The 131,115-nt window shown below is 38.7% G+C and overlaps 3 protein-coding genes across 4 annotated transcripts; 1 reads left to right on the plus strand and 2 right to left on the minus strand.

Annotated features, from left to right (window-relative positions):
- Positions 1 to 16,210: 16,210 nt before the first annotated feature.
- Positions 16,211 to 20,761, minus strand: LOC121320412 (superoxide dismutase [Cu-Zn]-like). The gene is made up of 5 exons (XM_041258715.1): positions 20,565 to 20,761; positions 19,485 to 19,578; positions 18,984 to 19,053; positions 18,705 to 18,822; positions 16,211 to 16,671 (listed from the first exon to the last, which is right to left on the minus strand). The coding sequence occupies exons 1-5, from the start codon at positions 20,634 to 20,636 to the stop codon at positions 16,561 to 16,563; spliced, it is 465 nt and encodes a 154-aa protein (XP_041114649.1). The 5' UTR covers positions 20,637 to 20,761; the 3' UTR covers positions 16,211 to 16,560.
- A 21,421-nt stretch (positions 20,762 to 42,182) lies between these two features.
- LOC121320413 (SR-related and CTD-associated factor 4-like) lies at positions 42,183 to 77,789 on the minus strand. 2 transcript variants are annotated; one of them, XM_041258718.1, is made up of 20 exons: positions 77,627 to 77,789; positions 60,396 to 60,479; positions 59,404 to 59,448; positions 59,147 to 59,308; positions 58,850 to 58,991; positions 58,263 to 58,402; positions 57,429 to 57,578; positions 57,234 to 57,328; positions 56,516 to 56,633; positions 53,513 to 53,698; positions 53,022 to 53,110; positions 52,303 to 52,493; positions 52,024 to 52,124; positions 51,502 to 51,615; positions 50,320 to 50,476; positions 49,089 to 49,195; positions 47,756 to 47,912; positions 46,725 to 46,805; positions 44,602 to 44,808; positions 42,183 to 43,335 (listed from the first exon to the last, which is right to left on the minus strand). In XM_041258718.1, exons 1-20 carry the CDS (start codon positions 77,654 to 77,656, stop codon positions 42,446 to 42,448), a joined length of 3,246 nt encoding a protein of 1,081 aa, XP_041114652.1. In that variant the 5' UTR covers positions 77,657 to 77,789; the 3' UTR covers positions 42,183 to 42,445. The 2 variants fall into 2 exon arrangements, with proteins under 2 accessions (XP_041114652.1, XP_041114651.1); XM_041258717.1 differs by having other exon boundaries at positions 58,263 to 58,405.
- A 24,126-nt stretch (positions 77,790 to 101,915) lies between these two features.
- LOC121321032 (hormonally up-regulated neu tumor-associated kinase homolog A-like) lies at positions 101,916 to 117,674 on the plus strand. The gene is made up of 9 exons (XM_041259942.1): positions 101,916 to 102,619; positions 104,312 to 104,604; positions 105,996 to 106,049; positions 106,860 to 107,024; positions 108,480 to 108,607; positions 112,007 to 112,142; positions 112,816 to 112,984; positions 114,175 to 114,346; positions 115,301 to 117,674. The coding sequence occupies exons 1-9, from the start codon at positions 102,386 to 102,388 to the stop codon at positions 115,936 to 115,938; spliced, it is 1,989 nt and encodes a 662-aa protein (XP_041115876.1). The 5' UTR covers positions 101,916 to 102,385; the 3' UTR covers positions 115,939 to 117,674.
- Positions 117,675 to 131,115: the final 13,441 nt, after the last annotated feature.

Genomic DNA, 131,115 nt, shown 5'->3' on the forward strand with positions numbered 1-131,115 from the left:
AGTAGACAAATCTAAATGTAAAACTAAATTGCCAAAATGGTTTAATAGATCAATTTAAAAAAATATTCAGCGAAAAAAGGCACTTTACAGAGCATTAAAAAAGGACCAAAAAGAAAGTACGCAGAAAGAGTACACAGAACTGCAAACGCAAGTCAAAAAGGAAGTTAGAAACGCCAAGAGAGAAATAGAAATGAACATTGCTAAGGGAGCTAAAACCAATTCCAAAATGTTTTTCCAATATTACAACAGCAAGAGAACATTCAAAGAGGAGATTAAATGTTTAAGAGATACAAATGGCAAAATCGTAGATGAAGAAAAAAAAATAGCAAATATATTAAATGATTACTTTTCACAAGTTTTTACAAAGGAAGATACTGACAACATGCCCCACATGTCATCCAGTTCCTATCCAGTTTTAAATAACTTTAGCATAACTGAGGCAGAAGTGTTAAAGGGACTAGGAGCTCTTAAAATAAACAAATCCCCTGGGCCGGATGAGATCCTCCCAGTAGTACTCAAAGAAATGAAAGAAGTAATTTACAAACCGCTAACCAAGATCATGCAGCAGTCTCTTGACACAGGGGTGGTACCGACAGACTGGAAAATTGCAAACGTAATACCGATCCACAAAAAGGGAAACAAAACTGAACCAGGTAACTACAGACCAGTAAGCCTGACTTCTATTATATGCAAACTTATGGAAACTATAATAAGATCCAAAATGGAAAATTACCTATATGGTAACAGGGTCCTGGGAGACAGTCAACATGGTTTTAGGAAAGGGAGATCGTGTCTAACTAACTTGCTTGATTTTTTTGAGGATGCAACATCGATAATGGATAATTACAAAGCATATGACATGGTTTATTTAGATTTCCAGAAAGCTTTTGACAAAGTCCCGCACAAAAGATTAATTCTCAAACTGAACGCAGTTGGGATTCAAGGAAACACATGTACATGGATTAGGGAGTGGTTAACATGTAGAAAACAGAAAGTACTGATTAGAGGAAAAACCTCAGAATGGAGTGTGGTAACCAGCGGTGTACCACAGGGATCAGTATTAGGTCCTCTGCTATTCCTAATCTACATTAATGATTTAGATTCTGGTATAGTAAGCAAACTTGTTAAATTTGCAGACAACACAAAAATAGGAGGAGTGGCAAACACTGTTGCAGCAGCAAAGGTCATTCAAAATGATCTAGACAAGATTCAGAACTGGGCAGACACATGGCAAATGACATTTAATAGAGAAAAGTGTAAGGTACTGCACGCAGGAAATAAAAATGTACATTATAAATATCATATGGGAGATACTGAAATTGGAGAAGGAATCTATGAAAAAGACCTAGGAGTTTTTGTTGACTCAGAAATGTCTTCATCTAGACAATGTGGGGAAGCTATAAAAAAGGCTAACAAGATGCTCGGATACATTGTGAAAAGTGTTGAATTTAAATCAAGGGAAGTAATGTTAAAACTGTACAATGCACTAGTAAGAACTCATCTTGAATATTGTGTGCAGTTCTGGTCACCTCGCTATAAAAAAGATATTGCTGCTCTAGAAAGAGTGCAAAGAAGAGCGACCAGAATTATTCCGGGCTTAAAAGGCATGTTATATACAGACAGGCTAAAAGAATTGAATCTGTTCAGTCTTGAACAAAGAAGACTACGTGGCGACCTAATTCAAGCATTCAAAATTCTAAAAGGTATTGACAGTGTCGACCCAAGGGACTTTTTCAGCCTGAAAAAAGAAACAAGGACCAGGGGTCACAAATGGAGTTTAGAAAAAGGGGCATTCAGAACAGAAAATAGGAGACACTTTTTTACACAGAGAATTTTGAGGGTCTGGAATCAACTCCCCAGTAATGTTATTGAAGCTGACACCCTGGGATCCTTCAAGAAGCTGCTTGATGAGATTTTGGGATCAATAAGCTACTAACAACCAAACGAGCAAGAAGGGCCGAATGGCCTCCTCTCGTTTGTAAACTTTCTTATGTTCTTATGTTCTTATGTAGAATGCTCTTTGGTCTTCATTTTCCTTTAGAATCACAGCCTTACCAATGATCCTACAACAGTGGGGTTTTTATCCATAAAATGTGATAGCAACTTTAAAGGTTCACAGGTGGAGGCTAACGGTAAGGTAATTGTGTCCTCGTTAGGGCAACTGCTTTCATCGGTGCAAACTGGGAGCTTCCACAGCACAGGGGTTGAATACTTATGCAAGCAAGATATTTCAGTTTATTTTTCTTAAAAATATTTCCCAACATAAAACCAATGTCACCTTACAATAATTGATTCTGAGTTTCAGTGTTTAAAAATAAAATATCAAACAGAACGAAATTTCAATGTACCATTTGTAATTCGGTAATATAAGAGAATTGGTCAGGTGTCTGAATACTTTTGCAAGGCACTGATATATATATATATATATATATATATATATATATATATATATATATATATATATATATATATAAGAACATAAGAAATTTTACAAATGAGAGGAGGCCATTTGGCCCATCTTGCTCATTTGGTTGTTAGTAGCTTATTGATCCCAGAATCTCATCAAGAAGATTCTTGAAGGATCCCAGGGTGTCAGCTTCAACAACATTACTGGGGAGTTGATTCCAGACCCTCAAGATTCTCTGTGTAAAAAAGTGCCTCCTACTTTCTGTTCTGAATGCCCCTTTGTCTAATCTCCATTTGTGACCCCTGGTCCTTGTTTCTTTTTTCAGGTCGAGAAAGTCCCTTGGGTCGACATTGTCAATACCTTCTAGAATTTTGAATGCTTGCATTAGGTCGCTGCGTAGTCTTCTTTGTTCAAGACTGAATAGATTCAATTCTTTTAGCCTGTCTGCATATGACATGCCTTTTAAACCTGGAATAATTCTAGTCGCTCTTCTTTGCACTCTTTCTAGAGCAGCAATATCCTTTTTGTAGCGAGGTGACCAGAACTAAACACAATATTCAAGATGAGGTCTTATTAATAAATTGTACAGTTTTAACATTACTTCCCTTGATTTAAATTCAACACTTTTCACGATGTATCCGAGCATCTTGTTGGCCTTTTTTATAGCTTCCCCACATTGTCTAGATGAATACATTTCTGAGTGTTTAGGAGTGTCACAGCAAAGGGGGTGAATACTTATCTAAAGAAAATATATATATATATATATATATATATATATATATATATATTATATATGATATAATATATATAATATATATATAGATATATAGTAAGCTCAAAGAGAAATCTGGATATGATTATTCCTGAACTGCCAGGTTGCCTACTATACATTTATATTTGGATGTCCTAAAAACTGGGTGATAATGGTTGGCCTGAAAAGCACTGTCATGGTAAAGTCTCTATCCAACTAAATGGTAAAGCCTCTGCCCTTTGATTCTTCAGTAGGGTATGAACCCTCTAATCTCATTTCAAGGCCATCTAGTGGTTACTTTAAGAATTTATTTCTACCATTTTTGCAACATTGCTGGTGTTGGACCAGGGTTCCCAAACTGGGGTTCAGGGCCCCCTGAGGTCACCAAAAGGTTTTACAGTGGTTTTGACAGATCCAAAAGGTGTTCTAGTTAGAAAATGTTTGAGGAACAGCGCTACAGCTGGCCAATGTTGAAACTTCACAAAGCAATAAAATAAGGTTAGATGTTTATTAAACTGTTCTACTCTGCTGTTGGTAAGGATTCAACTGTATTGATACATGAATAGATAATTATATTTACTGTATACGTATCTGGAATAGAAAAACTAGAAAAACTAACTTTATATCCAGGTGGCATCACTGCAACTGTCTCTACTTAATCTACGAAAGGGTAGATTTGATCAAATTATATTCCGTCAGCAATCCCCCTGGATTTCATCATCCAACTACCCTCTGTTATACTGGTATTATCCCTGGTTTTCATCACCCACCTACCCACTGTTAAACTGGGATTACCCCTGGATTTCATCACCCATTTACCCACTGTTAAACTTGGATTACCCCTGGATTTCATCACCCACTAGCCCTCTGTTAATCTGGGATTACCCCTGGATTTCATCACCCACCTACCCTCTGTTAAACTGGGATTACCCCTGGATTTCATCACCCACTAGCCCTCTGTTAAACTGGGATTACCCCTAGATTTCATCACCCACCTGCCCTCTGTTAAACTGGGATTACCCCTGGATTTCATCACCCACCAGCCCTCTGTTAAACTGGGATTACCCCTGAAAGTGGTACAGTACCACGAAAAAGTATTCTCCCGTCTGATTTTCTGCATTTTTGCATATTTTTGAAACTGAATGTTATCAGATCTTCAACCCCCCCAAAAAACATCTTTAGCAGCAATAACTGCAACCAAATGCTTCCTGTAATTACTGATCAGTCTCTCACAGCGCTGTGGAGGAATTTTGGCCCACTCCTTCATGCAGAACTGCTTCAACTCAGTGACATTTGTGGATTTTTGAGCATAAACTGCATTAAATTTCATTTAGGGTTTAGGTCTGGACTTTGACTAGGCCATTCCAAAACTTTTAATTTCTTGTTCTTCAACTATTCTATTGTAGACTTGCTTGTTTATTTCAGATCATTGTCTTGCTGCATGATCCAGCTGCGCTTCAGCTTCAGCTCACAGACGGATGGCCTGACATTCTCCTGTAAAATTCTCTGATACAGAGCAGAATTCATGGTTCCTTCAATGATCGCAAGTCGTTTTCCAGGTCCTGTTGCAGCAAAGTATCCCAAAATCATGACACTACCACCACCATGCTCGACCGTTGGTATGAGGTTCTTACTGTGGAATGTAGTGTTTGATTTTCGCCCGACATGACTGGGCCCATGTTGGCCACAAAGTTCCACTTTTGACTCATCCTGAGGATCATCCAGGTGCTTTTTGGCAAACTTGATATGAGCATTCATGTTCTTCTTAGTGAGCAGTGGTTTCTGCCTTGCTACTCTGCCATGAATCCCATTTTTGCCCAGTGTCTTTCTGATGGTGGAGTCATGAACACTGACCTTAGCCGAGGCGAGAGAGGCCTGCAGATCCCTGAATGTTGTTCTAGCATTCTTTGTGACTTCCTGGACGATTTTACGCCTTGCTCTTGGAGAGGTTTTGGCAGGACGGCCACTCCTGGGAAGATTAACTACTGTCCTGAACTTTCTCCATTTGGACAATATGGCTCTGTGACAAGGTCTTTCTCGTGTCACGCGTGTGGGTAGCCGCTGTTCAAGCATACAGAGAGACAGAGGTGGTGGTGAAACTCCTGCACAGGCGCGCAGGTTTTATTCACACACAAACAGAAAACGAAAGTAAAATAAAGGTGGTCATGTGACATTACAAGCGATGATAATGCACAGAGGACAATTACATCAAGCTGTACAAAGAGTGCAAAATAAAACACAGTACAGCAAACTATAAATCAAAATGTGCCGTGAAAACAGCAGGCCTTGCAGCAGCCCCGAGCTATCTCCTGCGGATGTTTTTAAACTGACGGACACTCGGTCAAGACCCGCCCACCTGCTGATTGAAGACTAACACAGCCAATCACTTGCTGCCCTTCCCCTCAACCAAGCATAGCAGGCAGCAAGTCTCAATCGAGCGCCCGTCTGTAAACAATAATAGAATCAAACTAAACTCCAAAACGATACACAATAAACCCATTCCCACATAAATCACACCAACACTAATTTACCACTGTGCACGGCAATCGCCCTGCCACAGGGTCTGACTGTGGTTTGGTGGAGCCTCAGAGTCTTAGAAATGGCTTTGTAACCTTAGAAATCTTAGAAGTCTTAGAAATGGCTTTGATAGGCATCAACAACTTTTTTCCAGAGGTCTATATATATTGGCAGGGATGGGGTTAAATTCCCCTACCTGCCTGGGTTTATTGTGTTCAGGTGGCTGGGGTTGATTGGAGTAATTAACGATCAATCAGCACCCAGCCACTTGACATAAAAGGAGGCCTTAGCTTCCCATTAGCGAGAGAAGGAAGCTGAGGAAGCAAGCAGATGGTTGTGCTTGCTGTTGCCATTTTTGGTTTTGTGGTTTTGTGAATTTTCTAATCCAGTGAAGGCATTGCCCAGCCTGGAAACCTTTATTTTTGTTTTGCTTTTGTGTTTTGTTACTTGTGTTTAAATATCTTTGTTTTCACCCTTGTGCTCTTTTATTTTGTGTTTATTTATAATAAAAGTATTATTTTTTTGAACTGCAGTCTGTCACTGGGCCTCTATCCACTCGCCAGCCTGTCACACTTGATGTAAGCAGTGGGATATAGTGCCTCCAGGAGGCTCAGAGCAGGGTTGCAGGGTTTTTTTTTTGTTTAGAATTTTTGGGACAATTTTTTTTAAGATAAATTAAAAAAAAAAAGAAATGGGAAAGAAGAGCAGAAAGTGGCAACAGAAACCGCAACAGCAGGAGGAGGTCAGGGATGACAGCTGGGAACTTTTTTTGAAGAGCCTCGCGTCGGAGTTGTGCCCCGGCTGTGGGGCGTATGGACACACAGTGGCTATCTGCCCCATGCAGTATGAGGGGGAGGAGTCACCGTCCCCAGAGCCAGAGAGGGAGGAGCTGCCGTCCCCAGAGCCAGAGAGGGAGGAGCTGCCATCCCCAGAGCCAGAGAGGGAGGAGCTGCCGTCCCGAGAGCCAGAGAGGGAGGAGCCGCCGTTCCGAGAGCCAGAGAGGGAGGAGCCGCCATCCCGAGAGCCAGAGAGGGAGGAGCCGCCGTCCCGAGAGCCAGAGAGGGAGGAGCCGCCGATGTCCCGAGAGCCCGAGAGCCAGAGAGGGAGCCAGAGGAGCTGCCGCCTCCCGAGAGCCAGAGAGGGAGGAGCTGCCGTCCCCAGAGCCAGAGAGGGAGGAGCCGCCGCTCCCAGAGCCCAGAGGGAAGGAGCTGCCGCTCCCAGAGGTCAGAGGGGAGGAGCCATGGACCAAGGAGCCAGAAGGGGAGAAGGCTGATGCTCTTCAGTAGCCTCTACATGTGCTGCTGAGAGGAGCCCAGCGGAGGCGCACCCGATTGTTATGGCAGGTACCAGCCCTGCCTCAGAGGCCACTAGAATGGCCACAGCCCCCACCGCCGGTGGTGGGGGGGCTGCAGCCATTGCTGTCGGAGGAGCTGGAACTGCCGCTACTGGATTGGCCACAGTCCTCGTCTGCTGTTCCCGAGGGTCCGCCGTTGCCGCCTCCGCCACCAGAGGGAGACAGGCCGCCGTCCCCACCTTTGTCACCAGAGGGAGCCAGGCCGCCGTCCCCGCCTCTGTCACCAGAGGGAGCCAGGCCGCCGTCCCCACCTTTGTCACCAGAGGGAGCCGGGCCGCCGTCCCCGCCTCTGTCACCAGAGGGAGCCGGGCTGCCGTCCCTGCCTCTGTCCCCACCTCTGCCACCAGAGGGAGCTGGGCCTCCGTCCCCGGAGGGTCCAGCACCACTAAAGGGTCGGACGCCACCGGAGGGTCTGACACTGCTAGGGGGACTCACACTGCCCAGGGGTGCTGCCTGTCCGCCAATGCTGCATCTGCTGGAGGGTCCAGGTCCCATGACAGCATTGTTTTACTTCCTTGGAGATCTGGGGTCCCCTCAACCAAAGAAGGCTTGGGGGCTCCGACATCAACCCCGCCTACCCAAGGGACATAATGGGACTCTTGTGGGGGGCAGGGGGCGGAGTTGGCCGATTGCAGCCTGCGTACTTTATATGTTAGGGAGGTGTGTGGCAGAGCAGAGCTCTGCCCTTTATAAATTGGCAGGGATGGGGTTAAATTCCCCTACCTGCCTGGGTTTATTGTGTTCAGGTGGCTGGGGTTGATTGGAGTAATTAACGATCAATCAGCACCCAGCCACCTGACATAAAAGGAGGTCTCAGCTTCCCATTAGCGAGAGAAGGAAGCAAGCAGGTAGTTGTGCTTGCTGTTTTTGTGGGGTTTTTTAATTTTCTAATCCAGTGAAGGCATCGCCCACCCTGCAAACCTTTATTTTTGTAGTTTTACTTTTGCGTTTTGTTATTTGTGGTTAAATATCTTTGTTTTCACCCTTGTGCTCTTTTATTTTGTGTTTATTTATAATAAATGTATTATTTTTTTGAACTGCAGTCTGTCACTGGGCTTCTATCCACTCGTCAGCCTGTCACAGGTCTTCAGGAATTTCTTTTGCTCATGGCATGATGTGCCTCTAGAACCTCTGTGCTGAGAACTTCACTCTGATGGTAAAGGCCAAAGTTAGTCAGATTTATATTGGGCAGGGCTGGCCCAAATCAGGCCTGATTGTTAACTAAAATATTCAAACAGCTGACCCTAATTATTCCTTTAATTGGGTTGAGTTAATTAGGCGGGCAATAACTTTTTCACATCTGAAGATTGCATGTTTGATTACCTTGCCCACCAAACAAATGAAAGAAGCACCAAACGTTGGTGTCATTTTTTCTCTGACTCCCTCTATATACTACTACAAACCACAAAAACATCTGACCAAATTCAATGTGAAAAATGTGCAAAAATGCAGATAATCAGACAGGGCAAATACTTTTTCACAATACTGTAGTTTATGCAATCTAAGAGGATTCACAAGCACAGAAAAAAAAATGCACAAAACTTTTGAAGTAGATTTCACATTTTCCCAAGGCCTTTTGAAGAAAACGGCAACATTAGCAAATGATGACAATATGTAATTATTATGAAAAATGCTACTTTCTAAGCACTGTCCCGTTAGTTGGCACATGTGCAGTAAATAAAGTTACTGCTAATCGCACATGTCATTGATGATAATATCTATTGACAGCTTTCAGAAGCAGGTGATGGGAAATTTAAAAGCTATATCATATCAGATATATTTCAATACTATTTTTGTGTATGCTAATTATTTGTGAAATCATTTTATAACAAATTAAGGATGAACATTACTTTTTTTTTTGCCTACTTTGTCCAAGGAGCTAGTGGTAGTTTGTTTATTGTACTATATTGCCTTGTCTTGATAAATTTTTATGTTGTAATGTTATGTATTTCTAAAGTAATCAGTGTTACCGAACTGATAATTTAATCAATACGCTTCTTAAGAGCAATGTTTCTGTGCATGCACCAATGAACGGGACAGGGATCAGAAAATAGCATTTTTTTAATAACATCATCAATTTGCTAATGTTACCATTTTCACATTGGCCTTGGGCAAATGTGAAAGATACTTCAAAAGTTTTATGCATTTTTTCCACATGGCAAAAACCAGCAACATTTCTTATGCCTCTGTTGACTCACCATAGAATTTTTTTTGCCTAACTCTGTATATACCACAATGATTTGCATACAGTGAGACAGAAGTCTGTATTGAAAATCAGCGGAGTCTGCCCAGTCCTGGGTGACAGAGGGTGCCTTGCGCAGCAAGATCCCTCAGGGCTGGCCTTGCAGCAGCTAGTAGAGGTTTAAAAATCAGAATCTCCTCAGCCATCTAGGGGCCACCAGGAGAACTGTCACCTTGTCTCTTCTGACCTTCTGCATTGGTATCGGCGGGAAAGTTTACAAAATGCATTGGGCCACTCGTGGGCTGCTCTCAGCTCCCACATTTATGTGCAGGGATGTCCAGCGATCTGACCAGGGACCACAAACTCCTCTGCCTGCCCAGACCACCCCCCAACCAGAGTTGGGTGCATCTATCATCACAAATTTACAGTTGTGTATCACTCCCATCCTTATGCCTTTGCTCAGGTGAGAGGCTTGCCTCCACCAGCGTAAAGCTTCCCAGCCAGACAGCCTGGCGAGTACGGCAGAGGCCAGCGTCTTGTTCTCTACCTACAAAGACACCTTGCGATTTTGGTGAGAGCGCTGCAGCAATTCCTCAACCGATGGTCCAAAAGAGTGATCAGGGGAGGTTGAGTCACTCAAGAGCAGGGATACAGCAAGGTCTAGCTCCGTGGAGGAACTGTGTACTCAAGAAACAGACAACCAGCTACTTGCGGGTGACTGCACAGGCAGTCCCTTAGCTCACAGAGCAGACAGATAATAAAGAGTGGCCTACCACACAAGTGAGGAGACCTCTGAATGACAGAAAGGCGAAAGGCTTTGTCTTTTCAAAGTCATTGATTCCAGGAAAGCAGCGACCAAGCTTTCAGCACGAATGCAAGGGAAAAACAATCTACTTGATTCGACTCAAGAAGCTCTTTTCTAATACGCTCAGCTAGACATAGAGGTCTTACCTTACCATCTTGAGAAGGAAAAAGAGAAATGGCTTCCTCGGTGGGCGGTACTAAGTGCATGATCACAGGAAGGGGCTTATCGGCAGCTCTGGTATAGAAAGCTCAGCGATACCAAACCAATGGGCTGGCATATCCCATACATAATATCATTGGTGATCATCTTTGAATTGAAAGGGAACTGTCATGACTTGTGCACATAAACGGCGCCTGGGTCATTCTACAAATGCGGTGGTTTTGGATCTGAAAATTTTTGGAAATGAAACTCACCATTTATTAAGAAAAAGTTATGTAATGCATTTGTGAACATCTTATCTTTCTTATACAACTAATTTTAGAGCTAAATGAATTTCAGTTATTTTAATATTTTTAATCAAATAGTGGTAGAGCTGCACTTTTGTCAGTGGTGTTACTCATACCTAAAATGCAAACATTGGTTAACCACAATCTTAGTTGTTAATTTTTTTTGTTCAACATGTTTAGGAAAGGAATGTCTTCTAACAATTCTAAAAGAAGATTTTTGTAATTATTTCTTTTTTTTTTTTTTTTTTTTTTTTTTTTTATAAAAGTGTGAAATTGCATTGTATGCTATTTATCGATTTGAGCTGGCCCATTTTGCCTCTAATTTAAACAATAATTGAATGTTTCATCAAACTTGCATAAGTATGTCCTTAACATGTTGTCTTTCAAATAATGTTACAATTAGGCATGTTGAAATGATGAATATTTAGGCTGTGGCATTCTTGTTACCAGAACATCAATCCTCTGTGCAGTAACACCAGTGACACATTGTTGTATCAACAAACTTCATTAATTTATGAACTGTCAAGAAATATCAAATTCTGAAAGCTGACATTAGTTTAAAATACATTGAAAATGATCAATTAAGATGTTTTATTCTAACAATTCAATCGTTTAAAATATTTTGAATTCATTTTCTAAAGGAAAAACTGTGCCTGTATCTTTTTTGTTTCTCTGCTGCACTTAATTTTGCCATACCTGACAAGTCATGTGATAAAATATGGTTATGATATTGCAATACAGTAATGATAACATATAATATATAATAGGACCATCTGACCAACTCCTCCCATGTTGGACTTTCCTCTATCCGCATTCTTCTCTATCTTTCCTCTGCTTTTGACACTGTCGACCACCCTATCCTCCTCTCTACTCTCTCTAGCCTGGGCATCTCTGGCACACCCCTTGCCCGGCTACAGTTATATCTTTCTTCATGCACCTCTGCCATTGCCTTCAATAACCTCACTTCCCCGCACCCCTCCCCCCTGACTGTTGGTGTCCCCCAAGGCTCAGTCCTCTGATCTTTACTATTCTCCCTGTACACCTCACCTCTAGAAGCTATCATTTCCTCATTTAACTTCCCCCACCATTTCTTTGCTGATGACATCCAGATATTTGTTTTCATTCCCCTCTTTTACCCAACCTGGCCGCCTGTATAGCAGCCTATCTGGTCACTATCCAATCCTGTATGGCATGCCATTACCTCCTCATGAACCCATCAAAAACTGAAATCCTTTTCTACCCCCCCTCTTGTCCCTCATTCCAACCTTCTCTGCTCGTAACCTTGGGATCATATTCGATTCCACCCTCTCCCTTTCTGACCATATCTCAGCCATAACACGCATTTGCCGTTTTCACCTATTCAGTATCCGCAAAATACACCCCTTCTTCTCCGCTACCAAACTCCTGGTCCATTCTTTCATTTTCACCCAGCTTGGTTATGCCTTTACACTACTTCAACAAATTCAAAATGCTGCTGCCTGCATTATATTTAACCTCCCCCACTCCTTCCACACTTCTCTCTTCCTCCAGCTACACTGGCTCCATTTACCACTGTTGCCTGTTTAATTTCCTTACATTAGTATATAAATCTCTCCCTGTCCATGCCCCACCATATCTGGCTGAACTAATTTCCTATTATATACCTCCTCGTCCCTTACGCTCCTAATCACTACTGTCCCTCTCTGTCCCACCCCCACCCTGTGCCCAATCCTGTTTCTGTTCCTTCTCTCTTCTTGCTCCCCTTCATTGGAATAAACTCCCACTCATCATAAAAGTCACCCACTTTACGCAGTTTTCGCTCCTTCCTTAAAACTCATACTTTTTTCTCTAACCCTAACCCTACCCTTACTCCTGGCCCCCGACTTCCTGTTATGACCTTGCCTGCCCAATCCTGACCTAGCCTCTGGCCCTTGCTTTTGTATAGCTATTAATCTCCTCACCTTACCCCAATAATCTTACCCTCTTTCTTTACCCATTTTTTCAGATTGTACAAATTCTAAAAACTTGTAAAGCGCCTTTAACCAAGGCGCTTTACAATAAATAAATAAATACTTTTTATGTTGAACATTTGTTTAGGAGCTGGATAATGTCTAAAGACACAAATAGTCAATGACGTTCCCCATTGTCAGTGGTGTTACCAGCAAGACCGGTAACACCACTGACAAATTTGAGGAATAAGAGATTTTCCAAGATGGAGACCATAGCCTCCCAGAAAAAAAGTTCATCAACCCTTTATGTACCAGTTAAGTATTAAGTGTATTTGATATTTTTGCTGAAATTACATTTTCCCAGCAATAAAAGGAGGCAACACCTCTGATGCTTTTAAAGTGTGACACACAAAATAACCATATAGTTCATCAAATTAATGGAAAAGTGCAAGGGTGTGCTCACTCACCATGAGCTCATCACGCAAGTCCCGCCTCCAATGACCTTTTGCAACAGTAAGGACTTCTTGAGGCTTTTTTATTTCATTGTAATGGAGAATTTTCATTGTGGTAACACCACTGATGTTAAATTGAGTAATAATTTTAATAATTATTTAAGGCTACTACTTCGCCACATATCTAAACAAATATTTAAATACACTTGTTTACAACCAAGCTTTAAAAACTATCAAAATATATATTTTTTACACTAGAAAAATGTCATAACACCTCTGCTCATAATACGAGTGACGGCCAATTTTCATGCTCTCACTGATTTTGAAATGCAAAACAAATTAAACTTCTGCAGCTAAAGGAGTATAAAATAATGTGACCATTCATAAAGACTTTAATTAAACCTTTTGGTATTATGCAATTATTTGCCATTTTTATCTGAATTTAATTACTATAAAAGGTGAGTGACAGCATTTGCCACCACCTTCTTGATTCTTTAATGTGATTGTGTGCCGTGCTCCACCTTTGAATTTTAAAACATGCCTAACTGTAAATGTAATCTACCTACCAAATGTAAAAAATACTCCCTCTGCAATTGTGCCTCCAATTTCACCTCCTCGGCATCAGTAGCGGCTGGTGGCCCCAAAAATTGGGAAGGCGTAAAATACTAGCAGCTGGTCCGACTTTTTTGCCGTTTTAACATTTCAAATGATGCTATCCAATACAAATGCTGCAGTTTGTTTGTTTACTATACGACACACCGACAAAGCAAAGCGCTAGTAACTGAACATGCAATTGTGGAACCAGACAATAATACCAACACCAAATAAGAAGCAGCAGCAGCAGCCATTACTATGCCTATTATCAAAAATCCCAAACAGGATGGAGTAGAGAAAAAAAAAAAAACTGAAGAATCAGTTGAATTCACTGCCAAACAAGCTTACACATCATAAATAATGCTTTCTATTATGATGGAAAACCAAGAGTGGCACATTTGGAATCGAGCACTTTTACACACATGTATGTTTGATTACCCCAAAATATTTACATTTAGTGAGATGTAATGTAATTACATTATTTATGAATGTGGCAGGCTGGCAAGTGGACAAAGGCCTAGAGACAGTCTGCAGTTCAAAAAATACTAATTTTATTATAAATAACACAAAATAAACGTGCACAAGGGCAAAATAAAGGGATTTAAACAAAAAAAAAAAAAACAATACAACTTACAAAAACAAGGTTTCCAGGCTGGGCAATGCCTTCACTGGATTCAAACTTTCAAACATACACACAACATACCACCAACCTGCTTCCTCAACTCCCTCTTCCCAAATGAGAAGTAGAGGCCTCCTTTTGTCAGGTGGCTGGGCACTGATTGATCATTAATTAACCTAATCAACCCCAGCCACCTGAACATAATAAACCCAGGCAGGTAGGGGAAATTAACCCCATCCCTGCCAATTTAAAAAGGGCAGAACTCTGCTCTGCCACACACCTCCCCCCATGTACAAAGTACACCGGCCGCAATCGGCCAACTCCCCCCTTCCCCCCAAGAGTCCAATTATGTCCCTTGGGTGGGCTGTTTTGGTGGGTGGTGGTGGGCGGGGTTGATGTCGGAGCCTCCAAGCCTTCTTTGGTTGAGGGGGCCCCGAATCTCCAAGGTAGTACGGCGACGACAGCCCAGCTCCCTCTGGTGGCGGAGGCGACGACGGTGGCCCGACTCCCTCTGGTGGCGGAGGCGGCGATGGCAGCGGACCCTCGGCAAGGTGGTGGTGCTGGAGGTAGTGGGGTGGCCCCTGTGGCCCGGGGTGAACACGGCACCTCTTCCTGGGCCTGGTTGTACAGGCATCCTGCTCAGTTGTGGCCGTCCTCCTCACACCGGCCACACCAGTTTGCCGGTGGCACATCTGGGCAGGACCGCCAACGATGGTCCTCCTTCCCGCACCAGGAACACCATGGGAAGAGGCCGGCCGGGTCCTCCAGCGGTGGCTGCAGCAGCTTACATTTCTTCAGCTGCTGTCTTTGCCGCTGTCTGCTCCTTTCCCATTAAAAAAAAATAAATAAAAAATGTATCTCAAAAATCCCCCCGCCCCCCCCCAAAAAAATCTGCTCTGAGCCCCTAGGTGGCGCTATCCCACTTCTGGCCCCATCTGACCCCAGATTCAAACTTTCAAACATACACACAACAAACCACCAACCTGCTTCCTCAACTCCCTCCTCCCAAATGAGAAGTAGAGGCCTCCTTTTATGTCAGGTGGCTGGGCGCTAATTGATCGTTAATTAAGTTAATCATTTAATCAACTAATCAACCCCAGCCACCTGAATATAATAAACCCAGGCAGGGAGGGGAAATTAACCCCATCCCTGCCAATTTAAAAAGGGCAGAGCTTTGCTCTGCCACAATGAGTTTTTTTTAACTTATTTTTAAAAAAAGTAAAATAAGAATTACCGTTATCGTCGTTCACCACTTCTCGTTCTCTCTACTGCCGCCTTCCACACGATCACTGCACGTTAAGAGTTTAAGCAAAGGTTAAGATCAATGACTAGCAGACACAGCGGAAGCGAAACGTGCGTGACATTGAGAGATGGAAGTAGGAAGAATACGATTGGCTAATCACTCTGCAGGAGTTCACTCCTCCAGTGACTTTATGGGAAACAGTAGGGCTGCAGCACAAAGAAGCGAGATTTTCTGTCAACCATGTTTGTGGAGCATCTTGCAAGTAAAATAAGTACTATTTATGCAAATAAAAGTAAATGTGATTTTTTAAAATGTTATTTATTTTTTGCTTACATTTTAGAGGAGGCAGTGCCTCCCTTGCCTACCCCAAGAAGCTGGGCATTTACTTGGCAGAATCTGGTTTGCAACCATACTTTTCACAATAGTTCCAGACCTTTTTTTTTTTTTTTTTTTTTTTTTTTTTTTAATTTGGCTTTTGTTATTAGTACCTATTAATTGCTATAAAAATGAAAAGAATATCAGATGACATCCCTTGAACTGCACTCTGCCACAGATAATTCCTGTTGTGACTGCTGTGCCCCCTTTTAAAATATCTTCTAGTGGTTTAAACCTCTGCACAAGACATAAACATGTTAACGTGCCACACTGCTGCAGCGTTACTTCCATGTTTTACTCTTCCAAGCGCGATGTTCTTATGTTCTATATTGACCTTAACATTCCTGTCATTCAGGGCCTCCTTTAAGCCAAGCATGTCAATTGTCTGCTGATTTCTGATGTGGATATACAGACTAAACCTTCAAGGTCAGAGATGAATGGCATTAAAGTGATTTGGTATGCTACTTTCCCTGTTCAACATGCACCACCAAGTTGATCCCTTTTCTAAAAACAAAGAATTATTTAATTAACATTTTAACCAGTTGGACCAGTTTATTTGGTTACTTTGTACAGCAAAATATATATCGAACATACATTCAATGTTAAGTAAATGCTGCAACATTTCAGGGCATAAAGGCTATTACTTTGAACAAAGTATAGTAATATAAATCTGTGACTGTCAGATAGCACTTACACAGCACGCAGCTATTTTAAGGTTTATTAGTAGTGATTTCTAACACGCAAAACAATTATTTTTTCATTAAAAAATAACCACACTAAAATCAGCAAATGCTTTACTTTGTACTGGGCTTTGATATTGCCCTTTAATATCTACTTCATTCTAGTATAAGTGCCACTAGTTGGAATGAAGACAGAAACACTGAAGATTAGTTTTGAGCAATTCCAATTACTCCGCATGCCAAGCGACCACCAGCATTGCCAGTCACCAGGCTCTCGTCATTTCCTCCTTTGCCCAGATCGTCAGCTTTCTCGTGGATCTAAAATAATGAGAAACAAAATGTCCAGTAAAATGTTTGGAAAAGCCAGCCAACATCAGTTATGCTAGTATCCTCAGAAAATGATATGAATAGGTCTGCCCTTTTTAGCATGACATCCAGAAATTTAAATTTAGTGGTCACCAATTATTTTTATTGTTTTCTCCCCAATTTAGTAACGTCCAATTACTTTTAGGCTCAGACCACCGCTACCACCCCTGCGCCAACTCGGAAGAGACGAAGACAAACACACGCTGTCCTCCGAAGTGTGTGCCATCAGCCACCGCTTCTTTACACACTGCAGACTAAACATGCAGCCACCCAGAGCAACAGCGTCGGAGGACAACGCAGCCCTGGGCAGCTTACAGACAAGCCTTCAGGAGGCCCGGCCAGACCACAGGGGTCGTGATGCTCAGTGAGCCGAGGGCACCACGGCCGACCTAGCCCCCCCCTGCCCCTGGGCGGCGCGCAGCCAATTGTGCGCCGCCCCCTGGGAACTCCAGTCCTCGGTCTGCAAAGGAATAGCCTGGACCCGAACGGCGACAATGAGAATATAGAGCGCATTCTGCACTCCATGCGAAGCACATTCACTGGTTGCGCCACTTGGGAGCCCCATTCTTAACATTTTTTGCGGCCGGTAAAAATCAGACTTTACGACTGCTAAACACAATTTACGGCAGCATTATGGGGGGTCTTGCACCCGCAAATCACTTTCATCACCCTCTTGGTACTCTCGATAACTATCCATTGAAAGTGCCCTCATGACCATTCTTCATATTATATGTAAAAATGTCACTTTCGTGAGCCTCTACTATCATATATAGAGGAGGGAATGAGGGAAACGTGTTTGGAATTCAAAACCACGGACAATACAAATGTGCATTCAAACATTTTCCACTCAAGTGTACATATGCACAATTGATGATGGAGACTATGGTATCGTTGTTTCAGGTTTCACTGTTCAAAATCTTTTCTTCTGATCCTGCTTCTTATTTACTCAACCTTTCAATATTGTATTTTAATCACTTCATGTCTCGTCACACCTGAGAAGCTAAAGAACAAAGAAAAAACAGAACAATCCTTCCACAAGTAGTTTAAGTGATTGTAACAAACAATCATTTGCTACATTAAAAAAAACACGTGAGCAAATATGTATTTTCATTTTCAAAAATGTGATATCTGGTTGTTAAATAAATCTGTTTGCAAACATTGCTTTCTGATAGTCTTGTACTTTCTTGGTCATTTCTTCTGAAAAGTGAAATTGTCCTCATCACTTCAGGCCCTTCATTCCTGTTAGTAACCAACCACCTGCTTCCCCCAATGACTGACATGCTTTGCAGCCAGTAAGATGCTTTGACCTAAGATGTGAAGAAGTAAAAGATTTCTTGGAAGGCAAGACAAGAAAACCTATAAATGTACTTAACCTTGTGTAGTACCAGATGTCCTTTAAAAATAAATGTTTATTTTAACATGTGTTTCTTTCAAAACTGCACATTTGCAATACACAGTGAATGAAAGTGTTAACAGTGCATAATAATTACATTATTTAGTTAGTTACAGCAACTTTAATTCCCCTTAGATACATGTGCCTGCTGAAAGCCAGGATCAATTTAAGGTATATTAGAAAATGGAGCTGAGACTTCCTTTAACCTGATTGGTCAATACGAGAGTTATAATCTCTGGTAAAGGACTTTGAATGTTACCTTTCAAACTATGTTTAATCATGGTTCCAAACCAATCCAAAACGGGAAATACAGTATTTGTGTATTTTACCTTTTTTCTGCTTGTTTTATTTTGAAAAAGGATCCTCGGATGTAAGTTGTGTTAAAAACGTTTGCAGTCCTCCAGTTATACTGCGAGCTAAGGGGCAGGTAACAAACTGGTCCTACACATAGTGTGACAATGTAATTAGGGTAAGTCAAACTCAAATGAACTATAAACACTGCCGTAGTAGACAGATAAACATACAGTACGATTACATTTTTGTACAATAGTTTATACACATGGCAATGATATGGGTCGGCCTTTTTACTTACCACCATAGTTCGACCTATGATTGAATGAGGTCCTGACAGACTTATAAGTTTGTCCTCAATATTAATGATTGCCACCTTATCATCTCCAGCTACTACATTACCAAGATCTCCTACATGCCTGAAAGTACAGAGAGAGACACATTTATAAAGCTAGTCTTAATGTACTGTAACTGTATAACATTACGCAAAGACAAAACATGAAAAATAAAAAAACAAGAATCAAGTTTGACAAAAGAACGTTATTTATATTTGTACATGGTTTACACAAATTAACCTCACCTAATTTCATCTTGCGGCGCACCATGGGTTTTAGCATGTGGGTTGAAGTGAGGACCAGCACTCACACAACCTATAAAGAAATTTTTTAAAAATGTACAAAATTAGAATGCACGAATTTCCAATTTTTCAGTTTTCCCTCTGGACTCTGAAGGATGCAGAATTCTCACTTCAGGTCTCATTCCACAATATTAATTGTTCACAATTAGTACTGTTGTAACTGATTTATCTACTACAAATGGTTTTAGCATGACTAAAATGTTGCAACATACTTCCCAGACATACATAAAATGTATGAACAGACCTGTCAGTATTTGTGAAAAAAAGCAGTATTTGGGATATATTTCTAAAACAAAAAAACAAAAACAAAACAAAAACAAAAAAAAATACAACTTAGTGATTTTTTTGCAAATAACTCAGCAGCAGCCAAGATGTTTCCAGCCTCAACAGCTGCCTAGATGTCTGCTGTGGCAAGTTTCTGTCATGAGAAATAAGGATAAATACCATTGGTGTTGTCTCCAAATGCATGGACGTGAAAGCCATGCTCTCCAGGAGTTAAACCTGTTATTTGCCCCGTTAACTTCACTGGTCCATTTTCCTGTCAAAACAAAATGCGCGTTAGCATGCTAATGCTGATTTTATATTTTGTAATGCACATATTTGTTAACTAGATTGAAGCAAATATCTGATTTACAATGTATCTGTTTAACACCTGCTTATATGTATGCATCAATAACTTCAAACCATCATAATTTAATACATCGAACTGTAAAAAAAAAAAAAAAAAAGAAAAAAACGCGTATGCAGACAGACGTTTCTGAATACTTTGAATGTCTCGACAGCGAGACGTCATATGATTGCACCACACTGGGCACAAAAAAAAAAAAACGTTTATTTTGGGTGTACGTCGTTTTACCGTTTTCTACAATGACTCCGCATAATTCCACTTAAAGAGCCACACCTAATACGGCATTCCCAGATCGGACAATATCATTGTACAATCCCGGTATGTCTAATTTTACAAATAAAAATATTGTGCGATAAATGCGTTTTGACTACGATTTAGAGCTTTTGAGCTTTGCCCCAAAGTCTAAATTATGTAACATAATCCAGTGGGCGTGACGTAGATGTTAAGAGTGCACGACTCCCGAGTCATACAAATTACTGCGATACAACAATACTAACTATGCACAAATAAACAGGTTAGATGCTTTAATAACTCAAAGTCCGAGTTCATTTACAGGAGTAACATATGTAATGATGTTGTCTTTTTTGGAAATAGTTTATAAATAACAAAAAAGACCCCTTTAATTAATTAATAAATGTAAAAAAAATAAAATAAAAAAATGCCAATCTCAAAACACTCCAAGCACACGGGTCGTGGTGCGGTATGACTGGGTGAGTCCTGCAAACAAGAAGTGCATAAAACCACATAACATTTTCTCTACGAATTACAAAACAACAGGATCTGGGCTGCTCTCGTGAGGACACATTACACAAGAAACGAAAGGATCTTTAGTTTGTAGGCCATGCACTCAATACCTCAGACGTTTGTTCTTGTTTATATTATTATTAATATTTTACCTCTTGCACAAAATGTACTGTTCCGCAGACGTCGCCGGCGCCCTTCAGAACGCAAACAGCTTTCAACACCATATTTTCTGACTGTAGTTTCAGTGCACCTAGTCCAGCAAAGTTCAAATGTCTCTGAAAAAAAAAATACTGTAAAACTACACCGGCAAGTTCAACCTTCAGCTTCGCACAGCCAATTGTCAGGGTTTTGAATAGACTACGCCTACGCGCAGGCGTAATAGGTGTAAATGGAGAGTGGCAGGCACTTTCTTAAAGGCACAGTGTGGTAACAGGTGTGATGGCAAATGAGAATTTGTTCTTAAGGGGTTTACTTGATTAATAAAAGGAATAATTGATTGATTTGTATTTCAAGTGAATGTTTAATAATATTAAGCACATAAAACACAATAAAAGCTACAATTGTAAACAGTGCAGCTGCTTGTTACAATGGGGAACAACATCAGATGTGATGTCACAATTTAGCTCCTGATTAAGCGGTTTTTGGGCGGGTTTTGGAAAAGTAGTCGCAACCCAAGTTGTGGACGTAGATTGCTGATTTGGAGCTGTAGGACAAGAAGTCGCTTTCAAATGTGTTGTAGGTCTTCTGAAGGTGTAAAAACAAATCCTCATATATATTAAATTGTTTTAAACTTTTATTGTTGCAAACTTTGCACTCGAGGAAAAGCCCATATCCCATAGTGCACAATGGGTGAGCAACCCCACATTTGTAGATGTGTCCCAAGATGTTTAATTTCTCAGTGTTATGAAATGAATCCAACTGTGCATGTTAGTTGCTAGTTTATTTTTGTCTGAAAATGTGAAGAATAAAAACCTCAAGAAGGTTCATATGTATAAATGAAGGCAGTGTTTAGATCCACTGCTGTCTACTAGATAGGCCCCAGGACATGGACAGCGCATATAAGAGGCGTGGGGAGGCTAAGCCTCCCAAAAATAAACTGCCCTCACAAGAAATTGTTCTGACCAACACAAAAAATATTTGTGAGAGAAGATTGATTTTTTTCCCCACAAGCGCGCAAAGCAGGTCTAACAAACATATTTCATGTTTTTCTATTGCGCAACCACCAGACTGCTAGAGTAGCTGGGATATCAAAATCAATACTGTAGTACAGATAGAGGATTTAGTTGCATTTCAATGTCACTGGAAGAGACAATGCTTGGCTGGTTTAACATCAATTCTTCCCGCTGATCTGAGCCCCCCCATACCGCTGCAGGAGGCAGATGATAAAAACTCGGACTCCTTTTCGCTCATTCCCTTGCCTGGGACATCCTCCTCACAATTTCTACATTTATTCTAATTGCTGTTATCTATACAAACAGCTTGATCTGAATCTGATTTACTGAACTTATGGCAAAATATTTTCCTAGCATACTGTTTTAAGGCACCACGTTTTGTGAGAATTTAATAACTGCATGTGACGCTACAGTCAGAATTCTTCCTTCGACTGTTTGAACAAATGCCACCTTTCAGAACACTGTTTGTGATGCCAGATTATGAATGTTTCTAAAGTTTTTTCTTTCGATTTTTCCAGTCCTTCACTCTATTTTCAGTGAAAGCGGGGTCTTTTGAACTTCTGAAAAAGTGTCTGCAGGGAAAGCAGAAAACCACACCTGCCTGCTTACTGTACTCTAAATATGAAAATGTATTTTAATATTCTGATGAAAATGAATGGTTTTGCTTACCAAAGACAGTTTTCAGATAAACAGGTAAACAAGGCTATGATGGTCCTGCTGCAGTATCACCAGGGTCTAAAATATAGGATTTACTTGCATTTCATTCGAGGAGACAATGCTTGTCTGGTTTAATGTCCATTCTTCCCACCAATCTGAGCACCATATAGATATTCAAAAGTTTACGGTAAGAGTGCAGTTTATTTATTTTTATTTTTTTTGCAACTATACCTTATGAAATACGTTGAACGCCCCTTGATTATAAGTACAATGGTAAGTGCCTGCTTAGAAGCTTAATAGTCAGTATTAATAATTGATTTAAGTTAGTGTGAAGCGATGGAAATGGTGTTCGAAGTTGGTGTAGGTACTGTAAGACTGCAGAACTGGTTAACGGATTCAAAGGTTTTAAAAAAACAGTGTAGCTTGTTATCCTTACTGTTTTTCTAATTTGCTTAAATAGGAATAACATGTTTTAAAGTACAAGCTAGTGCAATGTGAAACTTCATTTATTTGGCCACCTTACGTTGGAAAAAAAAAAAAAAAAACATGTCAAATATATATGTAGCATCCCTGAGTGGTTTCGAGGTCTGCTTTGTGCTACAAATTATACAAGTTCTCAAAAAGTCACAGGAGAATGAATCCGGTTTACAGCTTTTATTTGTGTCCATCAGTCGACTATTTTAGAAACTCAACACAATGAATGAAACTTAATATTCAGACTAGCTGGTTGATTTCCATTACATGAGAGTAGATGTTGAACTTCATGCTGATTTGAACTTGGCTCTCACCAAGATAAGTACCACCTAAGACGTAGCTTTGCAGTAAACTAATGTGATCCATCTGCATCTCCATCCATTTGCGTTGTTTTCCATCTGATGATGTAGATATCCTTCTGTCTGGTGTTGATTGCTGAAGTGTAATGCTGGCTCTAGGGATCAGCTCATTTTGCCTCCACAGTGCATCAGCACACACAACGGCTGTGATGCTGGCTCCGGGGATCAACCCAGTGCGGTCTCCCCAGCGCATCAGCATGACAACCGTCTGGATTGAGCTAAGTAGGGTACATTTCTGGGGTCTTCAAGTGGGCACCTTCCATCCTCTGTGTTTTGTTGACTAGCCCACGACACCTCAAGAGGGTTCAACAGTGATTCTGGCGTCCCAGCATCACCCCCCTCCATCCCCCACCCATCTTTGTGTTTGTTTAATTATATTTGTGTTAATTGTTTTATTGTTAATTATCTCTTGCACCTGGCTATCATTGTAAATCAGAGCCAGGTGCAGGATATTTAAGGAAATAGCCAATGTGCTTAGGGCTGCTACTGTGTGGAGGGCCCGGTTGATGGTGCTTTCAACCGTAAGAAAAAAAAAAAAGGTACTGTGTAAAAGCCTTTTTGTGTGTTGTGTATTTCTGTGTAAGTAAACAGCTTAGCTGTCCTATTTTAGTTAGGTTCATGTGTGTGTTAGTTAGTGCTCCAGTAAGAGCTAGGTGTTTGTTTCTGTTTGTTTATTTTCATTTTTGTGTTTATTAAAAATAGCGCTTTAGCGCTGGAAACTTCCATTTTTGTGTCCTGGGTCCTGTTTTAAAGGGGCAACGAACCTGTGAGAGTTGCAGATCTGTTACTATATATATATATATATATATATATATATATATATATATATATATATATATATATATATATATAGTCTATATATATATATATAATTTTATCTTGAAAGACGAAAGACTGAGTGCCGAGCCAATGCCCCAGGGGTTCAAACAAAATACGTTAGAAACCTGTACATGTGCACGGGACGTTGTTGGAAAGGAGATGTTTGTCTCAATGGGGTTTCCTGGTAAAACATTTTAAACAAGTACTTTTATAAAAATTATCATTAATTTACAAATATCTGTCTTTGTCAAATATTACAACTGTTATGACCAGTGGTCCAGATAATCTATGCACCTAACGTTTATACACAGAAAGTTTAAATTGAGTGTGTAGAAATAGGTATTGTAATTTTGCTGCAGCTTGTCTACCTTCTCTCCCGTCTCCCATAACATTTCCACTAACAGCTATATCTCCCAGAATTCAATGTCTTACAGTTAAAATTATTTATTACAAATATATGTAAAGCCATACAGTAATTATGTATTACCCACATGAAACGGAATTGCAATATTTAATATATGAGTAATATATTTTTAAGTTATAGATAACAGGCTATATGTATACTTGTGTGAAAGTATACTTTTAGTAGCCAGTGCCACATATTAGTAGGCTGTAGCATGCATGTAGGGGTCAGGACTGGTAGTAGGGCCGGCGTGGACAACTTTGGCTCCTATGGGAGTGCGCATCACGAATGCAGCCATTTTTAAATCATTTTAAGATTATCAGAGTTACCATGAATCAAAATATATAACTATATATTCATATACAATTATATCAAATAGAAGTGCATATCAAAATATTTCCGTGTTTGAGTTGATTTTGTTTTACGAAGGTCTAAAATCGCAACACAATGAAATGTGCCATAGTAAAAAATATCATAATTTCTTAAAATATAAAACTAACCCCACGAAATAAGATTTTATTTTATTTTAACATCAGTCTTGATTATAAACTGTAGACAAACACCCATAAAAATGCAGTCAATTTTATTATATAGTAGGTGATTTTTTTTAAGACGAGCGTACAGTGCCGCTGTGTCCTATTCCGCGGCACTGGGGGGTACGCTCTTTATTTTCAACAGTTCTGTTCAAAGGCCAGAGCCAGAGTTGGATCTGGGCTGGGTTTGGGTGCCATAATTACTCCTCCCCTTGGCTCAGGAGGTCCTTGCGGAGCGGGAGCTGCCACAATTTGCCCACCAATATGTTGGAGAGGAGAGCAAACCAGGGGCGCCTCAGCCATCTGGGTGCAACCAGCAAAACCTGCGCTCTCTCCACCCTGATCCTCTCTAGTGTCAGGGGTAGTACTGGCCAGGGGTGAGCTAGCGCGTCTACTCCAAGGGCACTGTCTCTCTCCATAGAGAACCACAGGGGGCAATGAGTGGACTTGGCTGTGGCGAAAAGGTCGACTTGTGCTGTAAGAAACCTCTCCCAAATCTATTTCACAACTTGAGGGTGCAGTCTGCACTTCGAGCTGTCTGGAGCTCCTCTGGACAGGAGGTCTGCTGTTCTGTTGTCCACACAGGGGAGGTGAACTGCCCTAAAGGAACTCAAGTTTCTGTGCATCCAAGACAGGAGTGCGCTACATGGGGAAGGCCAGACGAGGTTAGGCCACCATAGTGGTCTATGTAGGCTACCACTGTCGTGTTGTCCGTCCGTACCAGCACGTGTTTGTGCACTAACAGCTGGTGAAAATGAGATAACGCCAGGGCTACTAAGTTCTTGGGAATTTATATGTGCTTGCTGCCAATGTCCCTTCCACTGACCTCTTATTCCTCTCCCATTCCAGACTGATCCCCAGCCAAGGCTGGAGGCGTCCTTAGTGACAACTTCCCTTCTGTGGGGGGATCCGAGGCGCAGATTGCTGGGCCAATGTCTTCCAGCATTGTCTGGACACTCGCACCAGCCGGTACCGATCGGGGACCGGGTGCACCTTGAGTGTATTCACCCAGGCTTGAAGCGGGCGCATTCTCAGCAGCCCTAGGGGAAGGATTCTCAAGGTGGCTGCCATCAGCCCCAACAACCTTTGAAATATTCTGACCTGTAGAAGAGCATCCTCTCTGAATTGGGAGAGTGTGACTTCCAACAACCGAATCCTGTCTTCCGACAGTGAGGCAAGCATGCTCACAGAGTTCAATTTGATCCCCAGGAACACTGTGAACTGAGACAATAGGAAGTTGCTCTTCTGTTGATGTGTGGAGAGCCCTAACCTCGTCACATGATCTATGATCTGTCTGGTGTGCGCCTCGGTGCGAACTTTGGAATGCGCGCAAACTAGCCAATCATCCAGATAGTTCAAGATCCAAATACCCGACCAACAGATGCATATCTGTATTCCCAGTCATGTGAAATCCATAGATTAGGGCACAATGAATTTATTTCAATTGACTGATTTCCTATGAGCTGTAACTCAGTAAAATCTTTGAAATTGTTGCATGTTGCGTTTATATTTTTGTTCAGTATACAGTATATGCTCAATGATTGACGGGTCAGAGGTTCTTCCCCCATTCGGTAATGGTTGTCATTCCACTTGAAAGGGAACCTGTGATTTGTGGCCTTGGAGATAGAGAAGCTGGATTAAGTGACGCGCGTTGGATGTTTTCACTGGCGCCTGGCGGTTTTTATTCAGTCTTTGCTAACTGTGACAATGGCAACAAGTGTAAGTTCAAGTGGAGCGAGTGAAAGCAAGAGGGCAGACAGTGGTAAGGGGAAGCAGCAGGTTGCATTTTGTGCAGAATTCGGGATAGATCTTCAAGGCACAAATACTGATGAAGCAGGGCTTAAATTGGACTTGTTATTGTTAGCAAATGGGGTGATGATTTGTTAAAAGATACCAGTGTTTTAGAATGGTTTAAAATTTTAAATACTAACTTCAATCTTGGTATTAGAAATGTGGAGGACGAAATGAATCTCAAAAGCACAGTTTGCACATATATAAAGAGAATGTTTGCACAGTTCAGAAACTGCAGTAAGAATTTGCGGGATGATTTTAAAAGGCAAGTTTTTAATTTAACCCATGCAAACAGGCAGGTCATTGACAGTGAAGAGGCAGGTAGTTCCAATCAAACTTGACAGGGCAATTTAACTAGTGCTAGTATTGATGATTATACAATTCAGGGTGAATCAGATTACATAAATGCTATAGATAATGTAAATGCATTGATTTGTGCAACGGAAAGCAAGCTAAAAATGGTGCAAACAGTGAATTTGCAATGCAAAGAATTTTTATTTTATTTGTAATTTTCTTCATCATTATTAGATCTTTTTAATTTATTTATTTTATTTTTGGGGGTTTAGAGCTGCCACCTTTTTATTTATGCCTTCACTTATACATTTTATTTTATGTTTTTATTTTGTAACTCCTTTGTTAGATTAAAATGCACTCTTTCCCTATGTTCCTATAATATAATTTTACAAAGATGTAGGAAAAGTGCAACAATTTCCTGTAAAAGGCTTGATTGACAACATAAGTATTGTGCATACAATATGCTGTATTATAGTGTACCCTGAAAATAGTAAAATATGTAGGGCCACATATATTCCATTATTATTTTCTAATATTACAATAAGTAATGGACTAAATATGTCTTACTATATTTTTCTATGTTTCTATGCTATGTTTAAAAAATGAAGGTTATTTCACTTTATTTCAACATTTAGTCATTAGTAGTATACTAGTAGTATTATATATTTAGAAGGTATGGTTAGTGCTACAGGTAAAAGAAGAGCTGTCCCAGTGTGAAGAGCAGAAATACATATTAAGACATTAATCATTTATACTGATTATTAAACCACAGAACATGCATACGAGATGTTTATGAAGTCCACATTATTTACTTTTGTATAGAGATAAACCCCAATTAGCCTGGGATCTTGAATACACACAGAAGATAATGCTGGGATTTTGAATACACTCAGAAGATAATGCTGGGATCTTGAATACACACAGAAGATAATGTCAAATTATGATTTTAAGACAAATGGACAAGTATGTGGTGGTAAGTTTTAGATAAGAGGGCAAATCATGATAAATGTTTCACAGAATTTAAACACAGTATAATAATAAATAATATTTCGATGAGTTAAGGATTTCTTTTTTAAGAAAAATAAAACACGTAGCAGCCATTTTCACAGATCCTGATTACCCTTAACCTTGACTATTGAATGTTATTTTGTGGTAAGTAATTTAAGATTAGTTAAACACGGTCAATGAAAATAGCCCATGGTTTATTTACTAGACCTATTTTTTTCAGCGACTTCTTGTATGAAGCCAAAACGTGAATTACTGATATCATGGATATATAACACCTACGACGTATTGCAAAAAAATCGCTGTATTTATATATATATATATATATATATATATATATATATATATATATATATATATATATATATATATATATATATATATATTTGTTTTCAAGTCAAATATGCCCTCTTTTGTGTAAGCCAAAAATAAATAGGTTCCGATATACAGTTGATAAATCACAAAGCTTTAAAAATGACTAATTTACATATTTGCTGGGCGGACTTCGTGCACAGCTGACTTGGCTCACCTGCGGCTGCATCGGTGCCACGCCTATACAATGGCAACACCCCACATGTCAGACAGGGAGGTGCCTGGTTTTTAAGAGGACCTACAAAGGTACCCCAAAATGTTCCTGTCAGGACAAATGAGGAAGTCAGCACCTCTGGTCACTTTTTTTTTTTTAAGTAACAAAAATTCTTACTCACTGCCAAACATGAACTACTTTAGATGTGTAATGGCTGCAGTATTAGGGTTTCGTGTTGGGAGAGGATTATTCATTGTTTAATTAACAATAATATGATAACTAATCAGAGTGCAGTGTCCTGACGGGAACATTTGGTGGTACCTTTGTAAGGACAACGACTGCTTCTTTGCATGAAACTTAGATCTTCCCATTTTAAACTGCCAATCACTTTGGAGTCAAGTTTTTCTGTTTTGTTTTGTTTTTAATGTAACTGATTTAAAAAAAAAAAAAAAAAAAAAAAAAAAAAATGGGTGATCTTTATTATGAAAGCTTAGGACTGACAGGTGCTTAAAAAAAAAACAGGATGGCAGCCTGCCAAACAAGAAGCTAATTCTGGTGTGTTAAAAAGCCTTTTTAAACATTTAAAAACATTTTTTGTAGTGTTTTCATTTTAGATATGTTTAAGTTAAATGAAAACTGTTTGCAAAAGCCAGTTGACAGCTTGTTTGCTGCTGTGACATTTTTGGAAGTAATAACCCAAAACTCTTTTTGCTAAGTAGGACATTTTAACAAATATTTACTAGACAGCACATCAGATTTGCAAAATAGGATTTTTTGAGTTTGTTAATGCTGAGTTTCCTTTCAAGTAAAATGACAACAATTACCGAATGGAAAGAGCCTCTCTGACCGTCAATCACTGAGCATATATAAAAAAGCTGACCTATCAGGGCCATGCTGTGAGGCGGAAGTCCCTCCCACCTCCTGCTGAAGAGGGATGTCCTCACAGTAGCATATCGCCATTTTTTCTCTTCCTTCACTGAGACAGGACACAGATTGCCTTGTGCTTTCTTTGTACCGAAAATTGGCTCATTTGTTCACAAATTGACATACACATGGTAAGCTACAACTAATCGAGTGTTTCTGAGATTGCTCATTGCCTTAGTCTCATGTCAGTAGTTTCTACTGATTAGAGTTGGTTTTGACCCCTCTGTTGAGATTGGCGATCAGCTTATTATTCTCTTTCACTGCCTCATGTAGTTTAATTACCGTTGTTAGAGCTATTGTGGTGCTGTAGGGTGACTCCACGGGCTTGTGGCACCATCCTCTACTTCGATTCACTCGGCCTCAGCTACTTTAGAGCTCCAGCCAACGTGCCCCTCTCAAGCCTCGGGCTGTCCTAGCGCTACCGCGCTTATCCTCGACGCCGAGGCCGATTGACTTGACTATATCAGCCAGGCATCAACCGTGCTCTTCCTTGGCGCCAACCCCATTGTCAATTTAACAGGGCACCGGCTTGAACACCCTCCTCGGCAACGATCCTGACACCGATTGACTCTGTACAGGTCAGAACAGCTTGGCACCGACCATGCTTCCTCGGCGCCAACACCGATTGACTTGGCACCGATTGACAGCCAAAGCTCGGCTGAGCACAAACAGTGAGGGCCCAGCAAACCATACTGGAGACCCTACTGAAGTGTCAGGGTAGACTGCCCCCTACCACCAGGCAGCCCCAGCTTCCCCACTCCCTCCCTCTCTCCATCCCCGGCCCCACCTAGACTCCCAAGCCCAGGAGAGCTGTCGTTTGCATATCGTACACTTCCCAAAGGGAGGAGTTCCGGGCCCTGATGCAGCGCACAGCTGCTGCCACGGATGTTCCTTGGCTGGCAGAGCAGGAGGGGAAGGGGAACCGCTTTCTAAAACAGAAAGGGGAAGGGGAACCGCTTTCTAAAACAGAAAGGGCACCCACAACAAGCCCTCTCTCTGTGCCAAAACTTTATAGAGCTGGTTCGCTAGTCTTGGAGCAACTCGACCGCTCACTCAGGCTCCAGAACAGCAGAGTACCTGCTACACACCGCAGGAGCCCAAGAAGCTGGCCTAGGCATGTTCCCGCCTATCGGGTATACAGTTACAGTGCTGATGCAAGAATCCACCTTCACCAGAGGGAACAAAGACTCTACCTGCCCATCCAAACCATGCAGGACTACTGACTCCATGATTAAAAAGGCATATGCAGCGTTGTCAATACAAACGGCAAATGCAATGACCATACTGGTGCTCTACCAGTCGCCGCTAGTGGCGAGGCTGCAGGAAAGGGCAATGGACGCTGGGGAGCTTCAGGCGGTGACGTGAGTGATGACTGACCTGATGGGGGAGTTAGGTCAGGCATCATGGAGGTCTCTAGCGGCGCTGGTGGATGCTCTACGACACCTCTGGCTAACCCAAGACAAGGTCGAGGAGACGGAGCAGGTTGCAACTGGGCCTGAACGCTGCCCTCCACCCCAAACCAAGCAAGCAGGCAAAGGAAGAGCCAATGGTAAGGGACCACCGCCGGCCAGGGGTAACCGGTTCTCTGGCTGGAGACCAAGGCCAGGGCCTAAGAAAGACGGATGCCTCCCAAGCCCAGGGGAGACCACTCCTGAGGGGCGTCAACTGCCACTTTCCCCTTCACAGCCAGACTGACCACTGGACACGACCCATGGCAAGGCTGCACCAAGGACTCCTGAGTGCTATCGACTACGAGACATGGTTACGCTCTGCAATTCCGCTTAGGCCTCCCACCCTTCAAGGGTGTGCTCCTTACCACTGTCAAACCAGCATGCACGATTCTCCTTCAACAGGAGATTGCCAATCTTCAATCGAAGAAAGCTGTGTGCTTGGTGAACCCAAGTGATGCCCTCAGCAGCTTCTACTCCAGGTGCTTTCTGGTGACCAAGAGGGATGGCAGTTTCTTGACCTATTCTAGACCTCGGGTCCTCAACTTGTTCCTCAAATAAAGGAAGTTCAACATGTTGACCGCACAGCGTATCCTCCAGTACATCAAGGCAATGCATCCGAATTCTGCGTGCTGCTGTTTGGCCTCTCGCTGGCGCCCGGCACATTTTCCAAGTGCATGGATGCAGCACTGGCTCCACACAGGCTGCAGGGTATTCAGATCTTGAACTACCTGGACAATTGACTAGTTTGCATGCGTTCCAAAGCAAGTGCCGAGGCGCACACCAACAGATCATAGATCATGTGATGAGGTTAAGGCTCTCCATACATCAACAGAAGAGCAACTTTGTACCGTCTCAGTCCACAGTGTTCCCGGGGATCAAATTGAACTCTGTGAGCAAGCTTGCCTCACTGTCGGAAGACAAGATTCGGTCATTGGAAGTCACACTCTCCCAATTCAGAGAGGATGCTCTTCTACAGGTCAGATGGCAGCCGCCTCCAGAATCATTTCCCTAGGGCTGCTGAGAATGCCTGAAGCCTGGGTAAATACGCTCAAGGTGCACCCTGTCTGTGATCGATACTGGCTGGTGCGAGTGTCCAGACAATGCCAGAAAACATTAGAGAGGTGCCTCCACCCCGAAAATCTGTGCCACGGATCTCCCCTCGGCTCCCCTCACAGAAGGAAAGTTGTCACTACGAATGCCTCCAGCCTGGGCTGGGGAGCAGTCTGGAATGGGAGGGGAATAATAGGTCAGTGGAAGGGACATTGGCAGCAAGCACATATAAATGCCCCAAAACTGCAAGCAGTAGCCCTGGCGTTATCTCATTTTCACCAGCAGTTAGCGCACAAACACGCGCTTGTCCGGACGGACAACACGACAGTGGTAGCCTACAGAAACCACTAAGGTGGCCTGCGCTCACCGGGCCTTCATCATGCAGTGCATAGATTCCTGTCTTGGACAAACAGAAACTTGAGTTCCATCAGGGCAGTTCACCTCCCCGGTGTGGAAAACAGATCAGCAGACCTCCTGTTTAGAGGAGCTCCAGACAGCTCGGAGTGGAGACTGCACCCTGAGGTTCTGAAACAGATTTGGGAGAGGTTTCGTACGGCACAAGTCAACCTCTTCACCACAACCGAGTCCACTCATTGCCCCCTATGGTTTTCTATGGAGAGAGACGGGGTCCCCCTGGCCACAGGGGCTATTGTATGCATTCCCTCCCCTACCGCTATTACCCCTGACACTAGAGAGGATCGGGGTGGAGAAAGCACAGCTTTTGCTGGTTGCACCCAGATGGTCGAGGCACCCCTGGTTTGCTCTCCTCTCCAACATGTTGATGGGCCAACCATGGCAGCTCCCACTCCTCAAGGACCTCCTCAGTCAAGTGGATGGGTTATTATGGCACCTGAACCCAGCCCAGCTCCAACTCTGGGTCTGGCCATTGAATGGAGCCGTCTATCCAGGCGAGGTTTGCCAGATGTAGTGGTAGAGACACTATAGTCTGCTAGGGCGCCTAGCACTACAGCCCAGTATTCATATAAATGGAAAGTTTTCCAAGACTGGTGCATTGCTGAGGGTCACGATCCTGCGATCTGCCCTATTGAGACAATCCTAATTTTCTTACAACACCTGTTTGATGCGGGAAAATCCGCATCCATTCTGAAGGATTACCTGGCAGCAATATTGGTGTGCCATGATAAAATTGACTCTGTGTCCCCTGGGGCACACTTCCTGGAAGTGCAATTTCTTAAAGGGACTTGGAGGCTCCGTTCCCTAATGAAAAGCATGGTCCCTAAGTGGGATCTGGAACTGGTGCTCCACCATTTGAGCCCATGGCTCAAAAGATAGCAGCCAGTCCGGGCTCTGCACTGCACTGGATATGACAGCGTCCTGGAGACAATCCAACCAGCTGTTTGTCTGCTATGGGTCCCGCTCTAGAGGTCAAGCCCTATCGAAGAATCGTCTAGCACACTGGGTGTCATATGCCATACGCTTGGTCCCTGATAGGACAGCTTTTTTATATATGCTCAGTGATTGACAGTCAGAGAGGCTCTTCCCATTCGGTAATGGTTGTCTTTCTTTTCAGGGAACCAGGGTTCCCTTTCAATTCAAAGATGGCCACCAAACATCGTTATGGGATACACTCCTGCCTATTGGTAGGTGTCACTGAGCTCCTATATCAAAGCTACTAATAGGCCCCCTCTCCCTAATGACCCCTTCGGTCCTGCCTCCCGAGGGTACTTAATCGTCACGCAGGGGTAGGAACATGCTCTTTCGCTTCTCACATTGGTAAGGTAAGATCTCTGTGTTGCCCTCTTTTCTTCTAAAAAGTGCTACGTAAGCTACTGCTAGTTCCCCTGCACTTTGTGCTGAAAGCTGGCATCGCTGCTTTCCCTGAATCAGTAATTTAAAAAATCGTAGCCTTTTTATTCTATTTCTGAATATCAGCACCTGCGTGCTCCTTGTGTCAGACTGATTCTTTCTGTTTGTCTGTCTTAGTACGGTAAGTATTATTGTTAAGAATTGTGTGTGTTTTTCACCTTTTCTTACTTCGGAGAGCACTATCACTCCACGGGACCGGGCTTGCCTTGTTCCCATAGTTAAGCTCGCCCACCAGCCACCTGCGGGTCGCGGTTGGGCCTTGTTTTGATTGTAGCTACGCATACCTGTACTCGAGTAGAGTGCTAGCAGCTCCGTGGCTGCTTTTTCCCAGCCGGCCATATACTTCTCACCTAGGCTTCCCTTGTTGTTGGGTTGGGACGTAAATGGGCTGCGCGGGCCTTCACTTTGGTGTAGGTCGCTCAATCTATAGACAGAGTGCTCTCTCCCGTCTGTCCTGTAATATATAACTATTTTTGTATTTTAAAAACTGTTCTTATTACTGTATGTGTAAGTCAATCGCCCGCTGTGTCCCCCTGTTGTACGCTACATGCTGCTCAGGCATGGTCAGGGTAGGCACAGTGCACAGCTGCCCCTGTGTTTTTTAATACCGTGGTGTGTCAGACTCTGCCTGTGCTACTTCGGTACCACGGTGCGCACGGTGCCCATTGTCATTGTACCGATATAGGCTAGCGCGGCAGTGTGGCATAGTACTCGGTGCACGCGGTGCATATTATACCGGTGCTGCGCGGTACACATGGTGCTCAGTGCACGCAGTGCACGTAGTACTCAGTGCTCTTTAATCGGGTGCCACACTACTCTCTGTGCCCACGGTGCTTGGTGCACGCAATGCACACAGTGTTTAAAGCGCACAGTGGTTTCTATCCCGGCGCTATGACTGGTAGGGCTGGCTTCCACTTCTGCACGGCTTGTGGGACCAATATCCTACAGGAAGACAGGCACAGCATGTATGCGTGGTGCCTAGGCTCCGATCATGCCGCCTCAGCCCTAAAAGGTGCCTGAGCCATCTGCGCGACTTTTCAGCCCTGCATGCTCGCTAGCTGCCTGGAAAGTGCGGGGGTGTTCCTCGTCCCCCACAGCAGGCCCCTCCCATTCACACCTCCCAACGTCACAGAGCCCCTCCAGGGAGATCTCCTGTGTTCAGGCGTCCGTTTTGACCCGCAGCCACTCCTTGTCACCTCCAGCTAGGTGGGTGAAAAAGTCCCAGCAGGCGCAGGATATTATGGATATGAAAGATCAGATTGGTCGCATCATGGAGCTTTTGGAGAGGCAGGCCCCATCGGCTTCGGCCATGGACCACCGTGTGCCGTCCCCCCCAACCCCTGATACGGTCACAATCTCTGTGCCACCCCCTGACCCCTCCGTGGGAGTACAGGGTGAGTGGATTGACCGGGCTCTGCTCAGAAGAGGATGCACTTTCCATTGCAGCCTCGTGGGGGGAGTCCGCGTTCTCTCCGGGTAAGGAGATTGAGGCGGAGCCTGAATTTCAGGCTGATACGGCCCCTAGTTCCGAGGCTGCCTCGTTTACTAGCGCGCCGCCACTGGCAGGATCCGTGCTCATGCTTATGGGGCCCGTGGCGGTGTACCTGCAGGTCCCCTGGACAGCACAAATAGAGCCACGCCATTCCATCTTTTGACCGCATGACATGGCTCCCCAAGCTCAACCCTTCCCAGCATTTCCCGATTTCATGGAGGAGGTGCGTTCCTCTTGGAACCCCCTTGCTACAGCACCAACACAATTGAGACATAGTTCTCCTCTGGCCTCGCTGGAAGGGGCGGAGGAGCTGGGCCTGGCCGGGTTTCCCCCTGTGGACTCCACCATTGCAGTCTAGGTTAAGTGCAGGATCACGGAGACACATGTCCGTAGAGCTTATTTGGCGGGAGCCCGCAGTACACACCTAGCGAACACCTTCAGCATGCTCACTGCATACCTGGACGGAGTTTTGCATGATGCCCCGCTACCAGAGCCGGTGGCCACGGAACTGCGACTTGTGTCGCACATGTTGCTCCAGCCGAGTGGTCGCATGCAGGCAGCTGTGGCTGTCGCAGGTGCGGGTGTCTGACACTGATAAGGCCGCACTGTCGGACGCGCCCATATAATCAGGTCAAAAAAAAATTGAATCGGTGGATACCGGAAAAAAACGGGAAAAACTGTGGAATGGTTCATTTAGTCACATTGACTTTACCCTTTTCACATAAAAAAAAAAAAACCCTACTTCAAAAATAATAATAATAAATACATTTCCCTGTGCTGCTGGGTAATGTCCCACAATCCTGATCTTAATCTATTATTGATTCGTTCTGAATACTTTAAACCCACCCCAACTACTGAGTGACATCACATTCCTACATATCTATTGGAGACTCCGCTTGCGAGATTTAAAACGAGATTACAAACAGGAATGGAGGCTTGCTTGCAGGATTTAAAGCTGTATTACAGTTAAAATACAGATGATTTAAAACAGAATTGTGGCAAAATGTACAAAAATGCCTACACACAAAACCCCTAGAAGAATGTGCCCATTACAATTCGTTGTGGAAAACAGCAAAGAAGGTACAACTTAAGTGTGCAAGTACTGTTGAGTTACTATACATATTTTGACACTAATTTCATACAGTATACCAAAAACGAAAGCCCGGAAAAAAAAACAATTTACATGAAACTCGAAAATAGCTAAAAATAAGCACTGAAAAATACAATTAATAAAACCCGAAAAGCAGAAGCCCTAGACATAATAAAAATAAGTGTGGATAGTTCATTTCTGCAAATATACACTGGTATTTAAGTTCTGGCAATTGTTAAACAGCTTTTTGCTTACTTTGTAGCACAAGTAACAGTTTCTTCTCTGTTCTGCAAGCTGAGGAATATCTTCAGCATGGAAGGACAAAGGTGGAGTTGCTGGTCTGTCCAGGTCGGTATGAGGAGCATACAGTGGCACATTAGTATTTTTGTCAATGCTCCCCAGCTGACATGCCAGTTCTTCTCTGAATTCCAGCCGCGCATATCTGGCAATTCTTGGAACATTTTCGTCCTTGGGATTTTGGACTCGCTACTCCTGAAATATAATGTAGCTGTTCACCACTGCAATATCAATGAAATGAAACAAGGTCTTCCACCACTTCAAGGACTTGATACGCACATTGTACTTCTCCTTTAGCTGACCGAATTTGTCAGCACCTCCCGTGTTTTGATTGTAGTAGTGTATTGCCAGTGGTTGCTGAACATCTTTGAGAGCCCCATGCAGTGTAGGAAGGACTATCACAGTACTAGTATCCTTCCACTGCATGGCCAGGATGTTTCCTTCTTCAATACGGTGCCATCTCATATCTCCACGTGTTACCTTCTTGTCCCAAGTCTTGTAGTCCTTCAAGGACTTTGGAAACTGTCCCCTGTTTGGATTACAATTCCCAGAAGCCAAATACCCACATTCTCTCATTTCAGCCATCAAAGATGGGGGCATGTAGTAATCATCAAACCAAAGATAGTAACCTTTGTTCACCAGTGGTTCAGAAAACTGAAGCACAACTTTTTTTTGCCAAGCCATATGTACGTCGCTCTTTACTTCCAGTGTACACATCAAAGTCATAGGTGTAGCAGTTATCATAGCAGGCCAGCAACCACAGCTTGAAGCCCCACCGCGTAGGTTTGTCCCCGATGTATTACCTCATCCCAGATCTTCGCATTGACTTCACCATATTTTCGTCAATAGACAGGTTTCTCTTTGGCTGGTAAAGTGCTTGGCAGGTGGTCTTTATGTGATCCGTCAGGTAATGCAGCTTATGTAACCTGTTACTGTACTCCTCTTCATCCGGATGCACTACATGAAACATTGCAAGCAATGCCTGGAATCGCTTTCTGCACATGTAAGCACGTGCCCAGAGACAGAGTCAGAGGTGCTGTGCTCCAGTACTGGAGACACATGGCAATGGTCAGATAGCTGTGCTTTTTTCTCTGAAGACATATAATTACGTTATATATATAGATATATATTATATATAATAAGATATAGATATATATATATATATATATATGAAAAGCTTTTCAGGTTGGTCCATTGATGTCCTGTTTACGGAACTGAAGATATATACCTTTGAATACCCTATAATGGATGTTACGGATATCCTACAGTGCCTATAGAAAGTCTACACCTCCTTGAACTTTTTTCACATTTTGTTGTGTCAGTGCCTCAGAGTTTCATGCATTTAAATGAGGATTTTTTTTTCCACTTATCTACACACCATACTCCACACTGTTAAGGGGAAAAACGTTTTTAATGATATATATATATATATATATATATATATATATATATATATATATATATATATATATATATATATATATATATATATATATAATACAAAACTGAAAGATTATAATTGGATAAGTCTCTACCCCCCTGAGTTAATATTTGGTGGAAGCAACTTTGGCAGCAATTACAGCTCTGAGTCTGTTCGGATACGTCTCTACCCACTTTGCACACTTAGATTTGGCAATATTTGACCAAGCTCTGTCAAGTTCCTCGGGGAGCATTGATGGACAGCAATCTTCAAGTCATGCCATAAATTTTCGATTGGATTTAGATTGGGGGTCTGACTGGGCCACTCAAGGACATTTACCTTTTTGTTCCTTAGCCACTTCAATGTAGTTTTGGCTGTGTGTTTTGGGTCGTTGTCATGATGAAAGGTGAACTTCCGTCCCAGGTTCAGCTTTCTTGCAAAGGGCAGCTGGTTTTTCTCAAGGACTTCTCTGTACTTTGCTCCATTCATCTTCCCTTCTATCCTGACAAGTGCCCCAGTCCCTGCTGATGAGAAACATCCCCATAACATGATGCTGTAACCACCATGCTTCACAGTAGGGATGGTGTTCTTTGGGTGATGCGTAGTGTTTGGTTTGCGCCAAACATAACGCTTTGTGTTTAGGCCAAAAAGTTCCATTTTGGTTTTGTCAGACCACAAAACTTTTTGCCACATGGCTATAGAATCTTCTGAGTGATTTTTTTGTATACTTCAAATGGGATTCAAGGTTGGCTTTCTTGAGTAATGGCTTCCTTTCTGCCTCCCTACCATACAGACCAGATTTATGGAGTGCTTCGGATATTGTTGTCACATGCACACTTGGACCAGCCTTGGCCATAAAAGGTTGTAGCTCTTGCAAAGTTGCCATTGGCCTCTTGGTAGCCTCTCTGATCGGTTTCCTTGCTCGGTCATCCAGTTTGGAGGGACAGTCTGATCTAGGCAGGGTCTTGGTGGTGCCATACACCTTCCACTTCTTAATAATCGTCTTGACCATGCTCCAAGGGATATTCAAGGCCTTTCATATTTTTTTATACCCATCCCCTTATCTGTGCCTTTCAACAACTTTGTCCACGAGTTCTTTTGAAAGCACCTTGGAGTCTTTGCTTTGAAATGTACTATCCAGCAGAGGGAACCTACAGGAACCGCTGAATTTATCCTGAAATAATGTGAATCACTACAATTTAACAGTTGGAGACCACTTGGTGTGTAATTTTGAAGGTGATTGGTTACATCTGAGCTAATTTAGGATTGCTATTACAAAGGGTGGACACTTATCCAACCAAGCTATTTCACTTTTTATTTTTAGTTAATTTTCTAGAATATTTTTTTTCACTTGGAAGTTTAGAGATAGAATGTGTAGATAAATGAAAAAAAAAAAACTTTTTTAATTCCAGGCTATAATGCAAAAATTTTTTTGAAAGGGGGTGTAGACTTTCTATAGTCACTGTGTGTATGTGTGTGTGTGTGTTTATGTGTATGTATATATACTATATATATATAGATATATATATATATATATATATATATATATATATATATATATATATATATTATAGGCCAATTAATTTCACCATCTCCTGCACTGTTACATCGACCCATGCTCCATGTGCACTACTGTAAGATGGTTTGTCAAGGATGTGATGCCATGCATATGCATTGCTGTACTTCCAGATCTTGGCAAGTACTGCAGTGGTGATAAACATCATGAAGAAATTCATTTCTTTTTTCATTGATCTGTGTGTCAGGTGGCTGAAGTCTATTCTGACTGGATGACAAGCTCTAAAGGATTTCCTCAGGCACAGAGGGGTCTGCATCCTTGTACGAAAAAGTTGCAGGGAATTTGTTGGAGGGGAAATAAATGTGAGTTTAATGCAATAATGTACTGCATATAACAAACAGTACAAATACTGTAATCGAGTGGTACAATGCAACCATAGCTTGATACATTTTGTAAAACAAAAACACACTACTGCGATATAAAAGGTGAATGCAAATAAAATGAAAACAATGAAATGCGATGCAGGAGAAAAAAATGCTAAGAAACATATTGCTGAACACAATGACAGAAATACTACAGTAAATGCTGGCTCAAGTGTAGTACATTTTTATGTAAATACAGTAGTACTGTATGAATAAAACTGTAGCTAGTGTACATTTTTTATATTTTAATATTCTTTGATAAACAAACTAATTTGTTTCCACTAAGATGTACAATTCAGTGCTTTACTGAAACACAATTAGTAAACGGCTTGGTGCATTTCGGTGGTTACTATTACAACACACAAGCAAAACACAGCTGATCTATACAAAGAAAGCAAGCAAGGAAACGCATATTTTACATTTGAACACCACTGCTAGAATATCTTGTCAAAGGACACGAATATATACACCGGTACTTCGTTTTTTGTTTTATTTTTTACGTAACCTTGATGGGGACGCGTCTTCATCAGATGACTCCTCTGCTGATTCAGTAATTAATTCTTAGTCAAGAAGACCATCTTCTGAAGGATCAAAAAACAACCCTTCTTCATTGTTAAAAGTGTCAGTCCTCCTTCTCTGTACAAATCGCTCCTCACTAACTTTTCTCTGTTTCGACTCCATTCTCTCAACTATACACACTAAAAAGATCAAATTACGTCACCTACTCTCTCGGGTTGAATTTGGTGTATACTCACTGAAAAGCCCCCATCACTCCAAACTATTGGTAGTTGGCGATTGGTAGTTGGAGGTCTTAGGGTAATGCATGATTTAAAAAAAAAAAAAAAAAAAAAACCCGGTCACGTTGGTAAAATAAGCTGTCAATCACCCGTGTTTCCACATCGATCGAAATCATGGTCTGATGGTTCAAGCTCCTGTACCATACAGTACTTTATCCTGCTTTCCCAACCTACATCAAATAGTGGTTGATACAGGTAGCAGGTGTCAAGCACTACATACTGTCCTCTCAAAATGCCAACAGCCTGGTATGTTACCAAACATGCCATCAATATCAATGCTTCCACTGCCTTGTTACCATCAGATGTTGAGCACAGTAATTGTTACCATCTTCAGAAATAAAAACAAATTTAAAAAAGGGCCAATATATGCAATTTCTAATTCTTCACAAACCATTGTTGAATCAACTAAGTTGGCTGAATTTAAATGACAGACGGGGGATGTAACAGTCCATATAAATATTTAGGGAAAATAAATATTTGAGTGCTGTGGGCAGTGCCAAGTGGTCTATTCCCTTTAATTCACACATGCGTCAGGGCAGTTCAAACATTCTGTAGTAACTTTTTTTTTTTATATTTGCATGGCATGTATCTTATTACACCTTATAAACATCCTTTAGGAACCTAACACAACTGTACATTTAGTGCAGCTGTCCCTGGACTCTGAACAACAGCAAATGTAACCTTCCTGGAAATACCTTTGGATCATTTTTTTTTTTTATTGACCTTCATTTGAGAACAACTGTTTGGATGTCATAAGATTTGAATGTAAGATGCAGCAAGACGAAACAGGATCTTTTCTTGAGACAAACGTCACTGCATTAAAAAAAGAAAGCTCGACATTAACTGAGCAGTAGTGTATAAAAGCAACACTTACCTTTTTAATAATTATACAAGCTTCAAGTATCAAATGGTGAACTGTAGTAAATCAATATTTTATATAGTAAAAAGACAACAGGCCACTTCAAAGCAAAATTGATCTGCATTTTCAGGAATTCAATTTTTTTTTTTTGTCTTGTACAGTTAGCATCAAGTTACAAAATATTTGAGGACAAAATCAATAAAATAAAACTGTCTTAAAACACTTATCCTATTACATCATTTTGCTTGTCAGTTACCTTACTATCATGTACAACTCTCAATGAAACTAATTTTAAAAAGTGATATTTTGATTGGTAAGGAAACATAGCAAACTATATACAAAAGCATTGGCAAAACTAATTTAGGCTTCAACAAAAACAGTTAACTTTAGGGCATTTCCAGACATCAACTCTTAAAAGCTTTTGCCGTTACAAAGGAAAAATATCACACATTAAAGTTTGTTACGAAAATAGTTTATTAAAAACAAATCCCTAAAGCTCAAACGTTGGAGGAGATTTTACCTTTTGTAATTTAAAAATGACAGAAACTGCTCTTTCCTATGTTTTGTAAACATTTAAAAAGTAAAAAAAAAAAAAAAAAAAAAAAAAAAAAAAAAAAGTTACAGCAAATGAGTGTTTGTTTTTTTTATTTGTATTAATTCTTAGTTAATTTTGAACCTACTTTCTTGAAACACGTGGGGGGTGTAAACAAAATGCTTACAAGGTTCCCCAAAAAACTACAAAGAGGTGTTGAGTGGCATAAGCAAATATACAGTATTTTATACAACATTCAAGCTCAGAAGGGGACACTGTGGCTCACAAGGGCAGCGCTCCACATCTGCCCAACAGTTCAATTTCTAGCTCTGGGCTTCGTCACTCTTTTCTGGTTGTTCAGTAGATGATGTGGGCTCAGCCATTGGTTCAACTGCTGATTTATTCACCGACTCCATCGCTGGCTCAGCAGCCACCTCAGAAACCTTTGACTCAGAATCTGGTACAATCAGTTCTTTGACGGAGTCTGTTGCTTCCTCTGTATTATTTGACTCACGGTATTTGTCAGTGCTCTCCATATCAGCCATTTCAGGTTTCTCCCTTCCACGGTTGTCATCTTTGTCCCTACGAGACTCCCCGTCCCTAGAATTCCGATCTCGGTCTCTGTGCCCACTAGACCGTCTGTTCCTGTCCTCCAAGTCTCTGTTTCTGTCGGGTTCCATGCTCCTTCCCCAGTCCCTTCTGTCTCGTCCTCCGCCAGGCCGGTCATAGTCATCATGGCGGTTGCTATAGCGATCCCGACCTTCAGGCTCACCTCGGCCGCCCCCACCAAAGGGCCGCCTTCCAAACCGCTCCTGGTCTCGCTCTCTTCCTGGAGGGAAACCTTGTCTATCATTTCTAAACTGCCTCCCATCCCGGTCTTCTGGCCCATCAGGACCTCTTGGACCCCCCGCACCTCCAGGACCACTGGGACCACCTGGTCTGACAAAAGGACCATGTGGTGAAAAGGGGCCCCGGAGTCCGGGCGGGGGGAGCATGCCAAATCCTCCTGGTCCAGGTGGAGGACCTCTATGCATGAGCTGTGGAGGCATGGGCATATTTGGACGGGGTGGAAGGAGTGAAAACCTTTGCAGGTGAGGTGGTGGCACTCCAGGAGGCCTCTGAAGAGGTATCATCCCAGGCCTTGCTCCTAAAAGACCCCCGGATGGAGGATGATGGCTCATCACTGGCCCCCCGGGAGCTCCTGCTTGGTTACCTGTAGGCAAAGCGATTCGTAAAGTACGACCACTCAATATCGACTGACCTTCAACCAACCAGTATTACAAAGATAACAAATCCTATATGTCTGAATATTTGAAAGAGCTCATTTACCCAAACTAGGGAGAGTGAAACAAGAATCCATTGAATCTTTTTATAAAATGTACTATTTTAAAGATATTACAACTCATAATGCTTATTTTCATTATCTGAAAAATAACACTGTGTAACAAAAAAAACAAAACATTTTTTGTTCCTGGTTAGTAAGTGTTATTTCCTAATTGCTTATGCCTCAAAAGTATAGAAAATGGCTATTATTCCTCACAAACTTTGCTTTTGTGACCACGACAGTGATATTTCAAAATATCACTATTTCCAATGGGAAAACGGGCAAATGTGTGTCTTTTCGTTCACAGTCAGAACATATGAATCCAAATTAACATGTATTTATACTAAAGTAATACAAAGATGACTACAAAAGATTTAGAAGCGAGTAGTTTTTCGAGCTTTACAATTATACTGTAAATACAGTATAATTGTAAATCTCGAAAAACTACTCACTTCTAAAGTATAGCCATTTTCTATACTTCTGAGGCATAAGCAATTAGGAAATAGTTAACAAGTTAACAAGTGGAACTATGCTTAAGAAGCTTCTATTTCAAAATGTGCCCATACTGGAGTTGGTGCAGTGACATTCCTATAATCTGAAGGCAATTAAATTACCTGGCTAAAATGCCAAAATTTACTCAAAAACAGCAAATATTTTTTTATTTATTATTTTTATTTTATTTTTTTAAATTAACGTTATTAGCTCAAGCAACATCATCATTGGCTTCCCTTTCTCTTGTGTTGAAAATATTTTACTCAATTATATATATAAAAAAAAAACCTACCTCTTTAACCCCTTCCTTTCATTAAGCAAAAACAACTGCTTTCCAAACTAGTGACATGCTCCACGACCCAGGAAGATATGCAAAGATTTATTTTAGTATCTACAACCCCTTTAAACTTTTATATACACTGCTTTATCTTGACAAACAGTAATATTAAAAGGCACATTTTAGTTTGTTGTTTTATCTATAACCCCCCCCCCCCCCCCCCCCCCCCCCCCCCCCCCCCCCCCCCCCCCCCCCCCCCCCCCCCCCCCCCCCCCCCCCCCCCCCCCCCCCCCCCCCCCCCCCCCCCCCCCCCCAGTAGATTTGAATTAAAGCACAATATCAGAAATCACACAAAGACTTACTGTAATTGTTTGACTTAAACTTACCAAGAGCACCCACAGGTTGTGGTAAAGACACAGGAAGGTTGGGAGAAGTTAGTCCTGGATTCATGCCTGGATTTTGTCCTGGTAAAGAACTGTAATGTTTTACACCTTCAGCAGATTCTGCATTATTTCTTGGGCCAGTAAGAACTGTTGAGTTCCCACCTGAAGAATCCTTTTTTGGGTCTGCTGTTGAACTTCTAAGGGAAGCAGCTGGGGGGGGAATTGCGTGTGTTTGTGTATGTATGTATATTATATTATATATATATATATATATATATATATATATATATATATATATATATATATATATATATATAGACACACACACACACACACAGAGAAAAAGAATAATCTCCTATCAGGTTTTATGCAATTTCCCTCCACCAGAAGGTACATTCAGCCATAATATTCTGCACAATAAATTTGGGTTGGCAAGACATAAATAAATATATATATTATGTAAATATATTAAAAAAATCTGACTTTGTGCCCACCCCCATTTTTTGCAGTTACCAAGTTAAAATAAATAACTGTTTTAACGTAGATAAGTATTAGTTTAGCAGCTTTGCATTGCATTGCATAGCAACACGCACACTGGTGCTCCATGGCATGTCAATATTACATAAAACACCTAAACTGAAGGGAAAGTCTGTGATTAACATTGGAAGCAATCATTGGGTAGACTGTAATTCTCTTACAGTACCTGTTTTATTAAATACTCATTTTAACATTATGCAATTGTTTTGCAAATACATACGGTCAAATAAACCACAGTCTAACTATCTGCTTACAGTAATACACACATACCGAGCATCAAAAGAAACTTATCACTACTATAATACATTTATTTATTTTCGGTAATATAATAAGTTATATAAATGATGGACATTGACAAAGTGTTTTTGGTTTCTTTTTAATCACACGATCATTCACCCTTGACCATGACACACTTGAGTGACTATGACTGAAGCATGCACTTAATCATCTAATTAGTGAGACAGTTGATTAGACACTGGATATGGAGTGATTTCAGCTGCTGAATTGCATAAAAGCAATAAAGAAAAATCACAGAAAAAAAGCAATATGCCATGTCTGTCAAGAGCAGCGCCTTCGTGCAATCGGTATGTTGGAGGCTGGTATAGGACAGCGTACTGTCGCTCGCCCTCTTGGGTGCTCACAGCTAACAATTTCAAACCTGGCGAGATGGTATAACCAGACACACTTTGTCAATGACAGGCCACGAACTGGAAGAACAAGAGTCACAACACCTGCCCAAGATCGACAGATCATTTTGCAGCATCTTAGTGACGTCAATTGTTAATCCTCACAATAAAAAGTCACTGCACCTGCTCTAAGACAGAGTTTGTCATTTCTCGATCACATCTGGTGAATTTTATTCAAATATAAGTGTAAATTATAAATTATTTTACTAAACATTGTGGGCTGTGCAGTTTGTTAGAATATTTATGTGACAGTTACTGTACTTTAAACTGTACTGTACTTTAAAACTCTGGTTGCTTCTCTAGGCTGCTCCCTGGAGTTCCCTGTAAGTTTTCCCTTTCCCGCAATCATATTTGCTGACCATTTTGTTACCGATCAAAATTAAACTACAATATATAGCTCATTACTCTTACTGACTGATAAACTACAACAGCCATTATATCTACAGAACAGTATCTACAGAACATTATATATATATATATATATATATATATATATATATATATATATATATATATATATATATATATATACACACACACTTTTTTTTAACAAGGAATCAGTACCAGTATAAAATAATTTTAACCTATTTAGTTCTTATGTTTAGTGCTTCGTGCCTGAAAGATAATTTAGGCTGTTGAAACAGCATCACCTTACTGCAAACACTGTTCCCACTTATTTGATCTAGAACTTTTAGAGCTGGGAGCACCCTGTGCAAGACCCCAACGAATCAACCAAAAAAATTATAATAACCTGAAACTCAAATTTATCAGACTGCCAGAAAAGAACGAAAATCAGCCAAAAAAATTCTTAAGTACCTCGTCACCATGCATAGTATGAGTGGGTCTTATAAAAAATGCATTTGATCAAAATCTGGTTTAGCAAATAAACAATAAGAAACTTACATGTTTGAATGTTTGCAACTGGATTAGGAAGTAAAGGTGCTCCAGATCCCATTGGAGGCATAGCACCAGGAGGGAGAAAACCTGCAGAAAGCAAAACCATGTCATCTTAGTGAAAACCACAAATCTTCAGTTTCACTTTAGTAAACCATGAATTTTGCTTTTGGAAACTGAAGCCCAAATAATGCATCCAGTTGGAGACGGGCTAGAGGAGAACTATTGAATAACATAACCAAGTATGGAATGCAATAGGAAATAGGTTTAAAGCAGTGCTTACCTAGAGCGCTAGTTGAGATTTTGTTTAGTTATTCTCCAATTAAAGCAGGGTCACTTTCAAAGCTACAGACCATTTAAAAATAACAGTTTCACAAACAGTAATGCCTGACTTGGGGAATTGAGAGATTATTGAAAGATGGGTTTCCCATTATAGAGGGTTCTCTCCAGGCTCCATGTTAGGAGACAGATTGCTCCACAAGAGGTTTTCTAACAGCGCTATACCAGTTGTGGCTGACTGAAGTAGTTGAAGGTGTGCTTATTCACCAGATTTTGTCAAATCAGTTTGTTTGCTACACCCGGTACAGGGCTGTTAGTTATTTTGCTTACTCGACAAGTATTAAAAATTAACCTTAGTATTACAGCAATTATATGTCAATGGAAATATGGACTGTTAATGGTATCCTAAACATGCCACTATCTTTACTAGACTAAACTGTTTCTTTAGTTTTAATCCAATAACATTCTCTTATCTGCATGTGTTGTTTTCAAAACTCACTCAGTGCAAAAACATCATTACTACAAAATTCCACAAAAAAGAAGAAATATCTGAACACTGACATGTATTAAAACTTAAAATGCTAGTTACAATGTTCTTACTCTCAAATCAGCAAAATTTGTAGCAGTATTCTTAAAAATCTGCATTAAGGGACATCTGAACTAAGTGATCATCTGTTCTTACCACCCAGTAAACCCATGACAGATGCACCTTGAATAAGCAGCTACATATATTCAGACTTGTTTTCAAATAACCACAGCACCTGGAGGCATCTGCAGAGGGTTAAAGCCAGGCCGCATGAAGGGAGGAGGGGGAGGAGGGACCCCTGGAGGAAATCCTGGAGGAGGGATTCCCATGTGACTTGGGAAACTTGGAGGCTGTAGCGCACCAACAGCCTGCATTGGCTGAACTCCAGGAACCTGAATTTCAAAATAAAAACTTGCCGTTTAAGTGATGAAAAGGAAAGATTTTACACATAAATGATTAACACTTTGTGAAAAGGCTTGACATAGACATAAGGCACCGATTTATCACTAATGCGTACAGACAAACCTGAAAACAACAGCTTGCAACAAAAGCCAAATCCCTACCCTCCTACCCTCCATTTGCCTATGCTGTTGCACATCATTACTTATGGTTTTCCCCAGGAATTCTGTATAGCTGGGTGGCAGAGCATTATATCCAAGACCACTTAAAAGAAAAATAAAATTGCCTTACCTTAACTATATAATAAGACAAATAATTTTAATAAGAAGAAGAAATAGAATAATAACCCACCCTAATTCTTACACATGCTACACTGCTCCATTTACCTCATGATCCTTTACAATCTTTTTTGTATTTCTGGCAGAGCTTGCACTTCAAATCCTTTCTGTAAAAAGCCATTTCCATTTACCCACTATCACAACGTTTCTTTATTTTTACGCACTGGCCCCTCTTGCGGTTCCTCTGATTCGCTTTCTAACAGGTGACTCTTCACTGACTATTGGATTGCTCTTTTTCATTTTCTTGTTCTTTTTCATTATTCATTTCAGTTTGGTAATTTCCACATTTATTGTCACTATTTGTGCTTAGAAAATTGGTTGTTTTATTCAGTCACTTTAACGTTTCAGCCTCTTGAAGTGCTTCAAATGGAAAACCCACCCCTTCTACACTTCGACTGGTTCAACGTGGTGTCAAGAAGTAACACAGCAACACCGCTCTCATGTGGTTTCAAGATTTACTTTTTCACCCAGCACGTGCAATGATCTGGTCTGCTAGCAGCACAATCCATCCTTATCGTTAAAGGCACAGTAGCATCTGCAAGTCAGACAGTTCTGGGTTTTTTAGCTGGGCAGCAACAGCCATTTAGCCAGATGGCCCACCTGGCTGAAAAAGCTTGGCAAGAACCCTGGTGTATGCAATAAACTCATTACTTTCTGTTGCTTCCATGTAAGGTTAGATATAAAAGATACTGATCTGTAATATTTGAATCAGTGATGTTGATCATGGGGAAATTAGCCACCCTGAGCACTGTTTAGATCCACCACTATATAAGCCAAACATAGCCCATTATGGTTTTTAGTACATCTAATATTACATTTTTCAGATTTTACCTGTATAGGGGCAGCTATCGGAGCATCTCCAACCTGTGCAGCTTCTGAACCCCCATTTTGAGATACCTCATCAGTTTTCTCAGTATCATTTGAATGATTCTTCCATTCTGAACAAAGAGATCAGAGTCAAAAAGAATATCCCAGCTTCAGAGATATAGAGCCAGCTGCCATATATATATATATATATATATATATATATATATATATATATATATATATATATATATATATATATATATATATATATATATATAAAGCTACAACCTCACAGCAATCAGGAGTATGAGTTACACCTAACAAAGCACCTACTTTTCGTTTGAGAAAACCCACTTGCTCACATTCATTATATCGACGGGGGCTTTAATCAATTGCCTGCAATGAAGCATAAACCCTGCAGAGCAATAAAGAACCTCTAAACTGAAATTCCTGCGAAACACAAATTCTGAGCATCACAGTGTGACCAAATAATAATGCAACAGCCACATTCAATGATACAGTCTGTGACGCTACACTAGCCCAGCAGCTGCATGGGTAAGAATCAGCCCTATTCACTACCTCTCAGAAAACAATATGCCTGAAACTGTTATTGGCAAATCCCCAGTTAGTGATGTAAAATCCAGAGCAAAAATCACAACGTAGATTCATTCGCTCATGTTGTCTGATCAGCTTCTGCCTAAAACTATTCATATGTTGAAAGCACTGGAAGTGAATTAAGCTATAGCTTTCTTGTCTTCTCTTTTAGCCACACTTAATGGACTTTAACTTGAAAATAACACAGAAAAGTGACGTGTAATAGCCATGTAATACACCCACAGTAGAGAATCTGATGGACTAATTTATTTTCACCATTGGTGAGGGGACTTTCTTCTCAAAGATACAGACCACTCTTTCAGGATCACCTGCCCAAACAGATCTACATATATGCACACACAGTTTGACAACAAATAAAAATAATTCCCTTTATCTCATTGGCAGCTGACAAAAAGATGACATAAAACCATCATATCATTGAAAAAAAATTTAATAATAACTCCTTGAAGAAATGAGCCTTCAACAGTTAGTCAACAGTTATGGTGAAGCTTTATTTCAGTTGTCACTTTTTTAGTTTATTAATAGAACTAGCTAATTAATAAACTAGCTTACTAGAGATTTGAAAACATTCTTACTAATCTAGTTATTAACAGTTAATTTAACTACTATGCTCATGTTTTTAACAAATTAGATACCTTACCTGGACATAGTGTTTCACTGTCTAAAATGCCTCCTTCACAAAAGCTATCCAGATCTTCTGTTTTCACTTTAGCCCAAGGAATATACGTGACACCTAGATCCACATCCCAGTACTGCTTGTATTCAGGTTTTATTCCTTTGTTCAATGCCCAAGCAATCTACAAAAAGGAAGAAATATAAAATTGTATAGCATGACAATTAACACAAAACCTTAAATACTATTAAACTGCAAGTAACAAAAGGGTTTTTACATAGAATGTAATATGCAAAATGCATATTCTTTGGTCTTCACAATATATATTTTTTGTATTTAAAATGAGTTATTTATATTAATTATTGCAGTATTATGTCCAAGGCAGGAAAAACAACACTAAAAAAACCCCCCCCCAAAAAAAAATGTTACCAGCACTCATTTTAGTGTTACTACACATCTAAAAACAGTAGAAAGTGCACGCAATTAAAAGTAGTTATTTAATTAGGATATATGGTATGTTGTTTTCAACAGAAACTGAAATTTAAGCCACAGGTTTTCCTTTTTATGCTCCAGTATTTAAAGTATCTAAATAAAAAATAAAAGCAATACAATGTTAGACTGGCTACAGCTGAACTGCAGGCATGGTTTAGGAGGCACTGCAGTCCGGACTGCTGCCTTCATCTACTCCACAGCAACCGCAGCTAACCTGGGATTACTTCATTTCATATTCACTAGTGAAAACATTCAGTTCCCCGCTATTTGTTATATATTTGTACCCATAAATCAGCTGGGGAAATATTTCTCAACTTTCACTTGGGAGTTTGACAGGAGAAAAAAGTTTCTCTTATGAGCATTAGGCTATCCAGTCCATGCTCCCTCCTGCAACGATGGTGCTTCGATTGACAGGAATGGTGAATTGTGAAAACAGAAAGCCATCCGCAGCACTGCAGGTGGGAGCACAATTTGGATAAACCTTTGTGTTTATAAGAGAAATCCTTTTTTTCTCTTATAAACACTTGAAGTTGAGAAATATTTCCCCAGGTTATTTATGATATGTTTAAAACACATACTGCTGTGACAGGGATACTGCAGAGTAACACTTCATTGTCCACATAATTAGAGACAAAAACACTGAATTGCCCAAGTGAAAAGATAAAATACAAACAGGCATTTACAATTAAAAAAAAGCAAAAACAAACACTACCTTACCTTAATAGCTTTTTGGTTTACTTTGAAAGATCCTCTGCTTAACTTATGCAAGGCTCTGTAGGCATCTTCCCTATGAACCATAACTATGTATGCACACCCTCGAGGAGGAATCATCTGCAATAAATAAAAAACAATATAAACAGGGTTCAATAATATAAATGCAGCCAGATATATATATATATATATATATATATATATATATATATATATATATATATATATATATATATATATATATATATATATTCAATTGATTAAAATATATTACAAATAATTGTAAAAAAAACATTTAACTGGGCATGCCTCTAGTGTAATTATGTCTGTAAAAATGTCAAATTTGAATAGACAATACTCAAAGAGTAACTTTGAAGATTTGAACTCTGAGAAAACAAGCAGTGAAAAGGGGTACTCCCACCCGCAATGCCCCCATCAAAAAGACCACAAAGAAGGTAAACAAACACTATCAACTAGACTACATATTTAACACAAAAAAGCAAGCATTTCGAAGTGTAATCTACTTACATTGATCGACTCTATCTGTCCAAACTCCTCTAAAAGGTTAGCCACATCCTGCTGCTGCGTCCTCTTATCCAGTTGGCCTACCCACAACGTAGTACTACAAACTAGACAAAAAAATCACATATTTGGAACACGGAAAAATAGCTAGTATTGGTTCGTTTTTTATACAAAAAGATACAAGGTTTACTGTGGGTAAACAGGTATTGGAGCCACCAGACTTTGAAAAACAGAGCAGGTTACCATGAAAATCAACTACTGCATTTCTAAACAAAAGACGCTCACCACTGAGCGTATCAGCCTTCATCTGAGGCAGTCCCTTTTGCCTGCGTTCCCTGTCTTTCTCCCTTTCTCGTCTCTCCTGTGAACGAGAGCGTGGCGAGTGCCTGCGTCGATCGCGGGACCGGGACCTAGAGCGACGGTGCCTCGATCTCCGTGACCTGGAGTTTGATCGAGAACGTCTCCTTTTTGGGGATCTATTTAAAAAAAACAAAAGAAAAAAGACAAACCAATCAGTGACGGGAATAACAGATTCACACTGTGAGTTTTAAATTCAAACACTACTTTGTATTCATTTGTTTCAAATCTGTTTTATTTGTTCCCATTTGAAATTACTAATTCAAATGTCTCCGCAACGCTGCAACCCACCTACCGATTAGGACCAAAGATCAGTAGGCCAATTACATCTTTTCACCTGCCAAACCAAAGGCAACAAAGCTCCTCTCTGCCTAGTTGCCACTGGAGGGTGATGAGATGATCTAGCCCTAACTTATTTTCCTCCCTAACCATGCATGATTCAAATAACGCTCACATGACTCGCACTGCACTGCTTTTACTTGTGAGCAATGCATTCATTCATCTTGGTATTCATAAGAGGTGCTGGACTGCCAGCACTGGAGACAGAACCTATCCACCACCCCACCCAAAAAAAAATAAAATGTTAAAATGCACAATGAAATAGTGGGCAATGTCAACATTATGCTTAACACCTGTGTATAGCTAACCTGGAGGCAGACTTGGATCTTGACATTCTGTTTTCTGTACGATGTTTTACTTCTTTCATTAAAGGTGGGTCAACTTCCATAGATACATCCTGGAAGAAAAACAAAAAAGTTTTTCTTCTGTTAAGAGTGGATTTCAGAAAATAGACACTATTGGTCTATAAATTGTTTTGCAATCCAAAACCAGGACTGGTACAACATTAAACAAACACTTGCAAAATTGCAATATATAGATGTCTCAGAAGGCTATAGCACTGAAATATTTTTTGAACTAGTATATTTTAAAACTAATGCTCTTGTCTCTCCACATAAGCTCTGTTTTTAAATAAAGCAAATAAGTAAAATATCAAGTACACTTTGGTTTATGAATACATGACCAGAGAGAAAACCTTAAAGAAGTCGTAATTTTTTGTGGGCATAAATTATGTATGTTTTCTCTTAGATATATTTAATGATTCTTGTAGAAGTTCTAAAACGTGAATCATTTCATTTACTTGTCGTTGGGTCATCTGTTGTGGATAAGGTTCGTTCTGTGTGGGGTAACCTGGTGGATATCCATGTGGTACTTGAGAAGTTGGTGGTGGCAAAATCGACTGTGTCATTTGCTGAACCATTGGCGGGTAAGATGCAGCAGGCATAAGGCTATATCCTTGAAGCTGTCCATTGGGAGGAAGAGGGCCCTAAAAAGACAGTACATTTCCATCACATTCCCGGGCATCTGCAATTGTAATCCAAGAGCCAATCAATATAAATACACATTGCAAAAAACTATGTTCAGATAATGTTAACAAAGTGTTCTACCTAAGCATTGCTGCACAGTACTGACTGCAAGGTGCTATAAATGAATATGATAATGCAGAACCTAAATATTAGAACTCTAGAAAACACTGGATTGTAGGTGAACATTCTTAGAGATTATAATGGTTAGGCATAGGATAATTGCTGTCATTACCAATAAGTCAATATGGGTAAAAGTAAAGCGCTATCTGAAGACCTTAATTTATTGTCAAACCTGAAGGAGGACACAAGAAGATTTCCAAACACTTGAGTATCCCAATTTCAACTATTGTTTCTATTATCAAGAAGTACAAGACTCATGTTGCTGTCACAATGCTCCCTTGGTCTGGAAGAAAGAAGGCTATTTCATCAAGAACAAGTAGAAGAATTTTGATGAAGGTTAACAACAATCCGAGACAGACTGCCAAAGATAGTCAAGGTTAATTGGTTGCAAGTAGGACTGGGGTCACAGGCCAAGGAAAAAGCCACTCTTAGGAAAACATCCTTCTATGGGGCTGTTTTTGGTAAAATGGTAAAATGGATTCCATGGCATACCAAAAAATACTGGGAAATCATCTGAAACACTCCACTACAGAACTTGGTTTAAAGCACAGCTGGACGTTCCAACACAACAACGATCAAAAGGACATATCTCAATCTACTTCAGAATGGTTAAAGATGAATAAAGGTTCTCGAATGGCCTACTCAAAGTCCCGATTTAAATCCAATTGAGAATCTTTGGTATGAGTTGAAGGCGGCTATGCACAAGAGAAGTCCTTGGAATTTGAATGAAATGGAACAATTTTACATTGAAGTTTAAAAGAGGTTATTGTGGCTAAAGGTACCTCAATTAGCTACTAATTTCATTTTCCTTGTCAGGGCATGAATACTCTTCAATTAGCATTTTTGGACTTTTACAAAAAAAAAAAAAAATTGCTGAAATAAATAATTGTAGACACCTATTTCTTGTAACTTTTTCTTCATCCACAAAAGCAAAACTTTTGCTGCAAACGATTTTTCCTATATTTGTTTTTGAGAAATGCCTACAAATTACAAATCTCCATTGGGGTATGTAAACTTTTGACCACAACTGTATGTGTTTTAATAACTCCCGTCTAGACAGACGTACGATTGGTTCCGTTTCACACCATTATAAACTCACGTTATTCGCTGGATTTTTTGGTTATCGATTATATTTTCCTCTTAGGTTCCTGCTGGTGCAAGAAACTCATGTGTGCCGGACTGACTCAATCAGCACGTGCCAATATAGTTAGTTGTACCTTACACATACGGTTCAACAGACCTACATTATCAGTGAGTGCTACATTATTTTACTATAATACATATTTTACATACTGTAGTATGTAAAATGTAATGACAGGCACACCAAAGTGTTGAGCTTGATGATTGGGTTTTGGAATTTCCATAATACCAGTGTTCTAATTAAGGTGCTGTTGATTTGAACGAACCATTAATATGTCGCTTAGTTAAAAAATAATTCACTTCCAACTGCCAACAGGCTCAATTCCTGGTTTAGGAGTGTTTCTGTGCTTAACAGCCTATTTATACACCTTGTAGTTTTTGAGCTATGGGAGACAAAAAAAAAAGGTCTGAAACATAGGAATTTAACATATTTGTAGCTAACCCCTTGTGATGAGTCAAAGGGGTTTCGGTCTGTAATTCAGCCTCCCAACAGTAGAAGGCATCAAACCAATTCGGGACTTCCCATACCAAGGTCTCATGACCATGACAAAAGTCATCTTTATGAGGGGCGGCACCTTGGTGAGGGGCGGAAGTACGAGTATGTAAATTCCAACCACTGGAGTCAAGTGAAGTTAAGGATACCTGTCAGTCTGGGATTGGTGATCCACTGACTACCGGGGTTTGCATACTAAAGGGAACGTGCTACTGTGTTCGGGGTTGGTCCTGAGGAAGAGAGGTGGGGAAAAACAGGCTGGAGGGAAGTACGTGCGGGGTGGACTGTGTTATTTACTTTTAATTACGGACTTTGCTCTTTTCTGTTTTTATTCCTTTTTGTTTCATTTTGGATTGAGCAGATCACGAAGAGGATTAAGAGGCTTCTGTTCCTTTATTTTTTATTACTCCAGCACTCCCTCCCTCACATCCTTCTTTATTGTTTTTTTTTTCTTTTCTGTGTAATATTAAATAAAAATTTTATTTTTTTTTTTACACGTAAATCGCTGTCTGGAAAATCCATTTTTACTTACATGCCTCACACCCCTTAACTCAAAGTTTCAGTATACAATCTGGATGACTCCATGTTCACCAAATTTTGTACGTCTAACTGCTTTTCAACCAGAATTATTCAATCTCAAATTGTGTTTTTATAATGGGAGCTTCAACGCAACTTAAATACAGAGCCCCTACCGTGTCTCCAATACAAAATAGCAAGCAAAGGAACCAAGACCCCTGTTAGGGAACACTTTTGAATGAGGAGAGCTAGACATCCTATGTTACAGCACATGCATTTAAATTTTAAAACAGCATGTCTGGTACCACTAGAAGCCATTGAAGGGGTGGAGACAACGTCACCCTCCAGATGAAATGGCCAAGCAAATGCAACACTAACTGAAAGCATGGCTGCAGTTAACCACTTTAATCGTACACAGACATTGTAGACTATAGTGTGAAGATGTCTAGTTATCACCCTATATATAAAAGTATACATTCACATTGAAAATGAAGTAGTGTTTAATTACCTGGTGATGAGGCGGTTCCTGTGGCATTCCTAACATATGCTGCTGAAAATGTTCCATGTTTGAAATCTGACCAGTAAGCTGCTGATACAAAGGCTGCTGCATACCTTCAGGGAACCCACTTAAAAAGTAAACAATTAAAATAAAAATGAAAAGGGATATCAACCCATTTGCAGAGATAATAGTACCACGAAAAAGTGACTGGGATCTACATCCAAGTAAAAGCAACAGGTTCCTAAAATACAGCATTTAAGAGCTCTGTAAACACTGCACTTGGTCACTGATTTCTTAACAGACAACCAGACACACAACTATCATTACACACTACTATCATTCATTTATCTAGTAGCTGTGCAGGCCATCATGTCGAGAAGGTTATGTGGTCTGCAGCACTGCTGGTGGTTGCTACCTTGAGAAGGTCTATAGCAGATCTTGTGTATCGGTTTGAGTTTAAAAGTCTGGAGTGAATCAAAACTTTCAATCATGGAGTCGGATATAAAACCAGCAGATATAAAACCAAATACACCTGTTGTCACCACCCAAATTATTAAAACTTTACCTTTTTCAGTTTGGTAACTAAACTACGCAGACTGCTTCTCAAGTAAGTACTGATGCACGTTCCTGCTTTTTTTGTTTAGTAATGTGCTGGTGCTTTCACCAAACCCTCTTTTTTGGACTAAACTCAAATATTTTAAAATGGTCAAGCTTCAATAATACTTACAAAGACTGTGAAGCAGGAAATGGTGTAGAATCATCCTTCTTTGCATCCTCTCCTCCTTCTGGTTCGTCATCATAGTCAAAACGATCAAGCAATTTCTGTAGATCAGTAAAACAAATTATTTAAAATCTGCAAAATGTCACTTCATGCTTTGTTAAGCTTATTTATTGATTTGACTTGAGAAAATAAAATAGATACCTTATCAAAAGCTGCTTTCTGTTCTGAAGTTTGAGAAACGGGGGCTTTCAACTGAGCAGTGATAGCCTGGACCTGTGTCAACACCTTGTTGTCAGGAGCAGGTGACTGTGGCTTGGGGGGCTGCTGAAATGTCTGCAGAATTTGTTGTAGCTGAAAAAGACCAAATATGAAGATTAGGTGCAATTACAAGAAATGTGTATTTTTTTTATCTTACCAATAATTTCAGTAAAGAGTGTATTTCAGTCTATGACAGCAGGTGGCAGCAAAGGATTACTCTGCCTCATGTTGCCAGCTGAGAATTTCATAGAAAATGTTTACTATTATTGTACAGCTGTACTTGCAATATTATCCTACAGCAGTAGGTGAAACCAGTTGGCAATAACAAGAATACAGAACCATAATGGTGCGCTGTAAAATCTAAAGGTGAAGACAGAAGCTGTATCAACTCTGTTTAAATAAATTACCAGTATTTTATCTGCACCTACATAAGCTTTCTATTCATATTCACAACTGCTGTGAGAAAATATAATGCTAACATTTTAAATGGTACGCTAAACCGAAAAGTAGTGGTAAGAAAAGGGGGACTTGAGAAGGTTGTGCAGTAAAGACATAAGAAAATGTTATAAAAGTATTAGTTACTGTACCTGAAACTATTACCTTTGATAAATAATTAAATGTACAGTGTCTTATACAGAACTATGCGTCATACAATGTTTTAATTGGGCCACCAGTTACCTGGTCTCCTGTCTTCCATGGACTTGTCTTTTTAAGACTGCAGGTCTGCAGCACGGCAAGAGTTAAGATTACCTTTTTTTCCCCCCACGGTTCTCCTACCTGTTGTCCTTGTGTCGACTGGAACAACTGTGCGACAGCAGCAAAGGCATCAGAGTTGGGTAGCTGTGGCACGATGGGAGCCGAGTTAGTGGTGACCAGAGGAGGTTCTGTTGGGACTTTCACAGTCGAGGGAGGTGATTCTACTGAGGAAAATAGGCCAATTAGGAACATATTAACCATTAAATACCAATAACTAATATTGCCTTTCCTATTGTTTGAAATTAAAGATTATTATTATTTATTTATTTTTAAAGTGAAACCTCCAGTTAAATGTTTTGTTTTAGAATAATATTACATGTATGCTATTGTAGAACATGCAGGTTTTTTTTATTTATTTGTTCAAAACTGCATTTTACCTATGGCATGAGAGAAGAGAATTATTTCATTAGATTATAAAACAAATGACATTGATTTAAATTATTTATGTATTTTTAGTACAATACACAATTTTAGTACCACTGCTTTTCGATCATGTTGGGCAAGTCTGGTTGCAGTATGCCACAAAAGTTTTGAAGACATGCAGACAACTGAAAACTAGACAGAAACAAGCTGTATAAGTTACATTTTTCATTACTTAAAGAACTCACCTGGTATACCGGTATCATTATCCAATTCAGGCACCACAGCACTAGTGCTAGTTCCAGCTGCCATATCCAGTAGAGGCTGAATAATTTCAATCTTGAAAACTCCATTCTTTTGCCAAAGGTTCAATACACGCACGATCTTACTCTGTAAATAAATTATTTGAATTGTATTATTAATTTAGTGTATCTAAGCTGCCTATTATATTTCTTCAGAAGGCAATGATATTTCCGTAAGTCAAATACCTGTACAGTAAAAACCATACAGAAATGTTATAAAACCTCAGATGACAGCTGAATTACCTTGTCTTCAGTAGGACACAAGTACAAGTTTTGGAATGTTCCAGTGAGGTTTTTAATAAACCTCGGCCCAAACACATCTTTATCTTGTCCAAACTGGTGACGTGATTGGCGGACAATAGAATCAACAACATACAATCCTGGAACTTTATATTCTGGTTTACACTGGAAGCAAATAAAGGAGGATACAAGTCAAGAAAAAAAAGTTTTTTAAATGTAATAATAAAACACAACTAAAAACAGAGTACAGATTGTCCTACCTTTTTGATGAACTTCTCTACTATTTGGACAACATGTTTGTAAAGCTAGAGAGAAAAAGGGAAGATGTATAAATTAAATGGAATCAAAATATGTCAGTACACCTGCTAAGGGTATAAAACACACGACAGGTGTTATGATCATCAAAAATAGCACGGTTACAAACGCCACTGCAAATTTTTCAGACAAAATCGGAAAACTGAACACTTACTTTTCATCGCCTGCTAAAATGAAGTGAAGCTGAAAAATTTGAAAATCATGGCCAGTTGTTTTCTGTTGCATGTCTTATTACCAGGGATCGAAATTAACACCCGCTCACCCGCCAAACGCGGTTTAATTTGGTCTGTGGCAGGTAAATTTCACATACTTATACGCAACAGTGGCAGGTACGTTTTAGTACACTTAACACTTTGAATGCCAGCAGCTCTGTTCCAGTAGTGTGAGTTTGCGACAGACCGCTGTACCTTTAAACAGAAGCTGTTGGCTAAAACAAAAAAAAACAACTTGAAAACATTATGTCACCACAGCTTCTGCTTTCGATTGGTCTATTATTTAATATATGCTGCTATTCAAGTTTTTATTTTTATTTTTTTACACGCATCTATTTACGTATCTTTGAGTTTTGTTTATACGCACAATAAATGTGTTACAAATGGACACAACATCTAAAGGAAGATTGTTGAGGAAGCTTGGGTAACCAGAGCTATCCAATAAACTCCAGTTTCTCCCAGCTATCACTGTAGCAACTGATACATTTACAAATAGCCCTCCTACGTACCAAACTGGGGAACATATCTGCTTTACCACCATTCCCCCCGCAGGGTGACTCTGCTTTACTACCATTCCACCCGCAGGGTGACACTGCTTTACCACCATTCCCCCCGTAGGGTGACTCTGCTTTACCACCATTCCCCTCGTAGGGTGACTTCTCACTGTATACTATTTTGTCTGATAATGAGGATGCAACATTATAATTAGTTTTCCCTCATCTTACCTTAATAGCCTTGATTGCTGACTTTGTAATTGCGATCATCTTTGCCCGTGAAATTGGTGGCTTCATGTCCATCAAGCAGAAAAGCTATACAAGAAAAAAAAAAAAAAAGAAAAGTTTTAATATATTTACTGAACCTGATTTGGAAGGTGATCTTTCTGATCTCTCATACTTGGACATTGCATTTTAATGTAACTATTGTTCCATGAGAAGTCATTAACAAACTACTGGCAAGCGCAAGACACATTTCTCACATTTCTATGCTTTAGGACAGACCCATTGCTACACAAATCTTGGTAAGAGACAAGAATACCCAACACAACCACCTCAGTGTTGCCAGGTCCGCGGTTTTCCCACAGAATTGGGTTACTTTAAAAAGACAGCCGGCCAGGTCTGCGGTTTTCCCGCAGAATTGGGCTACTTTAAAAAGACAGCCCCTGGAAATATTTAGGAGTCACTGGTTGCTACTTTTTGGGCTACTTTCAAGAGGTCTTGTGGTTTTTTGGGCTAGTTTACTTTATATATATATATATATATATATATATATATATATATATATATATATATATATATATATATATATATATATAAAAGCCTGTCCGCTGTAGTGCACACAATGTAAAACTGTGTTTCCCTACAAAATAACATGTTGCGCATGACCACAACCACCACTGCGCATTATCATGCGCGTGGACAGGAGAGACGAACGATTATGTTAATTGACAGTGAAAAGCAGCCATTTTAAGAAACGGTAGAAATATCGAAACTTCTAAAAAGCAGGAAAAGCAAATAAGTTTAAGAAAAGTAAAGAACCAGAGATGCCACTGGGTAAGTGGGCTAAATACAGAAAAAAATACTGCAAAGACTGGGAGAAAGCAAAAGGGTTAAAAGAGTGGATTAGCAGTGTACCTGGCGATGACTCAAAAGTGTAGATACTGTAAATGTGAAGTCCGAGCACATCACAGCAATCTGTTAGCTCACTGACAGACAGAGAAACACACTAGAAACAAGGCTGAAAACAGTTGACAATTCTGTTAAAATATGTGACTTGAAGCTGGCAGCCCATATTGCTTGCCATTCCAGCATCCTCACCGTAGATATTTTGGGATGCATAGTGAGGGAAGTTGCACAGAAGGATATTAGTCTTTATAGAACAAAATGTTCAGCACTTATAAAATCTGTCATATGGCCCGCTATTCATCAAGAGATGCCTGAAGACATCAGCAAATAGCCATACTCTCTAATTGTAGACGAAAGCACAGACATCCGTGCAAACGAGCAACTCTGTGTGGTGTTAAGGTACTTCTGCAGAAAACTTGAACGTATTGTGACATCGTTTGCCGGGATTGTTAGCTTGCCAACCGGTGATTCTCAGAGCATTGCAACAGCCTTATTCAAATTCTTAAAGGAAAACCAATTGGAAGTGGAAAGATGCATTGGTCGGGCAACAAACGGTTGCAGTACAATGTGTAGGAAAAATAATTTGGTACTAACAAAGTTAAAGGAGGTGAATCCAAAAATTGTGTACATTAAGTGTGTTTATCATTCACTGCAGCACTGTGCATCTAAAGCAATGGACGTACTTCCTTGAAACATTGAGTACATGGTATCACAGATGTACTTGTGGTTTTCCCACAGCACTCAGCATCAAAATAAGTACCGCGATCTCTATGCCACCATTAATGTTGGAGAAGCCCTGATGAAGATTTAGCAGCTTTCTGACACAAGATGGCTCGCAAATAGCCAGTGTGTTGATCGAGTGCTTTCTCAGTACGAAGAGCTGAAGTTGCACTTTCATTTTACCGCAGGTTGATCCAACGAATCATGAAACCTCACGATTTTCCAACATTGTCATCTGCAATGGATTGTGACATAACATCTGACAGTAACAGCTTGCCACTTTCAGCAGTGGACTTCGGGATCAAGTTCCCGAAGATCAAGATCAAGATAAAACAAAGATTGCCACCCAATATCCAGCAACTTGAGTCACTTACAGTTCTCAGCCCAACTGTTGTACTCAGTTCCAAAAAGCCACAGCTGGCAAATGTATCATTTTTGCCACTATACAATGGAGATCTTGGCAAACTCTAACAGCAATGGCGAGCTTTAAACAATGTACACTGGGTGCACACTGAAGAAGACAGCCACATTGAAGAGTTCTGGGTTGAAGTGGCGAAACACACCAATGCAGCTGGTGACAAAAATTTCACTGAACTCTGTCTTTTTGTCTTATCTCTTTTAGCCCTACCATTTAGAAATGCATCAGTGGAATTAGCTTTTTCACAAAAGGCCCTAATCAAAACCAAACTACGAAACCGAATGCAAGAGAAATTGTTGGAAAACATTCTTAGGGTCAGAGCATACATATGCAGCGTAATAAGATGTGCTGCAACCAATTTCAGCCATCCAAAGCAGTGCTGTCACTGTTTACAGGCAACAGCTATGAAGCAAATAACGCAGAAGATGGTGCCGACCAGAGGAGCTTTTTGAAATTAAAACAAATAAGAAAAAAACACAATGTAAAAATGTTTTATTTTGTACATACTTTTTTCTTTGTACATATTTAAAATGGACTTCAGATACACCTGTATGATGATAACAGCTGGCCCTTGCACGAGGAGATTGAAGGTAAGCTAAAAATGTTTTTATGTGTTATATTTCAGTGCATGGGGCATACTTTCAATTAACTGTTAACTTTGTTTCTGTTTATTTAAAAAAAAAAGGCAAGCTGTTGGCTCTCTTTTTTTGCAATTTGTTAAGGTGCATTTAATTGATGTGGATGTTTAATTGATGTAATTGATGTGATAATCTAATTAGATAGGTGGTATAACTTTAAAAGATTGAACTGTTTTCTTCTCTGGGAAACAGTAGCAGCATTAAAGGAATCACACTGTAATCCGGTTGCTGGTATAAATGTTGATTGTGCCTTCAGAGTTTCGTATGATTTTTATTTTTTAATGACATGTGGATGAGCTGTGCTGGGGCTCGTCATTTTTATCTATATATATACTTTATCTATACTAAATATCTTTGCTTACAAAAACTTTAGATTTTTTATGCATAGGGCTACATGTTAACAGCAATAAGTTTGGTTTCAGTAAGAAATCTGGCAACCCTGAACCACCTTGTAATAGTGTTATTTTTCTCCAATAATTCTTTTCCTATAATACCTACAAATCACTGTGTTAAAAACAGGATTGTTATTCTTTATTCATATGGGAAAGTCTATAAAAAATGTTTAAAAAAAAAGAAATCAGCCGACGTTTAGGTTTGCGCAATTGCAACATTTTTAGGGATTGATTACTAGGTAATAATTGGGTCACAATAATCAAAATGATCTAAAAATCAGTGGTTCTCAAACTTTTTGGACCATGCCACCCTTCCTCTTGTCTGTGGTACTTGACCACCCCACCACCACAAACATGTACATATACCGAAAATTCAACATGCCACTGGCTTCTCTGTACGTCACTGCTGTTGTGTTTTAGTCTTTTAGTCTGTGTTTTAGAACCAGCCACTGGTCCATCGTAATAAGAGCAAACTTAACTGCAAACAGTAGTTTCCCAATTGTGTCCAATGCTTACTAATGTGAACACAACGAAGTAAGCCAAAAAACAACATATATCACCAGATAGCAGTAGATTTTGTAGAAACATCTATAAACTTTGACATACCAGGAGGTAACAGGAGTAAGATTTGCTTTAAGTTAATAGACAGTACAGTCGACTACATGCATTTGCATATCGGATACTATATAATATTTTCAAGATGAAGACGAATGTCATTGCCAGTGCCATTATGATCAATTAAAAGTTCTGTATCTCCGGTTTTACAATTCCAAGAGAGCTAATCTACACATCATCTAAATGGTAAGTACTTGGGCTAATTCGCTGCAAGTTTTTTTTTTTTTTCCTCAACTTTATATTCTGGATATTTTTGTGTTGGGTACTTCTGCAGTGTTTGTTTTTTTTCAGTGTGTGTGTGCGCTTGCTGGGCAGAGCTAACTTTTATGACTGTAGACAAGAGTAACTACTATACCAACATCACTTTTTTTATTTCTTTTTTTAAACTTCTTACAGTTAGTTTCACATACACATTTTTATTTTAGATTTGTTTTTTCATTTTTTTTAAACTTGTTTCTCCTCAGGTGATGTGATGCCAAAAGTTGGGTGTTTGTGTATGTCTGTGTATAGCTAATTTTTGTTTACTTTTTCTAGTCTAGTCATTATTTAGCTATGCATTGTTTATTATTTTTTTTAGCATTATCATTTTTTATTCGATGTGTAAAAGAATGAGGAATAATTATTTTGTTGTTTTTTTATTATTGGTTTAGTTTTTATTTTTACTTTGTGTATGTAGACTATATAATGAACAAAAGACATTATTATTAGACATTAAGTCATTATTATTTAGCCATGTACTTTACTATTAGTTTACTGTCTGTGTGTAAATAGAGAGACATTATTTAGCTGTAATCATTATTATTTAGTCATGTGTTGTATTTTATTATTAGTTTACTGTGTGTGTGTGTGTAAAGAACAGAGGCATTATTGAGCTGTAGTCATCACTATTATTTAGCCATGCATTGTATTTAGTTTACAGTGTGTGTAAAGAAGAGACATTTAGCTGTAGTCATTTAGCCATGTACTGTATTTTATTATTAGTTTACTTTAACTGTGTATGTAAAGTCATTATTAATTATTATTATTATTATTATTAAACTTTATTCTGCTTGTGAAAGGATGGAGACTCTAGTATTATTATTATTATTATTTTAATGTTTTATGTGGGTGTGTGCAAGCCAGAAAATGGATGGAGACAATCAGTTCAGCATCTGGTTCAGTCACTGAAGATGAGGAGGGCCCTGACTGAGGAGGAGATCGAGATCCTCCTCATGGAGGACCACGAGGGCATGGACACCATGGAGGAGGACCTCCCTGATGAAGAGCTGCTGCAGGAGGATTTTCAGATTTGGCACGCCCCTCCCCCCGAAAGTGATTCTTCTTGAACTAAAAAAAAAAAAAAAAAAGTAATTTTCCATACGTGAACAGGGTGCTGCATGTTAAGTTTCATCATTTAGCATGTTACCTCATTGTTCTTACTTTCATGTTGCCTTACTCAGTATGTTTACATGACAAAAACTGAAGTCAGAAAACTGAATTTCTTAAAACGTCACTTTTCTGTGTTTACATGATTAACGATAGAAAATTAGAATTCAACTGTATACATGGATTGAAGTTTTCGGAAAATGCCAGATATTTTCTCATGCTAAGTACTCTTGTAGTCTAAGTATGATTTGAACAGACCGACATTTCTGTGACAGAACGGAGGCCAATCCATTCAGTACTTTATTGAAGTGTCAGGTCATAAATTCAAAGTTTACTATACTTATCTCTATTCAGATTCGCCACAATGTGCAATCAGCCTTTCCAACAAACAGCTCATCCTGTTCTATATTACCAGTTTCTTTTGCAAACATTATTTCAAATGATCATGTCATTTTAAAACTGGAAAACATTTGCTGCTTCACTATGGGCTATTAACAAATACATACGGACTTTAACAAACGTATTACTTTATCCCTATCTAGACAAATGGATGTATGCAGACTGACTACAGATTATTATGATTTTGTTTTCTAAACCACGTGCAGGAGAAAAGGGTCAAAGTGTGCACATGTGCAGTATGCTATTCCAATAAGTTTTCTGAAAAGTGTGTTTACATGATATACATTTTATTAGTTTTTGGAATTTAATCGGAATTCTTAAGCTCATGTAAACGCACCGATTGTTCATTCACTGTTCTAATTGCATATTGCCTCATTGTTCACTGTTCTTATAGCATGTTGTTTTTAGCGCATCACTTTGTATGACTGTATGATACAGTTAAATGCAGAATTCTCTTAATTGCATGAAGCTGCGCGGTCCCGAAGTCCAGTGTACATTGAATTATACACTTATCCAAATTATAATGCAAACAATGTTTGACAGTTTAAGAAAAAAAAAAAAAAAACATTCGAGTGTTTCAGCAATAGCACTGACGTAGCGAGCACAGCAAACGACATGACAGCGAGAAAAGCCGGCAAGACACAGAAAATGGCAAAGAAAACTCGAGCCTTCATGGAAGCAAATGGTTGACAGTCTTGACAGGTTTTTTTTACAGTTTTTTTTTTTTTTTTTTTATCAGCCATCAGCTGAAGACTCTACACATTTTCATCAAATATTTTTTTCCTATGTTGTAGTCAAAAGATCTATAGTAAGGTACTGCACACACCTGTTTAACTTATGTTTTATTGTACAGTATTACAATAACTTAGTTTACGCAGACTGTTATATACTGTACATTATTTTACTTTTCATCTTGTGTGTTGCCAGAGAACAGTGTGGAGTGCATAACGTATTACTATTGGTTTATTTTTCTTAACTTGTACAGTATTTTGGGTTACTTGCAAGAAGTTATTTGTAATAAAATATATAAAAATAACTTACAATAACTTAGTTAATGCTGGCTGTTATATACATGATTTTACTTTTCATGTGCGTTGCCAGATAAATGTTGTTTGCATTGAACATAGAACATATTTCAAGTTGGTTTATTTTTCTGAACTTTTTCAATATTTTAAGTTACTTGTCATAAAATAGAAGGGAAAAAAGTTATGAATCTGATCAAAATGAGTCATATATACACGTACATATAGACCTATTGTCATTGCATCCCATTGTATTCCCTCACACCGGTCCCAAGCCCATGCAATTATGCAGTCGACTGTATATAGGTTAAGATGTCTGCGGTCATTTTTGCAACTTTCTTCCTCAGCTTAAAAAAAACAATATCACTGCTCCCTCACACAATAGTGGGTAGACTGAATCAAAGTAATTTCCCCTTGCCCAATAAAATTACACTGAACTTGTTTAACTCCACCAAGAAGCTCTTTATGGGACAAATCAGGGAAAAGTAGGTTATATTCAGGAAGAGAAAGGAATTAATTACACAAGAAACTATTGATCAAATCAAATAATGTTTCAAACCCACCAACAGAAACCAGCCGTCAAGAGTGAAACCACAAAGAAATTCCTTATCATATATTAATGGTAGCTTTTTGTGTGAAAATGTTAAAGGTTCTAATTGTGTTTTGCCCATCAAAGGGAGACATCTAAAGTATCCCAGTAAGCCATAAATCACAATTTAAACAATTCTCACAGGAAGTGAACCTAATATTTAAATACAATTACAGTATGCAGATTAACAGAACCTACAGAAAGTGTGCATTCTTTCATGCCTTACCAGTATTACTGAAGTTGCTGTCCAAAAAACACAAAAAAAACCTTACTGTAAAATTGTAATCCTAGCAGGTCATCACTGATAGCATTGGTCTAAAAGTGCTATAAATGAGCGTTGACAACCAAAAATGGATACGGGCTCTACATTGGCAAGGCCAAAATAACCTTCAGTTCAATACATTTGTAAAGGACACCGAAGCCACTAAACTTAGTCAAGGCCAAGATGTAGGACGCTGTGCAATTTTGCCTAGGATTCATATATAAAACAATTATTGGCCACAGAAAAAAACAACAGTTTAACTTAATAACTATTTATTCTGAAAATGCTGTTTTTTGTCAACCAACTTTTTTTTTGCCTTAAGAGCCATTGGCTTCTAGGCCAAATCCAATTGCTGGGTGCCACTTTAGCAGCAAGTTGGTTGCTACGTTATTCAACTGCTTAAAATACTAGTACTAGTAGTTATGACATTAAAGTGTTACTAAAACAGTAACTTATCTTAGGAATCTTGTTTGTTGCCTCCTTCTGTTGAACAGATCATCTATACAGCTGAATGAACTATGTATTTTGTATTTTAGATATTTCCAAGTGTTGTGTATTACAGCTGTAACATGAGAAACAGTATGCTGCAGATCGCATACTCAGTGTTAGTTAGTGGAGTCAATGTTAGTGGAGTCCTGGTCTGAGAGCATGTAAAAAAACTAATGTTTGTTTCCAGTGAGTTCATTCTGTTATTTACAATATTAAAATACATAAATCCAACCCAAGGGCACCAACGTGATTTCATAATCACTCTTAAAACAAAAAAGAAATACAGAGAGCCTCTTATGCTGATAAAAACTTTAATTCAAACAAACACAAATCAATCTTTTCTGAGTGATTCACACACCAATTGTTACAAAAATAAAATAAAGGTCACTTCCATCGTTAAAATAAAATGGTATAAAAAACATTTAAAAACAAACTTTCATAATGAAACAATACAAAGGGCAACTTGGCAAAAAATAAATATTTCTGGGTATTTTTTTTTTTTAACTAAACTCGGTCACACCACTGAATACATAGCGTATTATTATATGTTTAGCAGATGTATTTATCCAAGTTTAGATTAGACTAGAAACTTAGATACAGCCTTAGTGATACAACAGCACAAATAAGCAATGTCAGTGAAGGAAAAGTTTTAAAAATTTGTTTTACAAAAAAAGATTTCAGGCAAACTGGTTAAAGATTTACCCATGACTGGAGTTTAATAATGAATTGTTCAATCTGCAGTGTCTGCGCAACTGTAGTTTGCTAACCGCGGTTACAAAACCTGTACAAACAATGTGGCTTTGAAAACAAATAAAAAAATAAAAACTTGAAGGCAATGGAGAGTGCTCTGCATCACAATGATAAACAGCTGGATGTACATACAGTTAGACATTTACATTTAAGAGGCTTTTATATAGTTTCAGTTCTTGAAATTCGCAATTGCAAAGGATTTACAGTTTTATTTTGGTGCACTGCTGGACACTTGATTCAGGAAATAAAAGGTCTGCTGTTTTTAAGCATACACATTCTAACCCCTTTTGTGAAAGCACACATTTTACTAGTTAAAAAAGAGAACTACATAAGGTAGTGAGAAGGTATTACACAAAAATAAATTAAAAAACAGAAATCTATGAGCTTCAAGATTGTGTTTCATTCACTATTACGTTATCTCTCTACTTATTCACGGAGCTGCTATTTGAACCATGTCATAGCTACTTGCTCAGTTTTCTTTGAAAGAATTTGAGCAAAACCAGTAACTATCTACCTATTGTGTGTTAATTTTTAGCGTTACTGTTTTTGGGGGAATAACATCATATTACAAGACAGCAAGTCATTGAAATGTCTATATAAATTTGAACTTTATATACACTGAAGACATGAAAGGAGTCAGAATGTGTATTGCACCGTTGCATTTTAAAGTATTGCAATTTTAAGCCCATTCTGTCACAATTCAATTTAATTCTGTCTAATCTCACCCTTTCTGCAGTACTTAATTGTAAATTCAAAGTAATGGTTTAATTATCGTGGACAAATTGTTGTGCAACCATTGCTTACCTGAACATTAGGTCAATCCTAGAACACTTCGCTGCCGCTTTAGACAGCTCTTCTTCCTTCTTTTTAAACGTTTGAGTTGGCATGGTGCTCACAGATGGAAAAATCAGTGAAACTGTCAGTGAGCATGTGTGATTGAAAATTCCTAGAAATGTGGTCATAGTAAGCTCAGTCTAGCAGCGTCCCTTCCTCCGTTTGCCGTTAATTAACAAATGATAAGTATTTCTTGTGGCTTAGTGCTGGGAAGTGCAAAGTATGGCAACAACAGTACATTATGATAATGAGTCATTTTCTTGCAGGACGAGTTTCATACTTGGGTGTGTCAAATTTTGTGTTGGGCATGTAAAATTTAGAGCTACATGCCAATCCTAAATAACATTGACAGTTTAAGTTATTATTATTATTATTATTATTATTATAAGTTGAGTACATGTAGCCTATACAGTTACCAGACTAACATTCACCTTAAGTAATGCTTTGTTGTTGGGTTCAACTGCAAAACTCGTGCCTTGAGTATGCAGGAGAGCCTACACTGATGCCTCATCTGCAGAGCAACTGGGGTACACAATATAAAACAGCATACAAACGGCACACACAGACATACACACACGGCAGTTAACGTTGAACAGCTCTATACAGTTTGCCCTCTGGACTTCACAACCTCCATTACAGTATTAGACCTACTTTTTTTCTTCAAAAAATGAAAAAAGCAGTCTAGCACCTCCAATTCTTGTAAATCCAATAAGAAGCACAGCAAAGGTATGGTTTATTGATTATGCTGGCATGATCTCCCCCTCTACTACCACCGCTATAGCTAGTACAGTAGTGAGAGGAGTGGCTGACATTCAGAACCACGTCCCCCAAGGGAGTGGGTTACGCAGTAATTGTTGACTTTCCCACACCATACACTTAAGCAGGTTGAACAGCACGTGTTTAAATTTAAGCGATGACTGGCACTTCCTTAAATCACATAATTACTGAATACCTGCTCACTAGGGACTGACGGTACCGGAATGCTTAATACTTCTGAACCAAAAATACAACTTTTGGAACAATCTTGGTTGTTTTTCTTCATTTTTACTCCAGGGTAGTTCAGATGAACAAATGCGGATTTTGTCTGAAGTTTTGTAGGGTGCCATCTCATTAAATGTTCATGTAGATTAGTTGTGTTACCAGAGTATCCCAAATATTACTTTCTTTTCTTTACCTTCTTGACATCTAACTTTAGAAAATAACTGGCAAACATTGGAAGGCAGTGTATTTGCAGCTTGATCAATACAGCATTTAATTCTAAACCAACGCTCTCAACTTGCTCTGTTACTCCTGCACAGATCCAATCCCATCAACAAACAATCAAAGGGGGCGGGGCAGGGGGGTGAAGGTGAGTTCAATCGCACACAGATTCAGCGAGTCAGACCTGAGGGGAGGAGAGAAGCTCTGCGCTTAATACAAAAAAATAATTGCAGATTCCAAATTTTATAATAAATAAATTTAAAAAAAGGAAACTTTCCTTTGCTTAAACCATTTATACAAAAACGATGCACAGGCAGGACTGTTGATAGCTGTCAAACAATAGAATGCATCAATAAATCGATGCATCGCCTCAGCCTTACACATTTCAAATTGTAATAACCAACAAGGTACTGCCAAGTACACTACTGCCAAAAGTTTTGCATCATCCTATAGAATTACTGTAAAAATTGTTTTATAGGTTGCAACTGGCATAAAAGTCACCCCCCCACTTTGAGACTTATTTAAAAAAAAAAACACTTTCTCTTCCTACACCAAATTGAACACAGATAAATAAAGAAAAATACATAGGTTTAGTTTCAAAATAACCCCTGGTTGCAACATTTTATTCCACTTATTTCAGCATTTTTCGTTTTTAAACTGCTAATAGAAACTATTGTTTTTCAAAATTTCAAAATAATTGGTTCAAGTCAATTTAAGTACAATGTCAAAATACAACAAAATAGACATATTACTGCTGTAAATTCCAGTAGTAACAGTGTAAACCTGTGACAAGTGGTACTTGAATGGATTTAAAAAGTAATATGAACAGAGCACCAGTAAGTACAATCAAGTTATACATCCCACATCAAATCTGTATTAACTTATTTTAGCTTAACAAGCACCCAAAAACTTCAAAAACATATCTTCGTGTTACTGAACATTTCTTTCCAAAACCATACTTGACAATATAGTTCCAGCTGCATTGGTTTTTACACAATTGTTGTATAATTTACAATTTTAAAGAAAAGTATTAAAACAGTGCTGCTTGCATCAATTAAACAAGCAAAAAACAAAACAGTGCACCATCTAATAACCAGTAAATAAAACATTTTAGTGTTGCATATGGTGCAGTACAATTTCATTAACCCTTTCAGGACCAAGCATTTTTCAGTGGGATGCTCCCCCAGGACCAGGCGTTTTTTGGCTGTAGTTGACTCTCTTCCTATAAAACACATGAGATACTGAGATACATGTATAAAATGTGTTATTCTATGACCCAGGGGACCTTACAATACTTCCTGAAAGTTTTGTTGAAAAATACTGATGTTTGGGCAAATTACAAGACATTGTTTCACCTGAGTGACTGCAGTGACATAATACACGTTTATTCTCAGGGTCTTTATAAGCAATAATGGACGCTACTTTTCTAAAAAAAAGAAATATTTACAAATAAAAACAGTTACTCATTTAATTATCAGTAATAAGGGAAAAAAAACCTACCTGATACATTTAGTTCATGAAATAGTATATGCTTACAGACACTCTCTTTTAAAATTTATAAAAGTTGTAAAACATATTAAAAGACATGACAGAATAAATGTTGTAATATAATGATAAGTCAAATGCATCAGATTTACAGTGTTTCCCCCTTTTTTTATTAGCTCTAAACAAGTTTCTGCTTTTGTTTCTTCCTGGCTGCTGTAAACAGTCTCCACCCTTTAGACACCAAATGCCCCTCTCAGTGACATCACAAAAAAAACTATCAGGAAGTGAAATTCAATCCCTCCCCTATCCATTGATGTGTGTTTCAAGCCTGTACTGCAAAGTATGGTGGCCCTGTAAGTCTAAAAAACAAAGTGCTTTTTTCTTCTTCTCATGTTTACACGATGACGGTCCTAGAAGCCCACTTCAGTATGATCGTGTTAACACGATCCCGGATTAAACTTCCAGCTGTACAATAATACATACATTTTGTTTTCTTAACCAGAACCACACACACACTACATGTCAGTATCATTGAGTTGCACTGACATGAAGAACAAGTTACAGTATGTATTAAAGTCATTAAAAATACTCCATTCAAACAAAATTATTATGGCTTCCAGTAGGCTTTTGCGATATCATTTTGTAGATTGCTTGATTACAGGATGTTAGACCTAAAACACACACACACACACACACACACACACACACACACATATATATATATATATATATATATATATATATTTTTTTTAAATGATGTCTCAATTCTAAATTTCTAGGTGATGCAAAACTTTTGGCCACAGCTGTACACTTAAACTTCTTATACGCTGTTGCTCCATAGAAGAACAAGAGGCAGTTTCCTTAGCTTTACCTTGATGCAAGATAGGGCTGCCACAATTAAATCAAAAATCAAATTTTCAATCAATTTCATTCCTCATTATAAATGCTGGATAATCGATTCACTAATTATATTTTTGTAACGTGCATAGTTAATAACATTATTTAAGTTTATAAATGAAAATGGACAGAACACCCCATCTTGCTTATTTACAGTATTTCTGCCAGACAAGCAGTGGGCGTGCTCTTCTTTTCCTGATCATGTTAACTAGCATCTGATTTGCTGGTCCCATCCTACCAGCGAATCAGTTTTGAAAATGCTTTGTAAGTACTGCGCTCTGTGTTTTCGATGTATACAAACAAAAAAACTTGCCGTCTTGAATCCAGAGCAGGACGTCAGGCTTGAATTCCTGGCAAACAGCCTGTAAATAAATTGAGTACAAGAAAACTGACTGTATATAGTTTACGCTTCTTTGTAGTTTCAAAATGAACCGTTATATAATGAATATTTAACAAGATTCAGTAACGTAAAAAAAAAAAAAAAAAAGATCAGCAATGTATGCACATTATGGTAAGTAAATCAATTTATATTATTACTATTGTTATTATTATAAGCAGGGATTTCCACATTGTGTGTTTCACAGATAGTGAAGGTTTTAACAAGATGCGCGATGCTGCAGCTGTCACAGAATTAAAAAAAAGACGGTTTTCATAACTTTGTGTCTAGTTTATATAGTGTACATTCCAAAGTACCGTAATCTGTTTGGAATAACTATTTTAGTAATACCCCTGTAGTATGTTAAACTTGCTTTAGGCTTGGCGAATGGTTTATTTATTTATTTATTCTCTTGGCGCTTTCAATGCATAATTACCCCTCGCATTCAATTGTTAAGCAGAAGCTTTTAAACAACTGCAATGATATTAAAATAATCACGTCAGAGGAGAGGAATGCAGCGAAAATGTATGCGGGCGGTACAATCATTGATATTTATTCGAACTCTGCGATTTTGTGCACCCAATTAATCAATTTGGAGGCTTAACTGACAGCCCTAATGTAAGACTGTCAAGGGAAATAATCTAAAATTAGTTTAGGGGTGGATGTATTTAAATAAATAACATAACAAAGGTACAGGGAATTATGCTTGGTGACACCAGTTGAGCGCTGTTTATCTTCATAGCCAGAAATATTAGTTTTGGGGGTGTTTTTGGAGTTATGTAACATTGTGTGGGAGTGTGTTTTTTTTTTGTTTTTAAAACATTTGCCATATAGTTAGGGTGTGTTCACACTGGGTCCATTTAGAGGGTTCGGTCTGCACTAGGTATAGTTTGCTCTTTAGGTTTGCTAAATGTGAACAACTGCTGGACTTGGTCCTTTACACACAGGAAACAAACTACAGAAGTAATCTGATTCGGAAGTAAACATTTTGCACGTAGTTTAGTTCATATTCTGAGGAACAAAATGACTTGGGGGAACTTCATTAGGGTTACCTAGGAAAACAAGGTCAATCCCAGTTTTCAGCCTTCACTTTTTGTCCTGGTTGGAAAAGGTAAGAGTGTTAAATCGTCATGGTTTTGCTATTGTATCCTTTTTTTTTGTAAACTACAAAACTGTATCAGAGTGCTCAGCAAGTTAATAACAGCGTAATTTATTAGGTAGTGTTAGCGCCACTCAAAAATAAAATAAACACTCTTATGGATAATGTGTGTATCACATGTTTAAATGGTAATAGCTGACCCACTTTTTTTATCCGTCTTTTTGTACATTTAACGTGTTTTCACTAGATGACAATATAAAGAAAATAATGAATTATGATGTGCAATAATACACCTAATGTTTAATTTTTAAACTATCAATGTGTTAGTATGTACTGCTAAGGCGTCAGTGAATTGAAGGAAATCTGTTAATCCTAAATTACATGGACAGTGTGAGGAACTGAAACTCTAGAAAGAAATGTGGTCAGACACCAAAACCCAAGCCGAACTGAACAAAACTCACAGAAACAGTAAAATAGTCTGTTTTTTCTCAGGCTACTTTGTTTAATGCAGAATTGTGTAAATGAATATTGCTCTACTGTGGGCAAAGCAGCACAACACATTTTTGTCCCAGATAGCTTTCCATAGAGATCACGATGCTTTTTTTCATTTGCCATTTTTGAAACTGTAGCAAAAATTCTGGCGAGACAGTAAATAAGTGCAAGGTATTTGTCATTTGTAGTGAATACGAACATCTGAATTTTGTATCCAAATACATGTAAAAAAAATATTAGTTTGAATATTCTGATATTTGTCCCAGCACTAATGATAATCTCATTGCCATTTCACTCAAACATCATCAGAAACCACAGCACTTGCCAAAACAAACGTTTGCATAATTTTTGTTTCAAAAGCAAAGTGAGTTATCTGAGATTCTCGATTTCAAAGTTTCATGACCGAAAACATTTGTATCCTATGTAGAAGACTACTGCCTAATAATGTAATAAAAGGTATGCAGCGGCTACAGAAGTGCCAGCAAAGGCTCAAATCGGCCAGTTAAACTATATAGCTCAGTCATGTTTCCCTCCCCAAGCAACAGCTGCTGCCCACTCTGTGGAGACCAGTGCCCACTGTAAAGGATGACAGAAAACAGTAATGACTGACAGTCCCACACCAGCTGCCATTTCTGTGATGAAAGCTTTCATCTTTCTAATGTAGGTTCAACAAATTATATATATATATATATATATATATATATATATATATATCTATATATATATATATATATAAATATTTACTTTAAAATGTTTACCACAAATACTGTAACGTTTTGAGATGTAGACTTTGTTGAGGACTTGGGTAAACAAAACTGATCAACTTTCCCCAACCTAATTTGAACTTTAAAACCAAAGTAACAGTTATCGATTCCTCCATTTCTACAGTAAATGGGGTACTGATGCTACACAGATCTTACACAATCTTAGCTAGGTAGTCTGACAATATGTTATAAATGTCAGAAGTCTGTTACGAACTGCTGCTAAATACAACTCAAAATAACAATTTTAAGATGAAATGAGGTAATAATAAAAAAAAATTTAAAAATCAATAAACATGCAAACATGAATTGAATTGTAGACCCTTAACGGCAGTTTTCACAGGCAGTGCCTACAAAGGTACCGCAAAATGTTCCTGTCAGGACAACTGAGGAAGTCAGCACCTCCAGTCACTTTTTTAAAATTTATTTTTAAGTAACAAAAACAATTATTCAGTGCCGAACATTAACTACTTTAGATGTGTAATGGCTGCAGTACAGGATAATGACTTTAGTTTTAGGGTTTCGGTGTTGGGAGAGGATTATTAATTGTTTTATTAACAAAAATATGATAACCAATCAGAGTGCAGTGTCCTGACAAGAATATTTGGTGGTACCTTTGTAAGGACAGTGGTTTCACAGACCATGTTAGTACTAATCTTGGACCTCTTTACCTAAATTAACATTAGGTTGTGATAATCTTGATCTGTGAAACCAGCCCTTATGTTCAGATATCTACACCTGGATTATCTCTAGTTTTGATGAAGGGGGATTATTCCACAGGTTTGCGTAGGGATTCCTTCAAAGAAAAATCTGGCCTATCCTGCAATATAACAACAACAACAACAACAACAACAACAACAACAAATGCACTAGGTGCTCCTGTGGATACCAATCCTCTGCTAATCTTAAAATGACAGGCCAGCGGCTAGTTTAATCAAAAAAACTTCATACTGTCCACTTTTAGTAAAGTATTTGGACAACATGATATTTAAATAAATAGTATAACAACTGACATAGTTTTAGTGATATAACTATCAAAACGTCCTCCTGGTAGACCCCAACTCACTCCATGATGCTGCGTTCATCATACAAATAAAGTACCATTAACAGATGCCAGTGATCGTTTAAAATAAAATAAAACACAATGTACAATACTAGAAACAACACCATATCTGACAGTTATGGCAGGACCACACCGTGCTGATCATAGTACTCCACCACCTACTCGACAGCAGCCCCATTCATTTACGCATCCCGATTGACCTGCAAGATATTCCTACACAACACAAAACCTGGTGAACTAGACAATAACTAAAATAAACTATGTTGTTCCCGATTTGCCCGTCTACACCCCTAGAAGAACTCAACCCCCTAAACCATTGAGTGTTGTTACTGCGGCCTGGGAAAGAGTCCATCCTGCGGCCTCCATGCTCACTGCAGGAAGAGGCACTCGCGCGCTCACGTGATGGTAACCAGAGCCTCAATATCAGGCCTGTTTTAGAAGAAAAGTCGGTCCAAAATTTCAGCTCACCTCTTGATTGAAAGCGTTAACAGCATCCATGGTTTCCGGTCTCGGTGCTTTTCCCTTTCACCCCTGTATGTGCAATGTTTATCCCCGGCCAGGCAGGTCTAACATGTCCGCTCCCAATAGCTCTCAGCTGTGGACGCACGGCAGTAAGGCAGAGAGCGCGGGGCATCATGGGATAGCGCACTGCTGCCACCCTCCATTAGCGGCGAGCTTGTGCTATCAACTGTAGCAACCTCAGAAAAATGAGATAGGGTTCATAAGAGTATGTTACGTAATGATCATCATAGACGGGATTTCAGTGGCGGTTGTCGTAGGAGCAATAACTTTAGGCCCCATTAATTTTGAAATAGTTTGTTTATCATTATAGAAGGTTTTTTTTTTTTTTTTTTTACAAAAATGTTCTCATCATTGTACTGGATCCTTGAATTTACTGCGTAAAGCAACGTATAACTTAACCACTCATAAATAAAGATGCATTCAACATTTGCCAACAGTTTTACAGTACGCATCATAGGTAGAAAATCCCCCACATCTTAGCATGCCCGGTCGGGCATTTAGCTCTAAATTTTACATGCCCTATACAAAATTTGACACACCCAAGTGTGAAACTGAAAAACATTTTTTCTGCTGCTGGTGATTCCACAACGATAGAGGACTTCTGGACTGCATGTCCTGCTGTGTGTCAACAGTCTCAAATGTTCCACTGCTGCATCCTAATAGTTGCCTTTTTTCCCCATCAAATAAGTATATTTCCAGTGCTTAATTTGCGTCGGGGCACAGCCCCTGGTGCATGTGGACGCGCAGAGTCATATTCCCGGTACCTCTATTTAAAAATCTCATTAAATGCTTGCTTTTTAAATTCCCAACACAGTTGTATCAAGTCTGCAGGTGCGCGTGTAATGTTTTTTATTTATTTATTATGTTTATTTTCTCACGGTACTGTATATGTCAAGGTCAGATCATGCAAATGAATGAGAACTGAAAAAAAATAGAAGTGAGATTTGTGATAGGCCTTTCTGTTAAATTCAATTGGCATATAATTTCATAGGGGTCAGACTCATTCCAAATTAGTGGGACTTTGTGTCTTTATGTGGACGGACAGCTAATGTTCAATCTAATTGAGCAATGTTTTATTTTATTTATTTTTTTGTATTTTATGTGTGGGGCTACTGCACAATTTATAATGGCCAGATGGTACTGGTGAGTAGTGTAAGCATTATGAGTTAACAGATCAAATGTGCAGTGCAGTCGGCTCTCCAGAAAGGCCCACTGAGAGAAATTGTCTTGCAAAAGGGGAATGCATATTTCACATATTACAGAATACGTATATCGTAGATTTGCATATTATTTTTCTGAACCATAGTTTACTGGCGCAACTAATATGCTGTCCATTTCTTATGTTCTGTTCAATTTTCTCTGTCCTATCCTTTGTTACATATCCACAGTTTTATACCCGGTCCTGGACTACTCCAGGGACCCGGTACACCCAGTCACACCTTACTCACCAGCTAACAGTCCAACCAGACTGCTTCTGTCTAATTACAATCACAAATAGACCAAATACTAAAAGACTATCAGGTGACTTAGCCATTTCAAAGATCCATTTTCCTGTAATAAAGGTGTAATAAATTTGTGCATACTGTAGTTCAATTTCTCTGAAAAGTGTCGTCTTAATCCTATAACAATATTGTAGCGTTCCAGGGTAAACAAAAGGGAGGTAGGTGACCGCAGCAAGATCTCATTCAGGTTTTATTAAGAAGGTCAGCACACAATAACACAGCCCACACCAGTGTGCAAGCTGCCCCTTTATACCCCCCTCTTCATAGATGTCATGCTCCCTCCGGTACAGCTACTTGGCCTGGATGAGCCCTCTCGTTGTGCCTGTCGCCATGCTCCCTCCTACTCCGCTCCTGTTCTCCGTCCAGTAAGCCGACCCAATCCCGCTACCATTCTCTGGAGACGCTCTGTTCCTTTTCAGCACCCGCTTGAATCACTGCTCTCTCCGCTCACAGCTCTAGACCCCTAGACACTTTTCAGCGCCCGTCGTAGTCCACTACTCTCTCCGATTGCATTCTGGCTCCAGTCGGTATCCTCCTTGCTCCCTTTGTTTGTCCCCAACGCTTTCGTTCCAGGGTAAACAAAAGGGAGGCAGACCACCGCAGCAAGACCTCATTCAGGTTTTATTAAGAAGGTCAGCGCACCACAACACAGCCCACATCAGTGTGCAAGCTGCCCTTTATACCACTACCTACGAAAACATGTAACATTTAGACATAACTGGAACCACGACTCAATCATGCTCCACTCCACCCCGCAGGTGCACGCGTTCACATGCATAGGCACTCAGGACAAAATACAGAACAGAGACGCAAAACCATATAACACATAACAAATAGTCCAGATCGCTACAATATACTGGAATGTTTTCTGAAACCTGTATTTAGGTAACATTTAAGTTAGAATTACTTTAACTACTGTACCTGAATTGACCTGTACAAGGTTTAATGATGGCAGTCAAGTAATTTCACTGTGGATTGAAGTGGAGTGATGCAATGGGTTCCATGTTCAGTAGATGATGATTTTGGACTGCATATAGTGTCAAGCTTGTGGGTTTGGTATGGAGCGCCATTTTTGCCAAAACTATCCAGCCATTGATTTGTCAATGAATTTGTCATTGTTTGTCAATTCATGAATTGGTCCATTTGTCCAGCAATTCATCCATAAATTCATCAGTTCATTAATTAATTCATAAAGATATTTGTTAATTCAACTAATAATTAATTAATTAATTTGTCAATTCATTAAACGAAAGGCTGTACGGACTTTAGTTTGACGCAAACAGACAAACTTCCAAATGTTAGCACCTCCAGTCACTTTTTTTTTAAAGTAACAAAAACACTGCCAAACCTGAAATACTTTAGATGTGTAATGGCTGCTGTATAAGATACTGACTTTAAGTTTAGGGTTTTGGTGTTGGGAGAGGATTATTCATTGTTTTATTAACAATAATATGATATCCAATTACAGGGCAGTGTCTTGACAGGAACATTTGGTGGTACCTTTGTAAGGACAGCATCTTGTTAAACAGTATCTTTTGAAACACCCTTTCATATTATTGGCTGAAGCAGTTTTGAGTGAGGCTGGATTTTCATTGGTTAAAATATTAATGTGTGCTGCCATTGGCTAGAAAGGTTGCAGTGTTTTTGACCCAGTGTGAGATTGACAGTTGGAATTTTGTCTGTCTGTTGAGAAGTTTGCAGGGAAGTTCGTCTGGTTGACTGGAAATTTGCAGGTCAAGCGCCAAGCAAACGCTTCAAATTGAAGTCTGTACAGCCTTTCATATTAATGAATTGACAAATTAATTAATTAATTATTAGATGAATTAACAAATACGTTTATGAATTACTGTATGAATTGATGAATTTATGGACAAATGGACAAATTCATGAATCGACAAACAAATTGACGAATTAATGGCTGGATAGTTTTGGCACAAATGGTGCTCCATAGTTTGGAGTACAAATCTGTGTGACTCTGCATTATGTCCAGCAGGAGGGTGTATATGAACAAAAATATACGTCTACTTTTCTTTATACAGTGAGTCAACACTGCTATATCAGGACACCTCGGGAGAAGTACAACTATCCCAAATAAGAGACTGCCCCAATTAAATGAAAGGCATTTGAGACGACCCCCTTTTTTGTTTCTAAATGAAAAAAACACATCACATTATGATTAAATGTTAAATACATCATTTAAAATACGAGTCAATGTTTTTTTTTATATTCCTAAACAAAATTAATCACTGTTTTATTTTTAAAACTTCTACATAAAACGAAAAATAATGAAATCACATCTTTTCACAAGGCAAGGCACCTGCGATGTTGATATGCCAACTTTCTTTGCAATAGCAGCCTGAGAAACCACAGGAGACTCCAGCTCCTTCATTAGTTCAACGTGGTTTACGCAATTAACGCAAGTAACATCGTAATCATGTACTCACTGAACTATGCTACGCAAACCTGTCTTGCCCTGAAAAGTGCCCCTCTGTTCATGGATGTCTAGTCTCAAGGTTTACTGGTGAAACTCACAGTTCCCTTTCAATTCGAAGATGGCCACCACCACATTAGGTATAGGATATTCCTGCCCTTCAGGTAGGTATTGCTGAGCTCTCTATACCAGAGCTGCCGGTAGGCCCCTTCCTGGGATGATGCACTCGGCCCCACCCACCGAGGGAATAAAACTGTCACTCACAGGAAGTTCCTCCTCTTTTTCCCTCTCAAGATGGTACGGTAAGACCTCTGTTTTGAGCTGAGCGCGTTGATAGAAAAGAGCTTCTCAAGTCTAATCAAGTCGGTTGTATTTCGCTTGCATTCATGCTGAAAGCCAGCTTGCCACTTTCCTGGAATCAATGACTTAAAAAAGGCCAAGACCTTTTTTGCCTTTATGTCTTTCAGTGGCCTCCCCGCTTGCGTGGTAGGTCGCTCTTTATATCTGTCTGTTGTAAGTGAGCGACTGCCTGTGCAGTCATCCGCGAATGATTGTCTATTCTTCCTGAGAGTACACGTGTCCTCCTTGGGGATAGGCTTTACCATATCCCCGCTGTCGAGTGACCCTTCCAGCCGCGCTCTCCTCCACGGGGCTAGGCCTTGCCGCATCCCCACTGTCGAGTAGACCCTGTCGGCTGCGTAGGCCCGCACACCTCTGTGAGTCGGGCCTTGTAAACAAATGGTGCACTCTCTCTCCCTTCTATCTTTCTCTGTGTTTTACTGTTTGCTTTGAAAAAACGTAACCTCACGGCCGGAGCCTGTAGTTTGTTGTTTTCTTGTTACGTGTGTTTTCTGTGTTGCAGAGGAGAATTGAGTTCCCCGGAGCTGTCGCTACCAAGCCAGCAATCACCCAGAGTCCTTCACTGCACAAACACCACGTCTTGCACCATGGAACCCGGAACGGAGCGTGCACTATTTCGTGCACGGAGGACTCGGGACCGACCATCGAACTATTGTTCCATAATTATTATTTTTGGGTTTGCAAGCCCGCCGTGTACCCCTCAATGCCATTGCTGGTAAAGGGGTGGATTATTTTTGTTATTTATTATTAAAATACACAGACTGTTTTTGGGAGAAATACTGCGTGGACATTATTTTTCCAACATCCTGCAGGAGGACAAGCATACCCTCTGCGTGTGGTGCTTGGGCATTCCACATGTCACCATGGCCCTTGAGAGGGACGTGGCATGTAGTATCTGTGAGGCTTTTCAGCCCCGACTGAAAGAGGCCTGTCTAGAAAGAGCCATGAAGGCGAGCTTCGTGTCCTCCACGGCCGGACCGTCAGCAACTTTGGGTGCCCCAGACGACCTGTCTCAGGTCCCCCTGCTGGATATTCCTAGTGCGCAGTCCGCCCGCAGTTGCTCCCCGCAAGTGAGACGGGTGAAGCATTCTAAGAAGACGAGGGACATTATAGACCTCAAGGCCCAGATGGCTCAGGTCCTAGAGTTCCTGGCTAAACAGACGCAAGCAGCCCCTGTCCAGGCCCTGCTGCAGCCTCAATTGCCCCGGGGGGGTGGGAAGGGTCGCCTCAGCTGGTGCATGAGGATACGCTTTCCAAAGCGGCCTCAGGGGATGGAGCTTCTTTATCCTCTGAAATGCAAGTGGGTGAGATCCTTGCTGAGGAAGAGCCTGGCTCTGAGAGTGCCTCAGAAACCAGTACCACCCCGTTGTCCAGCTCGGTCTTGGCACTCATGGGACGTGCTGCAGCTTTCCTGCAGGTCCCCTGGATGCCAGCGGCAGAACCACGCTGGTCCATTTTCCGGAGCCAGGATAGTGTCCACGCACTTTGAAAACGTACGCAGAGCGCTAGGGAGAGGCCGAATGGCAGCACAGCAAACTTGTACACACTTCCTAGAAAGGAAAAGTGCAGATACTTTCTGTGCTATGGATGAATGGGAACATGAAAGTACGCATCCCTTAAGTCCACGGTGGTGAACCAGTTGCCCGGCCGGACGAACTGAAGGATGTGACGGTGTGTCAGCATTTGGAACCTCCTTTCTTTTAAGAACCTGTTGAGAAGCCTCAATATCTCCTCCACAGCTGGCCAAAACCATGTTCTGGTGATAAGGGCGCGTCAAGCAGCACGGCCTTATCCGCATCTGGGACTCTCGCATCAGCCACAGCTGTCTAAGAGCCACGATTAAGCTAGCTAGGCTCCGGTCAAGGGGTTGCCCTTGGAGACCAGAGATCTGCAGCAGTGTACTGGACAGGAGACGCAACTCCATAGCTGTGCAGCCTGTTTTAGCACGCTAAGGCCCGAAGCCGGGTGTACTTCCTCCATGAAATGGACATCAATGAGAATTGAATTATTAAAGTAGAAATATATAGCATTCTTTATGATGCCAGTGTTAATGGTTATAAATACAATACAAAGAAAGACACCATATGGAGAAATAACAGAACCATTGGAAAATGATGGTGTGTCTATCTCTTTATTTCACATTTAGTCATGGGGAGGGCCACTGGTTTCTGTAAAATGAGGCTTCTTTGTTTTAATAATGTTGACCAATAATAATAATCACATTCACACACTAACTGAAGATTTTATTACAACTGAAAATCAATAAAAAAAAAGTATATTAAACAAATTTTCTATATATGTACATATATATGGGAGGAGTGGGAGGAGTCAGTTAGAAAAGCCCTGCAGTCGCCTGCAACAGAGGAGCTGGTGCTGTGTCCAGAGCGAGAGGAGAAGTCCTTCCCAGAGCGGAGCTAGTGCCAACGGGCTTCAGACAAGGGGGAGGAGGTGAGATCTGTACTGCCACCACAGCCTCAACCTCCACCCCTGAGAGCACATCCACCACAAAACACTGCGGTCCAGCAATCTTTGCTCTTGGACACCTGGTCAGAGTCAGGTACTGGGCACAGTCTCTCACCTGGTCCCCTGCTCCGATCACCCTGAAGCCCTAGACATTGTGGCATGATCGCTAGATGTCGCTTGGGCTTCCCCTGCCTGTTGCTGAACTCCCCCTGGCATCTCAAACATTGCTACACTGTGGCCAAGCCTCAAGCCTCTGCCTGCTGCTGCTCCAGACAGCTCACCAGCCTGCACAGGTCACCATCCCTTCACTGAAGAATCGGAGGAATCAACCCATCCTAAAGCCCATCTCAAGGATCGGGAGAAGATGGGACTATATGGACTTGAGGGTGGGTGGTTATGTTTTAGGGGGAGGTGACCTTGGAACAACCGATCAGTGTTGCACACTTGGCGTCGGCGCTTATTCTTTCAAATTCTCTGTGTTGGGTCGTGATTTGGAAGGGAAAAGAACCTGAGCGAGCCTGTGTGGCTAAAAATGTTGCTCCCGTGACCAACTCAGGACTGCGTTGCGTCTCCCAGTTTGGGAACCCCTGATTTAGAAGACAGATCTCAAACCCCAGTGCACTAGATCGGCCCTTTTGAAAAGCTTTGAAACATACTTTAAAGTTCAAAGTGTAAAAAGTTGTCCGGATGTTAACAATGAAAAAAAAATTACAGGTATGTTATTTAAACAGCAACAAATGGGGATTTATAGAGCTATATTTTTCAGAACCCCGCCCTTAAGTTCAAACCACGGTACTTGTCAAAACGAAGAGGTCTGATAAGCATGTTTGCATTTTGAAAATCATGGAGTATATACTGTATTGTAAGTACCTTTACATCATTTTTGCCTCATACGTAAACATACAATATTTTGATATAATTCTTTGGGGACTGTTTTTTATTCTTGTTTAGTTTTTAATATTTTTTTTTCATCACAATTTGTGAGTACTCTTATAAAGTAGCAGTCATACCCTTATAAAAGTTTACCAATAAAAGCATAACAAAATGTAATGAAGCAGAGTGGAATCTTGGTAAGCACAGGTCCATATTGTAAAGCATGTTAGAAAACATGGTAAAACATGGTAAACTATGTTAAATGCATAATATAACCATAGAAAAGCAAGGGAAAACCACAAAACAACCACGCAAAATGACTGTGGTAAACTTTTATAACAACCTACAGCTATGGCCAAATGTTTTATATCACCTAGAATTTTAGGATTGAGACATAATTAAAAAATAATAATATATGAACATAATTTAGATCTTTTATTTAACATAATGTAGTCAGATAAATTACAAAATGTCTACCAAAAGCCATAATAGAAGTAAGTTATTTCATGTTAGATTTCAATTTACGAAGCTACATTAATTAATTCTATAGGGTGATGCAAAACTGGGTAGATTGTAAAGAAATATAAACATTTCAGTTTTTGAACACTAGAATCACTACAGAATATGTAGTAATCTTGTTTTTGTCATTTTAATTATTAAAAAATAATACATATTGTAATTTGGGCCTGAAATTACAAAATGAAATGATCACAATTTTAGGTGAAATGATCTGTGGTGGTATCATTTATCACACAAAGTGAGGAAGACCAGTTATTGGAACCCAAAGACACATAGTAGGAGCGCATCGCTGATCTGCTGAAAAAAAAAAAAAAATGGAGAGAGGTTGGGTACATTAAAGACCGAAGGCCTTCCTATTTATACAAACAAGCATATATTACAAGCAGTGGCAATCAAGCAAATTTCCCTGTTGTAGAGGCAACAGTTGAGTCTTCAATTCGTGCCCATCTAATCCTTGCCACCTTTTTCTGATGCGGCCAATCACGTGGTGGATTTGTATTCTGTGCTGTTGTCCAATTTCACATTTTGCACCCTAAGACCATCCAAATTTATCTATCTACAAAATGAAGGGTAAATCCTTTGTGAATGTTCCAAAATACGGTAAAACATGTATTAAGCATTATTATAGGAATGCCAAGTAAGGGGTTGCATTTCTTAAGGTATTAAAAAGGTAGGTGTGGGTGGTATCGAAGTTTGCAATAAGAGGGGCCAAAACACTGTACCTTATAAGAATCTTCAATATTATATCTTTATTTACCAGTAGATGGCGGTAATGCACTGTCAAAAGTATAATAAAGAAAGCAGCAAGTAGGAACGGTCCCACATGGAATATTTGATGTGGATTAAATACATATTGAAGTATAATTAAGCACATAGTAACCTTGTGGTCTTTCTTTTTATGAAGGAGACTGCATAGTCATAATTATTTATTTCTATTGCTTGGAGGATGTAGGTAGGGCATTCTCAGGTACGATATTTTGGTTGGGATATAAGTCATTTAAACAAATATAAATGCTCCTGCTGTTGTTAATCACTGGAGGTTAAATCTTCAGGCTCAGTCTGGTGGTCTTGTTATAGTGATAACATTTTACAGGAAACACCTATTGAGCTAACAATTGCAACTTGGGCTTATAAGGTAGCAACATTCTGATTTCCTTTACATGAGAGTAGGTGTTAAAAATTCAGCTGATATTGGACTCGGCTCTGGCCAAGACAAGCACCCATTAAGACATAGCTTATTTTACGGTAAATTAATCTGATCCATCTGTGTTTCCTTCCATGATTTAGCCATCATTCTGCCTGGTGTTGATGGCTGAAGTGTAATACTGGCTCCAGGGATCAGTCTATTTTGCCTCTGTGGCACATCAGCACACACCACAACTGCAATGCTGGCTCCAGGGATCAACCACAGTGCAGCCTCCCTAGCGTATCAGCATGACAACCATCTGGACCGAGCTGAGTATGGTACTTCTCTGGAGTCTTCAAGTGAGCACCTTCCATCCCTGTTTCGTCGACTAGCCCACGACACCTTAACAGTGATTCTGGCATCCCAGCATCACACCCCTCCCTCCTCCACTGAGCTAAGCCCAGCTTACTTACCTTCCTTTATTTCAACATTGCTAATCTATACTGTGCTTGAGGTCCCCAACCAGAATCTTTGTCTCAGCCAGATCCAGATGCTGCTCTTCTCTGCTGCTTCATATAAGTTCTTCACCGTGCATCGCAACTCTTGACCACTGAATCTGGTTGTGGAGTGTGCCACAAATCCTCAACAACCCACCTCCACTGGGTAAACCTGGACTCTCCGTCCTCGCTGTTCTGCTTCAGCAGCTGGATGAATGGGCCGAAGTTTCTTCCTTTCATACGCCTCATCAACAGCATCCTCCCATGGCACTATTAACTCTACCAGGTGAACAAGGCTTGCTGATTTAGACAATATCAGGTCCAACATCTGCCAGGATTTTCCAGTCTCTAGCAGCTTCCAGTTGTCCTAGATGAGTTTTGGTTTTAATACCTTTTCTTGGCAGTGGTTCCCCTGGACAGCAGAACGTTGTTCTTCCTGTCTCATTGTGACAAAAATACAATGAACCTTAGTTGTAAATCTCTCTCCCGACCTGTGAGGGTATGTGAACAGGATGACTCTGCAGGGGTGACATCAGACCAGAAACACACTCCACAACAAGGAGAGGCGGATGAATACAGACGCTATGACGGTCAGTATATTTATTAAATAATCAAACAAAAGATTTGAACAAATAAGACACACACAACAAAGGGCGCGTTAGCTAAACAAACAAATAATTCTCAATAATAAGTATTGTGCTGGTTTCAGAATCAGCGCCTTTAGCAATTGTTACCTCCTGTCTCCACGCTTGTTCATCACTGAACTCAACCCCTAAGCGCAGACAGCTGCAGCCTTTTATAATTTGTGACCAAAGGATTAAACTAGCTATTAATTATTGAATTATCCCTTGGTCACATTCTGCACGAGTTTAAATAAAGATGCGTGACCGTCAGCTAGCTAAACAATCAGTAGCCAGTCAATCACGCATCGCCACGAGGTTTCCAAAAATAAAAATAACCTGGCGGACGGCGTCTCTCTTGTCCGGACAAACAATGCATAATAATAATAATAAATAATAATAATAATAATAATAATAATAATAATATCGGACGGCTTTCGCCCTCGCATTAACACAAATCATAACAATAATAAACAAAGGGGCAGGTCACTCCGCCACAGGTTTTTTGGGGCTGGCGTGACAGTTCTTTCCCCGGGGTGGGAAGTTGGTCAGTCTGGAAAAAGGCGAGACTCCGTTGCAGGAACGTATTGACCTGAAGGGAAACAATGTAGCAGCCGCAGTTTGAAAAGGCAGCTGCAGCCGTTTACCAAGGGGCCATGTGTGAGAGCAGATAAGGCGGACGGAGAATCGTAATATCTTCCTTCGCGTTGGTTTGTAGTGATTAAAGCCAGAAGGACAGTAAAAGTGTGTATTGAAAACCGTTAATGTTGTGTTTTTGTTTTTTTTTGTAACTTTCTCATCTTGTCTTGCACGTTACAAGCAGTTAACACGGTTCAAGAGCTGTCGCCAGGGGCCAGCACGAAACCGTACCACACTGCACCTTTTTTACAAATATAAACTGTATTTGCACCATTAGCTCTAATTCACTCATTAACGGACTTGTGCATGTGTTTTGTGTTTTGTATGGGTGTATAGTAATAACAGGATGATTATTTGCGGGGTAACACAGGGATTATACATTAAGTAAAATACTCTGCTGTATTACATCCATTATTATTTACTGTTTGTTTTGCCATTAGGCACTGGATTTAAAAATAAATAAAACAAACCTTTGCACCTGGATTACAATTGTCCACCTGTTCTTTAATCACCTGTACCAGCCTGCAATCAACCACTTTGCCACAAGTGGTTTAGAAGTGGGATTATGGGTCATACACCACTTTCAGCACTGCTGCAGGTGCAAGACAGCAGACAGGAGGCACAACCTGACTCAAACGGAGTGTTACTGCATTTGTGGAGGGACTCGTACAAGGTCCTTGCCAGTCGCACAGTTAGTGAAAGCCGCTTTAAAATGTACATTGTAATGTAATACTGTAGAACAGGATTTTTTTTGCGGCAGTGACCTTCAAGGTCCATTTTTGCTGCAATAAATGTTTGCACTTCTTTTTCTTTTAATATACGGCACATGTATTTTGCAGATTTTTAATAAACGCGAAAATAATAAACATTTATTGCTTGTGAATTTTTTTTTATTTTACATACTTACTGTGCAGAAATTGTGTTTTATAAAGAAACACACACACACACACACACACACACACACACACACACACAGTGCCTATAGAAAGTCTACACCCCCTTTCTAAATTTTCACCTTTTGTTGCCTTATAGCCTGGAATTAAAATGCATTTATATATATATATATATATATATATATATATATATATATATATGTATATATATATATATATATATATATATATATATATATATATGTGTGTGTGTGTGTGTGTGTGTATATAATTATCTACACATCCTATACCACAACTTCCAAGTGAAAAAAATATTCTAGAAATTGGTGAAAATTTGTTAAAAATAAAAACTGAAATAGCTTGGTTGGATAAGTGGCCTCCACCTGTGTTAAATTGTAGTGATTCACAAGATTTCAGGATAAATTCAGCAGTTCCTGTAGGTTGCTGGGTAGTGCATTTCAAAGCAAAGACTCAACCATGAGCACCAAGATGCTTTCAAAAGAACTCCAGGACAAAGTAGTTGAAATGCACAGATCAGGGGACGGGTATAAAAAAATATCAAAGGCCTTGACTATCCCTTGGAGCACTGCGAAGACGATTATTAAGAAGTGGAAGGTGTATGGCACTACCAAGACCCTGCCTAGATCAGGCCGTCCCTCCAAACTGGATAACTGAGCAAGAAGGAGACTGATCAGAGAGGCTACCAAGAGGCCAATGGCAAGAGCTACAGGCTTTTATGGCCAAGACTGGTCAAAGTGTGCATGTGACAACAATATCCCAAGCACTCCACAAATCTGGCCTGTATGGTAGGGAGGCAGAAAGGAAGCCATTACTCAAGAAAGCCAACCTTGAATCCCATTTGAAGTATGCAAAAAAAACACTCAGGAGATTCGTAGCCATGTGGCAAAACGTTTTGTGGTCTGACGAAACTAAAATGGAACTTTTTGGCCTAAATGCAAAGCATTATGTTTAGCGCAAACCCAACACAGTCCATCACCCAAAGAACACCATCCCTACTGTGTAGCATGGTGGTGGCAGCATCATGTTATGGGGATGTTTCAAATCGGCAAGGACTGGGGCACTTGTCGAGATAGGAGCAAAGAAAAGCGAAATCCTTGAGGAAAACCTGCTGCCCTCTGTAAGAAAGGTGAAACTGGGACAGAAGTTCACCTTTCAGCATGACTATGACCCAAAGCACACAGCCAAAGCTACACTGGAGTGGCTAAGGAACAAAAAGGTAAATGTCCTTGAGTGGCCCAGTCAGAGCCCTGATCTAAATCTGATTGAAAATTTGTGGATTGAAGATTGCTGTCCATCAATGCTCCCTAAGGAACTTGACAGAGCTTGAACAGTTTTGTAAAGAAGAATGGCCAAATATTGCAAATCTAGGTGTGCAAAATTGGTAGAGACCTATCCCATCAGACTCACAGCTGTAATTGATGCCAATGGTGCTTCCACCAAGTATTAACTCAGGGGGGTGGAGACCTATCCAATTATGATCTTTCAGTTTTGTATTTTTAATATATATTTTTTTTCTCAATAAAAACTTTTTTCCCCTTAACAGTGTGGAGTATGGTGTGTAGATAAGTGGAAAAATATCCTCATTAAATGCATGAAACTCTTGAGGCACTGACTCAACAAAATGTGAAAAAAGTTCAAGGGGGTGTAGACTTTCTATAGGCACCATATATGTGTGCATGTGTGTGTGTGTGTGTGTGTGTGTGTGTGTATATATATCTTGAAAAGGGTCAGACATCATCACTTAATACTCCACCTGTAAAAGTTTAGCTTTGAAAGTTAATTTATAATGAATTTACTAAGTCAGCCATTCACAAACATACCCATTCTGTTGCTCAATGGCCTATAGGGTTACATGTTTGAATTTCCCGTTCCTTTTAAGAAGTTTCCTTTAAGGAAATCCCTGCTAAATGAGCCAAAGCCACATCACCAGAGCATGAACTCCTAATGCATTGTTGACCCTCCTTGAGGTGGGGAACAAGAAAAAGATCCTCCTTCAAGCTAAAGGTGCTTTGGTCAGAATGAAGCAAAAGAATGTGATGTGTTTTTTTTTCTTACCTGTGTTTTTGTTTTTAAAGCAAAACTCACCCCTCTTTTGCGTGTACAGCTTATAGTTCACAGCAGGATGCACAAGTTCTTCTCAGTACACATCAAACTCCACCCAGACTCGCAGTCTGCCTCAAAGGCAAGATTGTTCAGCAGTGTTGAGGTAAAATTGAATTTTCATTGAACAACCTACTCCCAACTCTTTCCAATGCTATAATTAGATAGCATGTTTTTCTGCTAGTGTAGAGGTAAAGTGTATATGCCATGAAGTCTTTAATTACTCATTCTTAAAAAAAATGTAATATACCGATATTCTTTATTTGTTATGTCCTTGTAGTTGAAAAAGTGAGTTAAAATGAGGTAATTGTAGTGGATATCATTCTAGTGTTATTTTGTATTTTCAACTGTGAGTATTTTGACAAGTATAAGACTTTCTTTTTACTTATGTTGGCAAAGTCAAGAGACAGTCTAGGGCAGGGGTGTCAAGCTCCAGGCCACAGCGTCTTCTGGTTTTCATTCCAACTTAAGCTCTCCGTTAACATAATTGATCTGATTATTTTTCACTACCTATGAAACATTTTGTTAAATGTGTCCAGTTAATCAAATAATTAGACCAGTTAAGTAATTGAGAGCTCAGGTGGAACGAAAACCAGAGGACACTCCGGTCCTCCAGGAACTGAGTTTGACACCCCTGGTCTAGTAGAACGCTACGTACAAAAGTCCCCTTTAAAATGTACGATAAATAAAGTACCACGGTACATTTGTACCGTAATTTAGGCATTTTTTGTTTACCATGCTTTCCCTATAATAATATAAAATCACTTTTACACCTATTAAAGGGAGTATTTACAGTCAAATATATTTCAAAATATTTCATCTTCAGAATATTTTTTTTACATTAATAATTTCATAATCATATAATAAAAATGTAATCTAATAACAATGACAAAACTCTTATCTTGGGTCTTGCTACATCAAAACATAGCTTTTAATATATATTTTTTATCAATCAGCTAGATCTACCTAATCTAGTTATGAAGATGAAATCCAGTACATGTACTACATCTGTTAAAATAAGTATCCTCTTGGATTAATGCTAGTCTTAAGTATTACACTATGTAACACAATTTTTGTTCCTGGGTAGTAAGTGTTATTTCCTAATTGCTTATGCCTCAAAAGTATAGAAAATGGCTATTATTCCCCACAAACTTTGCTTTTGTGACCAGGACAGTGATATTTCAAAATATCACTATTTCCAATGGGAAAACGGGCAAATGTGTGTCTTTTCGTTCACATAAAAAGTCAGAAAAAAACAACATATGAATCCAAATTAACATGTATTTATACTAAAGTAATACAAAATGACTACAAAAGATTTAGAAGTGAGTAGTTTTTCGAGATTTACGATTATACTGTAAATACAGTATAATCCACTATTGTACATGGTGCAGAAGTAACCCTGACACATAAATTTAAACATAATCCTCTTGTTAGTTGTGCATGTGATATGTGCCAAAGCAAGTCATGAGTGACTGGGTCCAGACTTTATCCGGCCTGCAGTCATTTGGCTAAACACTGTAGAATCTTATTTGAATGCAATGATTCTACAGGAGTTTCTTTCTCTCATTTAAATGTAAACCCAAAAGATATTAAGAGGATTGAATGCATGAGTTGTGAAGGAGGTCACTTAGTGAAATGGGCACATCTAGGTAAATTGTAGTGTGTAGAAGGTGTCCCAGCTAAACGTGTCCAAGCATCTTGTAGGTACGAAGTGAGGAAGATGGCATCTCACACCTGTGATGCCAAACTTTGGATAAAGAGACCTGTGATTGTATTTTCGGAACCAACTAGAGCTGAACCCAGCACAGAAGTTGAATCCTGCTGGGAACGTGGGATATGATGGACATGGACTAGGCAATTTCAAATATGGAATGAACTTTAATATAAAAATGAAGTGTTGGAGGCTTTTTGGAAGGAGGGATAAAGAGGGAGTACCCTTGTACGACTAGTAGATGGCTCTCTTTTCCATGAAATAGGTCAGTCTACACATGTTTTGTCAGTCTACACAAGTACTTAGTAAAATGGGAATTTCTAAGAAAATATATAATGAACGATTTACCACTTGTATATCTTATCTTTAGAAAGCATGACGCTAGATAAAAAGCATCACTCCAGCTAAAAAGTGAATGTTAATTTACAAATTTATGTTCCAACAAAATAAGATAAGAAAGGAATTTTTTACCACAATAAATTAATATTAATTCTTGAACAACCAAAGTCTTAAGAAAAAACCTGTCTCTGCTGGATTTTGTATGAACAAAAAACAGGGTCAAGCCTAGTTCAGTCATTATAAAAATATAAGAGTCAAATGCAGTTATATTAGTTGATGTTTGGATTTAAATCTTAAAGGGAATCACCAAAGAAATAAAGCGATAATATAAATTCTAGGAGCAACTGTTAAACTGTAGTAAATTAATTGAAACATTATCTTATAATGAAACAGGTTCAGTGCTAATTGATACTGTTTATGGTTCATAATAGTTAAAGAATAGTAATTAGACACAAAGGTTTGATAAATTAATAAAATAAATGATTAACTCCTTTTTTAGACAGCATGATATTTGAAACCAAAAATAATTATTTGATTTCATAAGATTAATAATATGTTTTAAGTATTTGCTATAATAGAAAACATATTATTTAAAACTGACAAGTATTATTGCTTGTTCATGACTTTAGTGATAAGAAAATTAAAAGCTGGAGCAGTATTCGATTTAATTGAATGGGAAAATGATACAGTTTTCTTTCTCCTTCTATTGAACAACAAGATCTCTAGACATTATGATATCCATTGAATTATAGAATATAAAAGGCGTTGTGTTGTGTTTTTGTGTTAAGTTTGTAATGATATACTATAATGTACCTTGTTGTTAATCCACTATACTATTGTCTAATGATGGTAAATGGAGTCCTTATAATGTGGTTCTTTGAAACTGCTGCATTGAAAAAGGGGGCCTCTCTCCTTATCCAAAAAGGAGGAATGTCCTTGGGCTCCACTTCAGCAAAGCTGCAAGTCTTATAGATTTGGAAATTTAGGGTTTATGGAGTTAGTGGTTTAGCACAGATAAGAATATATCTAGAAATACTATGCAAGAATTGTGGCTTAACAGACATTCATAGGTCATAAATCTAAAGAGTGTTTGCACAGACTCTGGCTTTGTAAAAAGCAAGAAACTGTGGAAAACTGCTTGGAATAGCACATTCAAAAGTCAGGTACAGATCAGAGCCTGGTTAGTACAGTTTTTAAGGGATAAATAATTCTGATGAAAACTATTACCACTTAAACTTAGTGAAACTAATTGACTTAAACAATCTTTTGTCAAATACTCTGTTAGACATTGGTATATGGAATTAAAACTGACTCATTAATAAAATGATGGCACAATATGAGGTTAAAAGAAACACGTACCTTTAATTTAGTAAAATATAAATAATTTGAAGATGATGTCACATATTAAGAACATCTCTCATATATAACACATATAGAAATAATGTTTTGCATGCACATAAAACAATAGTGTTTTTATATTATATTATAAACCAAGATCCTGGGAACATTGGTTCACTTAACTTTTCAGATAAAGGAGGGGCTCGGAGGAAAACAAGGAATGAGTTGAAACAAATGTGAAGTTTTGAATTTATTTTAGTACATGACACCTATTAATTCTGAAAAGTTAGTCCGGATCTTTTGAAAAACTATTATTTGTAAAATGGATAAGAACTGTCTCACTGATTAACGATTGGATTTAATTGAAGTGTCCCATGTATTCCAATGGGATGAAAAACCTATATAACTCCTAGGTAAATTACATACACCACCACACTTATCACAGACAGGGTAAGGTGGTCCATCTTCTGCAAACCAAAACACAATTGAGCTGAATGAACTCAGTTTAATTTGCCTGGTGAAGACAGTCCTATCCTTTTATGATCTATATTCAAGGGTAAGCATTAATCAATTATTATTTAATCTCACATGTATTGCATGTATTGCTATAAGGGACTCACGCTATGTTTTAGAAATAAGAGAATGATTTGTTAAATGTGCTGAAATATACCACTGGGTACTTTAAGTGACATGTTCTTGGCCTGCTTGTCGGCCTTGAATACATACATATATACATGTATTAAAGTGTTAATGTTAATATCTGTTAAGACTCTGGACTGCCCAGTGTGTCTGTCAGCTGGGGATACGAAGTAGCCTGTAACTACTCTATCCAATATTTAACCGCTAATAAACCGAACGAGTACTAATCATACTCTGATTCGTAAAAAACTTTAAATACATGAGTCTGTCAATTTCTTGGGTGCTATATTAGTCATCTGTATATATTGCGGGTCCAGTGCACAAACAATACCCCACTAGGAGTAATATCATCTCTGTCCTCCTAACGTCTCCCCTGAGATAAGAGTATATGCTGAGTGAAATGGAAAGAGTATGTAAAGAAATCTGAACCCATGGATTTCGTGACACAGATCTTGGTTTCAGTTTTTCCAATAGGTTTCAATTTGTTAAAGTTGAGGAAGAAGCCTCTATTTACATGTAGTGTCCCACAGTGTTATGTTTTTGGCTGGATTTTGTTGTCCTTGTATATGCTACCATTGGGCTCTATTGTTTGTAGACATATGATACATTTTCAGTTATGCTGATTATACTTAATTATATTTATCTCTGAAACCGCAGCTGAAAATATTCTGACTACCTGACATTAAGCATTGGATGTCATTTTTTATGTTAAACAGAGAAGATGCCTTTGGAATCAGAGAATCAGCAAAATAATATATCCATCTCATTTCACATTTGGTAGTTTCTCCTCTGAGTTAAAGGCAGAAATTAGAGATTTGGGTGTCATTTTTTATCTAGATCTTTCATTGAAGTCACACATTAGGAATGTAACTAAGGGACTTTTTTTCATTTAAGGGATATTGCCAAACTGTGAAGTTCTCTTTCTCTGCTGAGAGACTCAGATGCTTTTATAACATCTAGGATTGCAATGCTCTTTTCTCCGGTATTTCAAGTCGTGTTATACAGTATCTCAATTGCAGCTTGTGCAAAATTCTGCTGCAAGAGTTTCAGCAAGAGCAAAGAAACATGAACACATTACCTGTGTTAGCAGTCAACACTGGCTTCATGCATGGTTCAGGATTGATTTTAAGGTCCTGCTTTTAACTTATAGAGCTTTAAATTGCCTTCCTGTCATGTAGCTAAAATATATGAGGAGCCTATATGTCCCAAGTCATTTCCTTAGATCACAGGATGAAAGTTTGCTCAGTATTTCATGGATACAGAATGAAGACAGGTTGCAGAGTGTTCAGCTTTAGAGCCCCTAAGTTGTGGAATGATCTGTTGCGATTTGTAAGGCACCATCTCTTGCTGCTTTTTATAATTTAACATATGTATTTTAAAGGGATTGATGCTTGATTCAGTTTATCAATAGAAAGCAATAGATGAACAAGGCTTGTCAGTTACCATATAATTTTCAGGGAGAGACGATTAGAAGAAGCTGATCAATCTGGCACATTCAACAGTTTGACCTGAAAATAAATCTCTTTTTGGTGAAAACTAAATAAGATTGTGACAATATACATTACTTAGCAACAAATGTACTTTAGATGTTTTATGAATTTTGCATACTTAATTATATGCCTTTTGCAATGGAAATACTCAATATTGGGAAGTGGGGAATTGGAAAGAATATATTTTATTATTTGGGGGTTAGACATTTGTTCTACCAAGTTTCCAAATGTCTTTAGCAGTTCTGTAGTAAAGACCCTTCTTGCTGAGAAGGGAGGAGCAGGTAGTTGCAGTATAGTTCTTAGTGAGTGCCACTCTGGTCTGAAAAGGCTGACCATAAAGATTAGAGGTCTTACTGAGTAGGTGAATAGTTCATCCATATTAGCCTTGTCAAAGTATCCAATGGATTCCATACCAAAATATTTAAAATGTACAGATAGGTATACAGTGCCATGAAAAAGGTTTTGCCCCCTGTCTGATTTTCTGCATTTTTGCATATTTCTTACACTGAATATTATCAGATCTTCAACCAAAATCTAATATTAGATAAAAGGGACCCTGAGTGAACAAATAACACAAAATTGTGATACTTATTTCATTCATTTATTAAAGAAAGTTATGCAACACCCAATGCCCCCGTGTGAAAAAGTAATCGCCCCTTAGACTCAATAACTAGTTACGCCACCTTTAGCAGCAATAACTGCAACCAAATGCTTCCTGTAGTTATTGATCAGTCTCTCACAGTGCCGTGGAGGAATTTTGGCCCACTCCTTCATGCAGAACTGCTTCAACTCAGTGACTGTTGTGGGTTTTCAAGCATAAACTGCTTGTTTCAGGTCCTGCCACAACATTTCAATGGGGTTTAGGTCTGGACTTTGACTAGGCCATTCCAAAACTTTAAATTTCTTGTTCTTCAACCACTCTGATGTAGACTTGCTTGTTTGTTTTGGATCATTGTCTTGCTGCATGATGGCTAGACATTCTCCTGTAGAATTCTCTGATACAGAGCAGAATTCATGGTTCCCTCAATGATGGCAAGTCGTCCAGGTCCTGATGCAGCAAAGCATCCCCAAATCATGACACTACCACCACCATGCTTGACCGTTGGTATGAGATTCTTACTGTGGAATGCAGTGTTTGGTTTTCTCCAGACATAATGGGGCCCATGTTGGCCAAAAAATTTCACTTTTGACTCATCTGTCCATAGAACATTGTTCCAGAACTCTTGAGGATCATCCAGGTGCTTTTTGGCAAACTTGAGAGGAGCATTCATGTTCTTCTTAGTGAGCAGTGGTTTCCGCCTTGCTACTCTGCCATGAATCCCATTTTTGCCCAGTGTCTTTCTGACAGTGTAGTCATGAACACTGACCTTAGCCGAGGTTAAGAGAGGCCTGCAGATCTCTGGATGTTGTTCTAGTGTACTTTGTGACTTCCTGGTCGATTTTACGCCTTGCTCTTGGTGAGATTTTGGCCGGACGACTCCTGGGAAGATTCACTACTGTCCCAATCTTTCTCCATTTGGACAATATGGCTCTCACTGTGGTTTAGTGGAGACCCAGAGACTTAGAAATGGCTTTATAACCTTTTCCAGACTGATAGGCATCTACAACTTTTTTTCTGGAGGTCTTTAGGAATTTCTTTTGATCGTGGCATGATGTGCCTCTAGAACCTGTGTGCTGACAACTTCACTCTGATGGTAAGGGCCAAAGTTAGTCAGATTTATATTGGGGAGGGCTGGCCCAAATCAGGCCTGATTGTTAACCAAAGTATTCAAACAGAAGACCCTAACTATCCCTTAATTGGGTTGAGTTAACTAGGGGGGCAATAACTTTTTCACACCTGAAGATTGCATGTTTGATTACCTTGCACACCAAACAAATAAAAGAAGCACAAACTTTGGTGTCATTTTTTTCTCTCAGACTCCCTCTATATTTTACTACAACCCATAAAAAGATCTGATCAAATTCCATGTGAAAAATGTGCAAAAATGCAGAAAATCAGACAGGGGGCAAATACTTTTTCACAGCACTGTACAATTAACAGCAATATTGATATTTACTGAAGATGTGATATCTACTAAAAAGGACATGTTGAAAATGGGGTAGACAGAGATGTTTATATAACATTTATTGGGCTGACCCCCTCATTCTAACTTGGCAGAACATATAAAATTTTGTCAATACATATTACATAAAAAGGAGCCAGACAACAATTACTGTAAATAGTGTGTAGTGCCACCATTGAGGGATACTTGACTTACCAACAGTCTGTTCTCCAGAATGGTCCATAGAATCTTCTCTTTTTATACTGTTACTTGTGAAACAGCAGTGATTATTGCACTTTTAGATGTCATTTCTGCAGTCCTGGCTACACACTGCCAACCACACCAAATTCTCGATGTATGGCAGATGCTGTCTTGCCCATGGTGACTGAATTAATGCAGATTTGATATATTTCAGAGTACATGTCAGGAATGTATAACAAATTAAGCATTCACATAAAGAACAGACTATTTGCACAAAATTGAGAGCTACATATTACAGACATTTATAATTGCTTTTTCTAACGTGCAACATATATTGGGACAAATATTCAAAGGTCTTGCAAATATTCTCATCTTTCTTTCAACTCTGCTTGCGATGCAAATGTTTTGAGTAAAAACGCAAGTGAGCGAAATCTAAAATAGTTTCGGAGAAACTGCGATCATCGCAGCGCTGCGTAAATGAATCAATTAACATGAATTAACACAGGAAATCAACCGTAACATTCTCGAGGTATATAACCATCGCAACTTTTTGCAAAATGAAGATGCATTATTTGGTCTTGACGGGGCATAGTCCCGGCACATCTTCAGCTATGAAAGTTAAAAATGTCATTAAATGTTTTGCTCTCAAATGTGATTTATTACAATTCTCAACACAGTTTGATCCATTCTGCAAGTTCTTGCGTGCGCTAAACAGAGATAGTCCACTGCCAGGGACATATAATTACTTTAACATTTACGTGCCATAAAGATGACACTGGCTGCGAAAGAAGGACTCCGACTCTATTGTTGTTTTTTATACACAAATGAAATAAGCTTACTTGATTTGAAAAATGTCTTAAATGATACAAGCAAATTCCTACACTACTTGGTTTAATTGAATGAGTAGTGCACAACAAGCTTCAATATGAAAGCTAAACATTAATTTCAATAAACATGTTTCATCATGGAAACCGGTCAGCAGTTATCAAGCCACCTCTTTGGGCGTGTCTGTTAGCTGGCTGTAAGGCTAAAACTAACATTGTTTTATTTTGCTAATCAGTTGTCTCTAGCGACCTACCAGCTTGGCTTGTGTTTAGCTCTTTGCAGTAGGCAGGCAGAAAATACTGATTTTTATAAGTATAATTGAATCCTTGTTGTTAATGCAACTTTAGCTGGTTTGAAGGAATTAATTTTATAAAGTATTCAGAACTGTGGTTGATTGAAGTGTATTTAGATAGCATGGAAACTGGACCAGCTCTAGACCTGTAGGACAGTATAAATTGGCAACCTGTGGCTTAGAACACCAGCCCTTCTAAGCGCGGGCTGTCGAAAGGCCACACTCCAAGGTAGTCTGTGCTGCGGCAGTCAGAGCTAGATATTTAAGTAACATTATCAAGGTGGTGTTTTCATTAGGGGCTTTACTGTTGTGAGTGTGGTTAAATTGAATAGAGGTTGATTTGCAATTTGATTGGGTTCCACACAACTTTTTTGTAGTTGTGTAAACCCACTGAAGCACATTTAAACTATTGTATTGCTGAAGTATTGTCTTTAGCGCAGATTAGCAGCTGTTAACCAGTTCCCTTGCAAAGTGAGGGTGAGAAAATTTATCTCCTCCTCTCGAAATCTGACCTCCTTTTCTTCCCACCTTCCCCCCCCTCCGGTCATACAGCAAGGCCTAGCCCCGTGGAGGAACTGTGTACTCTCATAAACAAATAAACAACCACTCCCGGGTGACTGCACAGGCAGTTGCTCACACACGACAGACAGATAAGAAAGAGCAGCCTACCATGCAAGCAAGGAGGCCCCTGAAAGACAGAAAGGGAAAAGGTTCTGTCTTTCCAAAGTCGTTGATTCCGGGAAAGCGGTGAGCCAGCTTTCAGCACGAATGCAAGGGAAATACAACCGACTCAATTTGACTCGAGAAGCTCTTTTCTGTTGACACGCTCAGCTCAACACAGAGGTCTTACCATACTGTCTTGTGAAGGAAAAAGAGAAATGGTTTCCTCTGGATGACAGTTTTATCCCCTCGTGGGCAGGGCATCATCCCAGGAAGAGGCCTATCGGCAGCTCTGGTATAGCGAGCCCAAGATACCTACCCAATGGGCAGGCATATCCCATACATAAGGGAACCACTGTGCTGCATCACAACATAGGTCTCAGTAAATATTCAGATACAGAATAATAATGTGCTAGTACTTTGTATCTGTATGCAGATATATGCTATATTTTAAATAAAGTAATCAAGTTATTAAGAATGCAAACAAGTTGTAGCCTTTAGGTGAGGTGGACAGTTTCTCTCTACCATTGTCAGTAATTGTATTATCCTACTGTTTTTGCATATGGGAAATATGGGAGGCTGGATTTGAAAGATTTACATGCAATGCTGGGGGGTCAGATCACATGTGCTTCCCCGCCTGTGATTCGATTAAATTACTAAAATTCAAACTGAATGAAGCTTTTCAGTTCAGAGAAACTTTACAGCGTCACACACAACAGCAGCAGCAGCAACAACAACACGCGTTGGGAGAAGAATTCGTCAGGGACAAACACAACACTGAGCCTTTACTGTAACTCTGCACACTGGATACAGTGCAGACAATTGGATGCTTTGTACTTTTTACTATACAACTATACTTCTATTTTGCAATAGGCTTACCTTTAAATCATGAGAACATTAAATAATGGATTGAATGTTATTGTAAACTGGGTTGAACATGTGTGAATGTTCTGCTGCATGTTAAGTGTTTTGACTAAGATTGGTACCAGGAGGGACTTTTCCTCAATATTGTCCCTTGCTGACTCCGCTTATCCTGTCTGATCTCAGTAAACGAAAGGCCCGAGTGAAGTAGCTCCCTTTCTCACGGGGTGTTTGTGTGTAGGACTTGCCAGTGCAGCAGGATGCCAGCATCTGTCGGAGGAATGCTTCCAGAGCGCAACGGATTTTTGGGAGGAAAATATCATATTTTTCCAGGAGAACGTAGACTCCCGTCCTTCGTCACCTGTGTTTCCAAGGAATACCTTCGTAATTTTCAACACAACAAACGAGTTGGAAATTACCTTATTGGAAGAAAACTGGGAGAGGGCTCCTTTGCCAAAGTTAGAGAGGGATTACATGTCACGACGGGCGAAAAGGTATGTTTTTTTTTATTTTTAGTAAAATCTGGGAGTTACAGTGCATGTAGATATTTCAATCTAAAAATAAATTAATTTAAAGCATATGCTATTTAAACGAAACAACAGTTACTACAAAGCAAAGCAAAAACTAGAAATGTGTACTATATAACTTTGCACTGCGTTTTCTACAAAGTAACTGATTATTGCCACTTCACATTTAAACTGGAGCCTTATCTTTTTAACTAACCGCTATTAAATTAATTATTGTAAAAAGAGCCTGGACAGGTTTTGTTTGTTTTCACATTCCTCCACCCAGACGGACCCCCCACTAAAAGCCAACTGCTTTGTGAACTGTTATCTCAATTTGTAAAACGTTGAATGTTAATGTTATTTATTATGTATTTTTAGTGTCTAAAACTCACAGTTTAGTTTTAAAAAGGGGCACATTCAGCACACCAGATATGCCTCTGAATTTCCATCTGTGTGTCTCTTTCAGTACTGGTCATTTATGTTGACAAAATCGTATGAAACCGGGTATTAACTTTCTTTATAACAAGTCCCAAGATGACGTTCTCTGTATACCAGTCCATCTGTGAAGGTAAAACAGAAAGTATCGTACACTAAAGTGAAATATTGACAGTACCAGGTGTTTAGTTTATTGTCAAAACTGGTCGCTCAGAGTAATAAAGAGGACGGGTATATAACTGTTATGTTTTTGCATCAGTGCAAAGTTTACACTATTTAGTACTAAAATGGAAAAAAAAAAAAACTGAATTAAAAAAAAAAAAAAACATTAAAGTTCTGTATTTCAAATAGGCTTACATGTAATAAGCGCTAATAATTCCGATATAATAGTATAGAACATATTTCCCTTTGCGTCAATTTAAATGTATTAGTAAATCGTATAAATGTTTATAACGTGCAGCTACATTTTACTTACAGTTTGTCTCACGGCTGTAGCAACAGATTGGTATTGTTTGCTTTATGCATATTAATTTAAGTAATCCTGTATTTTAGATAGTTTAATTCACATTTGAAAACTATAATCGTCAAATAAATGCAAATATATTAAGATGATACACTCAACTTTATTAATAACCAAATATGTGTAAAATTACGAATTATATTATTGTAAATAAGACTGTAAAATAAGCCTAAATACTAAAGTGTAGGCTAATTGAGGGGAAGATGACCCTAACCAATATAAGAAATGTCCTACCTCAAAGGTTGCCCTTTTATGTTATGTTGTTTAACAGAATTGTTCTCAATATAATTTGACAAGCTTGAAAATAGCCCATCAACAGTCAAGAGTGTACTAAACCAACATTTAGTGAATTAACACATATATTTTCAGCATTTTGATAACAATTCGAATATTATTTTAAAATCATTTTAAAATAACTTACAAGTCGTTCACTTTAGTGAGAAAAAACGTAATTTTCTTCAGTTTACACATGCCTCGTCAGCTGTGCAACAGTGAAGATGAATGAGTGCGCCAATGCTGGGGATGCATTGAAATACAGCATTGTTGTTGTTTCATTGAGAACGATTAAGTTACCAATCCTTTTACAGGACGTTTGTTTTTTTACGCTTTCCCATGAAAATCTACAGTATAGTTGCAACACTGTTTGGTTTTTCACTGTATGCTATATGAAGGATATATTCATTCTACTTACATACCATATATGTAACCTTATATCCTACTCTTAGGTTGCGATAAAGGTTATTGATAAAAAGAAAGCCAAGAAGGATTGTTATGTGACGAAGAACTTGAGACGTGAGGGCCAGATTCAACAAATGATCAGACACCCCAATATCACCCAGTTACTGGACATACTGGAAACAGAAAACAGCTATTACCTCGTCATGGAGCTGTGCACGGGAGGCAATTTAATGCACAAGATCTGTGAGAAGAAGAGACTGGAAGAATATGAAGCACAGAAGTACATTAGACAACTGGTCATGGCAGTGGAGCACCTTCACAGGTTCGGGGTTGTTCACAGGTAACACAGCCTTTAATGTCTTTGTGAATTTAGTGCTAATGAAAGACGAGGGACAGTGGCTACTGACTTCAGTCAGGCATGTTACATCTCTGAAAGTATACATCATTCCTGACCTGAATACCCCCTGCCCTTCAGTCCCAAGTCAATTGTGTTGAATTGTGTGAAGACTTTGTAACAGCTAGGTTGAGACTAGCATACTTGTTTACCAGTTAAGATGTAAAATGCATTCAATCTGACAAACTTTCATGCACCCATATCTATCTATCTATCTATCTATATATATATATATATATATATATATATATATATATATATATATATATATATATATATATATATATATATATGATATTGATAAAAACACACATATGCTTTATTATTAATAATCCAGCTCAACATTGATATTTTAGTTGCCAAAAACTAATAGCCATTTATTTGAAAACTGCTATTAATATTGCAGCTATACATGACATTTAATTGGGTGAGTACATTTTTCCTAATAAAATAGATTAAAACGGTCTTGAAAACATGGTATTCTTTAACTTTTCTATACTGTATTTCTCTTGTGATAGTTTACTGGGCTTGACTGTTCAGCAGGAGAAGTGTTTCAGACAGCTGGAAACCTGAACAAGGTGCCGCAGTGTAGCCCTTGAGAAATAATGCCTTGTGACTTGAGACAACATTTAAATTGTATTGCACTCAAAAATGTCATACATGCCAAATAATATTATTTAAGACACTGTGCTTGTCAGGCTTTTGGGTATGATTGGAACCATTTTCTTTCAAAAGTACAGTAAAGATCATAATCATAACCAGTGAGTTTTAGAAACTGAATTTCTGTGATGTATTAAAAACATACAAACATGTTTTGTTCAGTTTTTTGAATAAATTAAGCATCCTGAATAAAGGTTTTTTTTGTAAGGTTTCTCAACAATATGAAAAAGTGTGGAATTGTGTAATGTAAGGTAAACATAAAAAAATAAATATACTGGAACAGTAGTGACAGCAGTAGCCATAGCAGTTTGATAAGTTACTGTTTCTAAAATACAGTATTGTATACTAAAATGTTTCTAAATTGAACCCTTCAATGCAGCTGTATTAGATATGAGGGGTTTTAGTCTCTGCACAGCTGTCACATAACTAATCAAATATGTTTCCCTGTTTGCATGTGAATGTGCTTAACATCCAGCATTGATGAATTCATGACCCTTAAAAACTTTGACATTTTAGAGAAAGAGAGTGTTGTGTGAAAAACACACTTCTAACCATTGTTTGAAAAGACTTTGCCTTTTAAAAATGGTAATCTGCAGGGCTTTTTATGACTACACAATGACTTAATTATTATGTATCTTTTGCATCATATAATTTGTATGTACTTTGATTTCACTCAGAGACCTGAAGATAGAAAATCTTTTGCTGGACGAGGAGAACAATAAAGCTTATAGGTAAAAAAAAAAAAAAAAAAAATATATATATATATATATATATATATATATATATATATATATATATATATATATATATATATGAATCTAAATAAAGAATCTGTTCAATTGATATTAACAGCAGGGGGACTAAATACAATTCGGTTTAAATAATTAGAACAGAGCCCTTTGTGTAACAGAGTTTGAACATCTCTTACCAGTACATTGGAGTCTCTTTAGTGTATTTTTGTCAATAAAAGTACCAGTATGTAAAATGGCAGGGTGGGCCCTAATTTAATGCTTGTTGTAAAGATCAGCTGCAATTCCTTTCATGTGTCTTTGTGAAGCAGATTAAAGCTGCACGCTGATGTCACAAACACACATAACTGGCACTACATGTTTGTGTGGAATCTATTCAATAACAAGAGAAAACAAAATCTTTGGTTGTCTGTTTACAGCAACACCAACAATGTAATGTATAAAGATATATAGGAGACACATCAAAGACTTGAGGTTTTAAAACTTGTATTTGTGATCCCTATTAATACCATTCCATCAGTTTGCTAAAACACCATCAGATATACCATGTATATATTTCTTTGGTAGATGTACTATTGGAGTTTTAAAAAACTTTTCCAATGGAATGAAGAATAACATGTGTTTCAGAAAAGAATGGTTCTTCTTTGTAAATGTATGCCAATGTATGTACAAAGTAATGCCTTCATTGATGTTTATTATACAGGGGAAAACATGTCAGGGATCAGGCGTGATTATTACAGAGGGAAAAACATGTACTTAAAGTAGTTGTTCTGGTATTTGTTTCTCCAAGAGATTTCAGTTTTGTTTCATTGTTTTCTTAGATTTTGGCCTGAGCAATTGTGCTGGGATTTTGGGTTACTCGGATCCTTTTAGCACTCAGTGTGGAAGTCCAGCTTACGCTGCCCCAGAGCTCCTGTCCAGAAAGAAATACGGCCCAAAAGTGGACGTGTGGTCTATGTAAGTTACTTTACAATATCTTTTACTCACAAGATTTAAAGAAAATGCAATGTTTCCAAGCAAATTGCTGCTGGTTTTCAATTTGCTGTCAAGATATGCTCATCAAATTTGGTATTTTCAATGGTTGTAGCTTTGTGAAAAGATAAAAAGCTTTAATGGTTGCTGTGGCGAGGTGTGTTGCAGTGCGCAGGTGTTGAGGTGATGCAGTGCTCAACATAACAACAGACAGCAAAGTACTGGTGAAATGGTGGTTTTATTGTGTAATTCAATAGTCTGATGACAATAGTAAACAATAAATGGAGGACTGGCAGTAGACAGCAATGTGTACTGCTCAGCTAAATAAACACAGGGTTCAGTCCCAAAATAATAAGCACAGTATTTAAACACACACACACACACACAATACACAAACACAAGTCCAAGTCCAGGGTGAGTGCTAGTGGTGCAAATACAATTTATCCGTGAACAACAGTGCAGTGTTGTCCGGGTTTGTGCTGGCTTTAAGCGACAGCTCTGGATCGTGTTAGCTGTCTCACTCACGGTAATATTTCGCTCGTCCTTCAGCATTCTCTTAACCATAACAAAGGAACAGATCACCTAGCCACATCCCCTTCTTGTACCTTCAGTCACTTGGTTAGCGTGTGCAGTCGTCTCTCCTCCAATCCACAGTTGCCACATCGCTTTCCCCCTGGGCGATTACTTAATGTACCCTTGTGCCCCCTTCCTAGATGGCCGACTCCTACTTAACCCTGGGAATGAATTGTCAGGCCATCCAATCCAGGGCACTCTGTTCCCTTTATTCAATGTTCTCACAGGTCGGCAGAGAGATTTATCACCAAGAATCATTCTGTTTCTGTCACAGTTACTCATTATGTTATTTTACTCTAAAGCTTTTTACTTGTGGTTTATTGAACAAAATATCTTTAATAATGAAGTTCAAAGTGTAACATGAATTGTAATAATTTTATCAGTTTAGTGTGATAAAAAATATATATCATTTAGTGTAAAGTAATGCCTTCATTGATGATTATTATACAGGGAAAAACATGTCGGATCAGACGTGCTTGTTATACAGAGAAAAACATGTCAGGGATCAGGTGTGATTATTATACAGGGAAAAACATGTCAGGGATCAGGTGTGATTATTATACAGGGAAAAACATGTCAGGGATCAGGTGTGATTATTATACAGGGAAAAACATGTTAGGGATCAGGCGTGATTATTATACAGGGAAAAACATGTCAGGGATCAGGCGTGATTATTATACAGGGAAAAACATGTCAGGGATCAGACGTGATTGTTATACAGAGAAAAACATGTCAGGGATCAGGCGTGATTATTATACAGCGAAAAACATGTCAGGGATTGTGCTTTAAATACATACTAAGCTACATTACCACCTGGTGTCACTTTGATAGTGGGTCGTAGGCTTAGCCTGTCCATTTGTTTTACAGAGGTGTGAACATGTACGCAATGCTGACAGGGATTTTGCCATTTACTGTCGAGCCTTTCAGTCTGAGAGCCCTGCACCAGAAGATGGTGGACAAAGAAATGAACCCCCTCCCTGTCCACCTTTCGCCAGGTAATGAGCCTTCATGGTAGTGTAGCTGCATATATTTGGTTGTTCCAAGTATTATGGTGTCATACAAGCGTTATTTGTCCAGAAAGGTTAGTATAAAATTACAGTAACCAAATATACATATAAATAATATGTAGACATATTGGGCTATATTTTCAAAGTGTTTTCTCCATTCTTTAATTAACTCCTGGTTTTTGAAAGGAGAAAAAGATATGTCTGTTACAAAATGAAAAACAAACAACTTTAAAGTGCTTAAGAGAATTTGAAATAGAAAACTTAGTTGTTTGATTCTAGTTTTGTCTAACTAACAGGTGTTTTACCACTTTAAAAAACAGGAGTTAATTAAAGTCTGGAGTAAACGCTTTGAAGTTTTCTATATGTAAAAGTTCACAATATTTGTCCATCTATCAGATGCTAGTGTGGAACATTGAGTTTAACTTCTGGGCTCTTATTACAATTGCAGTACTTCTTGGTATTGTAGTGTTAGTCAGATTGCCAGTTTGCTAATGAAATTGCTTTTAAAGTGTATAATGAGGTAGTGGTTGCAAGCTCTATACATGGCTCATTCTGTCCAGGGTTTTTAGTAAGACCCATCCTATCTTCTTATCCACATTAATACTGTTCATTATAGATTACAGTGCCATGTTTTTATAAATGAAATAATTCCCTCTGGTTTCATATTCAGAATTACTGAGTTATCTCATTGTACATCCATAGAATCACATGGACCATCAGTCTGATTTCAATGTGGCTTTATTACACAGAAACTCAACACAGCTTTTTACTGTCTAGGACTGAAGCACATCATACCAAGTTATTACTGCTTTATTATACTGAGATGGAGCCCACGTGGCAGTAACTATGTAAATGATTACCATTTGATGCAAACTAAAACGGAGACATCACCTTTCACCCAGTTACTACAAAAGTATACATGCTTCTCTTGAGTTGTTAGTGGTTAATATGAACCATTCTTTGCATTAACTTCCTTAGGGATGACCTGGGGGGAACATTTGCAATTCTCATAAATTAAAAGTGGGTCACAGCACAGAGTACCCTTAGGACATATTTTACTTTTATAAAAACGATAAAATAAAAGTTTTTTTTCTTATAAAGGAAATCAGTGAAAAACCTGCTTGGCTGTTATGCATGTGATGTATATTTCATGCACCAGCACTTTTCAAGCAGAAACATTTCAAGGAGAAAAGCGCTAGTTTGTTTTTGTTGTCACAAGACTACCAGTACTTTTGAGCATCCCTGTAGATAGTTCAAGCTTGTGACTAGTAAGGACTTTTTCAATCTGAGCAGCAAACAAACACCCGTTCTTCATGCTGGCTCAGCAGTATACCTTCCTGTGTGTGTGTGTGTGTGTGTGTGTGTGTGAGAGTGTGTGTGTATGGGGAGGTGGGAGGGGGGACGACCTAATTAACCCATATGTGTATTCCATGGGAGGCTTCTGTCTAGCAGGAACTTTAAGCTGTGTGGTAGTTTTGTGACGCACATCATTCTTTTCTGAATCTTTTGACAAACAATGCACATATGCACCAATTACATAATGTATCAAAATACATAAAATAAGTACAATACAACCATAATATGGCTGGTTTGGGTAGATGGATGAGGGCTCTTTCGTAAACTGAAAAATGTACGGTTCTGTATAGGGATTTCTGAACTGTTAATTATAATTAATGGTAAGTAAGTCAGATTTTAAACTAAACCCTCCTGCTCTGAACAAATCTGCTTTTAATTTGTATTGCTTTTTTAGTGCTGCAGAAAGCAATCAGTTGACCTTTAGGCATGCTACTGCATTTCAACAGGAGCACTTGAAATATTCAGCTAAAGACTCAGACTCAACCAGGCAAGGCAGGAGGTGCATACTTCTAACTCAGCCAGCAGTGTGCACACTGAGTGATTGCACATACACAATGCAGACTAGGAAGGTCTTTAGTGGTTTCAAAACCAAACTGTGTCACAACAACAAAAAACAACTTCACATTCTGACATTTTTTTGTGTTAAAATAAAACAATAGTGCTTGTGAATGTAGTGCTCATGAAAGATGGGACCACCCCACCCACCGTTTCTGTGAGCAATACTAACCTAATGCAATCTTGAGCCTTTTCAAGCAAAGACTGCTTTTTTTCAAGCAAATCAGTTTCTGAATTGTGCCAAATGGTATAATGTGATGTAGATTGATGCTAATGAGATTAAGTTAAGACCACCAAACTCATTTTACTTGTGACCTTAACCCAGTCTCAAGAGGTGAAAGGCATGAAAGGCTAGCAATTTAGCACCACTGTACCACTTATCCACCTTTGCCTTTCAGTGTTAGAAGATTGCTCACACCTCTTAAGTGTGACATTGTTGAATAACTGCATGTAAACCATGTATGTAATGTAACAGACTATGTCTTAGTTTTAGTACAAAAATGTTACAAGTGAAAGATCTTATATAATTACCATACCACATTCCAGCCCACATTTCTAGTATTCAAGGTTATACACAAGCTAATTTGAAGACATCAGGGTAGACCTGTCAGAACATATCTGTATAGCATTTGTTCTGTTCTCTTAAATGCATAACATCAAAATAGACAAAGATACCTTCTTTTTGTTTAGCTTCTATCTTCTTTGACATGGTTAACGATAGAATTGTTATCCAGCATAGGTCAGACGTGGAATCTGGGTGTTATCTTGACCCCGAGTAATCTTTAGAGACTTCAGATGATTCCCACCCTTGAAACATCACTAGACTGAAGTCTTGTCTCTGTGTTTAATCTATACAAAACAAACACAACTGCAGGGTCAGTTGATTTAATGAACAACAATGCTTTCTTTCAGCTAATGTTCTGTCTAGGTTATAGTTTGAATGCCACAGTCTACCAATAGTGAAAGTCATTACTTCATTTCTGGGTTTACTTCATTGTATACTCATACAAAAAGAAGAAAAAAAATCAATACTATATGTTCCCTTCGGTCACCATTTTTTATTTTTATTTTTAGAAGTTTTAAAACAGTTTGTTGTATGAACAGTATGTAGTTTGAGAAGTTACCCTGCCAAAACTTTGAAAAAAACATAAATGCATTTTAAAATAGATACTTAAACAGGAAATGTGGTGCCATTGTGCAGGCAGTGACTGAAGGGGTTATTTAAAAAATCGACGTGTATTTTTTTAAAGAATGAAACAAGAAACAGCTTGCAGAATCAATTATTGTTCTGATTTCCCATTGCTATAACATGTTCTACTGAAATCAAGCTGTGGCTTATCCCAGCGGGGTATGAGTAGATCAAATCAACCCTTAAGTTGGGAAGACAAACGTTTCAGCTAGTGCCTTCAATGTTGACACTGCCTACACATAAACATCTGTGCCATCCAATTTAGTTTCCTCCTGTTTTATTTGCAGCTGCACTCAGCATGCTGAGAAATCTACTTGAACCTGATCCAACAAAGCGTCCAAACATTCAGCAAGCTCTAGCTGACCAGTGGCTTAATGAAAATGACCAAGGAAAATCTTTATATCGGATGCCTTATCCAAACAGGTACCAGCACTATAGTTTACACAATACATTGAGAGTACAAAGGGCTATTTTCTGATTGTGCGTTATATCAGGGTGGTGAGCTGTGAACTGGCAGTGGAGTTCCAAGCACTTGTAAGAAGGTTGCTGTTTCAATTTCACTGTATCTGCTGGCAAACAACTGCGTCCTTGCAGGCCAGGGAAGAGAGTACAGTTGAGGCTCATTGGTAGGGCACAGTGCTGAAAACTTCATTTCTTGATTTAATATCCTGTTGTTTTTTCTGCTTATATAATTATTTACCAGGCTTACTACCTGTGTCTTTGTCAATCATAGAGACTGACACTGCAAATATTCCTGAAAGCTGAAGTTGTCTACATGACAGCTAGGGATGTACAAGTGTAATGTATGCCTGCTGTTGTGTAACTGTGGCAACTGTTACTGTTATGGGAGGGGGGTGGTACAGTCTTTTTAGAAGCAGTCCCACAAGTTAAAAACAGCAATATAATTGATAGGCAGCACATAGAGTAATATACATGTCAGAAGTTAAATATCGTAAAATGGCACAATATAGGTCCCTTCAGTAAGCATCTTTTTGTTATTAATGGTTTTTTATCATGTGGGATGAAGTTCCGGTACGTGTGTGTACTGGTGAAGCATTGGCATGGTCACCAAGTTGTATGTGTGCCCTGTCCTTAGGATACACATGAAAGAGCTGAACCAGAGTGTGTTGCTGCACATGACTGAGAAACTGGGATACAAACACAGTGAAGTAGTCAACACAGTGATATCCAACAGAGCCTGCCACACACTCACTGTCTACTTTCTGTTAAACAAGAAGCTGGAGAGATACTTAAGAGAACTTAAAGTAAGTAAAGTCTTGTTTAGGCTTGAGTGAATTGTATCTACCTGGCATGGAATTGTATCTACACTGAAGCCATTTTTAAAGTGGGGGTGCTGAAAGCCATTGAACAAAACTGTAACCCCTGTATATGATGGAAGCCATGCAAAGCCAGGGGGTGCTGCAGCACCCCCAGCACCCCTAGTAACAGCGCCCTTGCATGGCAGTAAATATTTCTGATTAATATTTGACAAACAATCCATATTCTGCATTTTTCATACAATTGGTGACTAATGCAAATTAATAAGTAGCTTTTTTTTTTTAAAGGGGCCATAAGTTTTCTGACCTGGATGAGCTTGTTTAATCATTCCACTGTGAAAAAAGTCAATGTTTCTCAAGACCTCCACCAAACAAATGTCCCTTTTGTTGCTAACACTTGTTCAATTTGCTGGTAACCCAGTCAGCAGGTTGTGCTGACAACCTGGGAAGCAGAGAGAGTTGCACGATCCATTGTCTGAAGCAGAGAGCTGTGAAAGCAGCCTGCCTGTGACTGACATGCCCTTCTGCTGCCAAGCTTTGTGACTGTGCTGTGTAGCAATATGATGGCAGTTGTATGCATTTCAGCACAGTCAAGAGATAATTCTTAAAAAATGTTATTTATTTGAATCACTGAGTATATATAATTAATATATTTTATTGAACAATGTTTGTTAGTAGAGTCCTAAGAAATTACCCTATGCCACTCCACTCCATAAATTACATTATTTACAGTATTTACGGTATAATCATAAATCTCGAAAAACTACTCACTTCTAAATCTTTTGTAGTCATTTTTGTATTGCTTTAGTATAAATACATGTTAATTTGGATTCATATGTTGTTTTTTTCTGACTTTACGTGAATGAAAAGACACACATTTGTCCATTTTCCCATTGGAAATAGTGATATTTTGAAATGTCACTGTCCTGGTCACAAAAGCAAAGTTTGTGGGGAATAATAGCCATTTTCTATACTTTTGAGGCATAAGCAATTAGGAAATAACACTTACTACAGGAACAAAAAAAAAAAAATTGTTACATGGTGTAATCAGCCACCTGTCTTAACCAGTAAACTTCAGATTTTTAAGTGGTCACATGGCTTCTTGCACACGTAGGCACCAATTTTTATGTTACTATATACTTAAAATATATATTTTGTTTTATTTTATTTTATACGAGGAAAGGAAATTCAAGGAGCAAGAGAGAATAATTGAACTACAGCAAACACCTTGGAATAGCAAAATAGAGAAAGTCCCTGATGTCCCTAAACAGCACCCGTGCACTCTGGCTGAAAGCACAAAGGCCCTGCTGAAAGACAAAAAACCCCAACGAGCAATTCAGCAAGAGAGAGGTGAGAGCTAACAGCTGCACACTTGAATTGCACTAAAGACTGTGCTAAACGCTAGGATTTTTATATTTTTCGTTTAGAAATTTCAGAAATGCTGAGTCTTTCAGGACTTTTGTCTAGAATTTTCCTAAAAAACAGAGCAGGAATGGCAGATATGTCCAACCTGGCAGTGTTTATAGTATAGCGCTACTGCTAGATAGTGATACCATGTGCCCTGTCTTATCATGAGAGGAATAGTTGCATTAGCTTGGATTCCATTCTTGATTCAGGGGGGGATTTAATTTTAATTGCCTGTGCATTTTCCCCCCACTTTTTCACATTGATGAATGGGAGAAATTTCAACGGTTTAAAGGTTTCAGCAGTACAGTGCTATCTCACCTAGCACACAAAGGTGTGACTGTCACTGGTCCCTGATCTACACAGAGGCAGATTTTAGTACCACCACTCAATTTACCTCCATGGTTAAATTATTGATAACTAGCTACCATACTAATACAGTGGAAAGTAGACAGAGCAAATGTATGAGTTTTGAGTAAATGATCAGCCACTTCTGTTTCATTTTTTGTTCACAAATGACAATGGACCTCTTACAATCCCAGAGAATGAAAGAGCTGATATAATACTATGAACTGGTGGTTGTTTTTAGATTTTTGCAAGGGGAACAAAAACATATTTGCTTATTTAAAAATAATTGCTTATAGTTTCACTTTAATGAATTATTCTCAGTGTGTTTTAGGTTTGCACACTTTCACTCTTCATTTACTATGCATTACCACACTTTTGTTACCATGGTGCACTGCAGTAACTAACAGGGTTGTGTCAATATGTAAAGATAACAGAAATGTGTGTTAGGACAGAAATAGATCTACATTAACACTGAATTCACATTAACCCTAAGTAAATGATAGCCTCCTATACTGGTATATGTGTCCTAAATGAACCCATCCTTCTTTGCAGCACTACTGCGTGGTCTTTTATGTGCCGATGAAGCCAGTGAAGGTGAATGTGTCACTTCATGTTCATTGGAATACCTGGAGATGCAGCCTACTTTTCCCAGAACACCACAACCCATTAGAAGACAAGAATACCTCCAGCAGGACAACTTCAGTTTGGGAAAGGAAGGCAAGAACCCCCGGTTGGGAATCAGTTCAGGTCATTCCACTGATTTTGTGGACAGAGAACCAGAGCATACTGAATCAACGCCCTGGTACAAATTTGCCAGCTCAGCATTCTCCCACAGGTTTTCAAATGAAAAACAGTCTTCTGCCTCACAGCCAGAACACACAAGTTCTAATAACCCTGTGATTTATAGCACACATGTGACCTTAACAGACGAGGACAAGAAGAGTCCATTGAAACCAGATAGGGTTTCCTCAGATTTGACTGTGTCCTACAACAAAGGGACTGGTGATTCAGGAGGCCCAGGCTGTGTTAAAAACCGAGGGAGGTTCCCAATGATGGGCATAGGACAGATGCTGAGGAAAAGGAATCAAAATGTGCAATGTAAGACTGAAAAGCACGTGGAAATGAACATGCCTGCCGCAGCGCGGTCCTGTCAGGTGCAGAACACGTTCCTTGCAATGGGGGCTCTGTAGAGTTTATGCTGACCAAAGCTTTACACAAAGTGGTTAATGGTTAAATTAAAAAACAAAAACAAAGACAAAAAAATGGATACACTTCAAACTACAGGTGTATATTGTAGTTAACTTATTGTAGTTAACTTTTTGCAAAAATGAAGACTACACGACACCAACAGTATACTCCTCTGGGGACATATTTTAATTGCACCATTATATTTTATGTTCTATCACAAAAAAATGTCAGTTGTTTGTGCTTTTCAGGTTAACCCTTTGTGTTTAAAACCTGGGGTTATCTAAAGATAAAGAAATTAGTGGAGAACCACACACATCAAATGTTTAATGTATGGAAAATATTGGGCTAATAGAGGCTTGAAACACCAAATAGCCTAGATGAACCCAACTGAAATGAGAGTTTAGTCTCCATGTGTTTAATTAATCTAAGATGTATGTACAGAACATGACCCAATAAAGGCTGTAAATACAGTTTACATTTTGAACAGTTCAGGGAAATAAATGTACAATTATTTGATTACAAAGTTTAAAATGCTTCTTATATGGGGCAACAGAAACTGTCTGAAATTTCAAAGCCTTTAACACCTTATCCTGTAAGCTTTATAGCAAGTAAAAAAAAACAAAAAAAACTGCCACGCTGTAAGAGCCATATTGCATGAGCATATGCCTGCCTACTGGGTAATAGCAGTGTTTGCAAGTATGTATAGTGTGGACATTCCTTAGCACAATCTCTTAAAGTAATTATAGCTAACAACATCGTTCCATACATTTTCTCCACTGTTTACATCATTATATAGGTCTCAAATGTGCATTTTTGTAAGAAACACATGTTTTAGCAAATCTCTGAAACTACACTGTTAAATACATCTCTGTTACCAAGCCATGCTTTTAGACAGTTTTGTACTTACTGTCAATAAGCAGTCAGCTGCTTCCCCTGTTGACTGCCATGCTTTCAGCCTGTAACACTTATTGACCCAGCAGACACTGCAGGGGGGAAACAACCAAGGAGGTAAAGCAGTAGCAAACTTCCTGTAAGACAAGGCAAGAAAACTGAGAGCCAGCCTACTGTAGTGCAAGATCTGTGTTTTAAAATTAAAATACACGTGTATTTTCCTTACAAAGTGCACATTTGAGACCAACCTGTATGCAGTTAATAGAAGTGCAAGATGAGTCAATATTATTTGGTTAGCTACAATTACTTTAAGCTTGCATTCTGACCACTGTTGGGGTGGGCTAATGAAGGCTGATGAACATTTACATAAGTTATATCATGTAATGTCAATAAGGTCAATTTGATCTACGTTTTCATGGGCAACACTAATAACCACTTGTCTATTTTTTTGACATTGTATTCCACATAGGTATGGATGCAGATCATGGTGACTTTTTCATGGTACTAACACATGTAATATGCTATTTATACAGCGATATGTACGGTACCTGTTTAGTTTGATATTGAAGTACATGGTCCCAAAAGAAAATGGTTCCTAAATGTGGTCTTGCCCAGACTTTAAGCCACTCTAGCTTTAAATAGTTTGTATTGTCACCTAACTTCACATAAAACAGATACATTGGTACAAACCATGAATTTACCAGATCAAAACGTCATTCTTTAAATGTGTTAAAATGCGTCCCTCAGAGTGTTATTTGTACCATTACCAATAAAGTATGTGTAAAAGTAGGACACACTTTTATCAAATGTAATTATTAATGAATGTATGTTGGAACTACAGCTGTATTAAAATAACTGTCAAGATAGTGTTTTAAGGAAATAAATATTTATATACTGTTTCAGACTGAAGACTTTTTATTGACTTCACAGCATTTTTAAAAGCTTTTGTATTTCTTAGGGTCAAGTAAATTTTGGTTCGTACTTGGATAGCTTCTGTGTTTATTTATTTATTTATTTATTACTTAAGATCGGTGCATAACTTTTTGCTGCTGTGCCTTGTGTTAGTGACACTTAGGATACAAATGTTAAGTCCAGCATCTGAATTCAACTTTACAATACACAATTACCCCTCTAATTCTGAGGATTTATAATTAAGCTTTTCATAAAAACACTGATCTGAAAATGGCAGTAAAGTGAAATAACTGGCATTCTTGTTGAGTGCCAGTTTTATATAAATATACAAGTTGAACTGTTTTACAGTAAATCAAGACAAATGTTTTTTGAAACATTTACAGATGTATTTAATTCTTTTAGCTTGAATTCATGTTGTACTGACCGCAGTGTTGCCAAATCCCCCCAAACCAGTCCCCCAAATTACAAAATTTCCCCCCAAATGTAAAACTGAATAAGCAAAAAAAAACAAAAAAACAACCTCTTGCGCTATTTAGGTGATGTACCCCAGGGTCTGTCTGTGTTGGAGTTAACCGTTCAACAGGAAGCATGTCCCACACGCCTGTCATGTGCTCCTCCATCACACAATAAAATCCACTCCTGCTTTTAGAGTATACTCTAGGGGCGCTGTTTTTTTGCCACTATATAAGCCTGACCCTAACCCTCCTGCATCACATTTCCCTCAACCAATCCATTGGCAATGTTTAGGGTGTACTTTAATCTGAGTAAACAGGTTCCTCATTGCAAATCCCCTATAACCCCCAAACTAAAAATAACCCCAAGGATCCCCCCCAATCAATTTTGCCCTCAAATTTCAGACTTGTTCACAAAGTTTATTTGTTAGAGAAGATAGCACCTTGTCTGTGTTGTTATGATATATGCAGTTGTTTGGTAGGATCGTCTGTGAAAAATAGTTTGGGGGGCCATATTTCATAGGCTGATCCATGAAAAAGAGTCCCGGGGGGCCAATCATTTTTGGAACCCTGCTTCTTACTCTTTATCTTAAGCAGTCTACACCACCTTTTGCAAAGAGTGCAGTTATGTAAGTTTAACAACATTATCTTATCGTACCCAATACTATTGAAACTAGAACAGGGTAATAAAAGTGAAACATGATCTTGTAATATGACATATTTTGTCTATGAGTTAAATCAGAAAACAAAGATATATTCAATTCAAATACGATACTCACCAGAGAAAGGCTCCCCAAGTTCATAAGACAGCTTTTGAAGAGTGGCTTCCTTTAGTGCCCGTTTAAAATAATTGTTGTCTTTTGTTTGTCATAAAAAGCAATTTTCATGACAAAAGTCTATCAGCCTTATTTATAAATCATGCATCCAATTTGCCACATTTGAATATGTGACTTTGCTCTGAAGTAAGATTGGCTGGAATACATTTTGTTGCTTTTGTGTCACCAAAAAAATAGAACCGAGTCCTATTCTGGGCAACATGTGGACTGCGTGTGGATGGGGCTGGTCACATAAAGGCTTGGTCACATGGGCGACATTTGTCGACGGCAACAAGGGGACGACAGCTGTTTCTGGCTTGTCGTCTTGTGTGGCCACCCTGGTCAACACCCCGGCGACACACCAGCGACGTGTCTCCCACTTCAGGATGATGTTCTATCAAGGCAACATTTTCCATAGCAGCCAATCAGATTTGATAGTATTGTCACATAATAATAAAATGGCGATGCAGAAGCATGATTTGGAAGTGAAGCTAATAGATTATTCAGAATTGTTTTATTGGTTTGAGAAAAAGTTACATATAAGAAAATAAAAAGTTCCCTTGGAGGCCATCTGTTACTTTATGTTTTAATTTTTTTTTTCTTTTTTTTTTTTTTTTTTTTACAATAAATGAAAACAAAAGACAATGATTTTTTTTTAAAAAAATGAAAAGGTTGCTTTTTTTAACAGAAAAATATGCCTACTTGTTCACCACATTTTAGAAAAAAAAGTCATATGGTTTGTTTTTTGTGCAAGTTCAAAAACAAAAACCAAAATATTTCTTCATGTCTCATAACCCAGGGCCGAAACCCAAAACGTTCTTTTTTTCTCCTCTGCTCCTCTTCCTTGTCTAACATTGCTATTAAAGCAGTGGCAGCAGCCTTCCTTCACAGCATGTTGACGTCTTGTGACACAAACGTGCATTATGATTGGTTTGCATTATGTTGTTGCATGTGTGTTGCCAACTTCTTGACTGCATGCTTGTCTCACATGTGATCACAGCAAAATGCAAGCCAACAAGCAGGCTACAAATGCGTTCCTCTTGTTGCTGTCAACAAAAGTCGCCCATGTGACCAGGCCTTTAGATTTGGGAGTGGAGGGGCCAAAGCATATCCCCCCAACGTTTTCATTCCTGTCCAGCCACCTATGCGGTGTTATACATTCTTACTGCATAGGGTTAGTTGTACAAGCTTTGATCCATCTAATCCTAATCCCGCCATATACTCTACAGCATACTGATTTGCCATTTCATCAAAGCAGTACAGAAATAATGTACACACTAAATAGCCCAATTTACAAACTCAAAGACAGAGACTTTCATTTGCAGGGTGCCACACCCAATGAAGAATAAGTTTGTAAGTTCAGCCAGGGAACTGACTTCCAGTCCAACTGTTGAGTTTAAATGTGAACTCCGTGGTATTTTTAGCATCCGGCAACAAGCAATCGATGTGTCTCCAGGGTCACGTTGTTTTATGACTCTTTTATGATTCAAGCAACCAGAAAACTATGCAGGCAAAACACGATGCATGCTAATAACAGTCCTGTGTACAAAGTGGTTAGTTCATTTTAAAATAGTACCTTCGTCAAGTATGGGTCTTTTGTAAGATTTATAAAGTTTTAATAGTTTTTATTTCTTTAAGATCTGGCACAATACTGTGGCATTGTAGTTTAAGCTGAATTAGAAACTAAACACATGCATTTAAAGGAAATAAGTTCCAGGTGATTGTTTTTCTCCTAATCTAGACAAAAGGCATGATTTAAAAAAGCGTACTATTGTGAAAGTCTGAAAATACATTTCTGTCGTGATTGGATTTTTACTAGAATATTTGCATGACCACCACTATGGGCAACTAACTTAATCTTTGAAATAAAAAAAATACAGATAGGAGAAGAATTACTAATGTACAGTATTATAAATTTATTATAAATTTGATTAACTGATTGATATATTCTTTAGCTTCACAGTTAATTTATTTATTGCCACAACAGGATATTGCAGTGATTACTGGCTGCTTTCATGTAATTACTAATATATATATATATATATATATATATATATATATATATATATATATATAATTATATATCTATATATATATATATATATATATACCCTTTGAAGAAATCAGAAGGAACGTCTTTAGTCTTCCTTGCAGGGATATCTGACTTATGTTTTGGTGTAGCGGTCTCACTGTTCACAAGGGATTTTTAAAAATTGTTTTCAAAGTCATTTACATAATATTTTACCAGGTGTTTTGTAGCACTAATAATGTAATGCAATTTAACATATCTACACTGCATGCACATTTAGACTTTATAGTGGAAAATGGCAAGTTGATGTCCATCTGTTCTTCTTTATAGAGCCTAGTTCTCCTTACGTGTAATATACATATAATATCATCTGCCCCTATAGTTGTTTTTTGTTTTTGTTTTGTTTTGTTTTTTTGGTTCAGTAAAGTTTCAACAGCTTTACAGGATAAGATTATCCTTGATAAATAATTCCAAAACCACTGTATAATATATGACAGAAAAAATGATGAATTTGAACAATAGCACTATACTGTAAAAAGCCCTAGAGCAGTCAGTTGTTAGTTGCTTGGCTGTCAAAAAAAATACGAATTGAAAAGGGTTTGTTTGTGCGAACCTGTCTGGTCAGAGCATCTGTATACCAGACAGGGAAATCAACAACCACTGCTGCCTGACAGAGGGCAGAGGATTTTGGCTTCCTCTTCCTAATAAAATGGAAGCTTCTACAGACACATTCTTATTGAGAGTGTTAGACAAAACAACACTACATTCCTTTATCTAATAGTGCATCTGAATCACCTGCTCTGTACAATGCATCTTCTTTGCACCTCAGAAATGCACTTCTTGGTGTAAATCAAGCTGTGCTACATGCAAATGAAAGGCTATCAGACGTTTCCTTTCACTGTCCCTTAATTTGAAATACTATTTGGAATCTGTATCAAGGTCATTTAAGTTTCTTAAGGAAAGCATCTGCCTTTATATATATCAGTTGTGCAGCTACAATAGTGCATTGTATTTTCTAACCTGGCCTTTAAGACTTGTCCACTCTTTACACCGATGGAGTGGTAGATATCCTTTATGCTTTACAGCACTTTGATTTGCTTTTACCATGGTAGACTCTTATAAGGGCATTATTAATTAAAGTAAAAGATATGTATTTGTTTTTCACTTCAATAAGGCTGTTAGACTTAATGTTTTTGAACTCAGCGATTTTACCAGAGAGCATTAGACACCATTCAGAATCAAACTTTTTCTGAATCAAAAGGGGATTTCAAAAGACTTCGGAAGAGTGCCCTTGATGCTTTGGCAAATACTAACGATGGTAGTGCTCATAGAGGATTCTCAGACACAGCGAGTGTGTGCTGGAAGTGGTCACTATTTAATAAAGAGCACTATTCATCTCAAATTCCCAGAACTACACTAACTACCTTGCCGATGATTTTCAGTTGTCTCTCCAACATTATTAACCAATTTCCAATTCCCAGCCGAAACTGACAGGCTTTTGCTGAAGTCAGCTGTAATAATTTGATCAGCTACTCCATCTGTTTATTCTAGCACCCATCACAGGACCAGACATTGTCAAGTGTGATTAAATTTAGAAAGATGGAATCAATTGGGAAAAATAGCAGAACATACATACATATTTTCCATTAGCTGCAGACCAAGATCAAACTGATTTAAACATAGACTCATTAAGGGTTTTTGGATGGTAGAAATGAGCTGAAATGTAGCAAATAACATTTAGAATTGTTAAATGTGAAGTGTTACATTTCATCACAAAAGTTAGGATTTCAGTACCAAATGGATGCTACAGAATTTGTTAGAACAGGCACACAAGAGAAAGATCTTATCGTTGTGCTGTAGTAGACTTGCAGCTGTCAGCAACCAGGCAGCGTGAGGGAGCAATTACAAAGGAAAACACAATACTTGGTGACAAAAAGTGTAAAAAGTGTAAACATTTTTAGAGTAAAAATCATGGGAGACTATGAGAAGATTGTTTAGTGCACTGAGACTGCATTTAGAAAACAGTCTTCAATTCAGCACCCAACATTACAAAAATAACATTGTGAAAGTAACCAGACTAATACCAGGGTTAAAACTATTAGTTATGAAGATAGGGTGATGGAAATGAAACTACGACAACACATATGGGCTCAGGATGACTTGACTGAAGTTTTTAGAGAGAGGAAATAAAGTGATTTCACATTCAAACAACTGGACCTCTGATATTTTGGTTGATAAGAAGATAAAGCTCACAATATCCTCAGCCACCAACAATACAAAACATCCTCTTCCTGCTGCTGATTGTCCTATACTTAAGAGGATGATTCTAGTTTTAAAAATCAACTTCGTTTACCTGCATATCTGGAATCCTAACAAAATCATATCAGGTATCCCTATACTCATGAGTAAACACAGTATACAATATATATTTCAAATATGCACTTTGAAATTTGAACACTTGTGAAATAAAGGGCAGTGTCTGCAAGATTTACTACAAAACACCCTTTGTACATGTGTGACGGAGTAATTTGAGCTAACATTCAAAAGGTCTGGCCTCACAGCTGCAGATTATTTTTCTAGATTCACCAGGCTGACTAAAGCTTTTTTGTTTCCATTTTATTTTCCAGCATTACTTTTTGTAAACCTGCTTTACTTACTGCAACTTGATGCCTCAGTCCTTTCCACAGAATACATTTTCAGAGCAATTGTAAAAGTTTTTTTTTTTGCTTGTTTTTTTATGACAGGAAATATAAACTGTTAATGCTAAACTTAACATAGGTTAAAGTTGGATAATTTAAAATCAATGTGACTTCAATTTCTTAAACAATTCATCCTAAAATATAGTTGTCAAATGTTTCTCTTCCAAAATCACTTTTTGAACTTTCCTTAAAGCACTTTACCACATTAAATGAACCCTGTGCATTTACCAGAATTTATCAGTTTGCCATGTTTTTTTTTGCTTTACAATGTTTACCTATGCTTTATTGCAATTTTTATGCTCTTTCTATTGTAAACATTTACAAAAGTTAAGTCTTGACCTTTATAGAAAGCACTCCCTTACTTTGTTTCAATGGCCCCTAATAGCCCTAAATGGCCCATTAATGGACTAAAAATGCACTGGCTGTATTTTGCATTGGGTGCAAATGTTGCACTATACAGTAAAATGCCTGGTAATGTGTAACACAACAATCCCTTCAAACTCAAAGCCATTGGTACTGTTAGATTCTATTTGCATTTTTTGGATAAGCAGAGGAAGTTGAAGTCTTGTCATTTGTGGCTGTTTTGAGATGTGTTTTAATCAAATACAGATTCAGCGCCGATTCTGATTTTCTGATTGCAAAAAAAGGTCATTTCTGATTGACAGATTTGTATAATCTACTGTATATATCAATGGTACACAATAATAATCATGGCTTTGTAATGCTTGGTAAGTTTTAAGAAATTCTATACTGCAAAAGCAATGGGGGGAAATGTGTATTTCCAGTAACCTCCAACAGACCATCCACACTGAGAATTACTGCTTTGTTACATATAATCATATAATTGGTCCTTCAGCTTCACTTTGGACCAATTATATAATTTACCAAACTGGTTCATAGTTGTTGTGTTATGCCTTACTTACTGTGTCAGTTCACTTTTGTCATGCACCAAGATTAAAAGGAGGAAGACCTTTTAACGGATGTGTGTGGATTTCATTTTATTTGAGAAGGCAGTAACATTCTGCTTTTCAGTGCCTTGTTCAGTACATATACTGTAAACTTGAACTACCACCTCCTTTTAGGCCTGCTGAGCCCTAATGCATGAATGTTAAATTTTACAGTCATTTACTGTGCATGAAATCCAATCCGTAAGTTTGAAATGTTTAAGGTAATGTAAGGGTGGAATGGAGTAGACATTCACTTTAATACAAAGGTTTAGGACCACAGCAACTGGGTTCCAATTTTTACAGCCTAGTAAATCCTTTCAATATGTGGATTACTGGTACTAAGTTGGAAAAAGGATCATATTAGATGTAGTGAAGAGGTAAGAAGGCTTTGTAAGTAATGTAAGCTAACTGATGACTGAGGAATTTGGCCTTTCACCACAAATTCAGAGCAAAATAAATGGCATTTATTTTACATGTTGGTGCTGAAAAGTCACTTCAAAAAGATGCACCAGTATGTGGTAAAAGGTTTTTTTTTTTTTTTAATTATACAAGCAGACAAAAGGATGGGATCCTGTAATAGTGTCTTAAATTAAATGTTAAGAAATAAGTTTCAATGGAGACATTTATAATAAAATAAGTTTTTTTTTATGGTAACAACTTATACAAGTTTGTAAAATTTGGATAGATAGCCACATGTGTGAATCAATTTTTTTCCCCCATTAATACAATATTTTACACTATTCTTTATCTGGTAAGTTATTATTGAACCAAGCTGTTGTTAGAAATTATTAAGTTTAACCCCTTTGGTTATCCATACATCTCATAGTCATAATAGTTTTTTGACATAAAACAGAAGTTTGATATATTGTCAAATAATTCTGCCAACACTTGAGGTTACTTAAAGATTTGAAGGAAAAAGACACATGCTGATGTTAGTAGTTTAAGGATCTTATTTAAGTATCAAATTCAAGTTGGGGCGTTACAAGGTAGTAACAATAAATAGGTGGAAAATCTAAATGACAAAAAAATGGAAACAGTATATTAAAAGAAGCTAACTGTTAAGGTCACACCAGATTTGAATTTATCAAGATCAGAATACTAGCACCCAAGGAAGTTCAATGGACTTAAGAAAGGCATTCTATCCCTTTCAATAGCAAAAGGTAATGGCATTAGTATTGATCATTTTTCATACATATTCATACTACTCATAGCGATTTCCAGCTGGAACCTGTTGAAGTATATCTCAGCTGCTGCATTTCTCTGTTTAGTAGTTGATTTAGCATGGTGATGTTAAAGGACTTACAGCAAACTCTAAATACCTTTAAGGACAGCCTTCTTGAAATGAACACCAAACATTTACACTGAATTACCAGTGCTGCCTTCTGGTAATGAAGTTAATGCAGTGTGTAAATGTGAATACATACTGTATATACAACATCCCAATAAAACGAATCAAGAAATGATAACTTGAAATCCTCTATTGTTTTCGCTGTTTGTTATGTTTTTATATTGTAATGCATTCATTATGTCAGGACCCCCTTAATGCTCTGCTCTCAGGCACTTTCCTGGTTAAATAAATAGTTAAAGCAGGTTGCAGTTAGTTTGGGATTTTCAAAAAATGGTCAGTCTGGAAACATTGTCTGTTTGTAGCCTTGCAATGCGTGATGGAAATGATGTTGAAGGGTCAGCAAAGTGTTAGTCATAGCTATGACAATTAGATTTAGGATTTAGGACATTGGTGTTCATCCGTTTAGTAGAAATTCAATCCGAGATCATTAACAAATGACCCAGTACTAAAGATAATTATTACTGTAAAAAAAAAAAAAATATATATATATATATATATATATATATATATATATATATATATATATATATATATATATATATATATACAGTGTCTTGCAAAAGTATTCAGACCCCTGACCAATTCTCTCATATTACTGAATTACAAATGGTACATTGAAATTTCGTTCTGTTTGATATTTTATTTTTAAACACTGAAACTCAGAATCAATTATTGTAAGATGACATTGGTTTTATTTTGGGAAATATTTTTAAGAAAAATAGAAAAACTGAAATATCTTGCTTGCATAAGTATTCAACCCCTGTGCTGTGGAAGCTCCCAGTTTGCACCGATGAAAGAAATTGCCCTAACGAGGACACAATTACCTTACCATTGGCCTCCACCTGTGAACCATTAAAGTTGCTGTCACATTTTCTGGATAAAAACCCCACTGTTGAAGGATCATTGGTAAGGCTGTGAATCTGAAGGAAAATGAAGACCAAAGAGCATTCTACAGAAGTTAGAGATAAAGTAATACAAATGCATAGATTAGGGAAAGGGTAAAAAAATAGTATTTGGCTATCCCAGTGAGCACAGTTGGATCAATAATCAGGAAGTGGAAGCTGCATCACACCACCTAGGCACTGCCAAGAAAAGGGCGTCCCTCAAAACTCAGCGCTCAAACAAGAAGGAGACTTGTGAGAGAAGCCACAGAGAGGCCAACAATCACTTTGAAGGAGCTACAGAGTTCAATGGCTGGGAGTGGAGTAATGGTGCACCAGTCAACCATATCAAGAGCTCTGCATAACAGTGGCCTGTATGGGAGGGTGGCAAGAAAGAAGCCGTTACTCAAAAAGTACCATCTGAAAGCACGTCTGGAGTTTGCCAGAAAGCATGAGAGTGACCCAGCTGTGATGTGGAAAAAGGTACCTTGGTCAGATGAGACCAAGGTAGAGCTTTTTGGCCAAAACTCAAAGCGCTATGTGTGGCGCAAACCTAACACTGCCCATGCCTCAAGACACACCACCCCTACAGTGATGTATGGTGGTGGCAGCATCATGCTGTGGGGATGCTTCTCATCAGCAGGGACTGGGCATCTTGTTACAATTGAAGGAAGAATGGATGGAGCAAAATACAGTAAAAAAAAAAACTGAAGCTTGGGAGGAAATTCACCTTTCAGCTGGACAATGATCCCAAGCACAAGGCCAAAGCAACATTGGAGTGGCTCAAGAACAAAAAGGTGAATGTCCTACAGTGGCCCAGTCAAAGTCCTGATCTCAATCCCATTGAGAATCTGTGGCACTATTTGAAAATTGCGGTCCACAAGCGTCGTCCAACCAACCTGAACAACCTGAAGCAAATCTGCCAAGAAGAATGGGAAAAAATCACTCTATGCAAAGCTGGTACAAACTTACCCCAAAAGACTTAAAGCTGTTATTGCAGCGAAAGGTGGCTCTACCAAATATTAATGCGTGGGGGTTGAATATTTATGCAACCAAGATATTTCAGTTTTTTTATTTTTCTTAAAAATATTTCCCAACATAAAACCAATGTTGAGTTTAAGTGTTTTAAAATAAAATATCGAACAGAATGAAATTTCAATGTACCATTTGTAATTCGGTAATATGAGAGAATTGGTCAGGGGTTTGAATACTTTTGCAAGGCACTGTGTGTGTGTGTGTGTGTGTGTGTGTGTGTGTGTGTGTGTGTGTGTGTGTGTGTGTGTGTGTGTGTATATATATATATATATATATGATATATATATATATTTGGTTATTTATAAATATATATCATGTGTATATATATGTGTTACTAGAAAGGAATCATCCACACAATTTTTAATCCTTTTAGCTGTGGATTATTACAGCATTTTAAGTAGGTGCAATCTATGGTGATTAATTTAAAAAAAACAAAACACTGAACATGGAAACCTAACACATGCTGAGAAAAACAACAAACAAATATGGCGTAGAATATTTTAAGCTTCTTCAGTTGTGGTTTTGGACAGTTATTCTTTAAAAAACTGGTGCAATTTAATTTATTTATATGCTATTCCACTTGAAAATTCACAAGAAAATAATTAGAAAAAATTCAGATATATAAAATGTAATTAAAATGCATATGCAGCAAATACTTTTTACCAAAATTGCTTTTGAAACCAAGCAATTTTTTAGCAAATGCAAATTCAATTGAAACCGGAATATATAATGATATTTTATGAACACTGTAAACTGTGCGTAGCTTGGGCACTTCCTTGATTAAGTTATTATGCAGAACAAATTATTCCAGTCCAGTACCTTTAAAAATAGATCTTTTTGATGTTGGAATAAACTTGAATTTCACAGGCTGTTCTAATGTTTACATTTATGTGAATACTATACACTAATTCCCATTAAATTAAAAACTCTTATTCCAAGCACAGTTCCCCAGAAAAGGAGCACATTGCAAATCAGTCCTGTTCTTTGTGCTGCCATTTCTTCCTTTGTCCTTTTGCCCCATTGTTTCCTCACTGTTCAAATGTGGTTGGATAATTTTTGAGGTCACTGGAATAAGTATCAAATGAAATCCTTCTCCTGTAAAAAATATCCTGACAATACAGGAGTGTTCCATTCTCCAGAAGGCACAAAGGGACGCTGCGGGAATGTTTGTGAAGTTCACACATGTCAGAAATAATTAATATACTCAAAGGGCGCTAATAGCATGCATTCAGATTATTGGTTGGGTGGAATATGACACATTTATTCAATGATCAGGAATGGAAATATAATAAACAAAGCACCATAGGAAAACTAGACAGCTCTGAAGGACAGAAACAGTGCTTGAAGTGTAGCAGAGGCCAGAGCTAAATAGTTGGGGGGAGCTCAATTAAAAAATGTTCTGTAATAAAAAAGAACAATGTAACGGATATGTGTATTGTGTTTTCCAATATTAACCTACAGAGAATCAGGAGGCCTGCCTGTGGGACGCCACCATGTTTTGACATCTAGACGTGCTCATTAAGTAGACCAGCATTTTCTGCTGAACACATAAATTCACAAAACTTGCATTCATCGGTTTTCAAGGAATACTATTCAGACACCTATATAAAAATTGTAAATTTACAGTATAATCGTAAATCTCGAAAAACTACTCACTTCTAAATCTTTTGTAGTCATTTTTGTATTACTTTAGTATAAATACATGTCAATTTGGATTCATATGTTGTTTTTTTCTGACTTTATGTGAATGAAAAAACACAAAAGCGCCCGTTTTCTCATTGGAAATAGTGATATTTTTAAATTTACCTGTCCTGGTCACAAACACAAAGTTTGTGGGGAATAATAGCCATTTCTATACTTTTGAGGCATAAGCAATTAGGAAATAACACTTACTACCCAGGAACAAAAAATAAATAAAAATGTGTTACACGGTATAATAAAGCCACCGGCTTCACAAAGTTTCTTTTAATTTTTTTTAAGTAAGAAAATCATTGTGACCAAATTATGCTTCATCTGAAAGGGTTTTGTCTGATTTTAGTTTTGGTTTAAATCCTAACATGTAGGCCTATTATTTTCTATGTGTAAACTCTGGGATTACTTCAATTAAAAGCAAGCTCTTTATGGAAACACTGTTGTTATGGTGGTTGGAATCCAAACTCAAACACAAAAGCTTTCCCTTTGTGAGAAACATTCAGGCTCAACTGCAGCGCTCTTCTTAATGAGACCATTATCTTGCTTGAGGTTCAACCTCAGATCATTATACTGTCTAAATTAAACCCCACTCGAGCATTCCAAATTTAAATTTGGATAAATATTATGCTTGCATAGCAGCATTATAACAGTATAAAGAATGTTGCTTTGCTTACCCTAGCAGTATAACATTCTGGTTTTGTTTTCAAATACTGCATTCCTGAAGCAATGAGTGGAAATAGAGAATAGCAAATTTCCTTAGTGTGGAAAGGCGTCTTCATTGGCAAGTATTTTCTGTTTTTTTCTGTGGATACTGCTTTAACATGCTGCAACCTTACCCTTCAATTAAAAAACCATCAGGGATATATACTCTACGTGGACCCTATTGCACTCTGGGAAAGTATTGCACTCTATGTGGTAAAACACAATAACGGTAGTTAACCATACAATAAAAATAAAGTAAAAATATGTTTTTATTTAGGACCCACTTGGGGACATGCTAGTCATTCTAGCACTCATTGATACAGGATGTCTGTTCTACTACTTGTGGGTTGTTTAACTAGTTTTATAGATGTGGTAAGTTAATTGCATCAAGCCAGACTTACTGGTCTAAAATGATTAAACATTTATCTTAGAAACACAACGTACATGTTTATAATATAAATGGGTGAGGCATTAGCAATACTGGTTTCACGTAACAGAACTGCCAGGAATGTTTTAACACACAGTATGAAACACTGGTGCGATATGGGAGAGGGGTGGTGGGGATCACACACATACAATGAACACTGGTGTGGTATGGGAGACGGGTGGTGGGGATCACACACACAATGAACACTGGTGCGGTATGGGAGCACGTGTTGAGGATCACACACACAATGAACACTGGTGCGGTATGGGAGCAGCGTGGTGAGGATCACACACACAATGAACACTGGAGCGGTATGGGAGAGGGGTGGTGGGGATCACACACACAATGA

Source organism: Polyodon spathula, chromosome 9 (genome assembly GCF_017654505.1).
Source record: "Polyodon spathula isolate WHYD16114869_AA chromosome 9, ASM1765450v1, whole genome shotgun sequence".
Lineage (NCBI taxonomy): Eukaryota > Metazoa > Chordata > Actinopteri > Acipenseriformes > Polyodontidae > Polyodon > Polyodon spathula.

What these genes read in the sequence shown, in the direction of transcription:
- LOC121320413 (XM_041258717.1), bottom strand. Translation starts at nt 77,656, where the DNA reads ATGGATGCTGTTAACGCTTTCAATCAAGAG. An exon ending in TGTGTCCTACTGAAGACAAG is followed by an intron (nt 58,992 to 59,146) that starts GTAATTCAGCTG and finishes ATTTATTTACAG; the next exon opens with AGTAAGATCGTGCGTGTATT. An exon ending in GACAGATAGAGTCGATCAAT is followed by an intron (nt 51,616 to 52,023) that starts GTAAGTAGATTA and finishes TATTTATTGCAG; the next exon opens with ATGATTCCTCCTCGAGGGTG.
- LOC121320412 (XM_041258715.1), bottom strand. Translation starts at nt 20,636, where the DNA reads ATGGTGTTGAAAGCTGTTTGCGTTCTGAAGGGCGCCGGCGACGTCTGC. An exon ending in CAGTACATTTTGTGCAAGAG is followed by an intron (nt 19,579 to 20,564) that starts GTAAAATATTAA and finishes TTGTTTTGACAG; the next exon opens with GAAAATGGACCAGTGAAGTT. An exon ending in ATTTGGAGACAACACCAATG is followed by an intron (nt 19,054 to 19,484) that starts GTATTTATCCTT and finishes ATTTCTTTATAG; the next exon opens with GTTGTGTGAGTGCTGGTCCT.
- LOC121321032 (XM_041259942.1), top strand. Translation starts at nt 102,386, where the DNA reads ATGCCAGCATCTGTCGGAGGAATGCTTCCAGAGCGCAACGGATTTTTG. An exon ending in CGGATGCCTTATCCAAACAG is followed by an intron (nt 112,143 to 112,815) that starts GTACCAGCACTA and finishes CCCTGTCCTTAG; the next exon opens with GATACACATGAAAGAGCTGA. An exon ending in AGCAATTCAGCAAGAGAGAG is followed by an intron (nt 114,347 to 115,300) that starts GTGAGAGCTAAC and finishes CCTTCTTTGCAG; the next exon opens with CACTACTGCGTGGTCTTTTA.